The following is a 121,896-nucleotide window of genomic DNA, read 5'->3' as shown; positions in this document are numbered from 1 at the left end:
AGATTTGCTGAGTGCTTATTGGGTTCCAGGCGCCATGCTAAGTCCTGTACATACATTTTATTTAATCCACACAAAAACCTTGTGAAGAAGGTTGCTGTTGCCAAACTGAGAAACAGAGTCAGGGATGTCAGGCAATGTGCTCCGGGTCTCACAGTGGGTCAGTGGTGGGGCTGTGATTTGGTCCCTGCGCTCTGGACGCCCATGAGAGATTGCTCCCCAGTCAAGGAGGAATGGGAAACTCTTCTAGGCTGAGGGAATAATGTGAGCAAAGGCAGGAATGTGCAGCGTCCTCTTCATTTGGCTGTAGCCTGCTGGTTCCCCTACAAGAAATATTGAAATTAGCTGGGAACCTAATGTCCCTTGTCTCTCCACCCCCAGCACCTGTTTGAAATCGTCTCTGTCCACCCCAGTGTAATACCTGTAAGAGCGTCTCCAGCCTTTGGGGCAGCCTGGACTGGACATATACTCCACCTACTAAATGCCTACGGCTTCCTAGCTTTTAACCTGCCCACACCTAGTAGCCTCTGCTCCTGAGAGCCTGGGAGAAAAGCCCCTGAGCACAGCGGCCCACAGAAGTCCAGAAATCAACTCCACACAACGGAAAACACACAACAGCGTATGCACAGCCCTGTGCATGTCGCATTGCACTGCATGCCTGAACTGTAACATCCCTGCAGCCCGAAACACGTAGCCTCCCGGGGTTTCCTGGGCCACAGGCCACGGGATTTGCTAGGAAATGGAGAATTGAACACCACCTGGATATTGGATATTATGATAGCAAGATAATTATAGTTTTAGCTGTGATAATGGTGTTAAGGACATTTAAGAACCCTTATCTTTTACAGATTCACACAAAAATAAGTTATTAGGGAGGGAATGGATGAAGCAAGATTCAGTGGATGTTGAGGCTGGGTGAAGACTACGTAGGCGTTTATTATACCATTTTCTGTATTTTTTAATGTATGTGAAAACTTCCATAATAATGTTTCACAGAAAGATTGGATCTGATTGAAGGAGAAGCCAGAGTAGTGCTACAATACCCTTCAGAAGCCACAGTGGGGGTGGGCGCAGAAGAGCTTTTTTATCCCCAACCAAGACCCAAAGGCACCCTGAGCTCCATGACAGGGTGAAGGGCCTTTTATTCAGGCAATTCATCGAAAATCATCTCTACCACTCGACAAAGTCAGAAATAAGCATCCACAGCCTGAGATGTGTCCACATTTACACATTTATTTGGGTTTAGAGAGACGACACAGATAAAATACTTTGATCATACACAAGTTTATATTTGGTAAGAAGAACAGGTTGCCACATGTTTGTATATTTTATGTTTTTATTTTTTTCTGTCATTAGTAATGGAGTGATGTTGGGGAAATGTCAATGTCATTCCGAAACACCAATTGGGAACAGTATTTTGGCACACGTAACTAGTAAATACACAGTGTTTGCATTTAGCACTTAAAAACAGAAGAGCACGTGCAAGATGATACCCAGTTTGAGGTTCCTTGATTCCTTGTCTTGCTACTATATTTACACTGCGCTTCCTTTGTCCATCTGTGGAGGAGTAGCACCTACTCCGATGCCCAGCAGCGTCAACACCTGCGACTGTGGCAGTTTGTGACACTCCATAATTGGTTTCTTCTATTCCTAGAGACAAAGTGGTGTTCCCCTTGCATTTTGTGAAATCATACAATTCTCAGAGGGGGTTTCTCAGTAGGGGGCTTAGCTGGGGATGTTCTCTAGTAGAGCTGATACGGAGGGCAATCAGTTTAGAAAAGAGAGAGCGAGAACAGCAACAGATGCAAATGTAGTTTTCATAATCTCAAAGTTCAATACAGCTACCACACGGAAAAAGACCAATAATACATTGTACAAGCTTTCACAGAAACACATGTTGATTTGCAACGCTGTACAGTTCAGATCTAAAGTGCACAACCCCAATTTGAGGTGACAAGACAGTACTATCAATATAATAAAGGCAACACAGTCACACACAATTGATTTCCTTTTCCTTCCTCACACCCTGTGACAGTACATGAAGTCCATACCATGTTTAGGTCTCAGATAAAGACATACCAACACTTTTTTTCAAGTATCTTAAATAATAAACGCCATATTGCTGTATAAATGAAAATGGCCATGTCAATTCAGATTAAAGCTAAAACCAAACTTTTCTAAAACTTATAAAGGATGGTCCCACATAAAGACCTCTGGCACTGGGAATTTGGACTAATATTTAAAACAATCTCCCTCCCTTCCTTTCTTCCTTCCTTCTTCGTCCTTCCCTCTCCCTGAGCAGATTACAGACCTACTTTAAAGAGTATTTATTAAACTACCGGGACCCCCTAGGCTTTTATCTGACCCTTCCCTGGGCTATGGTTGGAAGGGACGTCCCTGCATAGGTCTGAGCAAGGCTCTTGGCAAATTTCAGAAAGGACTCGGAAGTGGCAGGGGAGTGGTTAAAATAAATTTAACGTATTGGTTACAATTGTTTTGCTGGAATTTCATACACAGGCACAAATTGTCCTCTCAAATTCTGGCATCTCATTAATCTGAAAAGCAGCAGTTTATGATCTAGGATCTATACCCCAAGGGACAAGCATCCTGGAGTAGACAGGGGTCGCCCCACCGGCTTCTCCAAGCAGGACGGTGGGTTGGATCAGTGAGTGTCTCTGCCTCTGGTATGGGACCTTTGGGCCCGAGGCTCCAGACAGATGGGCAGCTATGTGCTTATTCTCAGTAGCCAGTTTCTAGAAAGGAAAGGGATCTGGGCCACTGCACAAAGCCTAGAATGGGAGGCGATTCCGTCATGAAATCCTGCAGCACAGGTAAAGAGTTTACTTCTACTTGTCACAGCGAATCCATTTGCTTTCTAGACAGAAAGGGCCCGAAGCCATGTTCATATCAAGCATCCGTGTTTTTGTATATAACCTGGGAGAAATAATGGAGGGGCGAGCTTGTGAAGATTTCAGATGGTTGGCTCCTGTGGTCACTCACAGGACATTTCTGGCTGTTGTAGGACAGCGCCCTCTCTCTTCACTCGTACACCTGGGTAGTCTTTCTGCCCATTGAACTGCCTGGTCCATACCAAAGGGTGAATGTTTCTAAATTATTATTTGCAGTCTGCGCTTAAAAGTCTGGAGTTCTCCTGCAGCACTTGGAATCTGACAATCTGTGGCCCCCTAATTATCTACGGAAGCTTTTTTTGGCTCATGTCTCTCCATCAGGTTTGCAGGGGAAGAAGGATATTGTAAAAATATTATTTTGGATTCTGAGGATCTTATTACCTTTGCATATACTGGTCACTTGGGATCTTGATGGGAGACAGATAAGAGAAGGTCTTAAGATGATGTCCCAAAATCTAGGGTGAGGAGCTCATTTCATGAAAGGGAAATAACCACCCATGGAATATAAATTATTTGGTATCTAGTGATAGGGAGTCTAGCAGGAGAGACTTCTGTGGGTAGGAATGGGGAGGGAATAGAAATAAGCAACCACCCAGGAGGTAAGTTACTCCTTCCTGGACACTCCCAATATGGAGTCCAGGATGATGTCCTCATCATACAGAGATCTCTTCTCCCAAGGCCGAGTTTAATTTTCTGGGCTCACCACATTCTGGGAGCGTGCTTCTTTCCTCTTTGCTCAAGCTGATTAGAATTAATTTTTATTTTTCTCCAATTAATCCAATGACCTAATAAAAGAATACTGTTTGGGAAGACGCCTCAAGAACCAGCATCAACTTTCTGTTCAGACAGGCAGAATTGGAAAGCCCAACAGAGACAACCGCTGTAATTTAATCTAAGATGGAGCTTGGTTTGTCATGCTTGGCAGACAGTGTCTACTAAGGGTCAGCTGGGTGGAAAACTTAAACAGGAAGAGAATGTTATTGCCAATCTAATCAATCATTTTAAAGAACTTGCAGTATTCTTTTGTGTTTGTTTTGAGATACTAACTTTGGAGATGTAATAAACTATAACGTATAGAAAGAAGGAATCCTACCTTTTAAGAATCTTTGTGGGCCTATGTTTCAAAATAACTTTGCTGTGTTTTCTTGTGCCTCCATTAAAAGAAAGAGAAAAAAAAATCTGGCTTAGTTTTTATATCTGCCCCTGCAGTTTGTATAACCCATATAAAATAAAAATCTATATGTTACAAAATAGGATTTCTTTTTTAATATATATATTTTCCTTTTGTAAAATTATATGTATTTAAATACATTTGAAATGTCGCTATAGGTAAATTAGAAATTTTTTTTCTAATACTATGAAAAAGGCAAGAGTTTTTATTGTCAACATACATTTTATATTTACTATATCCTTTTCACTGCACCCCAAAGAACCTTTTATGATTCAGGGGCAATTTGGCACTATTCAATCCTACTACTCTGAAGTGAAAATAAAGTTTGATTTGCACACTATATTAAAAGTAAGGGAAGTATTTATAACAACGTTAAGCTTTTCCTTATTGATTAGAACACAGCCTTCTGTCACTAATTGTTAGAGGGGTATTCTAAACTTAAGAAAGGATTTTTAAAAGGAGCAATGTTTTTTTGACTTTTAAACTCTACTCTACTCTGACATCACAATATAGAAATAGATTTACTTTGGAACAAACTACAAATACATTCACACAGTTTGTGACAACTTAATTGTCTACCTAGAGAAGTGAAACAGCTTGGTGAGCTAGGTTATTATAAATCTTGTCCAAGGCGTTCTATTTCTTCAATCAGGAAGTCAATGTCTTGGTGGGTTGCTGCGGGGTTTGAGATAACCATGCGGAAGAAATTGACCTTGTCTCCCAAGGGTTGGTAGCTGACCATGGTGGTGCCATACTCCATCATTCTGGCTTTAATCACTGGTGCCACCTATGGGAGAGAGCACATCAGCATGGTGACTGTTTCTCCTGGAACTCTCCCCTTGGTCAAAGAAGCTAATAGCAAGCAGCGTTTTTAGTTTTTACCTAAACAATCAGAATCATATTTATTTTCTCTTAGAGGAATTGCCTCGTATTTTCTTGGGACCAGAGGACTACAATAATTCAGTACATTCAAGACCCCGAAAGGGATAAGAACAGTAATAAATGACAGGCGATCACGTGTTTGCCATCTTATCTTTGACTTTCTAGTTAAGTTTTGGGAGAACCTGGTAGTGGCCTCAAAGCTAACCAGTTTAGCAATACAACATTTGAGAGAGTTTTTTTTTTTCCCCCAGCCAATATAAAACACTGAAATAAGATGTAGTTCAGAGAATTGTCACCAAAAGGTCACCTTCAATATCAAGTGATATATGGAGATAAATAGACTTCTTGCAACTTTCTTAAGACCTTAAAGTTTTCTAGTTTCTTCTCATTCTCAGTTTGCATTGACTTGGTTTATAATGTATTTTGAAAGGTATTTCCTTAACGATGACAAATGATCTGGGCAAAAAGCTGAACCCACAGGGACTTAACATACATGTGTTACATATCACATATTGTATCACAGACAAGATGTTACTGTATCTGAGCTGGCCTGTTGATTACAGCCGCAGTAGTTCTCTACCATGTGTGAAACTAAATTTAAACTCTTTAGCTCAACACCCAGCTCTGAGGACTCATCATCTACTGCTCACCAAAATGAATCTTCAACACTGACAAGACTCCTTTATAAAATATCCCTTGAAGTTACCACTTGTATCTTTATCCCTTCGCACTTGTCATCTGTGGTACCATGTCACACTTGTTCTCTTTGCTTAGAATGGCCTTTCTTTTCTGGTTCACATCCTACACAGACTCCAAGACTCCGGCACAGTCTCGCAGCTGCTAGGAAGGAAGCCTTTGCTGACTTCTCAGTCCCCTAGTATCTCTCTTCTTTTAAGTTGTAAATACATGATTCTTCCCCATAGATTCTGACTATCTGCTGATTTCCTACCATCCCCTCACTTAGGAGCAAACACATTTCTGGAGGGCGGACACGGTGTCTGTCACTTCTTCTGTTTACCAGTACAGTGCTGGGTACATGTGGAAACTTTCTGAGTTCTTGCTGACTATAAAGAGTAGCATAATTTAGGAAGAGGCACAAATTTAAATTCCATCTAACTGTGGGTATGATCTGTCCACATATATTTACTACTGGAGTTTATAAATATAACATTTAATCTTTTATGTTCAGTGCTGCAAATACATAGAATGGTAGATGTCAGAGAAACTTCAGACTTCCTTGAGGTATATACAGGGTCAGAAACTCAGTTCAAAATGGGGACGTGCCTTACATCACAGACGGATTCGTGTTAAATGAAGGATAGATTCAGATGGAATGCTGTTATGAACATGTGACTTCTGAATATCAACTCTTAAATAACCATTGGTTGACAATGAGGTTTTCATCTTCAAAGTACCCAATGCACAAAATCAGCAGGGTTCCCATCAGGCCCGATCATTTGTTAGTTACCAAAGAGAAAGCCAACAGACGGACACCACCTTCACCTTCACTTTGCATTCTGAACTTAATTTCCTCATCTAAAAGTGAATGTGGGTAATGACTCCAGCCAGTGCTGGGATTTTCTGATTCTAGATTAATAAGTGCTTCCCGCCCCTTCCTTGTCCCATGGAGAGGTGATGTGACGAGGAATGTTTCTGTTGGGCTGGTCCTTCTTTCGTCTAAGGGATTAGAACGTATGCAGACCATCAGGCTCATCCCAGGGGATAAATATAAAAAAGAATTTAAATATCTTAAGTCTGGGATTAAGTTCTGGAAATAAATCTACTAGAATATTCTAGCCAGAGGGGCATGACTTTGATCACGTTGTGCTGTGAGGCACTTCATGTCTATGTGGTTCCTGAGAAGAGAAATCCCAAATTAGAAAAGTAATTCCGAATCCACGTGGCTGCAGGAATTTAAGGAAAAGTCACGTAAATATTCCTTAGTTCTATCTGTATAATAAATGATGTTTGCTCTTCAGAGCTGGTAAAATAATGGCAATGCTTTACTCAGTGAATTAAATTCCTATTTAGTTTTCTTGGCCACCCAAGCAAAAACACGTAAGAATGGCAGTAATTATTAAGGACAATTATCTCTAACTTTTCAGATGAATGCAAATCAAAGGTCAAAAGAATAATGTCAACAGCCACATTCCAAACAGATTTTGGCATAAAGTGAGATTGAATCCCCCAGTTCCTGAAGCAAGCCGAGTGGGCAGAAATTGCAGCTGTCCAAATACATATGACTTTTGGTTGCTTCCAGAAAATGCCGATGAACTAAAATTAGCTGGAACATGGAACATCTACTTCATTGTACATTCACTAATTGTAAGTTGAGAAGGAAAACAAGATTCTAACTATTCTGATGAATATATAGAGTTTTCACATATTTCCAGGCTTTTTTGGGGTTGTTGTTGGACCCTTGGTTTTGCTGAACAAAGAAAGTCAGTTGCGAAACAGAGAAGCTGCCTGTTGAAGAACTCACTAAAGGCCTCATCAGCAAGAGCTCTTTGGGGCCACCTTAAAGGGTTTTACGGTGTTGTTTTCTCTCTTGTGCTATTAGCTTTTTCAGTCTTTTAGAAAATAATAACCAAGGGACCCTCCCGTGATTGCAATCCACATTTGTTTCCTCCAAAGAAGGCTCATATTAGAGCAACTTACAAGCTATCACAGGAAGGTATTTTTCACTATGTGTTCGAAAACCTCTTTGTTTTTAAATTTTGGAAGCCTGAGAGAAAATTTTGAAAATGGAAAAAGCAGACTAACTATAAAGAAGATGTTCTGAAATGTAAAATCGCACCAATTAAATTCCTCATGATACTTGATAACACACTTTCAAAAAGTCACCTTAAATATAAGCCCAGACTACTTCCGTAGTGATTTAGTATTACACCCATTGTTGACTTTTTGAAAGTCCATCCATCAGTGTAGGACTGTAAAAGCTGACAGAAGAGATGCAGATAATGATCAAGAATAATGAAAATTAAAATAGAAGAAAAAGATGATGATGAAGAAGAACCAGAAACACAAGAGGTGGTTGACAGACCAGAATTTTTGATTCTTGCTTGATAAACATCAGCATGGAGTCTGCTTGCTGCCCATTCCTTGTGTCTAAGGTGTTTGTGTGGGTCATGCCCCCGTAGCACCCCACGGATTCTCCCTCTGCCTCAGTGACAAGGCGCCACCTGCACAGTCACAGTCCTGCCTGGGCAGCAGGAAATGCACCAACTGGGCTCTCCTCTGTACCTCCCTTGTGAAGACGTGACTGATCTAGATATCTGTCCCCAACTAGTGGACTCTGGCAAAAGGCCGATGGCCACTATTAGGTTTCCTAAATGTTGTTTCCCTTCCTTATTCTGGAATTTGCAAAAGGTGTTCGCTATAGACTGAATATTTGTCTCCTCCAAAAATTCTTATGTTGAAATCTTAAGCCCCAATGTGATGATATTAGGAGGTGGGACCTTTGGTAGGTGATTAGGTCATGAAGGCAGAGCCTTCATGAATGGGACTAGTGCCCTTATAGAAAAGACCCAGAGAACTCCCTTGCCTCCTTTTGCCATGTGAGGAAACAGTGAGAAAAAGGCCATCTATGAACAAGGAAGTGAGCCCTTACTAGACATGAAATCTGTAATGCCTTGATCTTGGACTTCTCAGCCTCCAGAACTGTGCAAAATAAATTCCTGTTGTTTATAAACCACCCAATCTATAGTAGCTTGTTTTGGGAGCCTGAACAGACTAAGGCTATACTTTAACTCAACAAATGATTTTTGTTCGTCTATGTCAGTAATTTTTCAGAGTTGCAGAAAGGTTTATTTTGAGTGCTTATTGTATGCTAAAGCCAAGTACCAGGCAAGAGGGTAGAAAGAGTAATTCTCTGCCTTGTCTTGTCCATAATTTAACTTTTTTCTCATTTCCCACATGCTACACAGAAGACTCCACATTTCTCTCCCATTCTGGATCTACATCAGCACTGACCAAGTGACTCCAGGCGATGATGGAGACATTCTATACCTGCACCACCCAACACAATAGCCACTGGTCAGAAGTGGGGCAACTGAAGTGTGTCTAGTGGGACTGAAGAACTGAATCTTTAGTTGAATTTAATTTTGATTGATTTAAATTTAAATGTACATAGTCACATGGCTATTACTATCATTGTGGACAGTACAGATTATTCCTCCTCCGCTCTTTCCCTCTGGGGGTGCATGTGTGTGTGCGTGAAGATTTTACTGGTTCCTGGACATTATCCTTTAAGGGCTTCATACTTAATAAGAAACTTTTCTGAAACTCTGAGGAATTATTGATATAGATGAACAAAAGTTAACCTTGATATGTCATGTGGTTCTACTTTTCATTTCCAAATCCAAATTCTTGAATTCTTTCTACTACAGTAATAAAAATGGAGTGAGAACAGAGAGAAAAATCAGTATAATTCATTTTGCAATCCCCAGAGACTTTCAAATTTGAATTGCCAACAGTCTAAAAACAGTTCACTAATATCCTGATTGCTGTCCCCAGGAAATAATCTCCATCCCCATCACAGTTTATGTGATGCACTAAAATCTTAGAGGCATTTGTAGAGTTGTATTTAAATGGGGGAGCCTCAGAGTTGACTTTTGCTCAGAAAATGAAAACAAAACGCCTTTTTTTGTCCTGTATTCCCATCCTGCCCCATCCCTCGGCCCAGCGATAATGAACCGACCCAACAAATGAAATCAGCTCAACTACTCCCTGGATCCTCCATCTGGTCAGTCGGTTCATTGAAGAAGTCAAAGACAATAAGAATGGAAACATCTATTTCTAACTAACTGCTTAAATAAAATTGGTCATTGTTAAGATAATGTACATTGTGAAGAAGCTACACCATAAAAATTCCAGGAATTTTTTTTCTCGCAAATGACAGCAAATGACAGCGGCCCTGTCTTTTTGCTGCACTGCACTTATCATCTTGTCCAGTGTGTCCTCCACGCCCTCCTTTCCACCTCTTGGGCTTGATTTCCTGGCAAGAACCACCTTCACTAAAACTTCAAACACAACCACAGCCCCTCCCACTCCAGACACGTGCATCATGGATGCTGGTTCTAGAAACTTCCTTCCATTCATTCCTCTATGTCAGGGGTAAGCTGGGCTACACAGTGGAATCACCTACCTAACTTTTAGAACCATTCCCAGGCCCGTCTAAGAGCAATCTGATTAAATTCTTGGGGTAAGACCTAGTCAGCAGTGTTTTTTATAAAGCTTCTGGGATGATTCTAAGGTACAGCCAGGGTTGCGAATCGCTGCTCTGATTGGCAGGCTTGGTTTAAAGACCTCAACCATGCCTAGGTTTCTTCCTGATGAAGAGTTTAATCCAGGGTTGCTTAAGGGCAGGTGTTAACATTTAAAAGCTTTTCTGCAGGTTTTAAATCCACACAAAATGCGGTTCTTCATTTTACATAGAAGGAAATAAAGTGTTGGGAAAGATCTAGTGACCGGAGGAGGTTCCCTCTTTTACTATAAATGAAACCAACCCAGAAACCAACCCATCAGCCAGCCCTCTGAGATCCAAATAGACATGATCATCCTTAGTTTCCCATTCCTGCAGCACCACGGGGGACGGGCCCTGCATTGGTCTCCCTCTGCTGTGCACCGTGAACCACAGCCACCCCAGTGTCCGTCCTGGGCGCAGGAGGGGATAGAAGGTAAATGCTCTTACTGATCACGGCAGAATTTAAGGCTCGAGCTCTCAGGCTCTGGAGTCAGACTTTCTGCACGACTCTGGGAAAGTTACTTTTTCTCCCTGTGCCTCAGTTTCCTCATCAGCAAAATGGGGCAACAATAGTCCTTCCCACATCCGGTTCCTATGAGGCTTTAAGTGATCTCATGCCTGATAAAAGTTGAGCCTGGGACACAGGTCACGCTCTAAATGGTGGCTGTTTTTACTGCTCTTTGTCCTGTCACCTTCTGGGGGTCATCGCTGCTCTAAAGACCCCACAGGGCAGCCTTGATCTTGGCATCTCAAGAAGGTCCGTGCAGTTTTCTAATCATTTCTGGTACCTGAAGCCTGTTTGTGCTTGTAATTGAGCACCGGTTTGGCTTGGAAGATGAGTCAAACTCAGCCATGGTTCTTGCTGCTTTGCGAATGCCAGCAAAGGTTATCACCTAATTTCTTAAGACTTCATAAACTCGCTCTCAGAAAACAAGCAAATAGAATTGTTAAAAGTCCAGCTACATGGGGCTCTGTGCATCCCAGCTCTGCAGGAGCCCACAAAGAGAGTGGACCCGTGCACCAGGATCAGATCCCTCCTAATGACATGTGCGTCTGTCATAAAGATACACACTGGAAAGGCTCAATGTACACACATATCCGAGGAGCTTGGAGCACTTACCTTTGAGAGGCGACTCATTCTCTCTTCATTGTCTTCCACGGTACGCAGACTGGGAGGTATGTACCAGAAGCAGACGTTTGTGTGCTGGGGCTACAAAGAGGAAAGGAGGATTCACACCCAGCCCAAACTGGCAATTTTGAGATTCCATTTCAAATCTATTTATTTGGCAGGTTCGGAACCCGATTCCCACTTTTAAATCAGGAATTGCCTTTGGAGGGCCTGACCATCCCAACATGATACGGAGTCATTTGCCAATTTGATCTTTAGTCCAGCTCAGAAGAGCTACCCGTCACCCGCTGCTCCCCTCTGTGATGGTCCCACTTTCCTGGACAGCACGTCATTCACATCAAACAACGTCCGTGAGAAGAACTGGAATTGACTAAGCTTTTGGGGATTGTAGAAATCTGAGTACGTACCTTCCCGTCAATCACCATCTCATATCCTTCTCGGTTTTTTATGATGTTGTATAAATACTCTGCCAGCTCCAAACACTTATCAACATGCACTTCAAACCCAGTAGAACCCTAAGAAAGAGAAGAACAAGCTCATTAGACAGGCTGGGAACGTGGGATGAGTGATTCCTCTGGAGATGATGGTCTTCCCGCGGAGTCCGTCTCTGCACCGCTCTGGCACTTCCCTGCCCCAAGACTCATTGTCCTGTGTTTATTTTCTCTTCGTGCTCTCACCCTCAGGTGTTTTGTCCGCTTTTATTACAGCTCTCTACTGCAGACTCCATTTCTTCCAGAGCCTCCATTCCCCAGGCAATTATTTTGATTACTCAAGGGGAAAATTTGTCTCTGCTGTTCACAGGAGTAATCACTGAAGTCATTAATAGTGAGAGGGCCAGGCTGTTCTCTTCCTGAAGACAAGAAGCATCATCAGAGACCCTGAGGAGGCCTCTTAGCCCCTGCCCAGACCCCAGCATTGTTTGTCAGTGCACCCGACACAGAACAAATAGGGTAGTGCTCAATGAATTCATTGAACAAATGGATGAAAGAATCTTAGGAAGCTCGCAGAGGCTTCATTAGCCTAGCGTTCTGCCAGGCTCTGTAGCGTTCTCCTTTGGTGACAGATAAATGACTCATGTGTCTGTAATGGGTGAACATTATCACAAAGGTCTTTTAGTTTCCAGCTCTGAAAGCCCTGGATCTGGACTTAAGAAAATCAACACAGCAGTCTTGGACTGAAGCTGTTTAACTGACGTCAGGACACACGAGGGGGCTACTTCTCAAAATGGCTTTTCTCTTATCTCCATCAGTGTTTACCGAGTGCTAACAGAAAGCTTAGGAAACAGCCAACGCTCATCCCAGCAGCACTTTGAACCGGCCTACCAGTAACTCAGCCAACCTGCACCTAGAGGGCATGGCCGCAGTGAGGCTGAGATGGGCCCACCTGCCTGTCCACACACGGCTCAGGTAGGTGGGTCCAGCATGGCCCAGTGATGTGTGACAAATGAAGCATGTTTAAGAACGAGTTGCACTGGAGAAATCTAACGGGTTCAGAAATTCGTTTCTTTGGAGATTGCTGCCCTAGGTGACTGGCTCAGGCAGCTGGCGGGTCCTGATGCCCCAGTGCTCAGGCCAGTACCAGGGCTCCATGGGACAGTGGGCGCTAAGGAAGTTAGAATCGGTTTGAAGTGACCTGGCAGTTTGGGTCCACTTGGGATGGACTGTAGGAGCAGAAACGGAAGCTAACTGTTCTTCTCCAAACTGGGTCCGTTGGACCAGTCTAGAGTTGAGTTTAAACTTTCACGTATCTGGTCTAGGCTGTGGCAGGAGCAGCCTGACTCTGACCCTGTCCAGCCGTGTGGCCTTGGCAATGTCTCTGGTCAGGATATTTATGAGAATAAGACCCATATTTCATTTTCAAGGTTTTGAAGGCTTTTAGGAAATTCTTCAAAATTCATTCATGCATCAAATACTTGTTGAATAGCCATCCTATGCCACATGGGCTTTATTTTAAGAATGACAAAGGCACATGAAAAAAAACTTTATCAGGCATCGTGACACCATAACCTGAACTGCTGTGAAGGATGCTGGAGGCTCAGATGGGGGCTCCTAATGGGGAAAGATGGTTTTATTACCCCTCTCATGGCTCACGCACATAGGACTGGTTTGGACTGATCGGGCCACACCACATACTGTATGAGGGCACAGATTTTTGTTCTTTTTTCACTATTATATCCCCTACACCTCCAGCAGTGCTGGGCACATGTTAGGTGCTCAATGTATATTTGTTGAATGAATGAGTGAGTGAATGAAAATGTAACTTTTAAGCCCTGGGGCAATGTTTTTACAGATCATGTTCTGGTTCTATCAGAACCAGATTGTGTGAAAAATGTAGCTTCTCAGAACCCACCCCAGCCTCCCAAACAAGAATTTCAGGAAGACGGACAATGCTTATGTTATCCTTTTCCCCGTCGACCAAGGGCTTAGCCTCTGCCTTTGAGTTGTCTTGGAGTTTGACATCTTGGGTGCTGGTCGTGAGCCTTTTCTGCTTCTTGCAACCCTTTGATAAGTGCTCCCAGGCCCCAGAGATGCTGCTTCTGGAATAACCACTAAATCCCTTGCTACCGTCTCCATTTCTGCTGCCACCACCTTGGTTCAGGCCGTCTGTCTTCTGCTCTGGACTGTGGCTCCCAGATCATCCTTCAGTCAGTGGAGACGCTGCTCTCGGCTCCGAGAATCACTGCGGTTCCTGCCTGACCGCCTCCTGGTGGCCTCCTCACAGCGCTGCTGGCTGGAATCCTGCCCCTTCTACCTCTTCTCTTCAAACCGCGTATCAGAGATCATCTCTTGATACATCATTCTCGTCTCTCAAACTGGTAATGAGCTCCCCGTCCTTCGACTTCTGTGTTTCTCTTATGATCAGATCTGTTCTATCTTTTTTTTTTTTTTTTTTTTTTTTTTTGAGACAGAGTCTCACTCTGTTGCCCAGGCTAGAGTGAGTGCTGTGGTGTCTGCCTAGCTCACAGCAACCTCAAACTCCTGAGCTCAAGCGATCCTCCTGTCTCAGCCTCCCGAGTAGCTGGGACTACAGGCATGCACCACCATGCCCGGCTAATTTTTTCTATATATATTTTTAGCTGTCCATATAATTTCTTTCTATTTTTAGTAGAGATGGGGTCTCGCTCTTGCTCAGGCTGGTCTCGAACTCCTGAGCTCAAACGATCCGCCCACCTCGGCCTCCCAGAGTGCTAGGATTATAGGCGTGAGCCACCGCGCCAGGCCCCAGATCTGTTCTATCTTATTACTGCATGGTGGCTCTCTGTACACTTGTCTTAGTCTGTCTGGAAAAATGAGAGCACCCTTGTCCCACTGAGCACCAGGTGCTCCAAATGTACTTATCAAAATAAATTCGTATTTGAGAGAGAAAGCAAACGTTAAGCCACTCAGCAAAGGATGCCAAACGTCCATTTGCTTTTAATAATTTCTTCCTGTTATTTTTTTCCTCAGCCATTTGCCCGTCCCTCTGTTATCCGCATTTTTAATTAGAGAGGCCAATCATAAAAAATCACACGGAAACCCACCAATTTGTATAACTACAAATGAAAACAGGGGTTTACTGTGCAGCCTCGGTTGCTACATACTAAGCCGTCCCTGCAGGCCTAAAAAGCAGGGGTGTCATTTTAAGGTTCATTTATTTACTTTTGCCTGTCACTGAGTTTTAGACACTGTAGAAATCTGTCAAAATGGAAAATGATCATGAAGTCCTAGGATTAATGAAATGAGATGAAATGCAAGGCCCACTTCCATCTGTAAGGACAGAGTTGAGGGCAGGCACGGTGCCTTGGCTAACGACAGGCTTACATGGCTTAGTACCTTCTAGAAGGCCTCTTAGCGTCTCCAATCAGGAGTTTCATTTTTTGCATGAATTTATTCTCATCGAGTTCCCTTGGACTCAATGCCATGGCCATCATTAGTGCATTTAGCTTCATTAGTCATTAACAGATTAGTGTGAAGAATAATGATTTATACTTAGGTTATTATTTTTCATGTGGTTTCATCTTAGGAGAAAATGGGGGGAAGACGTGGAGAAAATCGCCTTCTCCAGGCATCTCTGATACCAGAGGGTCACTGCGTCAATGCTGTGCTCCTCGCCTCATTGTCATGTTTCACGCTGTCCCCCACCCCTGTGGCGATGCGAGACACAGCCTCACGGCCAGCCCTGTCACAGTCCTTCCTGCGGGAAGAGGGTGCCTTCTCCTGCCTTGGGTGGCACCATGGGGGCTTCTGATGTGAGAGCATAATTATCTTTACCTCTGATCTAGATTATAGGCCTGAGCTTATTACTTTCATAATTGTTATTTCATTGTGCAAAAAAATACGCAGCTTCAGGTTGAAAACCAAATGGAAGCTTTTTGCCATTTAGATGTCTAGATACTTGAGGTTTTGCACAAGGAACTGAAAGATCACGTGCTCGTGCGTAACACAGCTGCGGTGATTTTCTCTTTCCTCGCTCATTTCATTCCCTCTCCCAGTGCCTTTATCTCAGCGCTGTAAGAACGACCTCTCGCCTTTATTTCAGGCTTCATCTGGTCCTGCTGTTTGGTTCCCACCCGATGTGCTGCAAGTTATTTCTCTAAGAACCAAGGGCTGCATGGAGCTGGAGAAGACGCTTCAGGTAGAGAAAGAGCAGCAGGCATTGAAGAAGCACAAGAAACATTTTTCTGCAAATATAGCTAGTGATCATCGTCATAATAAAAGCACCTCAGGAGAAACAGGCAAGAAGGAGGATGCTTGAAGTCAGAGGGAACTTGCACAATATTTAAAGGTCAAGGTTTCCCCAACTTATTGCCTGATGTTTACATTTATCATTTTGTAATTCCCACCAACCAATGAAATGAAAAAACCAGCCTGTTTCAAAACAGCTTGGGAGTATGCCAATAATTTACATTTTGATTTTTTTCTTTTCTTTTCCTTTTTTTGACAGATGAAAGTGTCATTGCCAACAGAATGAGTCATGTTGGGTGGTGGGGACCAGTTACGTGTCTTTCTCAGTCTCCCGACTTTCAAAAGAGAAAGGGGGCCCCTCACACCACCCTTACTGGGTGACACCGTAGAGCCTCACTTCCAGTAGCTGCCTGACACTTAGCAACCCTTCAAGAAAGTTCAGCCGGGGTAAATACTATTAAAGAGGCTTCCCTGAAGGATACATAGTCCAGTCATCCCTGGAAACCACCAAAGAGTTATTTCTGCATTAAGCAAGACCATCTTCCTATTTAAATTGCCTCTTTTTTCCCAGAATGGATTTAAAGAAGATTCCATAAAATACTTGCAGATTGTATTGTTTCATTCCCAGGCCCTCTCTGTTTCTTGTTAGCCACCTACCCCATCTGCACTGCTTAAGTACTTTAGTTTACTTTACAAGATTTTATAAACAACAACATGTCAAATTCATCGCTGTGGACACGGTTCCTACCTCTTTACGCAGACCCAAGGAAGAACACATTCCCTGGTCTTATCCTGGCAAACCTCACTCCTGCTGACCAAGTTATTTGCTTTTTCTTACGGGACTGAGTCTGTTACCTCTGTGTGCATTTAGAGGCAAAGCTGAGAGGTAAATGTGTGGCCCCTCCACCAATACAGGAGCTCAGGGCATATCAGCTCCCTTTGGGAAAGTTGTCAGCATCAAAATGGAGTCACCAATGTTAAGAAAACCCCGACAGATAGAGCAAGGGAAGGCCATGAAGAGAAGGTTCTCATGCTTGTATGGCTGACAACAAAAACAATCACAAGAGACTTCAAAAGCCACAGCCTTGCACAAAGACCATCACAAGCTTACACAATACTTCTGCAAGGACATTTGCCCAGCAACTGCCTGTTCAACCTTGGACTGGTGTCATCCTTGTTATTGATCTTTGTAGCCAAGGATAATTATCTCAAAACAATTATGCAATCCTCCCTGTTTTTTTTTTTTTTTTTTTTTTTCTTTGAGACCGAGTCTCACTCTGTTGCCCAGGCTAGAGTGCCGTGGCATCAGCCTAGCTCACAGCAACCTCAAACTCCTGGGCTCAAGCGATCCTCCTGCCTCAGCCTCCCAAGTAGCTGGGACTATAGGCATGCGTCACCATGCCCAGCTAATTTTTTCTGTATATTTTCAGTTGTCCAGCTAATTTCTTTCTATTTTTTAGTAGAGACTGGTCTCGCTCTTGCTCAGGCTGGTCTTGAACTCCTGACCTTGAGCGATCCTTCCGCCTCGCCTCCCAGAGTGCTAGGATTACAGGCGTGAGCCACCTCGCCTGGCCCTTCCCATTTTTTTCTTTAAAAACTTTTGTCTTCTTTTACCTCCCTGAATAAGCACATAGTTTACTACGGCATACTATTCCCATTGCAACGCTTTATTCCCAAATAAACATCTTTTCTTGTGGAGGGCCCCTCTCTGTTGTTTAGATTGACACCTTTGATCGCTCCCTTTCTCATTTTCCTTTGTTCGGTTTCCCTGGAATGCACTCTGCATTTGGGTTTCTATAGCGTATACAACAGACTGTCCATTGCTTCCCGTGGGAGAGAAATGAAACCTGATGGGAAGTCACTAATTTGTGACCTTCAGATGAGAAATCTGGTCAAGATTAAAATGAAAATCTTTGACCTTTCCAGCCTGCTTCATTTAGACACAAATGTATATGCCCTTGGAAGGCTACACTGAGGTCCGGGCAAGGCTGCACACCGTTAGTTACAGAGTTACCTTGCCGAGAGAGGAGGGATCACCTACAGTCCAATTCCAAGGTCAACAGAGAGCCCCAGCAAAAGGAGGTGGTCAGGTACTGCTGGAGTTTTGCAAAAAGCTTTACAATTAAAAGTTATCCATTAAAATGTCAAAAATAAGCTATCATGGTGGGCTATTTACTTTTCCTTTTTTTATTTTCTAAATATATGCTTTCAGATTGCATTAACCTTACCCCGGTGATCAATCACTGGGTATAAAAACCAAGAGTCAAGGGATAAAAAACTCAACAACAACAACCACTTACTAAAAATCAAGATTTCTGCCATATAAGGCAAAATGGATGTTTCCTACATGAGTGAGCATTAGAAGCAATTTAGCTTAAAAGGGACAAAAACAATGGATTTGATTATATTCTTGCCCACGCTGAATGCAGGCATTTAAATATAGAATTAAAGAAACAATGTTGGGTAACTAATTTGCAATTTGGAAATCAATTGTTTAACATGTTGTAATAGGTGTCACCAGATAAAGTTTCTGGTTTTTAGTTGACATTCATCTGTTCTGCACACGCTCACCTTTGCCCTCCACATTAGCCACAATTTAAAAACATCCACGTGGCGTCCACACTGTAGGGCCTTGTCTCCAGTGTCATAGGACAGGTCGTAATGTTTGTCTTGCTGAAAGAGGTAGGAGGCATGCATTTGGTTGCAGTTCTGCATCAACCCCTGAAAGAGAGAAGAGAAAATTTAGGCAAGTCTACTGGCCATTCATTAGATTTTATATTGTGGTGGGAATTATTGATACTAACACACAAACCCAAAAAGTCACAATGCATATCGTGGAGAAAGAAAACCGTAAGAATCAAATGACAAAAGAAAATGTGGGCCAGTCCTGGACAGGAATGCCCAGGCTGCTGTGGGAGGTCAACTCTGCGGGATCAAAGGCTCAGGGACAAACGTAGAGGTTAACAAAGGACACACTTATACTTTTACTCTCCCTTTTAAGAGAAGACATTTATTAAAAATTCAAGCAATAAATAAAAGTCCAAATCACAGTATGATGTTCCTTCTTTGGGAGAACATCCTGATATTCTGGTTTTGTTGTAGTTAAAATATTTTGGAAACTCTGTAGTTCCGTAAAATATCATTAGTCCAGTTCTTCTAGCATTTCCATCCATAGCTAGTTCAAGTACTTTATGGTTTAGCTGTTAGAGTGTGAGCTCTCTTTGGAAATCATAGCTTTTAAGACAATTCATTGCTATCCTTTATATATGCTGAAATCTTTAAAAAAAAGACATTGCAAATCTGAGATGAATTTAAATAACTGATCTTTCCAGTGTCATGTTCCTCTCTCAAGAGTGGTCAGAGCCTCAGTTCTGCACTTTCATATTCAGTTTCTCATGGTAGTTACAGTGGAAAGTTTCATCGGCAATGACCGCCAATTTGCCCTAGCTAGCACTGTAACCTCACCATGGGAATGGGAGGCAACGTGATTGAACTATTCCAAAGAACACTGAATGAATCACGCTTTCTGACTAAAACAGCGTTGCCAGTCTCCTCATTAGAAACCCCACCATGTTTCAGTTTGTCCCGAACCACTGGAAGCCTTTGACTCTTTTGTCAGCTACTATAAATTGTGATTTTCCAAAAGCTTTGGCATTTGGTTTTTGTTTCTCTTGTGACGCGTGACAAGAGAAGAAAAGACTAAAATGTGATCACTCCGTTGAAGTTAGAAATGAGAACACTTTTTGAAAATTATCCAAACTAAAACACTATGCAATGCAACTACAGTTTTAACTAGGGTTTGAAAGACAGAGTGCCCAGATGGTAGGCGACAGAACTGGAGTCTACCTTGGAGTTTAGGCTTCAGAGACATTGGAGTCTAGTATGTTATTTTTGAGAATAAGAAGAATTAAATACAATGTATTTGAATTAGAACGGTAGAAAGACCATGAACTTGAAAAAGAAAATTCACCTGAAGACCAATCAGATGTGAAAATTGCAACAGGTGCTTCTATTTGGTTTCATGGTCACAGAAACTTTGTTCCATTCTTCCCCTGGCCATGCAAGTTCACAAAGAGGAGCCATGAACACTACAAGAGACCACTTCAGAGACTCAGAGAGTGTGGAATGGTGGGTGGATCAGACCAATTGCTACTGGGATAGGAAGACAACACCAAGCACATGACCTCTAAAAAGTTGGACAGCTCCAGTCTCACTATTGTATTAAAGGACAAGTGGAAGTGATGTTGTTTTTCATACAGAAGGCCTTGGCGAGTTAGTGTCCTGGTTCTGTGCCATGGAAAAGTTATAGACCATCATGCACCAAACTATTTAAGACCTGTTAATAGTTGCTGTACAATGAAAGATTCTCATGCTTAAATAAATTTAGGAAACTATCTCAAAAATCCCCTTTTTTTAGATACCGCAGTATACATCAGCATATTAAAGCCTCCAATAAGCCCTGAAATAATGAAACTTGTTTTTAACTCTAATCCAATATATCCCAACCTTTTTAATGCTGAGAACTCTCTTATCACAGAACACTTATTAACATCTTATGGAACAGTATTATTCCTTAGACCCCAATAAAAGAAATGCTGTCAGAGCATCATAAAGTCTTGGATTCAGAAGGGAATTGAAAGCTCATTTACTCTATTCCTACCCAATAAAGGGATACTTTCTAAATCCTTGCTAATAAGTGGCTGTCCAATCTCTATTCAATCACTTCCTATGATCAATTTATTCCTACTGTTGAACAGCTTAATTTTTAGAAAAGTGTGCATTTTATCGAACCCAAGTCATACCTAAAAATCACAGTGTGTTCTGATTTTGCCATCAAATTGGTACAACTCAGCGCCACTAACCCAGCCCCCCAAAAGCCTTAAGAAAAAAACAAATCTCTTCCACTTGAGAGTCCTTTAAACTGTGAAGGCTACTATCTTCCTCTCTGTCCTTAACATTTCTTTTTCTTCCCTCTCTCTTCTCCCTACGTTAAACGTCCTTAGTCCTTTCAACCATCCCTCTTACATGTTTACCGATCAGTCCCCACCGTTTGAGCTCTAGCCTGATAGGGTCCCATGCAAGATCTGACACCAAGCGAAGCAAAACACCGCAGGTACGGAGAGAATGAGACCACCACCTTCTCAGGCTCAAACTCTACTTCTTGTATCTCTTGAATGAATGGTGTTTTTCTCTCCATTCATTGGTGACCCTGAAGAGTACAATCTCACGTCCTCTGCACTTTTTACAAGTCCAACGAAGTAGCCATGTGTCAAACAAGCCTGCCCTGTTCAGTCAAAATATAACCACGCTATACTTGGACCTCCTTACCATGGTCCTCACTAACAGGCCCCCTTCTTTGGCTGTGGCTCACTGGTGCAGTCTGCAAACATCATCTTGTATTCTGTTTATGTCCTGACACATTTACTCTACCTCCCAGTTTCCTCTCATCTAAGGTGTCAATAAACTTCTATGTTTTACTCAGACTGTCAATGCATATTTTGAATGATACAAGGTTAGGCCCCAGCCACAGGCTCTATCCCAAGTAACATCAAATTACCAACCAGCAGGTCCTTCAAATGCAGTCACCGAATCAGTTCCAAATCTGACTGTCCTTTCTCTTTTGGTCTGTGAGGACATAGTGGGAGCCACTGTCTAACATCTGGCCGACATCTACATGATGAAAATTTATTTTCTCCTTTCACACAGTGTAGCTGAGGTTTGCATGAGCTAGGGTAGATGATGATACATTGAACTGGATTTTTATGTGATGGAAAAATCAGTCCAAAAGGATATTTTTCAAAGTACTCATTTCATTTTGAAGGGCAATCTCTGTCTTCAATCCTGTCATTAATCCTTACGTTAATTACTTTGATGAAGACACAGAAGGCACAGATGCTGTTTAAATCTGCAGTTGACAACAGGAGATATTAAGCACCACAGAAATAATAATAACCTTTGATCCAGCAATCCCACTTTGCGGTATCTACTTTAAGAAAATAATCAGGAATGTGATCAAAGATACATATCTAAAAATTTTATCAGGCCACTATGTAAAATATTGGTTAGTATTTTAACCATATGGGTATGATTCATTAAATTATGTGACAGAATAATATAAGGCCATTAAAGTCATGTTTTCGAAGATCATAATATAATGTTAAGTGTGAAAAAGAATAAAAGTGTCTATGACATGGACAATAGCAATTTTATTTTAAATATATACTTATTTATGTATTTTATATATTCCTAGAAAAAGGTGGGAGAAAATATTAAAAATCAGTAATAACGTTTATCTCTAAGTGGTAGAATTTGGGGTGACTCTAAATTTATTTATATCTTCTGTTCTGCTCAAATTTTCTAAAATAATTACGTGTTACCTTTATAATTAGGAAAAAGCAAAATATTTTTAAAGTAAATATTAAAAAGTCCCCCTTGATCTGGGGTTGCTTTATTAATGTTAAGGAGATAAAATTTAAAAGAGATAAACGGGAGGTCTTTATTTGGGTCTCATCAACTAAACCAATGCAGGAGTGAGGGTGTGTGGGCGGCTCTGACCCGGGGTCACAGGGACATAGAGAGGACATAGAGACCAACAGTGAACACCTGCAGAGAACGGCCCTAGGCCTTGTTAACAGAAGTCATATGAATGAAAGTGCCATTGCTAATTCTTCTATTTGCTCGTTAACACATATGCAGATTCCTTACATTCTGAACATGGCTGTAGCTATAAATAGACTAGACTATAATTATGAGATATATCACACACACACATACATATATATATGTGTCTGAATCCTCACGCTAACCTTAATCCTATATCACACATTTTTTTTTTTAATATAGTAAAAGCTATCCCTTCTCAGATTCCAGAAAAAGACTGGATATTTAATTTTTTGAGAGAGTAAACCTAGAGGGACTCTGGATTAGGGGACACTAGGGCGAGTTGAGGAAAGAAGTATTTATTGAAAACATGGAGATTAGGTCAAAGTTTATATTCTGAAAGTTGAGCCGTCCTAAGCCTGTTTTCCCCTCTAGGCAGACCTTTACCGTCCGGACAGGTGCTCAGAAGACGGCTCGCTGGGGAACGCGAGCAATGCGGGAGAGAAGACCTAGTGATCTTGTCATTTCAAGAGAAAGTCAACCGTACAATGACAGCGAAATCCCACCGACGGCCTGGGACGCAGAGTCGGGACAGACTTACCTCCTCTCTAACCAGCAGAGCGGAGCACTGCAAGGGGACCCCCATCATCTTGTGCGGATTCCACGTCACAGAGTTGGCCCTAAAATACACAAATAAGAGAATGACACCCCACGACAGGCCCAGAGCAGGAGCAGCACAGCTTGTGTTCCTGGGCGTTGTTTCTCAGACTCCAGGATGACACCGAATTTCCAAAACAAAAAGCAGAATCTTAAACCTGCAACTTCTCTTTGTACACAGAGACAGCAGGTGAGGGCGTGGGTGTCCCTGCGAGTGACCAGGCTCATTCCAACTAGGGTCCCCGCTTTGGCCACTGGGGATCAGAGCACCCTGCAGGGGAAGGCAGCTGCCTCCTGCGTCCCCAACTGTCCCCGCCAGGAGCTCAGAGAGCAAGCTCACTCCGGGGCTGAATTGTATGCTTTTCTCCACATTTCTCCAACGTGTCTTTTCGTAGTCACTTCTAGCTAGTGCCCTGAGAGCTGGAGATGTCCTGCGGCCCCCAGGGCGGAGGTTTCCCTCCTGTTGGCCTCGCACACCGGAGGCACGTGGTGCTCCCTCCCAGGACCAGCGGCTCACACGGCAGAGACTCCCAGCTCAGGGATTTACGTCATTTGAAAAGCCTGAACCACAGTCCTGGTTCAGATTCCTTTAATAATAATAATTATTATTTTAATCTGGATACAGACATTTTGCCTTAACTGACTCTCGGTCTTCATTTCATCCTCCACCTGGTACCAGAATTCTCTTCTAGCTCTGGGTATAACCCTCTCCTCTTCCAAAACAGCCAACAGCTCCGTGTGCCGCCAGCCCAGGTTCCAGACTGTGGGGCGTGGCCCAGGACACCCCAGGACGAGCCCCGGGGACAGTTCAGTCTCGCATCCCTTCACTGTCCTTTCTCCGTGTGCATCTCACCAGATTATCTTTTGTTCTCAGACAATTCTGTTCTCACGCTGCTGGACAGCCATCTCCCTTCGCTTCCCCTGGCCGAGTCCTGCTTACTCTTTAAGTCCCCAGAGTCCTTCAGTGTCATCTCTGCAGACCTGTTCACCTGCCTCCCGTGTCTCTGCCCCCTCCCGCTGGGCTCCTCCTCGAGGTCCCCGGAAAGCAACTGCTCCCCGCGTGCGTCCCAGCGCACGGCACATGCTCATTTGCCAGGCAAGGCCAGTCTCTGTGCTTGTCTTCTGAGGGACCGAGGGGTCCTTCAGGGCGAGGCTACGGATGTGACCGTGGCCCAGACAGAACCACAGGAGGAAGCAAAGTGGCAGAACCATCCTCGGTCGCTGCCCGCAGAGAGCCAGCAGAGAGCCCAGGTAGCCGGCTCAGCTCGGGCTGATGAATAGACTCGGGCTCCGCGTGCTCACAGGCCTCGGGGCGAAATCAGAGGCCAGGAAAGAGGTCATCCATCCATGCGATGAGCGGACGGTGTCGCCAGCCTGTCAGAGGACACTTACTGGCCTGGGGATCTTATCTGAGCCAACGAATCGTCCATCTCATCTGCTGGTGTCTCTCTGGCCCTGATGCTGGCTCACATGCACATTGAGGACCGGGATTGGGGAAACAGAGGCAAAGGCAGTTCAGGGTCAGATTACTGCTCCTGGAGAGAGGACTAAATGGCTAAATGAACAATAACAGAATTGTAGTATTGAAAAGTTTCTTCCAAGAAAATATCTCCTTGCTCTGTAGAATGACCTTGGAATGAAGAAATCTACGCTTGAGAACAGTAGGTAATCGTGGTTAGGGGAGAAGGACTCAGGAGCTGGAAAATTTGGGTTTGCATCACTACCTAGCTGTGTGACCTTGAACAAGTTACTTAACCTCTCTGTGCCTAGATGGCCTCATTTGTAAAAGGCGAACAATAGTAAGTAATTTGGGTAAAGTGCTTGTAACTGTGCCTAACACACAGTGAGCATTAAATAAGGTTGTCTGCAGCATTTATGAGCTTTGTGACTTTGGGCACATACACATCACCATCCTATACATTCCGTAATATTCTACAGCTAGACGTCTAACCCCGATGAACTCAGCTCTGTCAACAGGGGTGCCCGATGGGAGGAGAAAGCGCTGTCCTCCCTTCTGTGACTGTGGCTGTTGGCCCATTTGTCTTTCAAGAAGGGAAGCTGTCAAGGCACATGGCCACCTGTCACCGAGGTCCCTGCCCTGCCTCTCTGGGAGGCATGAAGATGTCTCGCAGAGATGGCAAAAGGCCACGCAGACCGATTCGATGACACGGCCTCGCTTCCGTTGAGAAATGCTGCCAATTTATGAAAAAAACAGCCTCAGGTTCATTTCAAAATGTTTTGCTGTGGATTCAGTCACGTGGCTTCTGCAGATTTCAGTAAGTCGGGCAGAACTGAGTCCGCCCGGGCTGTTTTAAGACGCATCCTTGTGCCCTCATTTGCACCCAAATCCACAGGCCCCGAATGAACTAATCAACCTGCCACCGCTCATGCTTTTCAGTTTATTCTTTCTCCTCTGTATTCTGTGTGTCCGGCATCATTTTCATTCCAGGCATCCAGCCCCCAAATCTCAGTGTCGGAGTTGGTTTCATTCCATCCTTGCCCTCTCCTGACATTGCCCCTCCTTTGCTGCCCTATGTCACCCCTCCGGGGTCCACCCACTCATGTCCCTGCCGCTGCTACAGCTCTGCTCAACCCTCAGCGTCTCTCCCCTCCCGCGACTGGACGTTCCTCATCGTTTCATAGCTTCTAGTCAGGTCCTGGCTTCCGTCTGCTCTTTGACTCAAAGTCATTCCAAAACACAGGCAAGATCGTGTCGCTCCTCTGCCCTAAACCCATTCCTTTCTCTGTCTCCCCATCAGCTCACTTGCCCGTGTCTCGCGGCTTTACTTCTCTGCCTTGAACTTTAACCCATTGTTAACTGCCAGTCTTCTCCGCTGGGTGCTAAACTCCTTGAGGACAGGCTGCAGGTCACATTCATTTTTGTGCCCACGCGGTACCTTGTGCTGTGGCTTGCGTAGGACACAGACTCAGAACGGCTGAAGGAAGTTCTGACCCCTGGCTCTCAGGGTGAGGGGGAGGCCGACTGTGGAAGCAGCAGAAGCTGCACTAGAACCTTCAGCTGGGCCCTAGAGCCTTGCGAGTGGACACAGCAATGACTACCCCAGGGAGGCAGTAGCCGCGTGGAGGGGGTCGGTGTGTTAACACAATGCACAGAGGCCTGCGCCGGCCAGGTCCTGCTGTGCCCTCTCAGCGGCACCTTTTTTTTTTTTTCTTTTTTGAGACAGAGTCTTGCTCTGTTGTCCAGGCTGGAGTGCAGTGGTGTGATCATGGCTCACTGCAACCTCCTGGGCTCAAGCAATCCTCCCACCTCAGCCTCCTGAGTCCTAGGCGTGTACCACCATGCCCGGCTAAAAGCGTCACCATCTCTAGCCATTTTGACAGCGCTAGCAAGGAAGACAGCTGTTCCCTTAGAATTTGGTTGGTTCTCAAAGGGGATGCCAGGCAGAGTTCCTGGTGCTTTTGCCATTTTGCTGTGAGAATGTCATTTGGGTCCCCCTGTGACCACGGAAGAACCTCTGAATCTGGGGACCAGAACTGAGTATGGATTTCCTCCATTTTTTAAGAGATTAATTAATTAATTAATTTTGCAGTTAGAGAGCACTGTGACTATATTTTATTTATTTATTTAAAAAAATTTAAAAATTTAGTATTAATAAATGTAGGGGGTACAAGTTGAATTCTGCTACGCGTATACAGCGTATAGCGGTGAAGTCTGGGCTTTTGGTGTACCCATCACCCGAATCGATTATACTCCATCCCACAGGTGAGTTTTCATCCTTCATCCCCTCGCTTTGGTTTGTAATGCTTGGAGAAACGTCACTCCCCAAGTGAGACAAATGTCTTTCCTAAACTTACGCTCATGCACATTATCCACCAGCGGTTTCCCCTGGTCCTACTTTACTCACCGAAGCAAGCGTGCCTGTTGCTAGGAAGGCAGCAAGATGAGGGCCCTCAGGCAAAATGAGCGGCTCAGAGCGGAGCCCCAGCAGGCCCCTCATTTTCAGGACGTTGTACTTGGCTATTCTATTTGAAAGATTTCTTTACAATACAGTTTCAAGATTATGGCAATGAGAGAGGACTTCATGTTCCGTGATGAACGTTCTAAGCTTTGCTCTCAAATAACAGTCTTTAGCACAAACCCGTGTGGGTGTTTCTTTTTCTAAGGCTCAGGGGAGGTAAATTTAGTGAGCTTTCAAGTAGAGGATGTTCCAGGGCTTTCAGCGCTTGCAGTGACACGTGTATCAAAGGTAGAATAAGAGACGCTCCCTTTTTCTGCCTGTCAAAAAGAAACTCCAAGAAGAGAAGGTGCTGTGTATAGACCACCTCTCTTGAAAGCACATGAATTTAGTTCTTGTTCTCATCGTCTGAGAAGTTGTTTTCCCTTTTTTTCCCTCATCATCTCTCCCTGTTTATTTCACTGCCTCTTGCATGAGCTTCTGGTTTCTTGCAGATCTTCATGATGCGAAGGGATTAGGACTGGGAGAAGCCCCAGAGAACCAGCAGCAGAAGGCTGGACCTGGCTGAGTCTGGGGGCGGGCACAGCCTGCCCTCATCCTCCCGCACCTGAGTGGGCACCTGCAGTCAGAGCAGGGGCAACTCTCGGTGCCCAGCCAGACCCTGACCTCGTCCTGCAGCAGAAACTGTGCCACAATGTCCAGGGGCAGCGCCAGTGCGAAGCTCTTCCTGGGCAGCATCTGGCTGCTTCTCAGGGCTGGGGGGCATCTGGCAGCCTCGGATGAATTCAGGCTCTCTCAGTCACCTGGCGTGTCAGGGCTCACCGCTGAAGCTGACCTGCGTGCTGTGATGGAGAACTGGGCTGCCTTTGCGCGTGGTCCCAAGCCAAAGCCTGAGGCTGTATTTTGCATTCTGTCTTTTTTTCCTTTGGATCTGAATATGCTAATCAAATATTACCTCCTTTTGTGTTTTGCAGCTTTTCTCAATGGTCTACTGCAGAGGCTCTAAATAAAAGACGCTTTGCAGCGCCAATCAGAGCTATGTCAGACAAAGGTTATTATGGGACTTAAACCACGAGACGATGTTATCACGAGTCTGTCTCACTGTAAGTGAACTGGACATGTTAAACCCCAAACCTGAACTGTCAACGTTGAAAAATTTCAGGGGGCTCTTTTTTGCTTTGTAAAATTATTGTTTTTTGTTTTTAAAGCAGTGGATATTATTCTTTCATGGAACATGAATGCCACAAATCTTCTCCTAGAAAATGTGGACTTCCTGCAGCTTTTAAATAATTTTGGTGGCTGGATCAGAGATCCCAAGAATAGACCCCAGGTAGGAATCTCTAGTCTAAGAGATATTCTACCTGGGTCACTTGACGTGGGATTTGATTTTCTTTTTTGCTTGTTCACACATAACCGTCACCAGTGCAGTGCCAGACAGGGCAAGGTGTACGAGCACTGACCAGCCTGGGCTCACCTGTATTCCCAGAGCTCCTGGAAATTGAGTGTCATTTGCTTTTCACGTCTAGCCTTCAACACTTTACGTTGTTAACAAGAAGAACGCACATACCTCTCCACGCCACTCAGCTTCCACTTGTGTTTCCGGGACATCAGTAATCCCCCACCCCAAGCCGCCTGGAAAAGAAGATCATACAAGGAAAGAGGTAGTGGGTTTTCATCGCCTAGATTTCTACAGTTTGCTGTCTTCCAGACTAATGAGAGTCTCACAGGATGAAAATGATCTCTTCGACTCCAGGCAACTTAGGGAGTGGGCCACCTTCTTCTGGGCCTAGACCTTCAAGGTTTAAACTGGAGGGCCATTCTAAGGTCTCAGATTCTGTCCTACATTTATATGGCATAAGGAGCCAAATTAGCAGCATATTTCTTCTGTTTGAGATGGAGAAAGAGTCTCCCCGCAACCCACCACCCCCACTATGAGTCCTAGTGAAGCCCACGTTCTCAGCATGGGAAACTCTGTGGTCTCCAGAGTTCAAGGTAGAGCAGATGGACTGAGCACCCATTACACAGCTTCTGAGTTGCAAGGAAAACTCTTTTGACAACTCTGGATGATTCCAGAGGAAGGAAGCAGTTTCACAATTTTATTTTACTGATGTGTAATTTTGGATAATTTCTGTGTCCAAAAAAAAAAAAAAAAAAAAAAACCACCACCAAAAATCCACAAGCAGGAAAGATTCGTACCAGTCAATTAGCTGAGCAATTGGAACACATCCCTTAAAAATTTGTACTCAAGTTTGAAGATTTGAATTGGTGTAGTAATCATCTTTAAAAATAGAATGTCAAGATGGAGATTCATTTGAAAACGTTAACATTCTTTATTCTGTGTGTAAAAATAATTCTGGGATGATTTTAAAGAAAAAAAAACCCTGTTATGATATAATCACTTTTTTCCTCTTTGTTGTAATTTCAGTTCTCTTACCCTTTGAAAAATTATTTGATTTTCCAAATGTATACTATTTTAAGATTTTTTTCTAGTTTAATTATAGACTGTGTGAATGTTAAGGCTAACAAGAATAAGTGGTAAACTTGATGGGTTTCAAAGAAAAGCTAATACAACTGGTTAAAAGATCCCCTAGTTCTAATTTCAGTAGAAACAAAGACCACAGCATCTGCTGCTTTCAGGAGACACAAATATTCTTAGTTTTCAAGTTGTCAGGTAATTGTCTTCCTGAATCAGCCAGCAGGGTCAAACATGCTTTCCAGTTCTGAGATCCAGCAGCGGAGGTACCTGAGCTGTTCAATCAGTGTCTTCACGTATACAAAGAAGTGTCTCTGGCAGCCTAATGAACAACTCACATGGTGAATCAGGGAAGGAAAAGAAGATTGGTACCTGCTCTGCAGGATAACTCTGGAATGAATGGAAATGCACACAGCTTACCCACAGCGACACAGGGATCTTGCACCAGAATGCACATCACCTTAAGCACCAAACATTGTACTTAGTTTGGGATGGTTTGTGATGAGTGATGGTTTGGCACAAATTCCTTATCTCAGCATGGATCGTGAACACTTTGCAGATGGCAGCTGATCTGCAAACCACACTTTAAGTGATACTGACCTAAACTTAAATATTTCGATTCATCCCTCTAAAAACTGGCTACTTTTCATTTGAAAATGTTCTGGTGGGCCACACCTCCATCATCATCATCATCATCATCACCATTATTTTTGGTGTAACTAGCCTGGGGTCAAAATATCTCAAATATAATTTATCTTCTTAGCTGACCAAGCTAAGAAACTGGAAATTCGGTGGTCTGTATTTCTCAGTAAGTCGTCAAGCCCATTTTCCTCCCTAGATGCATAAATACCTAACTTGAGCTTAAGTTTTGTATCCTCTGGGTTTCCTATATAAACACAACTCCTTTTTACTCTTCTGATTCATCCTGCAAGGGAGGAAGGCCTCCATGTGCGACTGTTGTCGGCTGTATTCCTCCATGGAGATGACAGCTCAGTGAACTGAGGACTAAGTGCTCAGCTTGGGTGCTGGTCATAGCAATACAAATATTACCATGTTGGGAACAGTCAGGCGTAATCAGCCACAGGCTGTGTACTGTGTGAGCTGTGTGCTAGTTTGTCTCTGCAATGTTTAAAAGCTTAAATATCACTATTCCAAAAATAAGCTGATAAAGTAAAAAAAAAAAAAAAAAAAGGAAAACTAAATTTCATTCTGTGCGCCCGGATGAAAACCACGCAAGGACATTTTGGAGGCCAGTCCCCAAGGGATACTTACATCCACATGCATCCAGATCTTGTACTTTTTGCAAATGTCAGCGATAGCCAAGAGGGGATCGAACGCGCCATACACGGTGGTTCCGGCCGTGGCACTCACGAGGAAAGGGACAAATCCCTACGCAAACGAGAAAGTCCCGAATAATGTAAAATGAGGGTTCAAGGAGTCTTAAAAAGCTGGAGGGCAATATACGTAACTTAAACATTTGTACTCCCATGATAGGCTGAAATAAAAAAACAACAACAAAAAAAAAAAAAAAAATAAAGAAAAAACTGGATTAAAAACGATGGAAATCTTCCCCCTACCATACTCATCTGTGTTTTGGGAACCGTCAGGAGGGTTATCAACACCCTGGGGCCTGGTGCGGATTAATGTTCCCTCTCTGGAAACTGAGCTCTGCATGTCATGCTGTTGGGCCCGAGGGTGCCTTGTAATAGACATTCCGCTTTGCAGAAGAGGCTGAACTGAACCCAGAGGTTGTCAGTGATGGCCACAAGCCACATATAGATTCCAGGTAGACTTTCTGGCCCCCTTTACCCACTTGTCTCACCTTCTAGTCTTTCTTCTTCACCAAAGGGCCTAAGAACTTAATTAATACCCTAGAGCGAGCAGGCAGGAGAGAAGAAACCCACCAGCCATTATCCCTACTTGGAAAATGCTCAGCTCATTTATTTAGAGTTTCAGAAGGGTGGCTTCACATGGGGCTATGCCATGGCCTTTATCTATCTAAGTAGTCCTCCATCTCTCTGGCCATGGCTAAATGAAAACTAACTGAAATACTAGGCCGCTGCTAGACAAAGGCATTAGAATGCCACAAATAGGGTCAAACTCATTCCATGAAGACTCTGTCTTGTTGGTTTATAAAACGTGGTGTTGCAGAGTCTGTCTTTAGGTGGCAGCAAAGGTTTAATCTTGCAGTTGATCTTAGAAGCAGTTCTAGTACCTAGACAAGAACTGGGGAAATCTCCTGCTACCACTTTGAAAAGACAAAAAGAAGGCTGTATGAAAGGAAATAATTATTCCCGACTTCATAATGGTGGAATGCATGTGTGCGTCGTTAAACCAGGAACTGTAGATTCTATGTACTAAAAGTTCAACAGAGAATTCTAGAAACAAGCTGTCTGACTGTTGAACCATGCAGGGATGTAAATGACTTTCTAGAGCTTTGTGTATGTCTTTGGCAGGTCTACTGAACTTGTTACTTTTAAAGAGGGTTCTAAATTGCTTCCTACAAAATAAGATGTTTGTAGAGCCAATCGTATCAGCACAAGCCTAGGCAGGAAAAACTGGCCCATTTGAAATAAACATGCAACAGTAACTCACATGCTACAGTAGCATCATTTGCACAAGCGCACAGTTCCTGCTTGTGAAAATGATCTTTCAAATGTGCCTGTTTAATGCCAACCCTCAGTTCCTAGGGAGACAAATGCTTTGGAAACTCTTACAATATTTCTGTGTATAATATTTACTCAGCACTTTAAACGTTTCTAAAGCAGAGCCTACCATTCAGAGAAAGAAATAGTGACTGATGCAGAATTCTATATTCTCACTAAAGCTGGGCATTGAAGCTTCGATCCTCTTTAAAATACAACTCGAAGTGTATTCTTCACTGGATGGAAGTAGAAATATAGGCTGGATAAAGCTCTGTGTAGAAACTTACCTTCTGTTTGGCTTCAACGATCCTTCTTTCAAGATCAGATGGGATCATTTTCCCTCTGAAAGGAAAAATAAATGTATTAAAGGTTTGCTTTGAGTAATTGACTTTGTTGTTTTTACAATGTAAGCAGTCACATGAGGGTAAAGTCCAGCCCTCAACTGTTGATCATGTTTGAACACCTCCTTGGCTGCTTCTAGGAAGAAATGGATTTGCCTCCTTGAATAAGGCATGTCTACACTTTCTGGCACTCTTTGGAGACTCCTGACCACAATGTGTTACTCTCTATAGAATGGCCACAATGACTCTCCACCTTGCACAGAGACTTCTTTTTAAGTAATTCTCTTAATGCGGTTAAAACAAGCCTGATTTAGAGCAAGACATTTGGCAATGAAAGGAGAGTTGAGGAAAACATTTTTCCTCCAAATCTTCTAATGAATGAGCCTGCGATTTTACATATAGATGAAACACCAGGAGGAGCAAAATCTATTCTGAAACAGTTGAATGAAAATATTAAGTCAAAACCTACCTAGTTACATTCCAAGTGCTAAAAATACAAAGCAGGTCAAGAAATCATGGGCTCAAATTGCAAACAGTGAGACAGACATTGGAGAAAGAAACATCCTTTCATCCTGAAATGTCTGTTTATTAAAATTGATAGTATTAATACTTTGTTTACTACTGCGATAGAGGAGTTGATTTCTGCGAGAAGCTAGATGTGGCTAGATGTGTGATCTCAGTCATGTCACTTGATTTCCTGTGCCAAACATCCCTGGAAAATAACATCACTTAGAGAGTTATGAGGATTAACTAAGGTATTAACGCAAAATGATTTTTAAAAGGGCTTGACATATGGTAAGCATTCAATAAATGTTAGTTTTAATTGTCGAGATTGTTTTTTATGCATTGTGACATTCCTATTTCAAGACTTTGGGAAAAAGTCAGACGAAGTAGTTGCCTGGTATGGGCAGCAGTGAAATATTCTTTAAACCAAAATAGCTGTCTGGAGGTGGCTGCAATGGCCAACTTCACACCAGAGTCATTGATCTAGGTTTTTACAAGACTATTTGAAAAAATAACTTATGATAAAGATGATTATCAGAATAAGTGGTTGGGGGATGCTACTGCATTTAGCGAACAGCGAGTGGGATTTTGGTGTTTGTCGCTAGCACAATAGTTCATCTGTGGCTTCCCTGTGAGACCAGAGCCATAGCAGGCATCAGACTATTTCATTACAACTTCTACTGTTGTCTTGCCTAAGCTTTTACATATCGAAATGCTCTCTTACTACAAATTACTTGTCTAACATTTCTTCATTTTTTAAAATAATGTGAGCATTATATAGTGAGAAGGTAAGTTAGATTTTCTATCATTTTCATTTCAGTCAATGAAGGAGGTGTGACAAGTAGTTGGAATGTAAAGCAGATATTAGACCTCAAAGCACTGAGAATCACTGACTTAGGAGAAGCTGCTTCCCAAAGAAAGACAACTGCATGGGCAGCGGTGTGGACAAGTTACTAGTGACTAGTTGGTTGGGCTGGAATGGAACAAGGCATCAGAGGTACCTTTGGTGCAAAGGGTCTGGACTCAGATTCAGAGCAGCCCACCTCTGGGGACTTCCGTGAGACGGAGGGCATGGGAGGGAGGGTGGTGTGGTTGGGGAAAAGCCCTGGAGAGCATCCCGCTCCTTACGCTTCTCCCTGCACTGAACAGCTTCGCCTGGAGCATCCCTTAAAGCAGCGATTTTTAACCTCTGCTAGATCAGGTTGTGCTAAAACACCTTGCTCCAGCCCCGACAGCAACAAAATATTCAAATTTCAGAGGAAATTTGGGTATTATATTTATCCTTTACATAAATTTTTAAGCACATGAAAATCATCATAGTGTTTTTGTAGGTAAAGATGGAAACTGAGAGAATTCTTAGAAATTGTTTTGCAAATCTTACATTTTAACTAAATTTACTACAAGCTAAACAACTTTGCGTTGGAGAATTTTGGGTAGACTAGCTTGACAACCACTATTTACTTATCTAATCACATCAGGACATTTTGTTAGGTGCAAGGCAGTGAGATGTCACTGTGGAGCTGGAGATTAAGGTGCATTAGAATTAGAAGGGGCTCAAGACCCGATTTTACTCGAATCATCTCATTTTTCAAACAAGGTAATAGGCTGAGAGCAGAAGTGACTGCTCAAGGTCAAATGCTGGGAAAAGGCCGGGTTATAACTAGAAATAAAATGCCAACCTTCCAGAATGGACTCAAAGGACCAAACATATAGGAAGCCTATTTAAAAAGGTTGGATTCTTTTAACATTTGTTTTCCAATAATGAGATCCCTTAGATTAGGGTCAGGTTATGGGAGCAGTGATTTTTGTGTATAATTCTTGTAATATTTATTCTTTTCATTGACTTTCTCCAAAAGCATTTCCCTAACACACATCCTCTCACTGAACAACAATCCAAGTGATGTGCAGCTGGGGACTTGAGGTGAGAAGGAGCTATTTTCTTTTTTATATGACACTCCTCATTGCTGCCACTGAGGGCTAGTCTTAGAGCTGACAAGGAAGTATGTGGTGTGTAACTCACATCACTCCTCCCCAAACTACCACACCGTCTCCCTGAATGTGTCTACAGACAGAAGAAAAAGATTCTAATAAGAGGTCCAATTTACCATGTAAGAAACCATGCTTGGCTATTCTAAATAACCTTTGAGTCCAGGAGGAAATCAAAACAGCAATTATAGAACATTAAAAATTAATGACATGAGAATACTACATATAAAAATATGAGGATCATCCTAAATCATTCTCAGAGGAAAATATATAGCCCTAAATGCCGTTGAAATTAAATAACAGAGAATAAAAAGAACTAGATTGAATATTTAATCCAAGAAGCTAGGGAAACAATAACAAACAATATAGGCAGAAAGAAGGAATGAATTTTTCAGTGAATTAGAAAACTTAATAAAAAAACTTAACACTAAATCCAAAAGCTGGGGCATTGAAAAGATCAATGGATACACAAATGTCTGATTAGTCCAATAAAGAAAAGCGAGAAAATGTAATATTTGAAATGAGAAAGGAGCTTACAGATAAAGACATTTTAATATTATAGAATTCTATGTCAAGCTTTATGCTAATCTTAAAAATCTTGAGGAAAAAATTTTTTTTTCTCTAGGAAAATGTAAATTATAAAAATTGATCCGAGAATATATAAAAAATTTGGAGGGGGAAAAAAACCCCTAATAACCAAAAAATCAGCGAGAGGAATGTAGCCAAAAAACTGCCCCCCCCCCAATGCCAGGCACCTATAGTGAATTTTAGCAAGTCTATTGTTGGTAGGCAATACTTCTAAATTCTTACAGAGAAAACAATGGAAGGCTGCAGGATTTATTTTCTAACTAGCTTACTCTGAAAGCAAAATCTGTCAAAGATAGCTCAGAAAAACCTCTACATACGTAATAGAAATATAGCTACAAAAATCCTGCATATAATATTGGAAGATACAATCCAGAAGAATTAAACATAGGACCATGTAGGATTTTTTGCAAGAATGCAAAGGTGTGAATTATTAGGAGATCTTTTTTAGCACAACTCATCTTACCAATAGATTGAAGTTAGAAAATTATAGCGTCATCTCAGTTGATGTTTTAAAGGCATTTTATGAAAGTCAACATTTATTCCAGATGACAAGGAAGGGCAAGAGGGGAAGAATGAGGAAGAGAAGAAGGTGGAAAGAGGAGAAGAAAAAACAATTCTTGGTAAATTAAGAAAAAGAGAACACTTCCTTAACACAATAAAGAACATCCATTTCAAACCAAGAGTCTAAATCATATCTAAATGCAAAATCCTAAATACCGTTTCCATTAAATTTAGGAACAAGAACATTCTTCTTAAATAAATAGAAAATCTGAACAGGTCAATAACAAGTAAGGAGATTGAGTCAGTAATCAAAAATCTCCCAGCAAAGAAAAGCCCAAGACCTAATGGCTTCACTGGGGAGTTTTACCACATGCTTAAAGGAGGATTAATAACAATCCTCCTCAAATTCTTCCATATAATTGAAGAGGAAGAAACACTGCCAAACTCATTTTACAAGGCTGCAAGGTTTACCCTGATACCAAAGCCAGCCAAGGACACTACAAGAAAAGAAAACTACAGGTCAATATTCCTGATGAACATAGATGCAAAAATCCTCAACAAGATACTAACAACAAATTGAATTCAACAGCACTTTAAAAGGATCATACACCATGATCAAGTGAGATTTAGACCTGGGGTGCAATGTTAAACATATGAAAACCAATAAATTAACAGAATGAAGGATAAAAACCATATGATCATCTGAATAAATGCATTTAAAAAAATTCAATATCTTTTAATGATAAAAACTCTCAACAAATTAGCTGTAGAAAGAATGTGCCTCAACACAACAAAGGTCATACAAGACAAGCCCACAGCTGATGCATACTCAACAGTACAAAGTTGATTTTCAACTAAGATCAGGAAAGGAAGGTAAGGATACCAACTCCTGCCACTTCTACCCAACATAGCACTGGAAGTCCTAGCTAGAGTAATCAGGTAAGAAAAAGAAATAAAAGGTATCCAAGTTGGAAAGAAAGAAGTTAAACTGTCACTGTTTTTGCATGACATGATTTTATATAGAGAAAACCCTACAGACTCCACCAAAAAGCTATTAGAACTACTAAATGATTTGGGAAAGTTGCAGGATGCAAAAATCAACATACAAAAAAAAATCAGTTGTGTTACTGTACACTAAAAACAAACTATTCAAAAAAGAAATTAAAAAAACATTTATAATAGCATTGAAAAAAATAAAGTACTTGATAATAAATTTAACCACAGAGATGAAAGATCTGTACATTGAAAACTATAATGCACTGATGAAAGAAATTGAAGATGACACAAATAAATGGAAAGATATCCTGTGTTCATGGGAAGATTGCTTTAGCTATTTGGTCTTCTGTGTCTCCATATTAATTTATAAAATTTTTTCTCTATTGGAAAAACACCATTGGAATTTTGATAGGAATTTCATTGAATCTGTAGATCACTTACTATTGTTAAAAAGTCCATACTTTCAACAATACTGGTTTCCAAAGCTAAACCAATGTTGAGCAAGAAGAACAAAGCTGGAGGCATCACACTTTCTGATTTCAAATTATATTATAAAGCTATAGTAATCAAAACAGTGTGGTCCTGGAATAAAAACAGACACATAGACCAATGGAATAAAATAGAAGGCCCCAAAATAAACACATGCATATATGGTCAACTAATCATCAACAAAGGTGCTATGAATATACAATGTGGAAAGAACCTTCTCTTCAATAAATATGCCAGGAAAACTGGATATCTACATGAAAAATAATGAAATTGGGTCCTTATCTTACATCATACACAAAAATCAACTCAAAATAGATCGAAGACTTAAACATAAAACTCGAAACTGTAAAACTCCTAGAAGAAAACATAAGGGGAAATCTCTACAACACTGGTCTTGGCAATGACTTTATGGATGTGATACAAAAAGTACAGGCAACAAAAACAAAAATAAACAAGTGTGACTACATCAAACTAAAAAGTTTCTGCTTTTAGTAAGAAAATAACCAACAAAATGAAAAGACAGCCCATGGAATGGGAGAAAATATTTGTAACCTTATATCAGATAAGGGGTTAATACCCCAAATATATAAGGAACTCATCCAACTCAATAGCAAACCCCCCCAAGTAACCTGTTTAGACAATGGGTAAAGGACCTGAATAGACCTTTTTCCAAAGAAGACACACAAATGGCTAACAGGTATATGAAAAGGTGCTCAACATCACTAATCATCAGAGAAATGCAAATCAAAACCATAATAAGCTGTCATTTCATCCTTCTTAGGATAACTATTATCAAAAAGTCAAAAGGTAACAAGTATTGGGGAGGATATGGAGAAAAGAGAACCCTTAGTACTTTGGTACATCCATTATGGAAAACAGTATGAGGGTTCCTCAAAAAGATTAAAAATAGAACTACCATATGATCCAGCAATCTCACTTCTCAGTATATATCCACAGGAAATAAAATCACTATCCCCAAGAGATATCTGCACTCCTATGTTCATTGCAACACTATTCACAATTGCCAAGATATGGAAACAACCTAAGTGTCTGTCAACAGATGAATGGATAAAGAAAATGTGGTAAATATATACAATGAAATTTTCTTCAGCATTGTAAGAGAAGGAAATTCTGCCATTTGTGATGGCATGGATGAACCTGGAGGACATTGTGCTAAGTAAAATAAGCCAGGCACAGAAGGACAAATACTGCATGATCTCTCTTATGTGTAGAATCTAAAAGAGCCAAACTCATAGAAATAGTGAAGAGTTGGTTAACAGGGGTTGGGGACAGGGGAAAGGGGAAGATGTTGGTCAAATGGTACAAACTCTCAGTTATAAGATGAGACCTAATGTACAACATGATGACTATAGTTAATAATAATGTATACTTGAAATTTGCTGAGAAAGTAGATCGGAAGTATGTTCACAAAACAAAGGGTAACTGTGAGTGAGGGATGTGTTAATTGGTTTGACTGCAGTAATAATTTCACAGTGTACATGTATATCAAAATATCATATTGTATACCTTACATGTATACAATTTTAATTGGTTAGTTATACCTCAATAAAGCTGGGGAAGAAAAGAACATTTTTCTTAAAATTTTAACCAATAAACTAAGAAAATGATAACTATATATTGGAAAGGATATAAAAATAACAATCAGTATCTGAAACCATAAATGAGTAAACTGAAACTATCATAAGTCTAAAAAAATTCAAATGTCAAAAGGTTTCTTATATTCCAATAATGATCAGTAGAAAATACAATGAAAAAGAGAGAACTTTAACAATGGCAACAAAAATTTTAAAATATCTGGAAATAAACTTAATAAGAAACTATAAAATCTATAAAAAGAGAAAAACAGATCTTTACCAAAGGACAGAAAAAAGTTCTGGATAAATGGAGAGACACATCATGTTCTTTGATAAGAAAAACTCTACATTGCAAACACATACTATTAATATCTAAAACTTAACACAATTCCCAACAGGATCCCCTGTAGGAATTTTAAGAGAATAGGAACCTGGGAAAGCAATTTTAAAGTACAGAATGAAAAACATTAGTAAAAGAAAAAAAAAAAAAAAAAAGGAATGGGCAGGTGACAGACAGACATTTTTCTATTAGCCAGTAGAACATATTGTAAAACTATAGTGATTAAAAAGTGTGGTAATGGAGCAAGATAGGCGTGTATCAGTGGAACAAAACTAAAAGACAAGAAAAGCCCAATACGAATTTACTCTGTAACCATGTGTGAGGGATTTTTTGGATCTTAAATGGTGAACAGGATTCAGCAGAAAGAAAAAGAAAAAGAAAAGAAAAGAAAAGAAAAGAAAAGGAAAAAGAAAAGAAAAGAAAGAAAAAGAAAGAAAGAAAGAGAAAGGGAAAGAAAGAAAGAAAGGGAAAGAAAGAAAGAAATGGATTGATTTCATATTTCCCACCATAGATCAAAATAAATTTCAGTTAGATCAACTATTTAAATAATAATATAAGGTTTCTAGGGAAAAAAGATGCATTTTAACACGTACTAAGAATGAGAAACACTTTCTAAAGACGCTTAAGGTGAAAAATGGGTAATTGATTATCACTCTATCAAAAAATACCACAAATGAAATGAAAATGCAGATGATACATTTTAGAAAACATTTGCAACATACATGACAAAATGTCTTCTCTTTTGCTTTGAACTATAAATAACTGGTAAGCATAAAATACTCAGCTTTGCTATTTATCAAAATGCAAATGAAAACATGAATAATAAAAAAACTCCATCCATCAAACTGACACAAGTCACTTAAGGTTTTATGGGTTGGTGAGGACCAGCACCCCTTTTTACCACTTGGGGGAAGTGCAGATTGGCCAGGTCTTTTCGAAGGGAACCATAACAGCAATTTCATACTCTTAGCACAGGCACAGTCCTGGGCTCCGAAATCCTACCCCTAGGAATTTATTCTAAGAAGATACTACAAGCTATGTGCAAATATTTAGCCACAATGATATTTGTATTAGCAGTTTTTTAAATAGTGAAAATTTAAAGCAATTTAAATGTTTAACAACAGATTTTATGAATACTAAAATACATGAATACTAAATAATGGATTATTAAGTAGTGCACGAGAATTGTATTAGAGAATTTCTAATGACATGCAAGTTGTCTATAATATTTGTAAAGTAAAAAAACAAATTTCTAAACGATAAGTACTTCTACTTCCTTTTATGTTAAAATATAGAAAAAATATATTTGGAACTATATGAACCAAAAAAGCATTATGAGAGATTATAGCTGTTAGTTTCTTATTTTGCCACAATGAATATGTGTAGTTTCTGGAATAAGAATGTTATTTTTTTTTAAAAAAAGAAGGAGTCATTTCTTACATAACACCATATAAATTAACTCAAAACAGATACCTGAAGGTAAGAGCCAAAACTACAAAACTCAAAGAAAACAACATAGAGCAAAACCTTCACGACACTGAATTTGGTAATGGTTTTTTGGATATAATACCAAAAGTACAGGCAACAACAACAAAAAATTAGACAAACTGCACTTCACGAAAACTAAAAACTTTTGTGCATCAAAACACATTATCAACAAGTAAGAAAGCAATTCATAAAATGGGAGAAAATATTTGCAAATTGTATAACTGATAAGAAATTAATATGCATAATATATAAAGAATTCCTAAAACAACAACAAACTCAATTCAAAAATTGGTAAAGGACTTGAATAGACATTTCTCCAAAGAAGATGTTTAAATGATCAATATGTGCATGAAAAGATGTTCAAAATCTAATCACTAGGGAAATGCAAATCAAAACCACAATTAGATACCAGCTCATACCTATTAGGATGGCTACTATTAAAAAAAAAAACAATAACAAGTGTTGGTGAGGATGCTGAGATACTGGAACCCTTGTGCACCACTGGTGGGAAGGTAAAATGGTGCAGCAGTTGCAGAAAACAGTATAGCGTTTCCTCAAAAAATTAAAAATAGAAAAACCATATGATCCAGCAATTCTACTTGTAGGTATCTCCCTGAAACAATTAAAAGAGCAGTCTTGAAGAGGTAGTTGTACACCTATGTTTCCCAGGAGAATTATTCACAATAGCCAAAAAGTGGAATCAACCCAAGTGTCTGCAAATGGATCAATGGATAAACAAAATGTGGTATATACTTATAATGGAATATTATTCAGCCCCCAAAAGGAAGGAAATTCTGACATATGCTACAACAATGAAGAAACCTTGAGGACATATGCTAAGTGAAATATACCAGTCACAAAAAGTCAAATGCTACATGATTGCATTTATATGAGTGAAGTCCCTAAGTGTGGTCAAATTCATAGAGACAGAAAGTAGAACGGTGGGTGCCAGGGGCTGCACGGAAGGGGTGATGGGGGGTTAGCGGTTAATGGACACAGAGTGTCAGTTTTGCAAGATGAAAAGTGTTGTGGAGATGGATAGTGGTGATGGTTGCACAACAATTTGAGTGCATTTAATACCACTGAAATGAGTACTTAAAATGGTTAAGATGGAAAATTTTATGTATATTTTATCACAATAAAAAAATTGGGGGGGTGGGAACAGGGGCTGTGTTTAACTAGTGAATAGTAGTTCTCTTCTGAGTCCAAGCCCTGACTCTTCACTTACTAGCAACATGACCTTGGATGTGTCACCTGTGAGGTGTTATGAATCAAATGGAAAAAAAAAAAAAAGAAAGAAAGAAACAATGCAAAACTTGCCATACTGTTTAAAATTGTTGTGTAACTATAAGGGAATAGACTCTTTTGTATCTCTAATTAAATGAATTAATTAGATCAATTGTGTAAAGTGCCCAGGACTGTGTCTGGCATGTCACAAAGACTCAGCAAGTGTCAGCTGTTACTATTTTCTAATCCTTCCTGATATAGGACATAATGAAGCACAGACACCACTAGCACCCCTGAGTTCTCTGCATCTAAACCCATAGGAAATAAGGCATTCAGAGGCTTCCCACAGCCCCTGCTTGATAGTAATTGGTTCGGTTTCTCTGTGAGGTCTGTCCTATTAGGGTACACTGAACAGCTCCCCAAGGACCTGAAAGAGTTAATTAGCATCCCTAACCACCTTCAGGCACTGGCTGCAACTCAGCTAATTTAATAAAAAACTATAATGACCCCAGATTATTTATACTTTCAATTGTTTAAATCAATTGTATGATAAAGTGTGGTACTTAAGCAGCACAGGGAAATGTAGTCTAACTGTAATTTATAAAGCCAGAGTGATGTGTTTAAAAGGAAAGCTGAGATGTATACAAAGGCACTAGTAGTTAATTTGCGGTATAAAAGCATTAATCAAAATAGCTAACAAAATTCTTGTGTTACATGGGAGTTAGAAAAGCCAGTGATTCTTCTAGCCCTCTGCCACCAGGTAGCATGGGTCTTGGTCAGATTTATTTTCTGTAAGGTTTTACAACAAATTACTGCTAATTTAGATAATTTAAAGGAAATCCCGAAGGTAGCAGAAAGAGAAAGATAGAAGAGAGCATTAATTTCTAAAAACAGACAGTGCTAGACAGTATTAATTTCTGAAAACCCTTGAGTCCATACTGACAATAAGAGAGAGAGAGAGAGAGAAGACAAAAAGAAATAAAAAGACAAAAAGATAAAGAGAGCTCTACCCTGCAGTAGAATGAAAGAACTAACAAATATAGACGGAATGGTGGTGTTAGAAAATCACTATTCTGCAACCATCATAACGATAATTCAGGCAGAATTCATCAATGGATGCTAAACTAGTGGGTGAACATTTCAGGAGCAACAGGATATTTATATAGTCTCATAGCGTCCCCTACAAGACACTTATTAACCACAAAGGTGAAAACTAGTCATTTTATAGTGGAGAAACCTGGAAAAATGGTCAAAGTTAACATTACTGGCAAACTCATGTCAGGATGAGATACACTTGAGAAGGGTAAGCATCACCTCCCCCAAGTCCTGCTCCAAACGCATCACTGGAATCTAATCATAAGGGCATATCAGGCAAATCCAAATTCACTACAAAATAAATGATCTACATGCTTCACAAAGATCAAGGTCATGATGGACAAAGGCAGGCTAAAGAGACGTGATGACCATGAAATGCCATGTGTGAGCCTGGACTGGGAAACAAATAGCTATAATGGATACAATCGGGACAGTTGACCCAACTTGAATAAGGCATGTAGATTTAATAATAGCATTGTATCGGTGTCAGATTTCCTGATTTTGATAATTGTTCTGTGATTGTGAATATCCTTCTTCTTAGGAAACACACATTGAGGGATTGAGGGGTAAAAGCAGCATGATGATTCGTAAGGAACTTTCAAATGGCTCAGAAAAACCTATACATATGACTAATATATATACTATTCACTACATTCAATATATAATATTGAACTTTATATATATACTTTACGTATACTGATATCTGGAAGAAAGAGAAAGCAAATGTGTTAGAATGTTCACAACTGGTGAATTTAGGTTTAGGGTATATGAGAGTTCTTTTTACTAATCTTGCGATTTTTCTTTAAGTTTGAAATTCTTTAAAAAATACAATGTCAAAAAAACGTTGAACCAGTTAACATCTAAGCACCTTGCCAACTCCAAGGGCGTCTGATGTGAAACCCTTGGCGGCTCGTGGACAGAGGCTCAGCCCGGCCTGCCCTCCCCAGACCTCCCCGCCTTCCAGCACCGTCCTGCTGCTCGCTCTCCTCGCTTCCTTCCAATTTTGCGCCGTGAGATCATTCCAGAATTCCGGCGCGCGCCTCAGAGAAGGATCCTACACCATTTCAGCCCAAGGAATAAGGAACTCAACAAGGGGAATGAAACCTCTGCCGTCTACTTCGTCCCTTCTTTTTCCCCACATAATTCACGTTTCCTCTCCAGAGGTCCTCCACCTCGCGGTGACACGGACCTTAAGCCCCTCGCGATAGAACAACGAAACCGGAAGTCACCCTGTCCTGGACGCAATGCTCCCCGCCGGCTGCCGTACTTCCTCCCTTCACACGCAACCTACCGGAAGTTGCCTGTAGTGCTTCTCCCTTTTCTCGTCCGCCACTCACCGGGCCCTGCTAACCGCCTTCCGCCCTCACCCCTCATGGAAACTGCTCTTGCCACGCTCACCAGCCCCCTCCTTGTAAGGAAAGGCAAGGGGCAGTGGTGGCCTCGTCTCATCTACCGTAGGGCTTGGTCCTGTTGACCGCCCTTCCCCTAGATGCACCCTCGCGGCCATTAATTCTCCTCCCACGGCTCTGGCCACCCCTTCCCAGTCTCCTCCGCAGGCCCCTCTTTGCCTGTCCCTGAAGTGTGGGTGCCCCGCAGAGTTCGTCCCCAGGCCCCCTTGTGCGTGGCTTCCCTCGTAAATCCCCTGAGCTCCAGGCTCAGATTCCCAGCTGCCTACCCGACACCCTCCCTCGGATGCCTCATAAGCTCTTCAAACTCAGCATCTCCTCACCGGAACGTCTCACCGCATCCGGGTGCTGTATCTCGTGAAGAGCCCCACGTGGGCTTAGCACTCATGTTGCCTCCCGCCTCCACCTGCCCGCCAGCTAGTCAGCATTTCCATTAGTTCCCCGTCCCTCTCCACGGCTCTGCGTCCCTCAGCCCACCATGCATCATCCCCCATTCCTGTCACTACAACAGCCACGAGCTTGCAGTCTCGAACCCCATCCACTCTGCATTGAAAATAATCTTTCTAGTGTGAAACTAGGATGTTGCTTCCCTGCTCTCAACAGTGCAGTCCCACGCCTTGGAGCTCAAGTTCAAACAGCTTAACCTGGCGCACAAGGCCCTTCATGACAATGGTATTCTGACCACATCCTCCCCTGACCAAGCCAAGTGCTCTCATCCATGATCTAGAAAGTGCTGTGGAGTGCGCCTGAACATCGTGCCCTTCCTCTTCATCTGGATAACTCCCATCGTCCTTCCTCTAGATGCAGAATGGCAGCCTGTCCTTCCATCATACTGTGTCATCATGTTCATCCTCCTGACCTGTTTTTGCTTGTTTCACACCAGACTAAGTTTTGTAGCATCTGTGACAATGTCCACCTCATCTGCCACAGTGTTACCAATCAAGGCTACTGCTCATGCCAAACGGAGTAGCTCGCAGGGCTGCTGCTTCCATCATATGGGAACTTGATATGCTTCCAAATTATCATGTGTACGATAGAAATTTTCTCTCCTCTTCTCTCTTTTTTTTTTTTTTTGAGACAGAGTCTCACTCTGTTGCCCAGGCTAGAGTGAGTGCCGTGGCATCAGTCTAGCTCACAGCAACCTCAAACTCCTGGACTTAAGCGATCCTACTGCCTCAGCCTCCTGAGTAGCTGGGACTACAGGCATGCGCCACCATGCCCGGCTAATTTTTTGTATATATATTTTTTAGTTGTCCATATAATTTCTTTCTATTTTTAGTAGAGACGAGGTCTCACTCTTGCTCAGGCTGGTCTCGAACTCCTGAGCTCAAACAATCCGCCTGCCTCGGCCTCCCAGAGTGCTAGGATTACAGGCGTGAGCCACCGCGCCCGGCCTCTCCTCTTCTCTTGACTGAATATTTGGGAAACATCTTTTTTGCTCAGTGGCCTAATCCAATTCTGACATATGGCACAGTCTTCTTTCACCAATACTTATTGTCTTCTAAGTATTAATTCACTTTTCTTCTCTATCCTTAGACACATCCACACAGCATTAATTTGGATCCCACTAATTCACATTTTGCAAATGTTAGACCCAATGACACTTGAATAAAAATTCATTAATCCCATCACTGTGAATATTCAATTTTTCGTTATTGAGGAAAGGGAACTCTTAAACCAGAAATGAAATACAGGCTTCATTCAACACATTTCCCTCTTGTGAATTTAATAACTTGTTTTTACAAAATAGAATACTCCTTTTTGGTCACCATACTTCACATTAAAATGTAAGCCATGGTGAACTCAAGTTTTGCATTACCTCATCATATTCTACTTACTAGAATAAATTAAAATGCTTTTTGATTTTCAACTCTGAGGGAACCTAATCGAAACAAATAGAGATTTACTATACATTTCTCTCTCTTTTTTTTTTTTTTTGACTGAGAACCATGTTTCACTTTGAACTGGTCACCGAAGTAAGCCCCGTGACTGCTGATGAAAAGAAAGTACCTCATCGAGATCTTCCTCCACGCCTGGCTTTGGGCTCTTAGCTAGAAAGGCACAGATTGTCTCTTTCACTGAGACATTTCCCTTCAATCATGAACCTTCAACAAATTCAACTGTCTGCAGAACACAATAAAACCCACCACCCCAGCCGCCGACAGACCAACCTGCGGTAGGAAGGAGTAACCACAGGAAAGGGAAGCCTTGGAGAGCAGGTCCAGGCTCGTGTTTGGGGGAAGCCGGGACAAACTTCACAAAGCACTTAGGAGAAACCAGCGTGCGGGACTCACACTGTCGGCCTTAAGTGATTTGCTGAACTGCACATCTGACTTTCACGAGGACGTGATACTAAAACAAACTGGCGGCTGAGAGTGTTTAAGCTGATTCTGACGGGAATGGTGGCTACAGATGACTGTCCAAGGCCTTCTCCTGGGCTTCTGATCCCAAACACTTCAATTTCGCTTAAATCTGAAGTCCCCAAATCCCCAGTCAGTGGCCTGTTAGGAACCAGGCTGCACAGCAGGAGGTGAGCAATGGGCCAGTGAGTGAAGCTTCATCTGTATTTACAGCCGCTCCCCATAGCTCGCATCACTGCCTGAGCTCCGCCTCCTGTCAGGCCAGCAGCAGCATTAGATTCTCACAGGAGCACGATCCCTACTGTAAACCATACATGTGAGGGATCTAGGTTGCGGCTCCTTATGAGAATCTAATGCCTGATGATCTGAGGTGGAGCTGAGGAGGTGATGCTAGTGCTGGGGAGCGGCTGCAAATACAGATTATCATTAGCAGAGAGGTTTGACTGCACAATAAATGTAACAGATTTGAATCACCCCCAAACCACCCCCCCCCACTGTGCTCCCACTTCCCCATCCATGGAGAAATTGTCTTCCATGGAACAGTCCCTGGGGCCAAAAACGTTGGAGAACACTTTAAATCATTAAGGCCATGCTCTCAGTCTTAAACTCATGCTATACAGATGATACGAATTACCAATATAAAGTTAAAAACTACATGTAGCTACTAACACAGCTTTAAATTTTTTTTCCCCAACATATGCTCATAGAATACCACTAAGGAGACAAACTGGTGAAACTGTTTGCAAGGCACGTCGGCCTGATGTATCTCGCTCCTTCAAAACATTCATATAATTTTAGTTAGTAGGTACACGAAGAGATAAACATGAATGGAGGAACTGTAGCCATGTAAGGATGTCCACAGAAGGATGGAAAGGTTATTTGTAACAGTAATACCAGGAACAGGAAAATGCCCAGTAGCGGACTAATATTTTGTGCGTACCCTGTTCTAGGTATCATTTTTTAGCATTTTGCATTTGTCAACACATTTAATCTTCATAATCCTATGAAGTAAGTGCCACTACCTTTTCTTTTTTTCACCTAAAACGAGGCCCAGAGAGGCACGTGCCCACTCGTGCTGACACAGATCTGAATTCGAACAACTCGGTCCCAGAGCCGGCTCTCTAAAGTACCGTAATGCTCTCTGACACAGTCACACCTGAAATATTATATAGTTAAGCGTCTTTCTGTTTGTGATAATGTAGAAAAATACTCATGGTCTCTTGTCTACTTAGGGAAAAAATGATCACAAATATGCAAAGCGAGAAAAAAGGATATGCTTCTATGCTTAGAAAAAGAGATTCAACGGTTCAGACACTGATACAGTGTCAGTGATGATCTTTCGATGGTGCAACTATGATTTTTTCCTGTTATTTTCTATTTTTTTAAGAGTAAGCATGTCTTGCTTTTTAGATGTTCAAAACTGTGATTTATTCCTTCTAAAGCTCCCACTGTGCTTCCTGCGCCCCCTCTTGTTCCCCTCTTCGCCTCCTCCTCGCTCCACGCTTCCTCCACGAACTGTCTTCTCCCAGGCCTTGGTTTTCCTTCCTTTTATCTCTTATTCTCTTTGCTCCATCCTGTTTCCTTCCTTCCTCTACTTTACAGCTCTCCCCTGCCCCATCCCACGAGGTTCATCAGGCAAAAAACGATACTTTGTAGCATTATTTTAGTTTTTCTAATGGCTTCTAAAATCATTAAAAATAACATTCTTTGACTTTCCAGTTTGGGGCCACCTGGCCAGTCACTGGTTCTCACCCCCCCCCCCCCCCCGCCCCCGGCTTCCCAGCACTCCTTGCCTCCTGCCTCCTGCTCTGCCCCCCTGCTGGTGTGTGACAAGCCCCGTGCCTGTCCCTGACCCTTTCCCTCAGCTCTTCCCTCTTCACCTCTTCACCAGGCCTCGCGTCTCTTGCGAGCGTGACGCTGCCTGCAGACGGTCACATGTCCTCAGGCCTTTTGCTCCTGTGAGGCTCGGCTGGCTGGCTTGGTGGACTTGTCCGAGATCACTTCCACTGTCACACCTGGTGTTCCCAGGAGCAGAAGTGGCAACGCTCATGCCTTTACGAGTGGAGGCAGCAGCCATCCCCTGTCCGCCCACTGGGATTCAAGTCAAGAATGCTCTACCTAGGCTAGGGAGGAGGACAAGGACGGCCCATCTGGGGGATTTTCTTCCCTGAATTCTGGACTCCTTACTTAAAACAGATCAACTACAGAGTAAGAAAAAATTTAAAGTCATCTAAACCTTTATTCCTAGTTAGCAGCTTTTTTTTTTTTTTTTTTTTTTTTTTTTTTTTTTTGGGCCAGTTTCTCCTCAAATCTCAGTTCTTAAGTAGCTGCTACTGAGGCGCACTGGTGGCCTTAAACACACAAGGCAGGTCCTCGCTTCTGTCCTGGTGTCACTTCATGCCTGTCCTGTCTCACTGCTAGAGCCTCGCACCTGGCCCACCTGGCCCACCCGCTCCCCTTGCTTCCCGCAGGGTGGCTTCATCCATGTCCTTCTTGAATAAAAATGCTTTCAAATTATCTTGTTCCCAGACTTATCAAGCTCAAATCCTAAATTTAGCTCCACTGCTCCCAAAGGGAGAATAACACACTTTTTTTTTCCTGACTGTAAAAGTAACGTGTATCATTTGCAAACAAGCAAACAAAAGCAGGCACTGTCGAAAGGTATGAACACAAAGGTGACATCATCTTTAACCTCATCGCCCAGAGGTGAGCATGGTTATGAATCGGCTGGGTTTTCAGAGCTTTCAGGGGTCCACGTGACCAACCGTCATTGCCACGGCCATGCCCTCCTCCTATGTCTATCTGGTCAGACCCGGCTCCTCCAGCCCCACGAGGGGATTATTCACACTTCCGTGGCTTTGCGGCTGCTCCTGAACCTTCTGTCAGTGCCCCTGCCTCTCCCTGCACCCATCCTGCTCACTCCTAATTTAAAAAATCCAGCTGAAGTCCCGCCTGTTGCAGGAAACTTTCCATGGCTTCCAACGTACACGCGTGTCCCCTGGATTGCCGTGCAATCCAACCATGTGACTGTCACCTTCTGGCACTACGGCATCTTCCCACCGAGATCACATGTTGTCAGGGAACCCGGATCATGTGTTATGCTTCTCTAGAGCCTAGTGACACGGTGGCCAATCAATACCCATCTGCCTAATAAATACATATGAACAAATACATGGCTAATTGAGTGGCTTCCTTTTAATTTAGTGAAAGCGGTTACTCAAACCTTTGAAGACTGAGTCTAGTGTTTGCTAGGTTCCAGGCCCATAGGCCAGTGATACTTTACATGGATATCCTAAAAAATACTTTAAAATCCCCCCCACGCAGTGCCACCCAGATCCCAGAGCGCCTATGAAATTCAGGTGCCGATTAAGACGGGGATTTTCCCCAGGAATCCCTTGGTCCCAGCACAGAGTTGTTGCATTACTGGTGCATCATTCACTCCTGCTCACTAAACTGCACCCCGTCCTGCAATCACCCCAGCAAGTTTATGCAGCCCATGGTGCCGAAAGCAATGCTACCCGCATCAATCAGGGCTCAGACTGCCCGCTGCTGCTAAAGCGCCCGGGTGATGAATGTCCTTCTGCACCTTCTTGGTGCAGACTATTCTGATTGATTTAGCAAAGGTTCCGATTGAGTCTAGGGCTGTGAGAGGCTCCATGGCATTGAGGAGCAACTCCGAGGGCTCCGAGCAAGAGCCCATGTTAAAAAGGAACAGTGGCCAGCAGCCGCTCGCTGCCCCACGCTCATCTCCTATTTTCACTCCAACAGGTATCTGTGGTGGAACTTGCAAATTGCTAGCCAACAAGGGTCACAGATGCACGCTCACCTCTCATCACATTTAATCAGGATCACGCTGTCTGTTCCAATCCCCAAGGCTGCAGCTCCCTTCTTGAGAGAAAAATGACTCTGTAAGAGAAAAAAAAAACGCATATTTGAAATTAATTCCATATAAAGACAAGATCCATTCCCTTGGCTTTTTCTTTTTTCTTTCTCCTTTTATTTCTAGTCTGTTCCTCCAAAGCCTGGGCTGCTGAGAGAAGATGGCATCCTTCACTTGTGCCTTTTTTTTTTTTTAGTTGTGTTGAAACACATAAATACCATCTTAACCATTTTTAAGTGTACAGTTCAGTGGCCTTAAGTACATTCACTTTGTTGTACAACCACGACCCCCATCCATCTCCAGAACTCTTTTCATCTTGCAAAACTGAAACTCTGTACCCATTAAACAACTCCTAATTCCTCCCTCCACAGCCCTGGCAACCCCCATTCTACTTCCTGTCTCTGTGAATTTGACTACTCTGGGTACTTCGGATAAGTGGAGTCAGACAGTATTTGACTCTTATAACTGGTGTGTTTCCCTTAGCATAATTTCCTCAAGGTTCTTCCATGTTGTAGCATGTGTCAGAATTCCCTTCCTTTTCAAGGCCGACTAATATTCCACTCTGTGCAGACCACATTTTGTTTATCCATTCATCTGTTGATGGACGCTTGGGTTGCTTCCACCTCTTGGCTATTGTGACTCATGCTGCTATGAACCCTGGGTGTGCAACTGCCTCTTTAAGACTCTGCTTTCAATTGTTTTGAGTAGATACCTAGAGGTGGAATTACTGGATGACATAGCACTTCTATTTCTAACTTTTTGAGGGACCTCCGTGCTTTGTTCCGTAGTGGCTGCACTATTTTACATTCCTACCTGCAGTGCAACAGGGTTCCAATTTCTTCACATCTTCACCAACATTTGTAATTTTCTGTTTTTTGAAAATCGTCATCCTAGTGGATGTCAGATGATAACTCATTTTGCTTTTGATTTGAATTTCCCTAATGATTAGATGTTCAGCATCTTTTCATGTGCTTATTGGACATTTATATATCTTCTTTGGATAAATTCTATTCAAGTCCTCTGCCCATTTTTGAATAGGGTTGTTTATTTTTTTGTTATTGCTGTTGAATTCACCTGGGCTTTTTGAATGAAGGTAACAAGATGTTGGAAATTGTAAATGGACCTGATACCCCAACACACAGTAACTCTGAGCCAATTTTCCATCAAGTCATATGGAACCAACCCATGGAATCAGCCACCTCCAGCAGCGAAGTATGAATAGTATATGGTTTCCAGACTTGCATTTTGCTACCAAGAGATTACACTCAGTTTTTCCCAAGTTCAGTGAAATTGTGTGCACTCAGGAAGTTGGAGGAGAAGTTGGCCCTAAATTTAGCACTCTGCATCCCAGCATTGGAGGAGCTGTTTGTTGTGCAGGCAACTGCCCAGCCCGAAGCAGACTCCGGGAGGAGGCAGCAGTTCTTGGCTGGGGCAGAGCGACTTGTCTGAGTGCAGAGAAAAGGCCACACGGGCAAGCCATTGCCAAGTCTTTGTTTGTGCTTTTGGTTATTGATTCTGGGTAGGACTGTGTGTCTCAATGGTCGTAATCACTGTGCCATTTGGAGGGCTGAGAAAGGCTAACCCAAGCCCAGCTGTGTTGCAGCCCACATCAGCCTCTTACTATTAACTACAGATCATTAAGCTGTCCAAAAGGAGAGCGGCTTCCTCAATTTACATCTCCAAAGGGCTGCTGACTGGAATTTTAAGTTATGTTCCAAAGGGGGTACTCTCTCTTCCAATGCCCACTTCTGACTCCTCTGAATTCTTAAATATGCAAATGCAGCACAGGAACTCTTAACACACATGTTTTTAGGGCGTATGTCTAATAAGCAAGAAGAAATCACATTTAGAACAGCAGCAAATAATGTTAACCAATCAAGGGGACATCGAACAGAGGAGCTGAAAAAGCTCATTGCCGCTAGATGGCAAGAGGAAGGGCCATTAGCTTCATTTTACAACCTGAGAATGACAAAGTGGACGGTCGTTACCAAGATACCTGGGAACCAGAGGAGAAAGCTTAATTAGGCCGGGTGTGTAAAGATGCGTGACTCAAAAAAAGGGTTCCTGCTTGTGTATTTAGCAGAGCCCTGCGGGGGCGGGGGGTTGGGGCACAAGACAGGGGAGCCAGCTGCCCCCACCGAGCGAACACAAGCCACTCGAATTACACCCCTCTGTGAATGAGCGAGCTCTTGAGCACTAAACTGCCAAATGGCAAATGGGGGATAAGTAAGAGATCTGGGGCACCTGGTCAGCGACAGAGGCCGCGTTCTTGTCTGGTCCTTAATGAGAAAGAATAGGGATCCCTAAAGGAAGAGCAATCAGCCAGGATAATTGATCACGGCACCAAATGCTAGCGATTTAAAGAAAAACGCATCCCCAAATGGAAAGCTTAAAGATGGGGAACAAAGGTGAGATGAGGCATGAAAAAGAAAATGAGGTGGCGAACATTGAGTCTGTTTGTATTTGCAGGAGAGGGAGCCGCGAAATAGCTAAACGTTACCCACGAATAGCAAGGGGCCCGTGGAGAGGAAGGAGCTTGAGAGGGAAAAACAGAAACCGCTGCCTAATGAGGAAGAAGCAGCGATGCAGACGGCGCAAGTGGCCACCTCCCCCATTTAATCCTCAGCACCGCATTGGATGGCGACACTTGTTGATGAACAGGAGGACAGAACAGGCTCCCATCTGCTGGGGACCCAGGAAAGCAGGTGTCTGAAGAGAACTCAGGAGGCCTGGCCACGGGCAGAGGGCCAGGGGGACCCACGGTATGGGTGGCCTTCAGATGTGACACACTGTGCCACGGTGGTGTCAGGGGTAGACTGCTCTATCCATCAGACAAAATGCTGAACACAAATTAGGAGCTACAAGGATTCAAATCTGTCCCTAAATAATAAGACTATAGTTACTACATACTACTACTAAGACTCTCCCAAGGATCACTTGTGCATCAACAGAATGTCTGGAAATTAGCTAATGAGCCCCCGCCCGCCACCCCTTCCCTGATTTGGAAAAAATAACAATAGACCCTTGATAGACTTTTGTGCTTAATTAGGACTAAATCATATCTCTATTTAAGGGCAATATGTATTAAAACCCCCTATGATTTTTATTTTATACTAAATGAAAAATTCAAGGTTGATGGAAGAGTCATTTCTCTATTTTTTTTAAATACAAAGGAAGTTCAGACAGGTCACATGATTTCGCTTAGCTTTAAAACATGTGCAAACAAATAAGGGGTCTTATAGTTATAAAAGACTTGTAATTAAAAAATAGGCAGGCTTTCTGGGTTTGAGAGGGGTGAGATTATCTAGCGTAAGCAGCAGTGAGAGTCCCCAGGCTGGAGGCGGGCGGGTCCCTGCCATCCAGCTAGCCCTTGACTGCAGCGTGTGGCATGAGCTCGCTCACTCTTTAATGGGGACAATAAATCTTACCTCTTTCAGGGATGGTGTGAGCCTAAGGCGAGTGGTAGAAAGCTCGGAGACAACCCAGTTCCCAGTGTTGGCAGGCCGGTTTCTCCTTCTCTATTAGAATTGAGATAAAAAAATCTGGAAGGCTACATTGATTCTTTCGAGCCATTGTTGGTCATATCCAAATATTTAAGACCCAGATTCAACTGCCTAGTGGACCACAGGGTTTCAGGGGGAAGGCTGTACTAGGCTTGGGGGACACACAGAAGACGGTCCTAGTACCCAGCCACCTTCCCCACCTCCCCTCCCCTTGCTGTCCCTACCTGGCAATATTGGCCTTCCTGGCCTTCTGTGAGCTTGCTAAACTTGCTCCTGCCTCTAAATTGCTGTTCCACTTTCCTAAAAACCCTTCCTTCAGATATTTATATGACTCCCTCCCTCATTTGACATAGGTCTTTGCCCACATATATCACCTCCACAGAGAGATCTTTTATGACCATTCTATAAAATAGCCCACTCTCCCCTACTATCTTGTCACCACATGACCTTATAGTAAATACTTACCAGTTCACTATCTGTCCCCTACCAGAACATAGGAGGGTTCATGAGGGCAAAGGCTCTGTCACAGTGTATAGTTGATAAATGTTTGTTGACTTTGCCGACCATATGCTCACAGAACAAGTCCAGGGAAATGTCTTGTCTTCTTGAATGTGTGAAGTTTCTGGTTGGATGCAGAAGACCACAGAGTCTTTCAACATCATTTCCACCTCTGTGGCTCTAAACCTGCCAAGTTATAAACTCAATGCTCAGAATAGAAGAAAGGAGAGTAACTTGACCTGGTTCAGTAGATCAATATTAGCACTAGAAGAATCAACATGGGGAAAATGGGATTTGAGAAAAGATGCTCCAAGCGGATTTAGAGCAGCCAGCTAGAGAATGGCGTTCAGGACATCCAGCCCAGCAGTTGAAAGAGCAATGTAGGGATTGTAGGGAAACTGAGGCTCTAGATCTGGCTCTGCCATTGACTCATGGTGAAACCTTGGGCAAAGCATCTGCCATCTCTGAGTCTTGGTTTCTTCATCTATAAAACAAGGTTATTGTTTTTTAAGTTACCTAATGTTTACATAGAGCTTCCTATGTCCCAGGCGCTGAGGCAAGAGTTTTATAAGACTATCATTTGATTATCCAGAAGTCTTGGGCTTTGGAGAGAGAACACCTGATGTAGCTTCTGCCTCTGCCACTGGCCTCCCCTCTCCTCATTGCATCAACATACCTGCCTGACACTACCCTTTCTCCCTGTGGGCCAAGCAATCCAAGAAAGAAATCTCCATGCAAGGATTGACATTGTTTAGCCTGGAGCAAAAGCATTTGAGAAATGACTTAGTAACTGTCTTTCATCAGATCTATTTCTAGAGCTGGTGGAGACAAAGTGATTGTAAAATCTGAAAAAACCAAGGGAATATGTGGCCTGCCTGGACTGAGGCCAGAAGGAGCCACAGTAAATGATGAATTGAATATAACGCGTGAGGTGTAGAGCCCAGAAGGAACGAGAGATGGGGATCACATTACCTCTTAACCTGGAGCTTCAAAGGCAGGACTCACTTTTAATTCAGCCCCCTACAGTCCAGCCGTATGCGATAATGAGGAGGATTTTTGGGCGGCAGGGGGAGGCTGTAACAATTTAGCATCTCCTTCACATTAAGAAAAAAGCACATGGTGGAAATTTGATTAAGGAATGAAAGGTGGCCTTACTAATAACCTATCTAACAGAGGAAAATAAACTATCAAGCAGAAAGTAAGAGAAATAAACTCACAGCACATGATTGCCCCTCTGAAAAAGAAACTCATAACACAACTACCCTTTGATTTGTTTGATTAAACACCTGGGACTTAACTCGTTATCTCTAAGAGTTCATTTTCACAGCCTTGAAGAGTCTTAAGCAGACAGTAGGGGTGCAAACTTTCTTCTCCTGCTCTTGCCAAGACTCTGATAAACCCAGCCATACTGAGAAAAGAAGAAAAAAAAAAAAAAAAAAAAAAGGGAAACATAAACTCAACTGCTCCACAGCCACTTCTGTTATCAGTCTGCAGCAAGGGAAAAACATTTTTTTAATCCTTTAAAATATCAAGCTACTTTTGTGTGCAATGGCCTCTCCCTCCTCTCTCTTTCTCTTTCTTTCTTTTTCCCTTCTCTCTTTTCTTTCTTTCTTTCTCTCTCTCTCTTTCCTCCCCTTCTCTCTCCCTCTCTATCTCTTTCTCTGAAAAATCAAAAAACTTTTTATAAACTTTTTATATCTTTATATCCTAATCTTTGTGTGAGAAATATTTCTCAGTCCACATACAAATTCACACCCTAACAGGGAAGATATAAAATGTTAAGTCAATTGATGAGCTGTTGTGTACAAAACTTTGTTGTTGAATCTTTTAATTTTATTTCTACAGTGGTAGTTGGGGCAGGGACTTCACTGGTCTAGGAGTCAGGAAATCCAGTTTGATCCTCTACCTATCTAGCTAACTTTAGTCTCTTCATTTTTAAAATGCTGATAACAATCTCTGTTCTACTTTTCCCACAAGGTTGTTGGGAGAATCAAACAAGCTTATATATATTGGAAGTGTTTTTGGAAACTGTCAAATAGCAATTGGGTATAAGGTATGCATTAGAAAAACAGTTCATCTGTCAAAAATAATAAGCTTATTGTTAGAACCAATTCATATTTTAGGAAAGGTTCATAATTCAAACAATCATTCATAATGATGTGCATGGATAGAAATACAGGAAGGGGGGGAACCAAATGGTTTTTGTGTGGTGAATAACATTTCAGTCTCTCAGAAATAAAGAAGGAGATCCCAAGTTTACAATATCAGGAAAAGACGGTATAGCAAAATCATTCTCAAACCACATGGCCTGAGCTTTTTGGAAAAGGCCAAGTCAATGTACACCAAGCATGAGGCTGAGAAGCTCATTCAGAAACCAGAGATGCCTGGCAGAGAGCACAGGGTAGCCTGTCGCCAGGCCCTCCTCATCTTAGCTCATGGAAACACCTTGAAAGCCAAAAGAAAAAGATGCCCACTATACAGCCATCTGGGCTTTCCAAGGCTGAGAATGTAGTCACATTTAACTATTTAGGGGTCCAAATCCACTTCAGGGAAAAAGTAATTGAGAAGAAAAATTATAACATGTTTTTCTACCTTTGGAGAAGCTGAGAAGCAAAAGTTATCTCCTGGTGGGGTACTAGGTGTGGTCCGCTGAATAATGAAGATCCCCCAACAGCCGGCCACATCCTTATCTTTGAAAGCTATGAATCTATTGCCTTATATGGTAAAGGGACTTTGAAGATGTGATTTCATTAAGGACCTTGAGATGGGAGATTATCCTGAATTATCCAAACAGCGTCCTTACATGTGAAAGAGTGAGGCAGGAGGGTCAGATCAGAGACAGAGGAGATGTGTGGTAGAAACAGAGGCCAGAGAGAAAGGGGGGTAGAGGTTTGAAGATGCAACACTGTTGGTTTTGAAGATGGAGGAAGAGGCCATGAACCAAGAAATGGAAGAATCTAAAAAAGGGAAGGAAATTCATTCTCCCTGAGAGCCTCCAGGAAAAACACAGCCCTGCTTTTCCCATTGTAGATTTCTGACCTCCAGAACTATAAGATAATGGATTCACATTGTTTTAAGCCACTAAGTTTGTGACAATTTGTTTTAGCAGTAATAGAAAGGTAACACACTATTTCATTTCAGACCATGGTCTTCTTTGCTAAATTTGACCCCTGTAAACCAAAGAAGGGCATTAAAAAATAACAAAACCCCAAAATATTACTGAAAACAAGATGTTCAAGATATTTGTTAATATATAATCACTAGTTTCCTTTAATTCCACAGCTACTGCTATGAGTGAACTGTATCTACTGCCTTCCAATCTGTACTTGCCCTGTTTTTCCTTGTTATGAACACACACAGCCACACAGACAGACACACAGACACAGACACACAGATACATGTGCTCCATTCAAAATAGGAAAAAGAAAAATTCCATGGTGAATCTGAGACCCACTGTGGTTCCCTACTTCTCACGAGTGACGTCTCCTTACAGGAGCCCCAAGTCTCCCTATAGAACCCTGCCTTCCCTCGCTGTCTCCCTGTTCCCTAGCCATCAGGGGATGTTCTGGTCTTCTCTGAGGCAGCCGTGGTCCAGATGTTGGGCTCCTTTGAGGCAGAGGTCATGAAGGAACGGGGTTATGAAATACACACAGGTAGTGCGCATCTGATGCCTATCAGGGAGAGATCTCAGGTTGATCTCAGACCCTGTATGGCATGAGGGTTTGGAACCAAGATGTCGCTCACACAGCTGCAGGTGGTCTGCACTTGTCTGCTGCTTGACCCTGGCATGCGAGAGAAAGCTGGCTGCCTGGCAGGCTAACGCTGTTTATGTCAATTTATGAGCAGGATAGACCACTCTTTGCAATGCCTAGGGGCTATAGGAGAGATGGGGTTAACTCTTTGAAGGCCAGAGAAGGAACATACCATACCATAAGGAAGAGCAGAGCCATCAGCCCCTCCCCGGCAGTGGGCAGGAGCCTGAGCTTGTGACATTGTCACAGAGAGGTGAAGGGTGGGAACTAGAAGCAAAAACATTCTGTTTTATCTCTGAGGGTTTTCCTGAATTTCAAAGAGACAAGGAGGACACCTTGTTGTACCCCTCAGCTGTTCTCTCACCCTTATTCTCTCTCAAGAGGTGCCTTCTGGAAAAAGAACCTCTGGGGATCATTCCTTCAATTCGAGCTTTACAGAACATCATCTTAAACCTGGAAGGAACAGAAACACGTACGTGCTCGGATGTGAAGGCGATGAGCCTGGGAACGGCAGCCATTCCTTTCTCCTTGACTTCCGGGAACATCTTGAAGCGCGCGATCATCATGGCGTACATGTTGGAAATGGCGCCACCTACAGTGCAGAGCAGCACGGTTACTTTTCCTGTTTACTGTCAACATCATTTCACATGCAAGCAACGTTCATTATTTCCGCTGACCTAGAGTCCTCCTTGGACACAGGAGGAAACCCTGTTGGCTATACTTGGAAGTGGGTTCTCAGGCTTAAGGACACCTTGGTCTCAATCACTGCACAGGTGCCACCTTACCCCGCCCCTCTCCATCACCAAGGGGGACTGCAGTTGATTCTGCTCTTGCTGGGAGCCCTTGGAAGAGGTTTTTAAAAAGAGAAAATTTGCCTTCCTACCCAGCTTGTAAGTGTGGTCATTCTGCATTAGGCCCATAAAATCCTACTTGTACCCCGATGGAGAACACTTACTTCTTTTCATTTCAACGCATGCAATGCCTTGCACTTGGATTAAGATAAATCAGCTGCTGTTAAGGTTGTGGGCTGTTAACCAGAAATTCCTACGGAATGCAGGATAAACATCCAACTCCATCTCATCATACTCATCTGTTCATTCCCTCAACATGGTCCTTCCCTCTCAAAGACATCATTGAAATAGAATTGTATTCGTTAACAAAACTTAATTCATAATTATAAGGGAAACACATAAATAAGAGAATTTTAAGTCCACACTGAATTATTTTCCCTGTGTCATCCTAAGATTGTCAAGGATTCCATACCATAAATTTATGCCTTATAACAAGAGTCTCACTTGAAAAGCAAAGTGAGATTTCCCCAGGGTTGTTGGGAAGCTTAGGATTTTTGCTATGCAGGGAAAAGACAGACTGTGATGAATGCGAATGAACATGCTGGCACGGAAGGCATGAGACCATGATGCAGAGTGAAGGTACTACCTCCCCCTCCCACCCAAAGGGCCTGCCCTCATGTGGGTGCTTTGAGAGCTCTTCCCTCCTGGCGGCTAAGGAGCAGACGGGTCTGTGCCAAGCTGAATGGCCCATGCAGGGCTATGACTTTTGCCGCATGAGTCCTGGGCTCCAACCCAAGCAGGCTGCCTGGCACAGGGCAGTCATCACCTAGATCCTGGCTCTGTCACCAGTCAGAATGAGGGCAATTCCTACCTTCCTGGACCCCAGAGACACAGGACAAGCAGAATCCAGGTCAGGCCTGCTCTGGGCACACACCCCGTCTAAAAGACTGAGTGTAGGACGCCAGACACGGGGTCAGCTTTTACAGGGACATCCACTCTAGCTCATCGTTTCTCAGTCTTGCACTTATGACATTTGAGCCACATAATTCTTTGTGGTGAGGGATGTCCCGGGCATTGTAGGGTGTTTAGCAGCATCCCTGGCTTCTACCCATCAGATGCCAGTAGATCCCATTCCCTAGACAATGAAAAATGTCTACAGATATTGCCTAATGTCCCTTGCGGGGGACAAAATGGCCCCATTTGAGAACTGAAGTTCTAGTTGTCCTTCTCAAAGAGGCTGGGGAGAAGGGCAGAGAGAAGAGGAAGGGGACGATGTACCCAAAGCAAGTGCTCTTCGAGTGCAGCTGCCCACAGGGCCTAAAGACCCAGCAGCCCTGAGGCGGGAGAAGGGGCTTCTGGGCCTCAGAAGCTTGAAGCCTGTGGGTGTTATAGGCAGAGGTAGGTGCAAGGCAAATGAGCTGGGCTATGCATTCAAGTCACAGACCTAATTCTTCACGTTGAGTCCCAGAGAATGAGCCTTTTAGACCCCAGACACATAAGATGTATGATTTTCTCTATCCCCAACCCTTAAATTGTAAGACCCTTTACCCCAGGAACAGGGCTGGGTGCCACCTGGAAAAGCATCCATTAGCAAGTAAGGATGCTATGGCCATTTCTCTTCTGTGATGCTTTGTAGAAAGTAGAGCAAAAATGGGTTTCCAAGGGCTGTCTCTGCTGCCCCCTCCCCGCTTTGCGATGTCCGCATCACACTGTAGAGTGACATCTGTGGCTTGCACCTTGGGGTAAGAGCATATGAGTCTTTGGGCTCCAAGAAAGCCTGTAATCCTCATGATAGAGCTTAAGTATTCTCCACCTGGTCCTTTCTCATCATCAACAAGGGTGGAGTGGAAAGCCCTGAGTCTATAGCTAGCCTAGCAGGACTGCCAAATAGGATTCTTTGTCTGGGTGTATGTTTTCTGGGGCATGTAGGTTACCAGACCAGCCAGGTAAATTAGGCCCAGCCCCAGAGTTTCAGGGTCAACAGGTGCAGCTGTTCTCTCTCCACCCTTGAGGACCATTAAAATAGAGCCCAGCACGCTCTCGGTTCAACTCAAGCACAGCTCAGTTCTACAGCTAGCCACATAAGGGGAGGACAAATAAAGGCAGAAATGATGTTTACTTCTGTACCCTACCTCATTCCTCTTGAAAAATGACTTCAAAGCATCATTTTCAGGCGATGGTGGCAAAGCTCCCTCAACAGAGATGGTTTTCCAAAGGAAAACTAAGTATTAAGTTCCCTACAAAATAAAGGCTGGCTTAAAATTCGTGACAGCTGGTGTTCAATGACTTTTTTTTTTTTTTAAGATTAATTTCCCCTTCCATTTAACTAATAGTTTTTCCTTTAGCACCTGAAAAATTGTGCTGTATGTTTAAAAACATAAAATAAAATAGCAGACGTGAGCTTGCAAACAAACATGCTTCCCTTAAGCCCTGGCCTTGAGGTCACTGTTGTTTATTTATAACCTCTTCTTTCCACTTTTTCTTTTCCTTTTCCCCCCTCTCTCATCATCTGCTTGTCTTTGTAGATTTGCTGAAGAGAGCTCACATGTGGCCTTCACTCTGCCTGTCACTACGGTTAGGTGTGGCTCTGGCCTGTCCAGCGGGGTCCTTCTCGGTGGACTGGTGACACCGCTTCCTGCCACCAATTAGGTGATGGGCTGCACACCGGGTTTCTTTTCCCTGGGTCAGTGACTCTCTCTTCCCACTGCCTTCCTAATTGCTATTTCTTCTCTGCATCAAACCAAGGTCACACGTAGAACCGTACACCAAGGGCATGGCTTTTTGATTCAGGTTGATTCTCTTGGCTCGGAGAGTTGTAAATCATGGAGCTTAGAATGCAGTAGCTAGTCATGAAGGGCAGGATGGAAAAGATTGGATGGCATGATACAGGAGAGAAGGGATGAGAAACCTCTTGAAGAAAATCATCACTGCTTTTTTAGCTCTAAGAAATTATCTCCCGAGGTACTCTGCCCTCCTCAAAATTAGTGTAAATCTGCCTCCCTGCCCATTATTTCAGAGACTGGAGTGGTTCGTATGCTCTGTTGAATAGATCTGCCTTGTTACATGCCCTCGAACAGCAAATGCTTTATTAAATGAGTCAACCCTTTTCCTTTCACTAATTCTAGGAAGAGCATCAGAGAGTGAATTCCCTTAATAGGAATCTTTATTCTTTTGTTCCATATTATCCATACATCCTGCCTGTAGGATTACAGTGGAAGTACTGGGTAAGCACTGTCTCTGATTATGCTCTTTTTGAACACAGCAAGTCACATTCAAGCATGGTGCGGTTAGCTTGGAGGCATGTCCAATGGTCATGTGCACTTAATCACGCTCATTCTTTTGATGAATGCAGTCTATTTAACCTGAGCAGAAATAAGGGCTAGATATTTAATCCTTCCTAGCTTCATAACAAGGCATTGCATAGCAGAAGAAAACACACAGAGAAAGACTGAAATATCATGTACCAGGAGAAAATATCCCATCGCCAGCGCCCCCTGGCCAGCCAATGATTTCTCTCATTTTCTTTAGCGTGACATATTCCAAGAGCACAAATACTGGAGCAATTTCATAGGTGAACCTGAAATGTAGTAATGGCCACATTTTATGTATGTAACTCAAAGAATTAATTCACCGTTACAAAAGCTATAAGTACAATTATTTCCTTTTTTAAACCACATATTCACAAATGTTATAACTATAACATTAAGTGCAGAGAAAATTATTTCAAAAAGGTCTTCCAAAAGGTTTGCTCATTTTTCTATATTCCTAAAGTCAAGAGCTTCAATCATTGACACAATGCACGTGAATGGTTTAGCACAGTGAATAAATAAAGAACATTGCAGAGTAACACTTACTTAAAAGACAACATCTGGTGCCATTTCTCTTTCATATTACACATAATTATAAACCCAAAATGCCAAAAAAGTCCTTTTTGTGTTTTAAAATTTTTGTATAGTTTGATTGAGGAAAGATATAGCAGGACTATTTTTCTATTAAGTTATAGTGAACACTTGTGTACTTCGAATCACTATATTAGGGGCTTCTTAATAAAAATATTTTCACATAAGAGGTAAAGACTATAGAATCTCACTAATAATTATCCTGGATGACACAAAAATACATTCCCACTTACATGTTCGTGTTTGCTGTTGATGTCAGCCAGTCTGCTGCTAATCCAACCATGTCCAAGCCTGTGGAAAGTTGATTGAAATATCTGGGATGCCCTGAATAACATGGAATACCAGAATCAGGATTGCCGCCAGTGAAAACACATGCCTCTCAAACACATGATTTCTGTAGCTAAAGAACCTTGAAAGATCCTTCAGCAACAGGAAATTCATATTCAGGAAGCCAATATTCACACGCGTGTGCCAATGCACAAGGACACACACATATACACACCCCAGAACCATTTCCTGTAACCACAGAGACTACTTTGGGTTTTGAGAAACACACTCTAAAAACCTACCTTTAAACATATCCTATAAAAAAATTACAAATGTGGTTTGCAAGCTGGACAATAGTTTATTTTCTACATTCTTTCAATATTTTTGCAAACTAAAAGGCTCCGGGCAACCCAAAGCAATTCAAAGGCAGGTTACTTCTTGTTTGCACTCACGCTGCTAAAAATCCTTTTTTGTTGTGGCCGTTCTGAGAATCAGTCATACCGTGACATCCGCCAGGCATGCCAACGTTCATAATAATATCAGTGACAAATGACTGATGATTGCAAAAGACAGGGCAAAAATGAGAAAATAGGACACTCAGCTGAGTGATTTGCCCTGGATTCAAAAGGTGATGGTTGTCTAACGATGGTGTGGACAAAACTCATTCTTGTCAATTCTTTTCCATCGAATATTGGATTATAAACAACAGAGCTTCCTCATAGTTGCAATTTAAAATAAAGCCGAATACAGCCAACATCGCTGTCTTGTGGACAAGATACGTGAAGAGATATTCAACGGACTGATCAGTCCATTAACAAGGCTTATCTAATTAACTTCTGGATTTCTCTACAACTCTCTAAATGGATTGACGTCCACATTCTCTTTAAAATGTGATTACAAATATCTCATTAGCATTCCGTTTCCTCCTCTCACTCCATAAAAGCCTATGGATAAGTCTGGGATTTGCATAGCAGCAAAAATGGTGGCAGATTAACAGTTATGGAAATAGCATCTGATAAAAAGGTATCTGCCACTTACTGGACACCTGTCTGCAGCCTGGGGATGTGACAGTCTCATCGCCAGCACTAGCAAAACAAGATAAAGGCAGGCAGTGGGGGAAGCAGGGACAAAGGCGACACACAGCTTATCTCCTGGACTGGAGAGCTCTCTTATCAGCCCCGGGCATGTGGCCAGAGAGACGCTGGGAGGAGACAGGCGCTGGGAAACAGCGCATTCTAGAGGGATTGGGACTTGTGCGGCTCTTGTCCATTCTCCGGCATGATTTTGCCTCCTCCTGGCCTCCCAGGGTACCCTTCTACCTTTGTGCTCTTATCCAGGCCCTCTGAGGCTAACCCCGCTCAGGCCACCCATCCACGAAAGGTGAAAAGGCCTTCTTCGCTGCTGCTGCGGCTGCTGATGTCTGGGACAGCCCTGTGCTCCTCTCTGCCTCATTGACTCCCCATTTCATTACCCCGGCAGCTGAAATCACAGCTGAAATCACGTCTTCTTCCCCCTGATGTACCTTCATTTCTCTTCCCCTAAGCCTTTTTTCTTTTAAAAGTGAGGATTAGCAAATTAATAAGGATTAGCAAATCTATCCATTAATCTACTCTCCCAATTCATAGGAATTTTCTGGATAAATCTGGTACCCATTAGCACTCAGTATTTAACACTGGGGAGAGGTCGGCATGGAAACCTCTGCAGAAAATTGAGACTCCAAGGGACGTGCTGTGGCCCTGGACATCAGAAGGCCAGTCCGCCCTGATCCACTGCTTGTGGGCAGCTGGGAGAACTGCGCGATGTTTCAGCTGCTGGGTGGCCCTTTCTCTAGACGTGCTGTTGACCTTGGTCAGCCATTTCCCCCGCATCCCTCCTGCCTCCAAATTTTCATTCATTCACTCACTTTTCATTCATGGTTATGTGGAAGTTATGGAGGGAGGTGGTTTGACAGGGCAGGACAACAGGCTCTGTTGATTTCTGGTAGAAATATTCCCCTAATTATAATTACTCTTGTCCTGTGGCCCCGACAGGCTGCCTTCCAGGGCTGCCCAGAGAATCCAGGCGGGGCTGTCTGAGACAGTGTGAGAGCCTGTCAGCTGTCCCCGCAGCCCCCAGCCTCCCACCGCTGTCGCTGCAGGCGGGCTCCGTGATGGGAGCACCGGTGATGGCTTGCCACGCTGGTGGCCACACACAGCCTGCGCGGCAGCCAGGGAGACAGAGCATTTGAGACCTGACATTCCTGCCACTCCAGACTCCGCAGTGTTCCTCGCAGATTAGCAAATGAGCTGGGGAGGATGCTCAGACTCTGGAACCTCAGGCAATTGTGACCCGAAACTCACATCGTTTCCGGAGGGACCAAAAGTCAATCCAAACTACCCTTTCTGCACCGGCACCGGGGTGGACTCATTTATTTACGCTTCAATTCCCTTTGTCTGATGGTTGGGTTAAAGATTCTAGACTACATTAACCCTTTCTTTCTCCCTCGGCCACCACCTCCACCAGCCAATCTAACGACTACCACAAATGCTAACTGTTCCAGAATTTTATCATTCCCTGCAGTTATGTATTCCAATATTTCTTACACAGGTCATTTTAATAATCCACAAAGACTTCATTTTAAAGTATTTCCCCGTTACCCCTCACTCCTCTCTAAGCTTGGAGCCCAAGTAGAAATCAGGTGGAGGTTTTATAGTAGAAACCAGGCGATAACATGCATTTTATAAAATAATCTCCCCAGGAGTATTACAATGTCTAATGGAAGCAGGATGGTACCACTCTGACAGATCCTAAATACTACTAGATGACAAATTTGACAGTTATAGCATAAAAATCCATAAACTTGCCAGTTGAGGAGAGAGGATGACTGCTGTTAATTTTTTGAAATGCTATTTGGAGGGAGAAGGGCAGCAGACTAAATATGTTATGAATAATATTGAGATATTGAATTAGTATTGATACACCTTGCTCAGAAATCCAACTTAACCCACCATATTTTTATTGGAATTTGAAATAGAATGCATTAGAGCAACACTTGACTAATAGTTGCACAAGCATGATGGCAAAATCTAAGTATTGAATTGGTCCATCTTTTTTTTTTTGATATTAAATGGAACATTGGAAGTCAGAACTATTACTTTCATTGACTTGCAGTTCCCATTATCTTAACTCTTTAAATTGCATTTCAAACACAACTAGCTTTTAAGGGTGAAGACGTAAAACATTTCCATAGATTCTTTTTGGTTTGGTAGCAATAAAAATAATAGGTAGCAATTTACTATTAACTTAGTTAAATATTAGGCAAGGGGAATGGATCAAAGAAAAAAGCAATTAAAAGCATTGTTCAGGTTTGCACTGACATACGTGAAAAGCTGTGTGGGTACATTTTTTAATGCCTAGTATAGACATCACGTGGGTTCTCACCAGCATTAATTGCAGGTGATATCTAATGAGCCTTCAAAAATTATACTCCACAGATTGACTTAGGTAGAAATCAACCAGTTAAATTCCTTTCTCTATGTATCTAGTTCTAAGTCTATAGTCTCACAAAAGTGTACGGTAATAAATCCATTTCCCAAGGCTTCTTTTCTTCTATGCATACCTTTCCTCTCTGTTGGTATAAAGAATGTGGAAAAAAGAGCTAAAAGTCCATTAGAGTAATACTGATAATTCACCAACAAAAAATTTGCAATATAAAAAAGATGACATTCCTATGATAAATACTGTTCATAGTTTACATTTTCTACTTGCTAGCAAGCCTTTTTAAGGCTACTAATCAATTTAGATTCACAAAGTCTCTCCTCTCTGCCCCCAGAAATTCATTCATATTTATTTTTATTGCTTTAATGAAGTGCCATGCTATCATGCATCACGATGATTAGAGACCATGTACAGAGGAAGGGTAATCATGACCTGGCAGATGAATAGCTAACTTTGTGTGGATAAAAGGAAAGCTTGGAGTGCACCCAAGTAAATGTCACAACTAGAGCTATAAAATGGATAGAATACAAAGAATACTGTGAAAAACCTATAGTCAGATCACAAAATAGAAAACATTAGAAAAAATTTACCCCTAAGGATGTCTGATTCAGTCCTTCCTCCTTTCTTTATCTTACACACACAGTGGCTGTGAAGGACACACATCCTTATATAACATGGCTGAATTGCTAGTCTGTGTTGTATTTTTTTGTCTATGTGTGTACATTTCTTTAAAAATGGGAGAAAATCTGGAATTCAAATCTGAAGTCTTGGCCATTTGAGGCAATGCCAAAATGTCACCCCTCCGGTTCAATCATTACATAAAAATGGTTACCCCAGTTTCTGATCAGTTCTATGCCAAAGAAACTACCAGCACGACACTGGTATTTGGGCTTTTGTTTGAATCATGCCTTTTGAGCTTTAATTTCCATATTCCTTTTCTTTCTCCATTTTGGGTTGCTTCTACTGGCCTCTGCTGACAAATGGTTGCTTCTACACCAGCGGTTCAATCTCCATAACCAAATACTTGCAATGCAAAATCTGATGACTTATGCTTAGATACTGTTTCTGATATTATCAACTTCAGAACGATTAACAATAATGGAAGTTGCTTTTGATTGGAAGCATTCTAATAATGACTATTTTTTAAAATGATGAAAATAACCGCAATTTTGAAAATACCAGTAACTCCATAAAACAAAACATTTTTATAGAAAAAAATAGTAAAAGAAAAAAGGGCTTTATTCTCTCTGATTGGACAATACCTGTTTTAATTGCATACTTTAGAGTTGTTTGGCAATGCGTCAAAATTTCCTCCAAATTTTGTGGTTGATCCGCCAATTCCCAATTATACTCTTGAAGCAGCTCATTAGGGTAATGGAAATCAATCACTTTGGTGGATCTATCGAAGCTTTTCACCACATACTGAAGCAAAATGTCCATGACCTCTTGCAGAAATGCCAAAGTGGGCCTTTCTCCGTCACAGGCAGGCAGCAGGTCTGGAGAATGGAATTAAAATGCCACATTTTAATTCTACTATGAAAATATTCAGGCAAGATCTTGATCAGGCGGTTTCTCTTTGAGCTAAGAAATTTCACGTTTACACAAAAAGCTTTTGGAAACGCCAACCATTTTCTTTAAAGGAGAGGCATTTTTCAAAGACGAAGAGAATGAATGAGAGAAATTACGATTTCTCCTCTCCAAATTAATTATTGCACTTCAATCCCTAACTTATTGTTTGCTTTCTTTTTTGAAGAGAGTGTGAGAGAGTCCACTTATCTATCTCACAGCATTTCATTATTTCCTAAATGTTATTTCTCAGTAAATCATCTTTTAAACGTTTATGGAAACACTTCCCGTCAGAAACGTTTGAGGAATGTCTCCGGCGAACCAGGAAAACGGGACGTGCAGCCTTAGGATGTGCGGCTTGTTACGAAGGCCGCTGTTTCCACAATGCGTGTGTGCGTGTGTGCGTGTGCATGTGTGAATGTGTGTGCAGGTTTGGGAAACCGGGTGCGCAAACACACGGGGACAAAGCTTGGCGCGGGGGTCTCCTGTGAATAGGATCGTTCTCCTGTGCTACGGCAGCTACAAACCCCTCTTGCGATCCGAAGACCTAAGAGATCTCTGCAATTCGGAATTCCCTGGCCCGGTATTTAGAAACCGAACCCACCGGAGGCCCCAGCGGCCGAGGGAAGCGGACATCGAGCCGCAGCGCGCGCGAACGCCGCTGTCACCGCCACCCGCAGGGCCGCGCCGGGGGACAGCGCAGCGAAGCGGGGGCCCTCGTGGGTCGCAGACGCCGGGCCGGGGGCTCGGATCCAGCTGGCGGGCCCAGCGTTTCTCGCTGTCATCTGGAGCCTGTGGCAGGACCCGCCTCCGCCCGCCACCTCGAAGCCTCGCTCCGGCTCCCGGCGCCCGGTCCCTCCGGGCCGCGTTGGGCAGGGCAGAGACAGGGGCAGGGGCGCCCGGCCCCCGAGGCGCTCTCACCTGTCGCGTGCAGGAACGCGTAGTTGACGTCCGCTTTGGGGCAGCTGCAGGGCTTCTGGCTGCAGGCGCAGGCGGCCTTCCGGGCGACCGCCCGCGGGGGCCCGCTCCCGCCGCTCTCCGCCGGCTTCTCGGCGTCCCCGTAGAGCAGCGCTGCGCAGGGACAGGGATCCGGGCCTCGGTCAGCCGCCCGCCCGGCCCGGCGCCCTCACCCTCGCCCATCCGCGGCCGAGGAACCCCGACCCCGCGGATGCGGGTGTGGAGGTGAGAAGGCGGCGGAGACCCCGCGGGCCGCGAGCGCCCGACCTTGCCCGTCCCGCGTCCCTGGGCGCAGACACTCACCGCACAGTTTGTTTCCGATGCCGCCGGTGAACTTCTGAGCCACTTGGCACCAGGCTCTGGCTGCAAGGAGGGACCGGCGGGCGGACGCCGGGGCAGAAAGAGAACAGCAGACGGACGTGTGAAATTTCGTTCTACGTGAACGCCAACAGGCCCGGGTCCCAGACAGGGTCGCCTTCCTCCCGCGTGGCCGCCTGGGACCCCGTGCGGCCGCAGGTGCGCGAGGCAGGGGAGCCTGGCCGCCCGGACCCGCCCTCACTCCGCTCGTTTGTCCCCCTGGAGAAGCCCCACCGCGCTCTTCGCGCTCGCCTTCCAGGTGCCCGTCCGTCCAGGCAAAGTCCCCTCTCTGCCTCGCTTGGGTGGGTTTTCCCAGACGCTGAGGCTTCTGTCCATTTCCTCGCAGGCTGTCTCTCCAGACCACCGGCTCTCTCCCTGTCCCCATTTTTCCTGTCTCCACGGCCCCTCCGTCCCTCCCCAGGCTCCAGAGACCACGGTGGTAGCAGCGCCCCAGGCCCACGGAATCGGCGTCCCAGAGACGTCGCTGTCTTTGGGGGGCTCCCCGGCCTTCCGCGGAAGGGGCCGGGATTCTTTGGGGGCCTTCCCAGGGGACAAGGGGCTGCAGAGGTCTTGGGCTCTTGGGCCGTCAAGGACTTGTCCCCAAAGCAGGGCGAAGCGCCCAAAGAAGTTTCCTGCTGCAGGTGGAAAAACCTTCATCTTCCCGGCAGCCCCGCAAACCCCAGTCCGCCTGCAAAACTCCTGTGCCGCAGGTCCCCCTTCTCCTACCTGTGCCGGGATTCTCGGGGTCCCCGGAGCCATCTTCAGACCCGAAGGACCAAAAGCCGGAGCCGGGAGATGCCATCGGCGCTGCGAGACTGGAGCAGGTCGCCGCCGAGTGCGGAGCTGCGGGCGAGCTGCCTCCGTTCGGCCCCGCGCGCGCGCGCCTGTGCGTGGCGGGAGGAGGGCACCGCGCGGGGGACCTGCGGGGCCGCGCGGCGAGGGTGGGTGTCACACAGGGACAGAAAACGTGCGTGCCAGCGTGTGCGTGCGTGTGTGTTGGAGTTAGGGTTTAGGGACGTGGCAACGGTCTGGAAGCCGCGGAATTTAAATAGGGAAGGGGACAGAAGGGTCCTCACAGCCGGGAGACAGGAAAGCGCAGAGCGCCAGAGAGGTTTTGGGGGAGAGCGAGCCCAGGGTGGTGGCTGAGGGGGCGGCGGCGGGAAACACTGGGAGAGGGAGGGAGCTGAGTCGTGAGGCGCCAGGCAGACAGTGCGCAAGCTGGAGTCACAGCGAGGGGCGGGAGGCGTGCAGGCGCGTCCCCGCGGAGCGGGAGGCGTGAGGCGTCGGCTGTCCCCGTCCTCCGGGAGCGCTGTCCAGGGTGCTGCCGCGGCCGGCTGCGCGCTGGCCTCAGCGAGGGGCAGACTGGGGTGACCTCGGCGAGGCGGGAAGGGTGGCCGAGACGAGCTTTATGTTTGCATTGATTGGTGTATTGTTTGAGGTCTGGCTCCGGCTGCGGGGAAGGAAGCGCAGTTCCCGCGCCTCCTTCCTGCAAGCGGGGGCTGAGGTCGCTGCGACCTCGAGAGCTCAGGCCACCAGGCGGGAATTGGGGGCCTTTCACGAGGATGGGGAGGGGACGGTGGGGGAAGGGCGCCTGCCGGCTGCTGGGCTCATTTCAGCCCCGTAGTGGAGCCTCGTGCCTGCCCGCTGGGCCGCGCCGTCCCCGGGGGCGCACCCTCGCTGCGCAGCCGCGGGCGCGATCGCGCGACCACCGTCCAGGTTCTGACCGAGGCTGGGGAGAAAGACCGCTGATTGAGGCAATTAAAATCCACGCTGGAGTCTATCACCGAGGACCTCGGGCTGGAGAAAAAAAAAATAAAAGGATGGAAACTTCTTGGAAGGGAGTCGGGGAGAGCGGCCAGAGCCAGCAGGATTGACGGCTGATAGGGGTTGGGGGGACGGGATCAAGTCATTCGGTGACCTTGGCGGGCGGAGGCGTGGAAGGGCCCGCTGCTTGCGTGTGACGGGAACCCGCGTGTGCGTGGGAGGGGTGCACGGGGATTCCAGCTAAGCAATCTCGGCTTTCCAAATCTGTGGGAAAGAAGGCATCGCCTGCTGGGGCCTCGTTTTAGGGGGCCTCAGACCAATGACACACCCACCCCCAAGAATCTTCACGGTGGGGGGTGGGCGGGGGAGCGCGAGGTCGGCATCTCTAAGGCCTGGTGGCCAAGGGTTCCTCGTTATCTAATAAAGAAAAGGCGAGAAAGTCAGAATCTTTCTGTTGATTTCCTCTCTCCAAAGAGCTGGTAGCAGGGTGCCTTGAACTCGCGTGGCTTTCCTTTGGAGGTCGAGATCAACTTCAAGCACACCTGGCCGCTCCCCGGGCTCGCGGCGACAGGCAGAGGGTGACCCTGGCGGGAAAGAGCTGGGCGCGGGTTCCGGAGCGTCTGCCCTCCCCGCGCCTCGCACTAGGGCCTGTTACTTCCATTGTGTCCACAGCCCTTCTTCTTCTGTCCTTCAGAACCCGTCACCAAAGCTGCCGCCGAAGCAGACACCCGTGTGTCCTCAGCCCGGGCTACCACTCATCCGCCCTCGCTCAGGCGGGGCGTCGTGGCGCTCAGGGTGGACGCGCGGCCAGGTCCTGTGTCCCCGAGTACAACTGGTCAATTCTCTCCACAAAGCGTTGTCTTCGTCTCACATGCCCGAGTCCGGGGGGTCCCGAAGGAGTCGTGAGACGGTTACTGTGGCCCTGGGCCCCGGGGAGGGCGCGGGCGGGGTCCTGCCGAAGGCGTGGCGCTGAGCCGGCTGCCTGGAGGAGCCCGGGCCAGGTTGCCGAGCGCGGCGGTCACGAGTCCAGGCCTCAGCTCGGCCCCTCTTCCTGGCTGTCTCGGCTCCGACGCTCCCTTTGACAAAGGTAACAACTCCAGGAATGCACAGGCTACTCGATTTGCCATCTGCACCGAGGCTAGGGCAGCTTCGCCGCTCGCTCCAGCCGCGCAGAGACAGGCTCTTTGTTTAAATCCACACCAAATCTGCAAAGGTTTTGCTTCAAACCTCCGGCTGGGCTTGCAGAACTTTCCAACTATGTTTGAGTGTCGAAAGCATAAAGGTTCTTAAAAACAAGCCTTTAAAATACACACAAAATCCCCAAGGAAGAAACGGATTAAAATACGAGGAAGGTAGAAATCTCAACACCTGAATTTAACACTTTTTTTTTTTTTTTTTTTGGTAAAGCAATGACTTCAAATGCTATTGTTTAAACTCCATTAAATCCCGCAGCTCTGGAGTACTTTGAATCTAATGGTGGTATTTACATTTTTATTTAAACGCACCCTGCTTCAGATGCAGACGGGATCTGATTTGTCTTCCCTTAACCCAGGCCCTCCCTAGACGGCAATTTGCTTTTTAATGACTTTCATTTCGACAAAGAGCCCTTTTCCCCCCTCTCTGGGCCTCTGTGTTGGAGATAACAAAAGAGCTCAGGGAGGTAATAATTACAGTCATTAGTTCACAAAGGAGGCAGCCGCCGAATGGGAAGGGGAGGCTGGCTATGCTGGGGAAAGCTTTCGAAAGCTTTTCCTCGAATAAGCGGGGGAGAGACGGAACGCTCCAGGCACAGCCTGCGGGGACGGCTTCCTTGGAGAAGCTGTTCCTGGTCGGTGGTTTACCCAGAGATCAGGCTCAGGCTCGCCCAAGGAAGAGTGGCTGGTGAAGTTTTCCCTGTGTCCTTCCAGGGCTTAAACGTGGAAGGACACAGAAAGGAGAGATGGAAAGAACGAGAAAGTAAATGGAGAGAGAACAAAGAAATACAAGAGAAAACAATAACATTGTAACCATTCCCCAAGTGCTCGCCATTCTCTTTGTAGTCTCACTTTTAAAAAAATAAGCGGGGCAGAGTTGAGGGAGGGTGTCTGTTGCCTCCGCATCCAGCAACGGCAGGGCAGGACTGCGGGGTTCTGGTCTGCACGTGCCACCGGGGAAGCCTGGATTGAAGGGAGGCCCGGCAGCCAAGAGGAGCTCGGCTCCTCCTCCCCCAAGCCTCCAGGAGATGGGCGGAGGGTGGGGAGAGGGAGGGCCTGGGCCGCCTCGGGTTACACACACTCTTGTCCTCCCCCACTCCAGTCTATGGTGCCCTGCTGAGTTGTTTCCTTGGTGCCAGGGCCAGGCCGGGCCTCGCCGTCGGTGCGCACAGCCAGCCGGGGGTGACTCCTCACTTTCCGCCCCAAGCCCGAGAGAGGCCGCGGCGCTAACCCAGGGAAAAAGCCAGGCCTAGAGCGCTCTGGACTGGGGCTCAGCCCTAGCATAGCTGGGGCTCTCCTCTCCGCCCGATCGCATTTGCAAAATGAAGGGGTAGCATGAGTCATCTGTGGCGACCTTTTAGCGTCAACTCTGAGTCGGAGATGACGTCACACCCCTTGGATGAGAGGCGCTGCGCCCTCACTCGCTCCTCCAGTATTTCCCTGGAGTCTTCCAGCTCTGGCCCGTGGGTGTAGGAGCTGAGGGCACCCACGGAAGGGATAAGCCCTGTCTGGGCCAGAACCCTTCTTCCCCCGATTCATCATCCATGGAACCACCTACTCACCCGTCCTCACCTTCTCCAGGCCGCGTAGACGCGGACAGTGTCAGTTCATAGTAGAGTTTAAACAGGTGCAGTCAACTGACGAATGCAAACCTCTACCCACCCTCTACCCTGCTCCCCCATCTTAAATACAGCCAAATTCGGAGCAGCGAAAATTGCCCCAAATCTGCATACGAGGAGGACGTAAAATCTGACAGTTCAGTTTAGTGGCGGGGACCAGAATTTTTATAGGTGCGTCTGGGAAGGCAACGCGTGCGTGCGCAGTGTGTGTGTCTATGATGAGCTGGAGTTTGGAGTCTGGAGGCCGAGTTTGCGCCCCAGGTACGGGGTTTTAGCTTCGATTCTATGTTTGTTTGAGGTGGCTGGGTGGCGGGGGTAGTTCGCTGGTGGAGACACAAGGACCGCAACGTCCCTCCCGGAGCGCGGCCCCCAGCACAGCCCTACAGCAGACCAGCCACGCAAACCACGGGCTTTCCAAGGCACTTCCTTTATTGAATAACCGTAATACCCGAGGGAAGGGGAAGCGCAAGTTGGAGATGAAGTTCACCTTCAAAATTCTCCCCCAACCCAACCCAACCCGGGCTTTGTGCTCCAAGACCAACCCGCCCGCGAGTGTCCCGTGGGCCTGGGGAAGCCAAGAAACAGTCTTTGAAGTCACCCAAATTGAGAGAGGGGCTGGCGGGGGGTCAGGCGCAGTGGGGTCCACAGAAGGAGCCGCAAACGTGTGAACACAGAGATCCATTGGGGGACTAAGGACAGAGATGCTCCAACCCGCGGGCGGGCGGGAGTGGAGGGTGCGGAGTGCGGAGAGGTGGCATCCAGTTTTCCCGAGGGCTCCGGGCTCTCTTCCTTCGGGGCACGGAAGGCTGGCCCTGGCACTCGAGGGACAGTTGCAGCAGGCAGCCCCTGCGGAGATCAGGGCCGCGGCTTCGGTGCCGGGGGTGCCAGCGCCGGAGGGGCCCGCTTTGGCCCCTGCACCTCCCGACGGCGGTGGCCGCCCCATGGCTGCGCTACCGCTGCTGGACCAGGCGCCGGCGCTGGGAGGTTTTGCGCAGCAGCCTCCGGTAGTCGTACCGGCTGGCGGCCGGCCCGCTCTCCTCCTCCTCCTCCTTCTCGGGGCTCTCCGCCGCCCAGCACCTGCGAGCGAGACCCAGGGCCCGAGTGTCAGCCGCGCCACCGCGCAGCGCACCCCCACCCACCCCGAGCTAGGCGGGTCCTCTTCCCCACAGGTTCCACCAGCCGCGGGCATTTGCGAAAGGCACAATCAAAATGACAGGATAATGGCCAAACGGATCTGCCGGAATTCTCCCAGCCGCGGAGCTGCGGAGGGCTGGTGGCACCCGGTGACTTCGTGTCTGGATGAGTGCTAAGGAAAGCGTCAGAAGGTGCAGTTCAGAGGGCTGAGTTTCATTTGCATTGAAATAACTCACCACCAATGAACAAATATTTATTTTAGTACCTTAATTTTTAACACACTTTGGTCAAACACGAGAACTCAAAGTGCCTAAATAGACACCCATCATTTTGCATTTTAAAACTGCTCAGCTGTTTCTTTAAAAATGGTCCTCCCAATGTGCCCAACTGCTCTGACAGCGGCACAGGGGCTGTGGGCCCCGTTTGCTTTTTCAATGTTTCCATATTGTCAGTGAGGCTGCTGGGCCAACAGTTCTAAACCCATTGCCCAGAACCCCTGTCACCATTTACCTTTAAATTCTGCAGCCTGCCTGGGGAAGTGACGTGCTCCCTAAAATGCAGCTACGTAGATGCATTCATTCATTCATGGAGCACCTACTCCAGCCACCAGTAGAGGTGATGGGTGAGCAAAAGTCCATGTTTTCTTGGAGTTTATAGTCTACTGCGGAGAGGACCACAGACAACTTTAAAACACCAGGTGCTCACAGGTACTATACAGAAAAGTAAAGCAGGGCAATGGGGAAAGAGTAATGGGGTGTGTGTGTGTGTGTGTGTGTGTGTACAAGCTATTTCATAGAGGGCGGTCAGGAAAGGCCTCTCTGATAGGGTGACCTTTGAGGAGAGACTTCATGGAAGAGGGTGAGCCATGCGGGTCTCTTGGGGAAGGGCAGTCATTCCAGGATGGTAGACCAACCAATGTCGAGGGCCCAAGATTAGAGTGTATACATAGTGTTGAAGGAACAGCAAGGAGGCCACCGTGGCTTGACTGGCGGAAGCAAAGTGGGGGAACTGCAAGGGATGACAGCAGGAGGAATGAGGTATAATGTGGCAGATAATTTAGTGCTTTGAGACCATGGCAAGGACTTGAATTTTACTTTGAGTGAGAGAAGCATTGGAGGGTTCTGTGTGGAAGAATGAGTGACTCATAGAGGATCTGGCTGCCAGGGGGAAGTAGGGAGGCCCATTAGGAGGTACAGTAATAGTTCAAGCAGGAGTGACAGTGACTTAAACTGGGCTTGTGGAGGAGGAGGTGGGAACTGGCTGGATCTGGCCATACTTGGAAGGTAGAACTGAAAGAGCTCTCTGATGCCCTTGGATGTGGGCTGTGAAAGACAGGAATCAAGAATGCTGCCAAGGTTTTGGGCTTAACCAACTGGAAGGATGGAGTTGCCATTTAGTGAGATGGGCAAGGCTGGGAAGGAGCATGGTTTGCGGAGGAGGGGTGGGATGAAGACTTTAGTTTTGGTTATGCTAAGTGTGAGATATTTATTATTAATAGATACACAAGAGAAGATATGAGTAGGCAGTTAGGTATATGAGTCATGATCTAGGCTAGAGATTTCAGTTCAGGAGCTTAAAACACACAGATAACGTTTCAGGCCATGAGAGTGTGTGTTGATGAAGCAAAGGACTCGGACACTATTGAGACCCTGAAATGAAGGAGATTGAGCAAGGGACTGCGGAAGAGCAGCCAGTTGGGCAAGAGGCAAACAAAGAGAATGACTGTCCTGCAGGCCAGTGAGGAAAGTGTTTAAGGAAAAAGTGAGTGGTCATCAGTGTTAAATGCTGCTAATAGGGAGAGATGAGGATTGAGAGTCAAAGGATGCAGCAACATGGAAGTCATCGTGGACCTTGGCGTTGCAGTGTCAGTGGAGGGGTGGGAAAGGGAGGCTGAGTGGAGTAGGAAGAAGGGATGTGGAGGAGGTAGTATCTTTATTCCTTCATGTGTTATTCATTTGCTATGCTGAAGAGCAGGAAAATGGGTGGTCTTAAAGGGAGATTGGGTCAAGGGTATTTTATATGATGGGTCTGATTACATCATGTTCACGGATTGCCAGAAATGATTTGGTAAAGGGAACAAACATTCAAGATGCAGAAGAGGGGGGATAGTTGTGGGACAATGCTCTTTAGTAGATGGAAGGACTTGGATTTCATGCACAAAGGGAAGGTTTAGGGAAGGTTTAGCCTTAGCTAGGAGTGCAGAAAGGCCACCCACAGTATCCTGAGGGAAGTGCACGAGTAGGAGGTAGGAAGATCGATAGCCTTTGCATGTGTCTGTGATTGTTATTGGGAGAAAAGGAGATTGTCAGCTGAGAGTGGGGAAATTTTGAGGGTTTGAGGAGAGAGGAGGAAGTCTGAAAGAGTGGACTGGGAACGTGGGATCATGGATTTTTAGGGAAATGTAGTATTGCAAAATAACCCTAAGGGCCTGCCTAAGGTGTGTGGCCACATATTTTAAGTGAGATTAGATTGTGCTTTTCTCTAGCCATGTTCAGCTACACTGGTGTGTGTAGAGATGGGGTGGGGAGCTGGCTTTACCCAGCACTGGAATTTGCCAGTTGAATATACATGAGGGAGAGAGAAAGCCAAGACTATTGAAGGCATATGCAAATGAATGCAAATAATGGTGACAGGAATGGGGTAGAACTTGGTCTGTAAATGGAATATGCCTTTATTCTGGTCCCTTCTGAATAGGGAATTAAAAGAAGAAAAAATCTTTGGCAAGGTCTTTCAGGGCATCTCAAGCTCAGTATATGCTTGACAGGAAAGGGTACAAGTGGCATCACAGTGGGTACTGATGGAGTAGATCATCTTCTTTTAGGTTACTGACTTTAATTTTTATACCTCTTCAGCTGATTTCTGTTATATGAACATTAAATATTGGCCGAGTATGGTGACTCTTGCCTGCAATCCTGGCACTTTGGGAGGCCAAGGCAGGAGGATTGCTTGAGCTCAGGAGTTCAAGGCCAGCCTGAGCAACATCGAGACCCCATCTCTACTAAAAATAGAAAAATTAGCCAGGCATGATGGCACATGACTGTAGCCCCAGCTACTTGGGAGGCTGAGGCAGGAAGATCACTTTGAGCCCAGGAGTTTGAGGTTGCAGTGAACTATAACTGTGCCACTGCACTACTCTACTAAGAGTGACAGAGTGAGACTCTGACTCAAAAAAAAAAAAAAAAGAATATTAAGTATCAACCACATGCCATGTACATCACACACATTATCTCTGATTCTAAGAACAGCACTGCAAGACCTTAGATTCCTCTTGTCCTCTATCTACAGATGAGGAAGCAGACTGATTCCAGGTGATACAGCCAGTAAGGAGTGGAGTGAGGATTCAAACACAGGTCTGTAGGGCTCATATTTCATGCTTTCCCCATGTATCCCTTTGCCTCCTTTCTGCTGATGCTTTTTTCTTGATTCTCCCATCTCTTAACTAAGGCACTGGTGCTGCTTGTAATGTTTCCCTCTTCCATCCTCCATTTATCTTCTTGCAATAATAAAACCCAGCTATGCCTTAAATACCCCACATCTCTTACTATTGCCCAAGAGAGACCCCACTAGGTCCCATCATAGGAGGGAACAGGAGATGTCAGCCTCTAGTTTCCCTCTGATGCCATTCTCTAATCGCTGATTACCTGCCACTAGCTTTTATTCATTTTAACATCCACAAGAACATGCTTGAGGCCAGGTATTCAAGACCAGCCTGGGCAACATAGTGAGATACTGTCTCTACAAAAAATAAAAAAACAACAAAATATCCAGGCATGATGGGTGCACCAGTAGTCCCAGTTACTCAGGAGGCTGAGGCAGGAGGATCACTTGAGCCCAGGAGTTCAAGGCTGCAGTGAACTATGATTGTGCCACTGCACTACAGCCTGGGCGACAGAGTGAGACCTTGTCTTTTAAAGAAAAAGTAAAAATAAAATAATATCTGCAAGAACAATGAACTATCCACAAAAGAAATCAAGACAATAATTCCATTTACAATAGCTACCAAAAAATACTTAGGAATAAATTTAACCAAGGAGGTGAAAGATCTGTGCACTGAAAACTACAAAATGTTGATGAAAGAAGTTGAAGATGACACAAATAAACAGAAAGATATCCTGTATTCATGGATTGGAAGAATTAATATTATTAAAATGTCTATACTATCCAAAGCATTCTACAGATTCAATGCAATCTCCATCAAATTTCCAATGACATTGTTCACAAAAATAGGAAAAAGAATCCTAAAATTTGTATAGAACCACGAAAGACCCCAAGTGGCCAAATAAATCTTGAGAAAAATAAATAAAAATATAAAGCTGGAGGCATCACAACACCTGATTTCAAACTAAATGACCAAGCTATAGTAATTAAAATAGCATGGTGCTAGCAAAAAAACAGACACATAGACCAATGTAACAAAATAAAAATCCCAGAAATAAACTCAGTATTTACTGTTTTTGATTTTCAACGAAAATGCCAAGAACACACAATGAGGAAAGGACAGTCTCTTCAATAAATGGTGCTGGGAAAACTGGACATCCACATGCAGAAGAATAAAATTATAGCCTTATGTCACACCATATACAAAAATCCACCCAAAATGGATTAAAGACTTAAACATAGGACCTGAAACTACAACAATACTAGAAGAAAATGCAGGGGGAAAGCTCCATGGCATTGGTCTGGGCAATCATGTTTTGGATATGATGTCAAAAGCACTGGCAACAAAAGCAAAAATAGATGAATGGAATTACATCAAACTAAAAAGCTTCTGCACATCAAAAGAAACAATCAACAGAGTCAAGAGATAACCCATGAAATGAGAGAAAATAATTGCAAATCATACATCTAATATGGGGTTAATATCCAAAATATATAAGGAATGCATACAACTTAGCAAAAAACAAACAAACAAACAAACAAAAAACCCCCAAACCCACAAGTAACCCAATTAAAAATGAGCAAAGGACTCAAATAAACATTTCTCAAAAGAAGACATAAAAACATCCAATAGGTATATGCAAAAAAATGCTCAGCATCACTACTCACAGAAATGCAAATTAAAACCATTATGAGATATCATCTCACACTTGTTAGAATGGCTATTATCAACAAGATGAACATAAAAAGATGACAAGTGTTGTTGAGGGTGTGGAAAAAAGGGAACCCTTGCACAATATTGGTGAGAGTGCAAATTAGTACAGCCATTATGGAAAAATGTATGGAGGCTCCTCAAAAAATTAAAAATTAAACTACCGTATGATCCAGCAATCTCACTTCTGGGTATATGGCCAAAGGGAATGAAGTCAGTGTGTTGGAAAGCTGTCTGCACTCCCACGCTCACTGCAGCATGATTTGCAACAGCCATGGTACGGAATCTGCCCAAATATGTGTCAGTGGATGAATGGATAAGGAAAAGGTGGTATACATACACAATGGAATATTATTCAGCCTTAAAAAGGAGGAAATCCTGCCATTTGTGACAAAACAAATGAATCTGGAGAACATTATGCTAAGTGAGATCAGTCAGGCACAGAAAGACAAATATTGCATGATTTCGTTTACATGTGGAATCCAGAAAAAGACAGACTCCTAGAACCAGGGGCTTGGTGGTGGTGGGGGGGGGGTGGGTATTTGGGACATGTTAGTCAAAGATACAAAATATTTGTTAGACTTGAGGAATAAATGCAAGAGATCTATTGTACAACACGGTGACCAGAGCTAATAATGAAGTATACTTGAGAATTGCTAAGAGAGTAGATTTAAAGTCTTCTCACCATCAAAAATGTTAAGTATGTGAGGCCATTCACATGTTAATTAGTTTGATTAAGCCATTCTACATGTATACATATTGGAAACATCATGTTCCACACCATAAATATACATAATTTTTATTGTCAATTAAATGAAGTCCGTGAGGCACTCAATTCATCCTTGCTGTTGTCCCTGACTGACTCACTCCCCTGGGTCCTTGGGATGTTCACAGACACAAAGATTCTCCTTGTGCAGTCACAGCATCCAATACAGAGTTTAGTCTCACATTCTCCAATTGTCTCAAAACGTTCTTTAGAGCTGTTTTTCTGTTTTCTATTTTAAATCCAGGAAACTATCAGTGTTCATTCACTGCATTTGGCTGTTTTGTCTCTATAATCTTCCTTAGTTTAGAAAAATCCCCTTTTGGAGCTGTGTTGTTCAGCTTTGTTGTATCAACACACTTTCCCTCTAGTGTCAAGCTCGTTGAAGGTAAGGACCACATCTTACGCACCATCACACCCACCTCTTCCTCACATGCCCAGCATGGTGCTCTGTGTAGAGTGGCAATGCCGTGTAATGGTCAAGTTCACCAACTCTGAACTTAGAAAGGCTTGTGTTCAAATTCTGATGCTATCACTTATTGTCTAGGTGACTCTTTGAATTCACCAAACTTTATAGACTTAGCCTCCTCATCTATAAAATGGGGCAATAACAGTAACTGCTTCACATGGTTGCTACGAGGATTACGTGAGGCAACAGCATGGTGCCCAGCACAAAGCAGGCACTCCACCAGCACTAGCTGCTAGCATCTTATTCTAGGGGACACTAAATACATGTTTGTAGACATCACTGAAACACCAGGCAGTATTTCAGGGCTTTACGGCAGATATGCGTCTGTAGGGGGGGGAATATATACTGGAGAAGAGGCAGCGTGGGCTGCTAAAATGGGAAGCAAGTGAGGCCGTGCAATGCAATTAGGCAGGAAGTGAAAAATTTTGGATTTTAGTTCACTAACTCAATGTGTGACCTTGGCCAAGTCACTTAATCTTTCTGGCATTTGGTGTTCCCCTGTATAGAACTCTGTGGTTCATCTCCAAGCTCCAAAAAGTTACAGGTTTTTTGTTGTTGTTGTTTGTTTATTTGTTTTTAACAGAGTCTTGCTCTGTTACTCTGGGTAGAGTGCAGTGGTGTTGTCATAGTTCACTGCAACCTCAAACTCCTGGGCTCAAGCGACCCTCTTGCCTCAGCCTCCCGAGTAGCTGGGGCTAGAGGCATGTGCCATCATGCCTGGCTAATTTTTCTATTTTTAGTAGAGATGGGGTCTTGCTGTTGCTCAGGTTGGTCTTGAACTCCTGAGCTCGAGCAATCCTCCCGCCTCGGCCACCCAGAGTGCTAGGATTACAGGCGTGAGCCGCCACACCCAGCCATAAGTTACAGTTCTTGACCTCAAGATGGAAGAGTACATCTTCTTTTGGAGACAAGGGGCAAAAATCGTAGATCAGGTGGATTCTCAAAAGCAAATTAAGGTCATAATAGCCGCCATTTATAGAACACCTCTTCTCTGCCACGTGTAGTGTTCCGTATGCTGTCATTTCATTAATCTCCACAACAAGATGGTGAGGCAGTTATTAGTAAAACCTTTTGCAGGTGTGGAGCAAGGCAAAGAGGTCAGGTCACATGAGCAAGGTCACTCAATCACTAAATGGCAGAATCAGGATACAAATCTAAAACTGTCCGACTCTAAAACCTCTTCTCTTACCCACCATGGCACACTGTAAGGGGGTCTGAGGGCTCTAGGGTGACAGATGTCCCCTCAGGATTTTGGATAAACAGCTTTGCGCTGCCTGGCGCTGCTCCCATTTCTCCTACATCATGTCTCCACTTTGTTATGCACCTCGGTCTCAAAATTTCACAAATACCTTTTGGGGGAAAAACTCAAAACTGCCAAAGTAGTAAATAAGCTAAAAAATATGTAATTAATGTAAAAAAGTCAGGGACAAGGTGAGAAATCAAATCCAAAATACATATTTTTCCATGAGTCTTTCTCCCATGTAGATTTGGGTCTGACATCACTGATTCTGAGAAATTACCAGTGTAATAAAGAAACAATAAGTGATTAAAATTACATTGGTTAGAGCTTGAACGTCGATTTTGGATATGGCATGTTGCTTATAGTTAGTTTGACCAAATAACTTACCATCCAAACTGAGGTACTTTTTAAAGGGGATACTATTAATAATTACACCAAGAAAACAGGTATAAACTGAGTTTTTGCTGGGAAAACTGAGATGCTTGATTACTCCACCATAATACTTAATGATTTTACTTGTAAACAACATATCACTCACAAGATGCAAAAGTCAGTCAGAATGCTTTGTCATTCGCCCACACATAAATCAAACTGCTTAAGAAATGGAATTGTGAGTATAAAATTGAAAATGCTGTACTTTAAAGTATAGTTTATTACCTTTCGTTAGCCTTAAAACATTGATTCTGGAGTTCTCGCTGAGGTCTTCGTTCTCTTAAACTAGGGTTATGATCCTTTGGTCCAAAACGACTGGGCAAAAATTCCTTATAATAGAAATCTTCCAAATCTAATAATTTTCCCTGACTGTAAATGAACACATAAACACACTATAGCATCAATCGCATTTTCTACTCACTGAAACTTACAGGATGCTTGTTTTCTTCTTTAAAAGTATTTACTATAATTTAGAAGTAACGCATACATGTCAATAAAAATTGAGGAAGTCTTGAAATGTGCAAAAACAGTACACACCATAAATAAAAAGAAAAACCTTCATCTCTTACCCTGAATAGAGCATTAGCTGCTGGAGTAGGTTTTCCTGGTTCTGTCGCATGTAACTTGGCACCAAACTAGTAGTTACTAGAATAGCCAGTAATTACGATGTTCCATTTTGGCCAGTCTAGATCAGAGTTTACTACTGACTCTTGGGCCATTATCAGAAAATCTGGCTTTTTTGTGCCAACACACAGCATTTTCAAATTTTATCAGCCATCAGGTACATTGATACACACAAGATTTCATGATCTTAACTTACCTCCTTCATGGGTAATGTTCTGTCCTCCTCTACTTGTTGGTCTTTATGGGATTAATTTCTGTACTAGATTATAATACCTGCCAATAGCATGCACTCAAGGGTGTGTCCTCACTCATTTTAATTCTTGGATCTACTTAGGCCACAGTCTGGTTCCTGTGGTCCTCAGTATCTGTAGTCGGACGGGACTTCATAGGAGGAAAACAGGTAGATCTGGAAACCACCAGGTGTTAATAGTGCTTCTAGGAAAACATGTTTTTCCAAGTTACAGATGCCAATTTATAGATGAACTTTCAGAATGGCACTGATTCATAAATTAGAACTCTGTGTTCATTCACACTTAACAGAAGAACTCTTGTTAGTAGCACTGTCTGGAAATTAGTTGACATGGATATTGACTAAAACAGTGGCATAATATTAAAATAGCAAAACATTGATAGACTGGAATATTATATTGATAGAAAAAGAAGAATAATGTGAATCTAAGTGTGCCACACCTGCAGGTGACACCAACCTTATCCTTTTTAAACAAATCTGTAAAAATGATAAGAAGCAAGATTTGGCATGTTCTGAAGAACAGAAAGCCAAAAGGAGTTTGGGGAAAGAAAGTTCATGGATATGGCCATGTCCAAATTGCCCTAGTAAAACCATTTAATGGACTAAGAAAAGCAAATTCTACATTGGGACAGTACAATTCATTCCAAACATATTTGAGTTCTTACTGTATGTACTATGCAGGCCCAATATATTCCCAATAGGCAACAGCTTATAAATTATATATAAACCACATCTTTATAATATATTTTGAGAGCACATTACTTTCCAAATCTATCCATATAACACTGGGTGATTTTTAATCATAATTTGAACATATAGATTTATATTTTTATTTGAATAAGAAGACTTATTGAAATCTAGAAATAATAATTACCTGTCTTTCCTTGGTCTTCGTTTTTCTTCTTGGATTGATTTCTAAAGGGAATAGAAGAATTCAAAAGATCTATATAATATTATGATCTTAATATAATTGATATATTACTCTAATCTTAATATGTAAATACATTTATTCCTAAAAAGTCAAGTTAGAAATAAGCAAGTGGATACAATATTTTAAGTTTAAAGAAATACAGTTTACTCAAATTTTATTAGTATAAATTTCTGATTATTTTGACCAAGGCTGAACTGAAATGAACAGTGCTTACCACACGGTGGCCAATATGGACAAGGTTATATAAGGTCTACTTGCCTACAAATGGGAGCAAATTGTAAAATTTCTGGGAAGCCCATTTCTCTAACACAAGTGCAATTTTAAGCAGGTTAATTAGGCTATTTTGATGTCATGCTTACATGTCATTCTTGTCTGCAGACAAAGCAGATGGGTGGGTGTGGAGGACAGGTGTGACGGTCCATAAAAAGAATGGAAACGGGACGTCCTAAACCTATAGGAGCCCATTTGTAGCAAAAACGTAGCAGCATAGACAATACACATTTTATTTGCACAATGTTTGCATAGTTGAGTACTTTATGTATCAAGGCACAAATTAAGATATTTAAATATGGAAATAATTAGATACATTTTATTCAATACTTCAGCTTGAACACTAACAAAATGGTACTACATTTTAGCTTAGAAACAAAGCAATATCATCTTTAGTATTGTAGCATTAAGTAAGGTGTTTCTTTGTGTGCTACCTCGATACATAGGAGCTCATATATTTACATGTTAGGAGAGCATATATGTCTTTTAGGCTGAGAAAACAAATACCACACTCACCTTGAACCTGTTGAAGATATTATAATTGTGCAAACCCTACTGCAAGATATCATGTTAGCTGGCACCATAAAGTGCAAGATAATAAAATGGCAATTAATAATGATTTATAAATGTTGAGGAGTTTCCCCACTATTTTTAGAGACACAGCACATCATTATTTTCCTCATGATTTATCATTTGCAATACTCTAAAATGGGGATGAGTCTAACAGTTCACCGTGTCTGTTATTCTCACTGGTTTGGATGTTAGTGGGTGGATGAGGTAGAAGTGGGTGCTTCCATGTGGCAGGTCTAGGAGGAGACCATTCAGGAGAGAAAGATGGAAGGGAGGGGACAGCAGTGACACCCCTATCCTCCTTCCCATTTCCTATTATTTCACATTCTTGATCTAATGCCCTAGGCTACAAGGTGCTTACATATAATTATGTGACCAACACAAGTACAGTGGCCACTAGCAGTTCAGCTAATGATCCCTGGGACCAGTGTGGTGTTTGTTGTGGTGGCTGTTGCTGTTTTAATATGGCATCACTAGTAGTTTCCTACAGGGGTCCCACCTCCCTGATCCATTACCCCCGAAAACAAGTCCCTTTTGTCCTTGGTAACAATTGTCTGTAATCCAAAGTCATGGTGAAATGATCGCACTATGTTAAGTGACAGAGATGCCCTTTATACAACCAAGAATCAAACAATATCTGCCCTTGAATCTCAAGCTGGTGAGAACCGCTTTTTGTACTTGATCAGCACGTCCTTCCGGGAGGTGGTGTCTATAAGTTGATTCTTAGCTACGGGAATTTCTAGAAAAGGAAATACTGTCCAGGCTTGTTTCACTCTTGCCTGTGCTAGAATATTTTAATGAAATAGAATTCAATAACATGTTTTTCCAAAAATTATTTAAGATGGCTTTAACAGAAGTAGCAATATGGTCAAAGTAATAAAGTAGGAGTTGTAAATGAGAAAGAAAGAGGGCAAAAGAAACAGGTGTATTAAGATGGGGCCTCATGTTTGTCTTTCAGTTGTCTAGCAGTGGGGGCTAAAAGGGAACAAAAATACATTAAACCACATCCTTCATCATGGAAAAAAAAGCATATCATTCCTCAAAGGGGAGGATTTAATAAGAATTTTATCACATGGGGCTTTATATCAGGGGCATTTATTGCTAAGATGCACAATGCTTTCAATTATAGTTTCGAAATTATAAATTAAAAACTTGAAATGTGAAATGAAAATGAAGAAGCAAATGTCCTAGGTCAATTTCCTGTAGAACTAGGGTAAAGAAGAGAGAGAGAAGAAGATGGAAATGACTCCATGAGATTTTCTGGTGAGGGTGCTTCTTTCGAAGGCCTTTGAAAGAGCAGAGGTCTTAGCTCGGAGGACTTGGAAGAATCTGTTCCTTAATCGGGCACTAACACTCCCCCCAACCTCACCTGACATAAACACATTTTATGGTAAAACTTTAAAATTCATATCCACGACATCATGGTGGACACAATCTTATTGTCGTTTTGGAAATACACTAGCACTTTATTTAGAGAGCCTCACAAGGATGCAGAAGGAGCCAAAACAGAAATAAAAGGACTGAAGTGGCCAAACTAGCTACTGCCCTAGTTCAGGAAAAGTACTGAAGAGAATGATAAGACTGGAAGGCACCTCAGATAGGACCATGTTCAATCACTCAGTTTTCGAGGAAACCATTGGCCCTGAGTCATTTTGCTGATGGCAGGACAGGGTCCGCCCGCCCAGCTGGCGCTCTCCCCCCAGCACGTTCTGAGGCTTGGCTCGCTCTGATTTTGCACAAAGCAGCAATATTTCCTAGATGCAGGAGACAAAAGGCATCAAATCACAGGAGAGAGCCGGTACCGATGTTAAGGCAGCCAGGTTGAGCATCGTAAGAAGTGACAACCAAAGAGAAACAAAATTTATCAAAATAGGTGAAACAACTGGAAGTGCAGATGTTTGTGTTGGCCAAGTGTGAGGGAAATGGTTTCCCACAGCTCAGCGTGGCTAGTTTGTTATTTAACGAATAGTGTTCTGGCCACTACATTGAGCAGCATGGTGGTCCAAGTGCCTGGCTGTTAACAGTGAGCAGAGACCCTGCCCTCATGGGGCTTTTAGTATGCAGAGGGGAGTCAGGAGGCAAGCAGACAATTTTTATAAATGCTCTGAACAAAGATGAATAAGGCCAGGGAGGTACAGAGAGACCGGGCACTGCCTCAGACACAGGAGTCAGGGAGCCTCTCTGATACGCACAGGTCCGAATACAGTACAAGCATTTTGAATAGCGCTGCAGTAAAACTTAGCAATGATTTATGGTATATTTCAAAGCAACTAAAAAAATGGAACTGGAATGTTCCTAACACAAAGAAATGATAAAGGCTTGAGGTGATGGATACCCCAATTACCCTGATTTGATCACTATACCTTGTGTGCTTGTATCAAAATGTCATATGTACCCCATAGATAAGTACAACTACTATGTATCCAGAATAATTAAAAATATAAAGTAAGAGCATTTTTGTTCCTCACTACAGGGACCTTGGGTCATCAAGAAAAGGTTTAAAGTGTTCAGTGTAATATATTTTTGAAAGATTTTCATGAAAACCATTTAAAATTACAGGAAGTGTTTTGGTGGTTCAAGGAAGTGGGTCCCCATTACAGCTACAAATTTCACTTATTTGTAACACTCCAAATCCTGGGAAGGGTGTTTTCAATTATGATAATGTACTAGTTGTCTGTGTTTTAGTTTTCATTGAAGTCACAGATTGCAAGACTTAAAGAATTACAAAAAAGTAAAGAATTACAAAAAAGTATCCTAATCCCTAATAACTTAGGACATATTAAAATACTTTGTTTCCATTTTTAAACAATAGTGCAATGGCAAATTAAGCTGCTCCTTGGGGGCAGGGACTGACTTATGAGGCTCAGAATCTATTCCATAATTCTCACATCAGTAATAAACATTTCACTTCATTTCAAGTCTTACGGTTTCTCATATTCAGAACAGTATCTGTTGTTGAAAACACTATAATCGTCATTTCAGTTGTGATTAATAAAAGTCACTGGGCATCATTTATTACTTAAATTCAGGGTTACTGGGGAATGTTTGCTAATTTCTAATCTTATTCTCTGCTATTCTATTTAACTATGTAAACAAGTGTCAGACTATTTGCTTTTTTTTTTTTTTGAGCAGTATAAAAAAATCAATATCCGTCCTTCATCTGTACTCCTAATAAAGCAACTGTCAAATGCAGGTCTCTGGAACTTCAGACTTTTCTCAGTTTACTCTTAACTGTATTTCACTCTTTTATTTCATTGCACTCACTCACACAACTGCTGTATGCACTGCATGCCCATCACGTGTCGGGCTAAATGCAACAGGAAAACTCCTTGACCTCCTGGAAGCCACATCAATCCCTCCTTAGCAGGATCAAGTGGCAGGAGCTCCCTTGGGGTGTGGGCGTGTCAGGAAGGCTTCCTGAAGAAAAGGACACCTAGGCTGAGGGTGTTTGTGTTGTGAATGAGAAGAGGAAGAGGAAGTGTGTTCGAGGCTGACAAGAGCATGTCCAAGGACAAATGTCTATGACATTTTGAAAAAGAGAAAGCCAGTTGTGAGACAGAAGGACTAAGGTGGGGAGTTTGAAGGGTTGAAGGAGTATCAGGGACTGAGGATGGAAAGGTCAGCCGTGGGCCAGATTCCAACAGGCCTTTCTTTGTATCTTAGGACAGTGGGAAGTAACTGGAAAGTTTTCCAGTGGTGGTGGGGGGCTGGGTAGTATGATCAGGTGTTAATAGAAACACAACTCTGGCTTCAGTGTGCAAGATGTGCTAGTTAGACGAGAGGAAAATGAGAGACCAAGAGGTGAGTGCGAGGAGTGATGCAGAAATACTGACAGGAAACGCTGGCCTGGAAGATGGCATTAGCACAGGGCAGGAGAGAAACAGCAATTCAAGAGGTATTTACAAGGTAGATTTTTAGATATGGGAGATGAGAAAGAAGGAGGCAGGATAATAGTCAGATTACTGACTTGTAAGACTAGTTGATTTTTGCTAAGAGACATATATTGTGTGAGTCTATTTATTTGAAATGTCCAGAACTGGCAAATCTATGGAGACAGAAAGTAGATGGGTGGTCACCAGAGCTTGGTGGGAGGTGGGCAGGGGACGGGAGTGACTGCTAATGAGTACGGAGTTAAGTTGGGGGGTGATGAAAATGTTGTAAGATTGACTGTGGTCATGACTGTACTAAAAACCATTTAGTTGTACCTGTAAGTGGATAAACTGTGTGGCACGTGACTTATATCTCAACAAAGCTGTGTGTGCACTCGCACATGGATGTCTGTGTGTGTGTGTCTGTGTGTGTGTGTGTGTGTGTGTGTACCTATCTATATCCAGCGCCTGTGCACATCCACGTAGATTACATAAGACAAACGTCAGGCAGTTCGATATTTGATTCTGGAGCTAGAGGGAGATCCAAGCCAGGGCCACAGACTCAGAAATTAGCAGTAGCTGAGGTCACGGTGGCCGATGGGATTGTCCAAAGGGAATGAGCGGGGAAGAGGATGCAAGATTGAATCGCGGGCAGCTCCACGAGGGAGAGGAGACTGCTGTGGAGACTGAACGAAGTCACTGGGGAGCAGGGAAAGGACTAGAAGAGACAGGCTAACTCGGAGGTGGGAAACGTGTTTCCAACCAATTCTCTGGTTATTGGCACATTCTCTGGGTTCCCCAGGGCATGGAGAAGTGCCGCTCTCACCGTGGCAGAGGGAATGGAAGAGCGAACAAGCATTGCAAATGGAGGCAGCGGCAGATGCAAAGGCCCCGGGAGCAGGAGAGCACGCTGCGTGCTGGCGAGGGGACACGGCCAGCCAGGACCCAAGGTGAAGCGCAGTCCCTATGCTGAGGGAGTTGTTGAGCCATTAAAGGGACTATCCAGGGAGGAACACGATCAAATTTAGGGTTGGGAGAAATTTTCTGGTGCAGGCTGGAAAGGATGAGATTTGAAGCATGTAGGTGGGGCCTGGAATATTCCAGAGTGAGAAATGACATGGTCTGAAATAGTTGCTGGGAGGTTAGAGGAGGGTGGTGAACCGGAGTGAGCTTTTGCAGGTAGAAGCACAATTTCGAGCAACTGATTAGACATCGGGTACGAGAAGGAGGGCAAAGATCAGGACGACTCCCAGGTTCCTGGTGTAGGAACCAAGCAGATGACGGTGGCACCGTGGGGAACGGGACCCGGAGAGGAATGGGGGGCTCGCAGGGCTGATGCTGATGAGTAATGGCCCCGACAGCTAAGATGTGCTTATCTAGGTCTCAGAATCCTGATTTGTGAGATGTGGGTACCACGTTAAGGGCTATTTCTATGATTAATTGTCACAGTGGATGTGAAAATGCCTCACTCTACGCCCAGAATTTAAAAGATGCTCAATCAACGTCTACCTCTCCCCTTCCTTACTCTACTTTCAGCATAAGCCACGCATGTGCACTAAGGGCCCTCTCTGGGGAGCTCCCGCTCTGATGGAGCCCTCTTTCTGGGTTGGTATTTGCGTCTCAGCTCAGACAAATGGACCAGCAGAGAAGCTGCTCGGAGGCCATGGCGGGTGCACGACCGTGGGAGCGGCTTGGGCCTGGGGAAGAAGGGCTGGAGGAGAACGAAGTGCCAGGGGAGGGGCCGTGAAGAAGAAAGGAAGTGGCATCTCTTTCTGCCAGGCCTTCCTCTGTGACAGGCCCAACGTAGCCACAGCTTCACACGGGCTCAGTGCCTGCTCTGGCTCCCACCGACAGTAAGAGTGAGCCACTTACATGCAGCAGGTAATAGTATGTGGAGTCTTCAGGGTTATTTAAGGTTTTGGGTTTCCGGGGTCGTCTTGGGGGTCTCAACATTTTTGATTCTTCGCCTTTAGGGTTACCTATAAGAAAGGTGATCATAAACAAGAATTCAGTGACAAAGGCCACTATCAAGCAACGCTTCCCTTCTGGGGTAAATGAGAAATTATCTATACTCAGCTGAGGCTACAGCTGGGAGACAGAGGAAATGACTTCGTTCCCCTGACCAACCCTCACAGCCCTCGCCATGTGCTTTCCTCCAGTTCTCTGGCCATCTAGGACCTTGGCACTAGCCGGGGGTGGGGGTAGGTAGACAAGAGGAGGAAGGAAAGGAGCACGTAGTCTGGTATTGCAGAGTAGGGAGCAGCAGTGCAGAGGACAGATGGGGTGAGAAGTGGAAGCTCCCAGAAAAACTTTAAAGAGATTACAATGCTCATAGGATCTCTGCTCTCCCTTCCCTACCCCTGTCCCCAGACTCACGAGGTGACCCATCCACCCACGCACTGCCTGGTCTTCATTTCAAAGTACCACCTCCCGTGTCATGGCCCAAATGGAGAGACTGCGCATTTGTAGGGTTGACTCTTTTCTAAAAGCCTAATCTCGCCTTTCACCAAAATTTAGAACCTCCAAACCATTAGCATCTTCAGATCTGACTTTAAAGTAGTGACTAAGAAAGAATAAATTGGGTCATCTTTTCCTGCTCTTTCTGTCAAGATAGCCAGGTTCTCAGAGGTGGATCAACACTGAGCTTTTGGTGATCTGCATGCTTGGTTGTTGGTGTTCATGACACGTGGCTTTTATTTGCAGAGCTAACAGGCCTCTTACTAAGTATTTCTATTTCTTTCATGATTCTTGATCACCCCGTCCTGACTGCATTTGTGCAGAATGTCCACTTGACACACACATCAGAGTGAGGGTGGGAGCTGGGTGTGGGAGCTCATCGGAGAGTGGCTGCATTCAGCAGAGGCCTGAGCATCCATTTCTTAGCAGGACTTTAAAAGCAGTAGTAGATCATGATTGCATATAATAAAGGGGCAGTGATGATTCCTAATCTCCAGTTGTAGAAATACACACAGAAACTGAATTGTCCCAAACCACACTAATCACATCAAGTCAAAGCTAATCAGATCAATGAATATTTATACCTACTGTATGTAAACGATTGTGACTGGCAGTGGAAATCCGCTCCAGCCAGCTTGGAAGACTCAAGGTGTCTGACCTCCTAGTCCATGATCTGCCCACTAGGTGAACGTATTTATCACAACAGCATTCATATTGGAAAATTATCAAGCCCGTTCATGTCACAATTTATGGGAAATCGCTGGATGACAAAGGAGATCAGCTCGTTGGGAGTATTTCCAAGAGGTGTGATGAATGAAATAATGCTAATCAGAGAAAGCCTCAACAATCATGCACTACTGTCCTCTTTTGAATAAAAGAAAAGAAAATAAGATATTATTAATGAGACTATGTTAATAGAGATTAGTAATAGACAAAAGGAAAGGCACTTTGCAACCAATCCCTGCGGGTTCATCTCCCATTTTCTCTCTCTCACTTCTCCCCAGGAAGAGACAAAAGAGATGTAAGGAGTCCAAATATCCATTTCTGGATCCCATGACCACAGGCACAAGGAACGATGGGAAAGCCTGAATTCTTGCCACCATCACAAATAGCAGTCTTTTATTTTTTCCTCCTCTTCACTTAACATCTCTCCCAAGAGCTCCTGTTGGCTCTTGTATAGTTTTATCATTTTATTCTATTTTATTTATTTTTTTATTTTCTTGAAACAGAGTCTCACTTCGTTGCCCGGGCTAGAGTGCTGTGGTGTCAGCCTAGCTCACAGCAACCTCCAACTCCTGGGCTCAAGCGATCCTCCTGCCTCAGCCTCCTGAGTAGCTGAGACTACAGGAGCACACCACCCACGTCCAGCTAATTTTTCTCTTTTTAGTAGAGACGAGGTCTTGCTCTTGCTCAGGCTGGTCTCGAACTCCTGAGCTCAAGCGATCCTCTTGCCTCAGCCTCCCAGAATGCTGGGATTACAGGCTTGAGCCACTACACCTAGCCAAGTTTTATCATTTTAAAATGTAGTGGTCATTTCCACTTATATTACTCATTTGAATCTGAATAGCAAAAAACAAAAATATAGTCAAGTTATTACATATTCTTAATATTTTTAGGAAAATAGGAAAGTGGCCTGTGACTAAATTTTAACTTGACTTTAATATTATTTAAAGTCTGAATTAAAATATCAGAACATTACTATTGTGACACAAGGTAATTAAATTGAAGATGGCAAAGAATCTGAATAAATGCCAGGAGAGTGAAAAACAAAAAAGTTTCCAGGAATAAAGGCATTCTTGAGCTTGTCCCTATTTTCTTAGCGAATGTTCCCCACTCAATCTGATTCCTGTAACCCAGACTATTGAAAATGCTTTCTAGAAGGTCAAGGGTGCAGTTCATTGCCAAATCCAAAGGCCCTTCATCTGTCCCTATTATCTCTGACCTCTCCATCACTAAGCATCATCGACCACTCCCTGCCTTCGGGACTGAGGATGGGATTCTGAAGGCAGATGCTTTAGCATATTGATCTCTGGCACTTAGAGAAATGCTTGGCACATAGTAAGTGCTTAATAAAAGTTTTCTGGATGAGTAAGGGATCTCCCCTTTGCCTCGTGGGTTGAGTCATCTCCCTCCCAGCTCCTTGTGGTTTCCAGAGAGTACTCCACGGGGATGTCTTCCTAATACGCATCTCACATTTGATCCTCCAATTCCACACTAGCCCCTGCCCTAATTTCTTATTCCCTACTGAGTGCTTCCATCTCCAACTCTCAGACTGCCATGAACCAGCAGCCATCTTTCTTCTCCATCTAGGACTCTGCACACCACCAACCTCAATGGCAACATTATTTCTGTCTCCCAGGTTCAAAGTATCAACGTCACCTTTGCCTCACTGCTCTCCTTCATTTCCTATAGACAAGCAATCATCAATTTCCATCAATTCTGTGTTTTTGTTTTTGTTTTTGTTTTTTTGAGACAGGGTCTTGCTCTGTTGCCCAGGGTGGAGTGCAGTCACAAGATCATAGCTCACTGCAGCCTTGAACTCCTGGGTTCAAATGATTCTCTTGCCTCAGTCTCCCCAGTAGCTGGGACTACAGGGACATGCCACTGCCCCAGCTTATTTTTCTGTTTTTTTGTAGAGATGGAGTCTCATTATTGCCCAGCCTGGTCTCAAACTCTTGGGCTCAAGTCATCCTCAGTGCTGGGATTACATGCGTGAGTCACATGCCTGGCTTGTCAACTTTTTTGATACATCTTTCAAACTGTCTAATATTCATCCACTATTTCTTCTCATTTACCATTGCCACCCCTCTGGGCCAAAAGAACTCATATAATTATTGTGGCAGAGTCTTAATCTGGTTTTCACGTTTTATTTCACAAATGAAAACCAGATTTTCCTTCCTTAAATAGCACTTTAATTATAAAATGTCTTTTTTCAAAAATTTATGATGACGCCTCTTTTTTCCTTCTTTATCAAGCTTAAGCTTCTCCTGAATCCAGGTCATTTACAGTCTCAGATAAAATTCCAATTTTATCTCCAACTTTTCCCCCAAATGAGCCAGCTCCTCTGGTCAGTGCAGTGACCTCATCGGAATCCTGACACCCCACGCTTAGAGCTGTAACTTCGCTGAATCTCACTTTCTCATAGGAAAGCTTTTCACAGCCTCACTGCAATCTCACTGTCTCTTCCATGAAGCTTTCACTGACGGCCCAGTGATCCCCCCTCATCCAACACCAGTGGCACTTGCTGGCTGTTCAGACCATTTGCAACCTGTTAGGGGCTGAGTTGTGTCCCCTCAAAGTCCACATGGTGAAGTCTTAACCCCCCACTACTTCAGAATGTGACTGTATTTGGGGACAGGGTCTTTAAGGAGGTAGTTAAGTTAAAATAAGGTCAGTGGGGTGTCCCTATAGAGGGGATGAGGACAGACACACACGAATGAAAGACCACGTGAAGACACAGGGTGAAGATGGCCATCTACAAGCCAAGGACAGAGGCCTCAGAGAAAAACAACCTTGGTTACATCTTGTTCCTGGACTTCTAGCCTCTAGAACTATGAGGAAATACATTTCTCTTGTTTAAGCCACCCAGTTGGTAGTATTTTGTTATAGCATCCCTGGAAAACCAATATAAAGCCTAATTCTATATTTCATATTGCTTAGTATTTTTACTTGTGATTTTTTTTTTCAATAGTGGGACTGGAAGTTTCTGGGTGGGGGCATCATGACTTAGGTTTTGAGGTCCTCCTGCTGTTTCACTGGTGGTCTGCATGGGGCAGGTGTTTGGAGATGCTAAGAGGTTTTTCTTCCTTTTTCACTTAGTGACACAGTGCTAAGTGAAGAGTAGAAGATAATATACTTTTGTTAACTGGATCACTATTGTCACCACATATAAAAATAAATTCCTGATGCTTTACAGATAGATGTAAATAAAAGAACTAATAAAACTGTTGGAAGAAAACTTAGGAAAATTCATGAACAATCTAGGGGTATAAATGTTGTAGTCAAAATTTAGAAGTCCTAAAAAAGGTAGGCATATTTGCCCCTTAAAAAATTAGATAAAAATCTTTCTATGGCAAGGAAGTCAAAAGACATATGATAGACTTGAAAAGCTATGTTTACAGCACAGAGGACAAATAAAGGGTTGATATGTTTAATATGCAAAGAGTGCTCACAAATGACTACAGAAATATAGACCAACAGAAAAATGGGCAAAAGATATAAGTAGGAAGTTCAAGATGAGCAAATCCAAAAAGCAAATAAGCTTGGGAAGGAACCTGTGTTTACTAGCAAACGAGGAAATATAAAATAATAACAAGGTATCATCTTACTCCAGACGCACTGGCAAGGATTTTTAAAAAAGGATAATATGGATAAACAGGATGTCAGGACAAGTGTATTCTCACAAATTGTTGAAGGAAATGTCAACTGTTAGAGCCCTTTAGGAAAGCAATTTATCAAAACCAAAAATAGCTTTCAACTCAATAACCTCATCCCTGGGGATTTATCCCATAAAATTAAAATTCCAGTATACAAGAACATTCTCAAAGACATTTACTGCAACATTTTTCACAGTAGCAAAAAAACTGAAGCAAAGCAAATATCTAATAATAGGGAAACGGTTATATAATTATTGTGATTCACAAATAGACTATTATGTAGCCATTAAAAAGAATAAATTATGGCTATACTATTAATAGCTGACGTGGAGGGATTCCTGCCAAGGTATTGAGTGAGAAAAGCAAATTGCTTAAGTGTTTACATTATGATCCTATTTATATAAAACAATGATAAAATCTCTGTTATGTATGCATAATTGCATGTATGCACATCTGCAAAAAATATGAAGGAATATATGTTTTATAATAAGGGTTCCCTTGGAGGGTGAGTAATGTGAGTTGGGGAGGGGAACAGAGGGAATGAAACAGGAAAAAAAGAGAAAAAGAAGAAAAGCACTGCATTAAAAAAATCCTGGAATGCATGGTATGGTCACATTTATGCAAAATTATAAATATGCATGTGGGTTGTATGCATTATAGAGATAAAAAAAGGTCAGAATGTGTTGAATTTCCAGAATTTCTGAAAATCTAATCTGCTTTAGTGTTAGTTTATTGACTTCTTTTCCTTCACCAGGATAAATTAAAGCAGAAGGCTGAATATTCTTAAATCTCACTTAAGATATTGCCATGAAAAATGGGCAGCCAGCAAATGAAAATTATGGTGAAGACTTCAACAAAGTCTGATTGCTTGGGTTAAATTTCTTCATTCCATTTTCTTTTTAAGAGCAAACTTCCCAGGAGCTTCTCAGCAGACAAATATTTCAGAAAGGCATATATTTATTTGCTCTCTAATGGATCTGTGAATTTTTGTTCCTTTGGGGGAATACATACACTGTCTACTAACGTCATCCTAACCCCTTAATTACAAAAGTGACATAAACATTTATAATCACAAATTATCAGCAGCATACTGATGTTGGCACTAGCATAATGAGGTTTGTGGCTATTTCGTGTGATGTGCATGATAAATATTAGCTTGTAAAGGTTATTGCTGTATTAAATAGCCAGAAGGTAAGATATCTCTTTGTATTATAGTTCTGTAACAATTTCATAAGTTTTAGTTGATCAGAAATGCACTTTTTTTCAGCTAATGAATTGACTAACATCTCAACATTTTTGCATTCAGAAGAAAGGAGATAGATTTAAAACTCATTGCCAATAATTGCTTTAGAAAATTACATTTCAGCATTATTCTCATCTTAATGATAATCACACTATTTTACTTAAGTATCCTTGGAGAATACAATTTGCATATGTATCATGTCTAAATCAGATATTTGCAGAACAGAAACACATAATACTTGCTACTGTAATTTTTTCTTTAAGCAATCTTTTTTTTTTTTTTTTGGTGTTTGTAAATTTCCATTTCCTCCTGACAGTCTGTGACCTTCAAGGGATATAATGACCTACAGGAAATCTTAGAAGGGAGGAATTTTCATTGCTGCATGTTAAACGCAGACTCACTCTGGCCATGGCTGCAACCTGCCTCTGGACCATCCACCTCGTCTGCCCTTCAGCCAGGCCGGCCACCCTGGCACTGACTCCTGACGTGAAGAGAACTGTTCACAGGTTCTGAGCTTGTGGTGGACAGCTCAGTTCCAAAGTGCTCCTCTCCATCTTGCACCGCCTCCTCCCTTTAGCTCCTGGAGACGTGTTCGGTTCTCATGCTTGCTCTGTACTTGACCTCTTGCTTCTGCTCTGCAGTATGTTATGTTCTCTCAAGTTTCCCCGAGGTGAAGAGTTAGGGTAGGTGCTTGTCCTGATCAGAGTGTCCTTAGAACTTCGGGATGCTTTACTGTTTAGGGGATCTGACTCACAGCCTTCTGTGACCCTCTCAAGAGGCAACTATCAGCTCCCACCCCCATTCTGAACTACACAACCCAGTCCTTTGGCTCTTGTTTTTCTACCAACTGAATACCGATGGCCCAGGGCTGGCTTCCACCTGTACCTATCCTGTAGCTCGTGAGCTTTTAGCTTTTTGCCACTCACTGATTTGGGTACTCTGCACTAATACCCAGAGCCTTGAAAACTGAACTTCTAGTGTTTAAACAGCACTCGTAGGTCAAGGTAAGGCACTGCCCCCGCCTGCCCCTCACACCTCTCCTAGGTACAGCACAGGAGCAGCAGGAGGATAAAGCAGCCTGTTTCGGGGGTGAGATCACTAGATACATCATTTGGACCATCATCTGTCTTTTGGACGTGATCACTACGTACCTGCCATCTACTTCTGTCATCCCTATTGTGCTGAGGTCATGGATTAGAGTCCCCAAAGGCCGGTTAGTTTTGTTCTAGCCCACGGTGTCAGAATACCCCCTTCCTCCCAGCCATGTTGCATATACGTGCAAGGTCACCAAAACAGGGCGCCATGACAGAAGCACATGAGAGTGCCATCTTTGTTGGGGACCGTGAGCTCTCATGCTGAACACTGTGAGCATGTCTTCTGCGTATGACCATTTTAAACATGCAACATTTATTTTTTTCTTGCCCTCTGCTCATTCTTTATAACACATAAACGAGTTTTCGATTCCTGTCAACGTCAAGAGAAATAGACCGGTAGTTTTAAAAAGCCATCATTCCTTATTGGAGCATGTCTGGTCACAAACTGGCCAGAGGAGATAGCAAGCAAGCTTGCAGTGGCTCAAGACAGTCTGCAGCAAAGATGACTTATCCGGAGATGACACTCGTGTAGTCTTATCATATTGGGGTGTGGAAGCGCTATACCAGGTTGCAATATTACTCAGATTCTTAATTTATACAGAAGTGAAGTCAGCAACAGATGAAGAGTGGAGAGTGAGCACCTTCTTCTTACTCAACTGGTCACTTGTTTTTCTAGAACTCTATGTTTAGGTGCTCTTATTAGTGAACCACCTCACGTATTAGAAGATTAAACTGACCTATTTACAGTATTACAATTCCAAGCCTGCAATATTTTGTTCTGTAGTTAGATTGCAAGCAGTTTGCTAAGGTTATTCTTTGAAAAATGAATTTTAAGGGCTGTTAATATTCCATATATGAATGTGTCATTACTTATTAATCATTCTCTTATTATCCAATTTTATTTCTTGCCACGTACATACATTTTTTTCCAGTTCTGATTATTTCCTTAGGCGATGTTCTCGTAAGTGGGTTTACCGGGTCCAACTATTTCAGTGTTTTGTTTTGTTTGTTTTTACATATTGCCAAATCACTTTTCAAAATGTTGACTCTTCACCACCTCACCATTATGTTTGGGAATAATGAAATTAGCACTTTCTAATTACTGTTAAAATGTTTTTTCATACTTGCCATTTTGATGAGTAAAAAACAGTAACTTGCTTTGATTTGTAATTTTTTTATTCCTAGGGTTGTCATGTATATGCTTATTTTCCATCTGCATTTCTTCTTTTGTAAATAACTTAACAGCTTGTGCCCATTTTTCCACTGGGAGTATTAATGTTTTTCCTAACGATAAGAGCTCTTTCTACATTAAGCATATTAACTTTTTACATTTGTTCTCAATATTTTAACTATTTTGTCTTTAGCTCTTTAACTATTACTGATGCTTTGGAATATCTAGAAGGTTCTAATGTTTATGCAAAAATCTATCAGTTTTTCTTCGTAACTCCTTTTATTATATCTTATGCTTTATCCTTTTCTAAGCAGAGATTGTGAAATACTAAGTTCATAACATCTGGTTTCTTTTGGTTTGTTTGTTTACTCCTTACATTTAAGTGGTTAATGCATCTGGGAAATAAGAATCTATCTTAGTTTTTCTTCCTAAATCACAGAAATTTTAAGCATTATCCATCCATTTCTTACTGGTTTGTGATGTATCTTTTTATAAGTGACAGGTTTTTATGAATATTCACGTCAATTTTAGGGCTATTCTGTTCCATTAATCTGTGATTGAGTCTTACACAGAGGCATATGGTGTTAATTATTACAGCATTAGAGTATTCATTTTCCTATCTAATAAGAAAGTCCTCCTTTATAGTTATTCTTTTTTTTTTTTTTTTTTTTTGAGACAGAGTCTCACTCTGTTGCCCAGGCTAGAGTGAGTGCCGTGGCTTCAGCCTAGCTCACAGCAACCTCAAACTCCTGAGCTCAAGCGATCCTCCTGTCTCAGCCTCCCGAGTAGCTGGGACTACAGGCATGTGCCACCATGCCCGGCTAATTTTTTTTTCTATATATATTTTTAGCTGTCCATATAATTTCTTTCTATTTTTAGTAGAGATGGGGTCTCGCTCTTGCTCAGGCTGGTCTCGAACTCCTGAGCTCAAACGATCCGCCCACCTCGGCCTCCCAGAGTGCTAGGATTACAGGCGTGAGCCACCGTGCCCGGCCTATAGTTATTCTTAAACTTAATAACTGCAGTTATTCGCCCAAAATTTATAAATGATCTTTAAGGAAATTTTCTTAAGTTCCAAAGAAAATCTCATAGAGATTTTGAACACAATTTTTTTAAAACCTAGGAAGTAATTTTAGAATGGTCATGTTTCAAATATCTTATCTTCCAGTCCAGCAACACAATGTATCATTACATTATGCATCTCTTCTTTTTTGTCTCTTTGTAGTTTTCTTGCTAGTTTATTTCAAGGCATTATATTATTTTTTGCTGTTATTTCCAATGAACTCTTTTTCCATTATAAATTTTTATAGGGAAGAATATCTGTATATCTCTATCCATATATCCTTATTGAATTGTACTGCTAGCACAAATCATTATTTTGGCCTATTGTTTGCATCTTTAATGTAAAATTCATGTTGTCTAGTAATACTCCTACACTCTTATTTTTTCCTTTTTCATAGTTATGCTTTTCAGAAACTTCTATTTATTGTCTTATTGCATTAGCTAGAAATTTCCAAATTACATAAAAATGTGTTGTTTTTTATTTTTTAATTTTCATTCTATTTACTTATTCTTTTGAGACAGAGTCTCACCCTGTTGCCCAGGGTAGAATGCAGTGGCATCATCATAGCTCACTACAACTTCAAATTCCTTGGTTCAAGCGATCCTCCTGCCTCAGCCTCCCCAGTAGCTAGAACTACAAGCACACACCACCACACCCAGCTAACTTTTCTATTTTTTGTAGAAACAAGGCCTTGCTATGTTACTCAGGCTGGTCTTGAACTCCTGGCCTTAAGCGATCCTCCCACCTCTGCCTCCCAAAGTGCTAGGATTACAGACAGGAGCCACTTCATCCCATCAGAATCCTTCTCTTAACCCTGCTTTTTAATGAAACTGCTCCCACCATTTTATAGTTAATTATGATGCTGACAGTTGGTTTAAGAAATACATTCTTCATATTGTTAAAGCATATCCTTCTATTTTTAGTTTAGTAAGAGATTTTACTTTTCATCAGTACTGGGTGTTGGATTTTAGTGAAAACTACTTCAGCATTTATCAAGATGACTTTTTTCTTTTGGCTTTTTGATATGCTATATCAATATGTATTATTTGGACAGACTTTTAATGTACTGTGCATTCTATTAGCTAGCACTACAATCAGGAGTTTTACCTCTAAATTCATAACTGAGATTGACCCATAGCTTTTTTTAAAAATGTTATTTGTCAGGCTTTTGTTCTAGGAGAGATGAACTTTATAAAATGGATAACTTTCTATATTTTTCTTTTTTTTTTCTCAAACAGATCTCACAGTATGGAAATTATCTGTTCCATGGATGTTTGAATGCATTTGCCTAAAACACTGTGAGTTTTTGGAAACTTTTTTGAAGGTAATTCTCTGAACAGACATATCATCATAAGTAAGTCCTCACTTAACAATGTTGATGGGTTCTTAGAAACTGCAACTAAGCAAGTAATGTATAATAAAACCAATTTTACCATCAGCTAATTGATATAAACATGAGTTAACGTCCTATGGCATATTTCTGGCCCACAATAACATCACCAAACTTTTAAATAAAGATCAAAACACTTCTAATATTAAACATTAAAATAAATGTGAGCTATACATACATTTAAGAAAGATTAATAAAAACAAATAAAATAACCCTTTAACCAATTATTCCATTTCAGGGTGGTGGGTGGCTAGAGTTTATCCCTGGCAGCTCAGGGTGCAAGGTGGAACTCAAGCCTGAACCTTTTGGTGACAGTCCCAAGGGGAGCTGGTAAGATGGCAGAGGGGATGGCTGCCTGGAGCAGGCATGGACAAGGTGAGGCTCCAGACTCCAGGTGCCGCCTGCAGGGTGTGGGAGCAGTGGGTGTCTGGACTAGAAGAGGTGCCATGAGTGTCCCATCAGTACTGTCACGGGCAAATGACCAGTGACTGAGGCTCTACCTGATCCTTCAGTGGTGGGTAAGGCCCTAGGAACTTTGCACGGAGACCGAATGCCCCGGCAGCTTAGTATAACGGGGACACAGTGTAACTGAGGTTGATTAGAAGAAAATTTAATAAAGGTCTTTCTCATTTATCAGGCTCTGTACATCTGAACAGAGATGTGTATCTTCTGTACTCTATACTCAAGGTCACAGATGTGGACAAAAGAAAATTATTTCAGTGCTAACTCTCTCCTATGAAAGCTGCACCCCAAATCCCCTCTCCACGGCACTCCTCGTCACTCCCTTGTGGCGTCATATGCCACTTTCTAGTCAAAAGTGGATGTTAGGGACAGGTGTAGGTGGGCAACAGTAACCACAGAAAAAGAGGAGGGGGACAAAAACGAACATTTACAACCAAACCTGCAACAACAGGAACTGGAGGTTAGGGACTTCTCCCGGCCCAAAGCATACACAGCAACTAGGAGCTCACGTTCAAAGTAACTTTTTCTCCATTAATAGGCACTACCATAGTAAAAATCACACCCATCGGCTCCATGACAGTGTACAAATGTCATGGCAACCCCTGAAAGTTCCCTATAAGGATAAAACTGGGGCGGGCCCTTAGCTCTAAAAACTCTCCACCCTTTTCCCAGAAAAACAATAAATATTCCACCCACCATTTAACATACCATAAGACATAGACGTAAAAACAAAAATGTGGTAAGACCCCAGCATCTTCTCCACTCATGGAGATAGACCCATTTCCCCTCAAAAAAATATACTTTCACTTTCTATTCCATGCTAAAAGGCTTGCAGAAAAAACTCCTTGTGTGAGTTGCTCATGTCTGTCCTCACTCCATCACACCGTGATTCTTCCAAGCCAAGAGCCAAAAAACCAGGACAACACCCCTCAAAAACATTGACCCTGACAGTGAATACATGGCGGGGAAAAGAAAAAATGAGAAGAGGAGGAAAATGAAGTGAGAGAAAGTATTTAATAAGAGGTGGGTAGAACATTCTGGAAAAACATGTATCTGCATATAAGATATGAAATGAAATAAAGGTTTTCCCCAAGACAGAGCACGGGCACCTCAAATCTGCCAAAGAATAAAGGTGGGAAACTAATAAACAAAGAAAGTATCTGGCATTTCCTTCCCCTTCAGGAAGTTCTAACTCTACGAGTTTTTACCTGGGAGGAACTGCTGAGAAGAAACCCGTCTATTAATTGGCTTATGGGGAGAGACACCCACATAAATTGGCTTCAGTTGCTGTGACAAGATCATTTCATTCAATTTTTTCTGCAGAATGAAATATTCTTCAGATAACTTTGATATCTAAAAAGAAGGTCATGTGTCAGATTAAATCAAGGAAAAGGATGCAGAGAGCACCTCAGCATGCCGAGGGCTGATCCACTCCTCACTAACACCCCCCCGGGGACTTGAACCTGGGTCTGACGTAAAGCCCTCATTTGACATAACTTCCCGTGTGTGCTACTTGGCCATCTCACATTTTTCATTAAAAGCTGCCAGACATCTCATGCTACCCACAGAATTCTATCTTGATTAACCCCTTCCCGGGTTCCTGAGAGCTGGCTTCCATGCCCTTCTGCTGTGCCTACCTGAGGAGTCCTCTTTGACAGTGTTAAAGCCCTCATTCCTTTATTCCCTTTCCAGTCTTTTTTTTTTTTGAAACAGAGTCTCACTCTGTCACCCTGGGTAGAGTGCAGTGGCATCATCATAGCTCACAGCAACCTCTAACTCCTGGGCTTAATCAGATCCTCCTCTCTCAGCCTCCCAAGTACCTGGACTACAGGTATGCACCATAATGCCAGGCTAATTTTTCTATTTTTAGCAGAGACGGGGTGTTGCTCTTGCTGAGGCTGGTCTTGAACTCCTGAGCTCAAGTGATTCTCCTGCCTCTGGATCCCAGAGAGCCTGACTTCAGGGCTGCTCTCATCTGGGTCCTCTCTTCCTACCTTCAACCTCTGTCTCCTCTGCATCCCAGCTCTGGTGGCATGGCTGTCCTGCCAGCTAGAGTGTGGGGCTCCTGCTTTTCTGCCTCTAGTTTTGTCCCCGAGAAGTGCTGAATCCACTCCCATGGTGTTGTTAGCCAGCTCTAGGTGGGTGACTTCGTAATTCTACATCTCCGCAACATCTCAGTTGCATAGCAGGTCTGAGTTCTAATCCCTGATTTGGTCTTTGGAGTGAGAAAATTTATGCACCAGGGAAAGGAAGGACTGCATGTATGTTAAACTCACTATTTACATGTGCTTTTAAAAAAAAAAAAAAAGAACAGGAATGGGCTGGGTAAATTAATCAATGGCAGATGTCTACTGACAGCTGGACGTTGGAGATGTCCCAGCCACACCCCTAACACTAAGGAGGGGTCCAAGGGTAGTTACTGTGCTTTCTCAGAGGCTGAGCCACCGTCAGAGACAAAAAGCAGATGTTAGGGACGCAGGGTATCAGACGATCCTTCTGTGATATCTCTTCTACTACTTGTATTTTTTGCATTACTGTACACCACGGACTACTCTGGTAATCATGTATTTTAGAGGTCATCTAGTTAAAGCTTTACTTTACACAGGAGAAAATAACAGCGCTGGCACATAAAGTGATTTTCTTAAGGTCAAGTACCTAAAGAGAAAGGAAGAACTGGAATTGGCATTTGTAGAAGCTGGTTCCCGTGATCTTTCTGAAGCACTAATTTATCGGTGGTGCAGGCATAGCCACGAGAAGCCCTAAAACCTCTTGCTTCCTGCGTAGACACAGAGCAAACGTGCCTACTGCTGGCACAAGGTATTCTCCAAGAGGCAATTTTTCTCCGTGGCTTTTCTTTCTGATTGCTTACTGTCCACGATTGTCATGATGTAACATGTGGACTTTCACTTTCATTGCATAGACGCCCAGTACGGCTACATATTTAAATTTGGTACCGAATTAGGTCTTCTCAACTTACATTTGAGTAAGAGAGAAATCATAGACTTTACGGGACTTAGAAAACTTAAAACAAAATTTGTTTAGCTCTAATTAAAGATCTCACAGAGACATCATACTTTGCATTGCCAAATCCCAGCATTTCAATAAGCTGTATCAACCTAGCATCCTTCCTATATGAGGTTTCTATCATATTTTATACTATTTTTATCGTAATAAATTGGGTTAAAAGTTCATGGCTATTTGAATAGCACAATCCTTAAGACATTTTATTAAAAAGGTTTGCAGTCTCATAAACACAGATGAAACAATCTACCAGTTATTAATTATTTGTTCAATTCAGTTAGCGTGTAGTTCCCAGAGATTTTTTTTAGTAAATAAATAGTAAATAAATTCATTTATTCACATACCTGTTTAGAAAAAATTGCCAAATCACATGCTTCTTTTTCTGGAATTGCTTTTGCGTCTTTGTTATCCTTCATCTTGATATGATAGGTTTCCTCATGTTTTGTGGGATGAGCATATGCATTGCGAGTGTTTCTTGCTCCTTCTGCTGGTGTCGCAACAACCTTTTGATTCTTAAAAGAAGACGACATCCTGTCCTTCTTTAATTGCTGCCTCGTCTTGTAACCCCGGTATTTGCTCTGAATGAACATGGCTGCTTTATCTTCCTCCTGGGCCTGAACTACCGGTTCAGCTTCCCTCTCCGCGTCCATCCCGTGTCTCGGATGGCCTCTCTCCTGCCTGCCTGTCGGTGCATTCTGGGTAACCACAGAGGTCTTCTTTTCCTTGTCTTTGCTGTTTGCATTTTGGTCAACTGACCTTTGGCTAAGACTAGGTTCCAAAGTGGTTTTAAAAGAAGTCTCATTCTCAGCTAACCAAGGTCCTGGGTAGCTTGGCCCTTCGGATACGCCCTTGCTTTCTAGATATGCTGCCTTTGGCCCTTCAAGGTTCTTCTCCTCCGTGCACCTCTGGTAGTAACTCTGGGTCACAGCCTCCTCTGTGTCTACTTTCCTTAGCTTCCTCTTCTCCTCCAGGTCTTTGAGTGACTTCTGTTTGGGACTTACTTCTGCCCAAGGGCCCTCCACAAGGTACAATTCTTGCTTAGTCTCTTCTCCATACACATTGTTGATTTTTTGCAGACTTTGGTATTCTCTGCTGTTACTTTCAACAGCAACAGTGGCTTCCTCTTCAGCTGTGAAAGTAGCATTCTTCACTACAGCGGGGCTCCCTTTGTTATTTGGAGGTGGGATGACTCCTTCATTAGTAGAGACGGCATTTTCTGTTTGTTTCTTCCCGAAAGATTCCCTGTGTAAAACATACTGTATCTGAATATTTGGTACTAACCTAGAGCTTATTACTTCTTTTGGCAAAAGCTACATGCTACATAATGGTGGGAGAAAAGCAAGAAGAACAAAGAAAGCTCAAAATAAAAACTTAGCAAGTCACATTAATCAAGTCTTCCCCAAATGTTCTCTCTAGTGACAACTGTGATGGTGACCCTAATGATGGGAAAACCAGATCCAACTTAGAGTGAGAAATATCTTAGCATATGAAAAAACTTATTTTCATTTAATGAGATATCAAAATTCTAGAAGTTTCATCCCTTCAAAACATGTCCTTTTCAAAACAAAGTACCTGCTGTGATGAGAAGTTGTGGAAAACATACCTAGTTTTGAGACCAGTAAGCAGGGTATATTCACTGGGCTGATTCACGGTACTTTAATAACCACTAAGTTTACTTATCACTTATCTTGTAAAATTATAGGAAAAGTAATATCCTCGCTACAGTTCATGATCATGTGATATGTTGGCCAAAATTTCACAGTTGTTACTTTGTTAATATCATTCCAATATGATTTCCCTTTAACTTGATGATAATGTCTTCTCTAGACACTTTTTTCCCAACCAAGTCAAAACTCTCACAAGAGCAACACAGCCAAGGAAAGAGTATTAAGGTGGAGTGAAAATGCCATAACCTGACACCCTGACATGCTAACACCTCTCACTGCTACCTAGGGGGGCTGATGCCCAGAACTTTCATCCTGGCCCAGAAAGCCATGTGAGATTGGGGTCTTTTGCAATCTGTTTGGGAGGAAGGACTCTTCTTTGAGCCAAACCTGGAAAAAGCTATTGGGACTCCATTTTCCTAATTCTGTTGGCCACTTCATAGGCCAACTGTGACATTTCTGGGTTCATACAGGAGGCATAAGAGAATCCTGCCAGGATTAGTCAGAAAACTAGGTAGGGAACCAACAATCCCCACAATTTCGATGAGTGGCTATGCTATTAACAATATTTTGAATTCCTCCATAGTACTCCTTGAAAATGTTTATATTTACTCAAAATACTACTAATAAGACAAGATATGCATGCAGTCTCTAACCAATTACATTCCAAAGAAATCCATTTATAAGTTAAGTTACTTTTGATACTTTAAATGCATTTTGCTGGTGAAACCTTGTTGTACACCCTGCCACAGACCTCATGTCAGTTACATGTCTGGAACTATGCTACAGGACACTCCACCCTGTGCCCGAGGCCAGCACAGCACTTGGAGGACCTAAACGCCACGTGCAATGATGCTTCTGAGGATCAACCTTGCAGAGTTCCAGCCCAGGAGGGACTGTTGATCTCTCCTGACAGGTGCTGGAGAGGCTGGCAGGGCTGGACCTTTCTCTGGCTCCCAACTGTGCTCTTCTAGGTCACAGGTCAGGGACCCTATCGGTGACGGGTAAAGCGACAACAAGGGTTGCATGATGCTGGGGGCAAAGGAAAGTCAGACATTGTGGAGGGCTGGGGGCGCCAGCCTGCAGATGTCAAGAAGGGGGCCTGTGTCAGGCTCTCCTGCGTTTGTCCTCCCCAACCTTCCTCTCTCCTTCCTCTGAGTTTCCCTTAACTCTCTGCTTGTGCTTCTTTTATGTCTGGCTTTGTGGTCCCCCTCCTGTGATGGTCCCAAAAATGTCAAATTCCCCATCCTTACATGTAGGGGAAGTTTCTTATTCACACTTGTGGGCCCTAAATTGGATCTTGTATGTAGTAGATGCTTAGTGTACATCTGCCATATTGGAAGCTAATCCCTGGTATCCTCAGAAGAAAGGTGGTTGGAAATTAGCATCTAACTGAACATCAGACATCCTTATTAAATGTAACAGCTACGAGTAGTTAGTAATTCCTAGAGGTAGTAAAATCAGTCCATATTTCTCTCAGACTCCTGAAAGTGTAGCAGTCACAGGTCACATCTGCCCTCCTGCTCCTGAAGAGGGGGGGCCTGTGATGTTCCTGAAGTTTGCTGGCCTGTGTTATAGCCAATAACAGAGAGAAGACAATCATCTGGATCCTTGCAGGGGGAAGACAGTGTAGGTGTAGGTCTCTGAATAGGTTAAAGACTGAAAACACCAAATGCCTCTATGTTTCAGATAAGCATTCGTGTTTGTCATATAAGGAACTGAGGTTGGCCTGGGTGACAGAGGAAGAGTGTGGGTGCCAGGGAGGGGAGCGGGTGGCAGAGAAGGCGTCTATGAGACCATCTGCGCTCCCACCACTGGCGTGAGGGGACAGCAGCGGTGGGTGAAGAGAACGTTAGATGTGGGTGTGGGGAGAGGAGGAAGCCATCTCCTCTTCCACCTCATTCTCTCGCTCTTTCCACGGCCAGTCCTGATGTTAACGACAAGGGGCCTCGGGGGGCGGGGCTACAATGATCTTTATCTCCCTGGACAACCGCTTATCCATCTTTGGATCAATTAGAATTTCACCACTTAGGCAAAATCTGGATATTTTCCCCTTTCCCTGATCACCACCGACCAAGACAGGGTTCCCTCCTCCTTGTCTACACTGCCCCCATTGCATATTTTTATAGCAGCGTTAACCCATTTTACTAGAATCATGTATTGATTGGTCATATTTCCCCCCATAATACTGTGAGAAATTGGAGCGTAAGGATTTTGTTTCATTTATCTCTGTGTCCCTGGCCTAGCTGAAAGCCTGCTGAACCAACGAATTCCACTGGATTTGCTGATGTCACTTGGAGGTACAGACAGGGGGGCTCAGAGGAAGAAAGGCAGCTGGTGATTCTGACTTAGGGGCCAAGGGCGTCTTGGCTATGAAGGCCACGGGAATGAATGAGAAGGCCCAGGGACACATTTGAATGTGGAAGAGGATTTAAACGTGGGGAGAGGAGGGGATATTAACAAAGGACGCTCAGAATTGGAAGCAGAATTGTAGAAAGCAGTCTGGGAGACGTCAAGGAAGAAAAACTTTGAGAAGAAAAGTGAGAGATGCCAACACACTCTTAAATAGGACACAGAACACAAAAGTGGCCCATGGGTGTTCGCTGACATTTGATGTGTCAGTATCAGGAACCTGGCTATCTGCGAGAAAGATTGTGAACATTATTTTAGGACTTTACAGATTTGAAAAATCAGGATGTCACAAGGGTGTATGAAAGAACATAATGATACCTTTTATTTTCAAAGTTTTTCTTGTAGTCAAATTCCTGATCATAAGTCTGAATGGTTCTGACTGCCGTGTTTTTCATGTTAACAATCTGTTTTCTTTGTTTCCTGACCAGGTGTCCTCTTGCAGCTGAAACAGACAAGGCCCAGAATGAGAATCATAAGAAATGAAAGAACTTGACCTAAAGGAGTAGCAACGAGTGGGGTTGATCACCGATGTCAAAGAAGAAAGTGAAATTAAAGATGCCAACTAAAACAGGTTCATTAAAAAAATGGGACTCATTAACAAGATTCTTCTAGTTGGGAAGCTAAGGCAAGAGAATAACTGAAGTATCTTTCATATTAAGGAGAGTAAAATGAAACCAAAACGATAGGGACGAGCAAAGTTGATGACAAACTGTTCTCATTTGCTTAAAATTTGCTAGTTACTCTTTTTCTTTTCTTTTTTTTGTTATGTTTTTTGGACATTTTGGCCAATTGTCCTTGGGGCCAGATATATAAATATTTCAGAATTCAGATTAAATTTTTTTTTTTAATTTTAGAAAGTTAATACAGAGGAAACATCCATTCTGTGGCATTCCCCATGTCAGGGCAGCATCCCATAATCAAACACATGTGTATTTCTTCAGAAAAACACAGACTATTTTTCCTAAGTGGGATGGATAAAGGACAGTGAATAACCTCACTTCACATCAGGGTAAGTTTCACTGCCAAATAAGTTGTGAAAAATCTTTTTTTTCTGAGCTTTATGAATTTGGAAACTGTGGATGAAGGATTAGATTTCAATTTGATGGGTTTGCATTTTGATGTCTTGGTGAGAAGTTAAGGGTTTAAAATTGCAAAAGAGACGACGAAGCCCTGTTCCTGATGGACAGAACTGGGACAGGAATGCGAATCTCCTGAAAGGCAGTCAGCTATTCATGCTGCCCTGGGCGTTCTTCAGAACACAGGCTGCAAACCACTACGTGGATCATCACATCAAGAGAGTGGGCCAGATTAGCATCTGCAAATGAAATGGAATAGACTACAACAGAAAATTCCAGAGTGTATTGCTTGGAGTATGTGTGTATCAGGTTACAAAGTAAAATACATTTTTTTTTTTTTTACTATGGATATCCAGTCAAAAAATTTTGAAAGACACTGTGTCAAGCTATGCTAGGCTGTATCTAAATTTAGATTCTTATGGAAAAATAGAGAACAAAATCCAAAGTCTATTAATGCATTTTAATAAAAATTTGTTAAGTAAAGTATGGTTATAATAAATATTATTTCCCTACAGAAAGAAACAGATGCCCTTTAACAAAATAAGATTTAATTAAGTTGTCAAAAATTATGGCAAGTGTAACCTTTAGAATAAAGTAGGAAAAATCTTATTGTCCAATGAGTTATAATAATGAGATTCTCGAGATCTATAATTAATTTAATCACCTGCTATGTCTTCCACAATAGGTCAATTGTGCAATTGTGTGTCATTAATTCTTGACGGGAAATTTAAAAATTAAATTATTTTATATAAAACAGAACATTTATTCAAATATTAAAAATGTCAATCACTAAAACAATCTGACTTAGCTTTAGTATAGAGAAAGTTTCAAGGCAATGCAAAAGCTACTTAAGAATTGGAGGTTGGCCTATAAGAAGTATCGTGAGATTTGATTTTATGCCATATCTAAACATGACATTATGCTTTGTTACATGGGGAGACGGTCTGAGTGATTACCTGATTGTATTATTATAGCGCTTTCTTTTCTTTTCTCCTGTATTTTTTGGTATCTTCTTGAGCCCAAGAATGCTCTGACACAGGCTTGAATCAAAATAAGCTTGTCAATGGTTTCCTTTCGCATTAGATTTAACTGCTCCACATGATAATATTTAAGGAACACCTTAAAAAATTAAAATACAAATAAAACCATGGCACACAGAGAAGTGAAGCAGTTGTGTGCTATGCTTTGAGCAGACTGCATTCTAAATCGTTTTAGATTCTGGAAGTCACCATCTTGTGCTTCTTTGGCTTGGATGTCACTATGACAGCATAGATTTCTCTGCTCAAAGAAAACCTTCGAGAAGAAATGCAGAAGATGGCACTCACTCTGTTCATTTGCCATAGGTAACTTTAGGTTTTGTTGGATGGGCCAACAAGAGTGGTGGATGTAGAACTCTTTCGGGAAAGTTTTAGCATCATGTATTCTGGGCTAAGCTAATTTTTATGCTTTTTACTTTTTAACTACAATTATATTTTCCAAATTTAAAAATCTTGCAAATCTAATTGTAAGACGGAGGACAGTTAGAGTTATACGTGTTTGTTCACCAAGTACTTATTGAGACCTATTATATATACTTATCTGCTGGGGATACACAGACAAATAAAACAGGATCACTGTCCTGTGGGGTCTGGGAGTGTCACCAATGTAGGCAGAGAGAGATGGCCCCAAAGGCTGTCATGGAGAAAGGAGGGCTGACCTTTGATTATTCTAAAATCAACACGAATCCCAGCAAGGGAGGAACCTGAAAGCCTGGAATGTTCTCTGCTAACAGTCTTTAGCTCTGTCCTCCCCTCCCCCAAGGAAACAGAAAGGGTTTTTTTAATTTTTCTTTTAATGGCTAAATTTACCAATAAAAGTCACCTCAAGAGTTTACTGAATTCATCAAGATAGTCACTTGAATTCAAATTTTATGGCTGAGTTACAGACCTGGTAACCCTGAATGGGAAATTTTCTCAGCGTTCCATTACTTGAAAGCTTGGCACCATAGGCAAACAGTTTAGCATTACAGTTTTGATTTAATTCAGTGTTAATTTCTACAGGACTCTAGACGTTAATATATTTAGTCCATTCTGCTGTTGACAATTCATTTAAAATTCAATCTGTTTAAAAAGGTCATCATATTTTTTTCTATGGCATTAGAAATGTTCCTATATTAAATACTTTTATCCATGTTAATGAGCTGGAAAAGGTGAAGTGGAAAAATACAAATAGCTTTAAAATGCTACTTAAATATCATGCAGAACCAGAACAGCGAAGGGCCTTTTTATAAGTTAAAACTCCATTTGAAGTCAGGCATGTGTTTCGGACCATAAATCATGAGATTTTCACCTGATGAAATTCATCTTTGTAAGCATCCAAAAGAAAATGCTTTGATTAAAATACACATTTTTTAAATGCCCCAAATATCCCCTTACTAAATGCTAAAATAAATATGGGTTACTTCTGAATAAGTAGGACACTCAGTCTAAGGTAGACTTTATTTTTTTACTCTCTAAAATTGTTAAGGGACTTAATTCCTCATCTGAACATTATTAAAATCCTCTCCCACATCTCTCACCACCAAGACAGCTAATATGTTAATAAATTTCTTTGCAAATGTGCAAGTTGTTTGGCTTATTTCTGGGGTCCGGCTGATGGTGGTTACTCTTGAGTGGTCAATCTCTGAGTTGCTCTGCTTTAGGTTGGCTGCCTTCCCCAGGCCCCAGTGACACATTTTGTGACCCCCTAAGATACGTGTAGTGTGCGCTGGTACCCCGTTTATCTCCTTATCCCTATCTTGTGATGCTAAAAGGATATCTGAGAAGCCCAGTGCATGCTTTCTCCAAACAGCAACCTGTCCTCACTTCCATATTCAAAGTTGGCTATGATTTTTTACTTTCTTCTCCAAGGGATTAAATAAGCTAAGAGCTCACAGGCTCTAAAAAGCTTATATATAAACACATCAATGTCCAAACACATATAACAAGTCCAGTAATAATGGTGAATATTTTACCCCAGATAAATTTCAAGTTTATGATAGAAGCAGATTTGAGAATTAGAAAAAAATAAAATAAAAGCAGGAAGATCATTCTCTACAGCTTTTTGTCTATATCTGGCAGTAACAAAATGGAGAAAACATATGTCTGTTTTCAGTACCATTTGAAGTACATTAATTTTAAGTTTTATCCTTATTTTTGATAAAACTTCAAGATAAATTTTTCTTGTATTTCTTAAAAGAAACCTTTATGAAGAGCAAAAGTGTTTAATTTTGATGAAGAAGGAAACCGTTAGGAATTTATGAATTTACTTCCCCTATTTTAAGCTAGAGATTCTGTGACATAAAAAGCTATAATATTTTCAATCACTGTAAATTGTTATAATTCTCGGTAACTCTAACGTAATTATTCATTTTTTCCTGAAAGTTACGTGAAAACATTACTTTTGTTTTTCCAAGAGCCCAGTTATCGAGACCGGCTTTTTCCAAAATGGCGGCACAGGTGTCAGGGCTTACAGGGGGCTCTTCGCTGGACTTGTAGCAGAGAACAGAGTACCTTAAAATGGAAAAAAGGGCTGGTTAGTATTGTACAAAGGTCCAACATCTCGGTAGCCTGGTGGCCACAGATGGGGATTCTTAGAACAACTCTGGGGTAGACTGAATTCTGAACTGATGCAAACCCAGATCAGTCTATTTGTATAAATTTGAGTGGTTTTTTTTTTTTTGTTTTGTGATCACTTTCCAACTTAACACTGAAATCCCCCACAAAAATGCTGTTACTCCAAAAAAAAAAAAAAAAAAAAGCTGTTTTTTTTGTTTGTTTGTTTGTTTGTTTGTTTGTTTTTAAAAGCAACCTTTCTCTGGGCAATAAAAGGGGCAGGTCCTTTTATTCTTTTTTCACTTTCCAGGGTTAACAAAACACTGGTAGCTGATCTTAAAATTGGGCTAAGGAGTTTAACTCTACCTTCCCATCCTGTATACATGCCTTCCAGCATTGTTTTCCCTTGAGTTACACTGTGTTTCCTGCCGGAATTTCTCTCTGTTGGTTTAATCTATAGACAGTTGAGAGAGGAAAGAAGGAAGGGTGAACGCAGGAAAGAACTGAAAGCAGGTCCTCAGACTAAACCACAAGACTAACTGGGAAAAAGGATGAATTAAAGGAAGAAAATGTAGTTTACACTGGATTTTACACTGGTCAAGAAACTTATACAAAAAAGGTATATTTCTAGAGTTTTCAATAGCCTCTTATTTTTAATTTCTTGGTGCAAGATTAGCCTGAATGTCCCATAGAAACAAAGGAGCAAATTTTGGTGGGTTTTGATTTTCAAAAAAGAGGTCCTGATGTGTAGAAGGCACATCATGGAACGTATCAGTTTTCTTAAATAACATATTTCAGCTCCACTAAGCTTCACATCATTGAATCTGCAGATGAACCGGCTTCTGTTAGGCTCTTTGAAGAAGAATCCTGGCCTAGAATGATCTAGAATGAAGTGACGGTCACAGCTTTTGCTGTGTGCAAATAACCTCAGGGAGCGCCCTGAGCTTCAGGCCTGTCCACGTCAGGACTAACTGGCTCTTGTACACATTGTGACCCCAGCAGTGACTAGGCACTCTCAGCCTGTCCACCGTCCTGGCTTTGCTTCCTTCCTGATCTAGCCAGGATCTCACAGCTCATCCCAGGAGCCACCTGCAGGCAGCTTCTTCAACTCCCCCACTGATACGGTTTGGATGTTTGGCCCCTCCAAAGCTCATGTTGACATTTGATCCCCAGTGTGGCTGGGGCCTGGTGGGAGGGGTTTGGGTCAAGGGGACAGATCCCTCATGCATGGCTTGGTGCCCTCCCCAAGATAATGAGTTGTCGCTTTATTAGTTCACTTGAGAGCTGGTTGTTTAAGGGAGCCTGGCACCGCCTCCTCCCTCTCTTGCTTCTTCTCGTGACATGCGACACACCTGCTTCCCCTTCGCCTTCTGCCTTAACTGGAAGCTCCCTGAAGCCCTCTGCAGAAGCAGATGCTGGAGCCACATTTCTTATACAGTCTGCAGACCATGAGCCAAATAAACCTCTTCTCTTTATAAATGATGCAGTCTACTGTTCCCTTACAGCAGCGCAGAGTGGACTCACACACTCTCTCTCATTCTTCTGTTGTGCACGCTCTGCAGACACGCACACCTGGACCATCGACCGTCTGTTCCTCTGCCCCCATGCCAGGCTTCAGAGCAGAGCCGGAGAAAATCACCTTTCGTTCACAACAGGTGCCCTGCGGACGCGTGGTTTCCTGACTCAGGCAGCAGACAAGGATGCTCAGGGTCCTTACTGCTGTTCAGGGCCACTTTTCCCTCTTGTCCCTCCCAACATATTCAATTCTGTCATGTTTTCTTCAAGTCTCCCACCTGCCCCGCCCCGCCCCAGTGGATGATCTTGTCTACTACGTCACTGGAGCCGCCCAGACACAGGCTTCACGGGCCTCTTCCCCAACTGCAAATTCATTGCCCACTGTTAACTTTTCCCTCCTCCATCTGCCTGTGTTCTAGACGCCATCCACTCCTCCTCTTCTCTTCTGTTTATTTTCAATCCCATTTCTCCCTTCTGGCTCCTTCCGTTTACAAAATGGATGTTTGTTTGTTGTTGCAAAAGACACCTTAAGCCTCTCCCATCAGTAATGCTTCTACGTCTCCCACTAGCTTCACAGGTACGTTGAAAGACGGTTTAGGATAACTGGCCTCACTTCCCTACTTTCCATCCCTCCTCAGCTCCTGGGATCTTATTTCATCACACAGTCACAAGGACTCATATTTAATCATATAGGATCTTTTAGTGGTGAAATCTAAAGCATCCTTTTCCATCCTGACCTTAGGTGTTCTTTTCACAGCACTTGCTGTTGTTGGTCCCTCTGTCTGTCTTGCTCTCCCCAGGACTTCCTGCCCCCACCCTGTCCCCAGCTTCTCCTCCTCCCTCTCGTCTCCCTACGTGCCCCATATTTAGACTTTCTGCTTAAATCCTAGTGTCCAGCAATGTTCTATTTCTTTCTAAGCTCCCCCCACAGGTGTCTCGTCCACACGCTGGGCTCCAGCCACTCCCCGTGTGTGGTGGGCATTCCTCAGTCCACGCCTGCAGCCCTGTGTGCACCAGCTAAACACAGGATTTATGTCTTCTCGCTCTACGTCCCGCCTGGTTATTCCAGACACTCCAAACATGGCAAAATTCATAACTTATTTCCCTTTCTCAGCTATTTCTATCTCTGTGAAAGATATCACCATTTTTTAAAAGGTACTCAAGCTAGAAATCTGAGCGTCAGCCAAGATTCTTCCCCATTCTTCACTCTGTGTATCTCACAAGCTTAAAGATCTCTCTGGAGCCCATTTCTTCCTCGCTGTTCCTGCTGCTGTCACCTGCTACCAAGCTCTCCTTCTCACCTGGACTTTTCTGCAATTGTCTCCAGACAGTCACCGCCACCTTCACCACAGCTCAATCTCGGTTATTTTTCTAAAGGAAAATCTGATCATGTCCTTTCCTGACTCAAAAGTCTCTATGGATTTCCCCAGTTCTAAGCTGGGATGGCAAAATTAGGTGCTTTCGAAGGCTGGGCAGATCACGTAAGGATGTGAGCCCGGGAGCAGTGGGATGCAGGACACGGCAGGTCACACCTGCTGGAAAGCAGTCATGGTAAATTGTTTGCCACACCTGATGGCTGGCGCAAGCCCCCTGCTCTGTACCTATGCCGCCTTTCCTGCCTCCCCCCTGGTCCCTGCCCCTGTTATTTCCCATGGCACTCTAGCCTGGTCACGGAAGTCATGTAAGATGATGCCACAGAGCCACGTTTGCTCATAGCTCTGCAAGCGTTACTCTCTATGCCTGCACGCCCTTCCATCCCTCTCCTTGGCTCCTTAGGGAAGACCTACTCTTTCAACATTCTAGAAACTCTCTGTAGCATATCTTCAGTTAACAGGCAAACCGGATTAGCGGGCATTCTCCTTTCCTGTGTGAAACACACCGGCTGAGGCCACTGCACACTTGGAGCTCGTGGCTGGCAGCTGTCACGAGTATGCCCACGGGCACTCGCTCTCACAGGGTGAGCTGAGTTTGCTCCCAGACCTGTTTATGCCAGTTGTACTTGATGTGGCGTTATTCACATAAACATCAGGTGGAAATTGGAGTGAGAAAAGTCAGAGAATTTCCTACAAAAATTCATCAAACGCTTTGATAAGACTTTATAAAGAAGTCTTCTAAAAACTGTGATGTTAGACAAGCAATTGCAAAGGGCTAAGGAAGAGCCTAAGAATCAAGAACTATTCAGCCCCTGTGATGGCTTCACAAGTATCTCTAATTTCTTGCTTTGCTCCAAGAAGTGTTAACTGGAAATCATAAATGAAGGATGATGGACAGTTTATGCAAGAAAGAGTCAATAAACAACAGTAAGTGGACTTGGACTTAAAGAAAAATAATTAATCCTATATCAAAAGATTAAAAAACAAACATGTTCATGTTGTAAGTTAAATATTTATGGTGTATATTTACGTATTACTTTTATGATTCTCTGCTTTGTCTAAATTTCTGCTATAATCTAAACCATCCCTCCTTTATGCTCTCAGAATACCCTGAGCATACTTCCATTAAAGATATCCATATTCCTTCATTCATCTGATACATATTTGAGCACCTACCATTTGCCAGGCACTCTTCTAGGTGCTGGGGACCCAGCAGCGAACAGAGGGGACCAACACTCTGCCTCCCAGAACTGACTTTATGTTGTATGATAATGCAGATTGTTTAATCCCTGTTTTCACAACTGGTCTGCGAGTTTCTGAATATCAGAGGCTCTTTTATTAAGAGCCTCTTTGGCTCTTTAATCTTTTAACTCATCTTAAGATTTGAACTAATCTTTAGTTTGAGAACTGGAACATAGTGGATCTCTTGATCGAATGTTTGTTGAAGGTATAGGGAATGACCTGCCCCCAGGACCTGCTATGGAGATAAACACGCAGGCAGAACAGACGCACTCATGGAGAGAAGCCCTGAGACCCTCACTCTGTCGTGCCCCTAGTTTTAAAGACTGCTGATCACTACCCACTGGCCTCGGCTTTGTTTTTTGTGGATTAGCTTCATGGTTTACACCGTGGGATTTAAGACCACAGCAGTAAAGGTCATAAGTAATTTTGGGAGCTTGGGACTAAGGCAAAAATAATAATGAAAATAATTATAGCTAATACGTATTGATGGCATTTGGTTCTACCAATAAACTCCACATAGATTATCTCAATGCTCATAAACACATATAAAGTAGACACTGTTATGATCACCCCTATTTGTAGAAGAAGGAAATTGAAAGCTGAAGCTTACAGAACTCAAATAACTTTGAACAAGGTCATATTTCTATTACAGTAAGTGGAAGACTTGAGATTCAAACCTGGGTGTGCTGACTGCGAAGCATGTGTGCTTCCCTTCTCCACTGTCCTCCTGCCTTCAGGAAGCTCTGGTTGTATCAGAGCTCTAGTAGCCAAACCATTGTGTGCAGGTGCCCAGGGAGAAAATGGAGCTAACTTTGGTTGCTTCTTACTATAAGGGTTCATTTGAAAAAACTACAGTAAAAACCCAGTATCTTGTGCAAAGTTAGGTTCATGGTGTGTATCTTCTCTTAGGATTGTTTCTTTGTCACAGAACAGAAGAGTTTATCTACAACAGAACAGACAAAGGGTCTGGAGAATTTTGCATTCTGCACAGAGGGTTAGGCAGGATGGATGAGGGTTATCTATAAAGTCCTATTTACACTCCTTTGCAAATTGTTTTGCCTTCTTAAGAGTCTATGCCAATTTGGATGACAGCTTTCAAATTAGTGACAGAGAAAAGCTTTAGCTTTTCATTTCTGAAACTTCTTGTATTCAGAAGAGCTATTCATGAGTTCTATATATATATTTAAGGTTTTCATAAGGTTAGCCGGGCATTTGAGGCTCTCTTCATAATTTTAACCCAACTGGTTTTCTCATCTTGTCTCCTGTCACTTCACTAATGCCCGCTCTGCCAATCCAGTCCAATCCCAGTCCTCCAGCTTTGGCACACCAACCTGTACACTGAGAGAGCCCCTGCCTGTCTCCCCACAAACCGTCCCACCAAGAGAACCCCTCTTCTTGATATCCACTGTCAGCCCTCCGGGTGATGCTCTTGCCTTCCCCGAGATCTCCCACCGTGCGTGCTGTTCTCTCGGACCTTGGCATTTATAACCATGCGTTGCTTCTTAACTTTCCACGCCTCGGGCTCTGATAATATTAACTGGATTGTCAATTCTTGAATATCAAGTCAGTTTTAAAATTCTGTGTTTCCCATAGCGCTTAGCATTGTGCCTTATGCATGAAAAAAAATCACTGAAATATAAGGGCACTTATTATTACATTAATAATATTTATATTAATATTTAAGGAAGTTAAAGATCTGCTCTTTTGCTAAAACATGAAGTGCATGATAATAAGGTCAAATTTGAATTTTAATTTGAGATTTGAAACTTCTTTGTGTCTAGTACTTTTGAGTTACCTGCTTTCATGAACAGAATGGAGAATTCCCAATTGGCCAATAAAAAAATTCCAGTATTTTTTATTTCTTAGTTTTGGATATAAAATTTGATCTGATCTGTAGGAAGTGAAGTCAATGATTGGATGCTGGCTATATTTCTGAACTCTAAAACTTGAGGCTTTAAAGTCTGTCTTAAACTACTATAAAAGAAAGGATTGGCCAATATAAAAGTCATCATATTTATGTCATTTTGATCTCCATCATGAAAACATGGTAGAGTTTCTTGATTTTACTTCACATGAATATTCCCAGGTCTCTAAAGAAAAAAAAAGAATCAAAAACTACCACGAATTGCTGAAAATATGGAAATTAGTAGAAATAAACAGAATTCTCTGGCCTTTATCAAAAAAACCCAAAACAACACATGTTGGCGTGGATGTGGAGAGACAGGAACACTCATACACTGCTGGTGGGACTGCAAACTAGTGCAACCCCTGTGGAAAGCATTATGAGGGTATCTTAAACAGATTCAAGTAGACCTGCCATTTGATCCAGCAATCCCATTATTGGGCATATACCCAAAGGAAAAAAGGTCATTCTGTAACAAAGACGCATGTACCCG

General features: G+C 43.0%; 1 protein-coding gene across 2 annotated transcripts; it reads right to left on the bottom strand.

Moving 5' to 3' along the window:
* Positions 1-1,210: 1,210 nt before the first annotated feature.
* GAD2 (glutamate decarboxylase 2) lies at positions 1,211-71,382 on the bottom strand. 2 transcript variants are annotated; one of them, XM_069458704.1, is made up of 17 exons: positions 70,879-71,382; positions 70,099-70,158; positions 69,760-69,909; positions 68,535-68,768; positions 63,762-63,852; positions 63,094-63,206; positions 59,315-59,430; positions 51,032-51,111; positions 32,577-32,631; positions 30,917-31,033; positions 28,739-28,803; positions 23,199-23,277; positions 18,569-18,718; positions 11,741-11,848; positions 11,325-11,414; positions 4,657-4,864; positions 1,211-1,739 (listed from the first exon to the last, which is right to left on the bottom strand). In XM_069458704.1, exons 1-16 carry the CDS (start codon positions 70,952-70,954, stop codon positions 4,691-4,693), a joined length of 1,758 nt encoding a protein of 585 aa, XP_069314805.1. In that variant the 5' UTR covers positions 70,955-71,382; the 3' UTR covers positions 1,211-1,739; positions 4,657-4,690. The 2 variants fall into 2 exon arrangements, with proteins under 2 accessions (XP_069314805.1, XP_069314806.1); XM_069458705.1 differs by having other exon boundaries at positions 1,211-4,864; positions 70,879-70,991.
* Between the last annotated feature and the right edge of the window lie 50,514 nt (positions 71,383-121,896).

Source organism: Eulemur rufifrons, chromosome 25, assembly GCF_041146395.1.
Source record: "Eulemur rufifrons isolate Redbay chromosome 25, OSU_ERuf_1, whole genome shotgun sequence".
In the NCBI taxonomy this organism is placed as follows: Eukaryota; Metazoa; Chordata; class Mammalia; order Primates; family Lemuridae; genus Eulemur; species Eulemur rufifrons.
The sequence above is the reverse complement of the archived record's forward strand: the minus strand, read 5'-3'. Positions and strand labels throughout refer to the sequence as shown.

What these genes read in the sequence shown, in the direction of transcription:
- GAD2 (XM_069458704.1), bottom strand. Translation starts at nt 70,954, where the DNA reads ATGGCATCTCCCGGCTCCGGCTTTTGGTCCTTCGGGTCTGAAGATGGC. An exon ending in CGATGGGATATTTTCTCCTG is followed by an intron (nt 59,431 to 63,093) that starts GTACATGATATT and finishes TCTGCACTGTAG; the next exon opens with GTGGCGCCATTTCCAACATG. An exon ending in CTCTGCTGGTTAGAGAGGAG is followed by an intron (nt 18,719 to 23,198) that starts GTAAGTCTGTCC and finishes TCTCTCTTTCAG; the next exon opens with GGGTTGATGCAGAACTGCAA.